Source organism: Loxodonta africana, chromosome 7, assembly GCF_030014295.1.
Source record: "Loxodonta africana isolate mLoxAfr1 chromosome 7, mLoxAfr1.hap2, whole genome shotgun sequence".
NCBI classification, from domain to species: domain Eukaryota; kingdom Metazoa; phylum Chordata; class Mammalia; order Proboscidea; family Elephantidae; genus Loxodonta; species Loxodonta africana.
Genome location: NC_087348.1, coordinates 15,612,984 through 15,740,122, shown reverse-complemented (window position 1 = coordinate 15,740,122; position 127,139 = coordinate 15,612,984). Strand labels below are relative to the sequence as shown.

The 127,139-nt window shown below is 40.5% G+C and overlaps 5 protein-coding genes across 7 annotated transcripts; 2 read left to right on the top strand and 3 right to left on the bottom strand.

Annotated features, from left to right (window-relative positions):
- Window positions 1–6,453: 6,453 nt before the first annotated feature.
- PATL1 (PAT1 homolog 1, processing body mRNA decay factor) lies at window positions 6,454–50,844 on the bottom strand. 3 transcript variants are annotated; one of them, XM_064288018.1, is made up of 19 exons: window positions 48,745–50,677; window positions 42,201–42,428; window positions 41,405–41,622; window positions 41,011–41,091; window positions 40,263–40,457; window positions 39,229–39,330; window positions 38,494–38,583; window positions 37,646–37,866; window positions 36,768–36,857; window positions 33,933–34,113; window positions 33,339–33,462; window positions 32,724–32,821; window positions 32,115–32,174; window positions 30,809–30,957; window positions 28,934–29,093; window positions 16,901–17,056; window positions 15,942–16,033; window positions 15,703–15,852; window positions 6,454–15,388 (listed from the first exon to the last, which is right to left on the bottom strand). In XM_064288018.1, exons 3-19 carry the CDS (start codon window positions 41,522–41,524, stop codon window positions 15,367–15,369), a joined length of 2,091 nt encoding a protein of 696 aa, XP_064144088.1. In that variant the 5' UTR covers window positions 41,525–41,622; window positions 42,201–42,428; window positions 48,745–50,677; the 3' UTR covers window positions 6,454–15,366. The 3 variants fall into 3 exon arrangements, with proteins under 3 accessions (XP_064144088.1, XP_003419427.1, XP_064144089.1); XM_003419379.4 differs by lacking the exon at window positions 42,201–42,428 and adding an exon at window positions 50,733–50,844 and having other exon boundaries at window positions 6,457–15,388; window positions 48,745–48,856; XM_064288019.1 differs by lacking the exons at window positions 6,454–15,388; window positions 15,703–15,852; window positions 15,942–16,033; window positions 16,901–17,056; window positions 42,201–42,428 and adding exons at window positions 26,102–26,397; window positions 50,733–50,844 and having other exon boundaries at window positions 48,745–48,856.
- Window positions 50,845–51,384: 540 nt separating this feature from the next.
- On the bottom strand, window positions 51,385–61,168 carry LOC100663176 (olfactory receptor 10V1-like). Its single transcript, XM_010599210.3, has 2 exons — window positions 59,531–61,168; window positions 51,385–51,579 (listed from the first exon to the last, which is right to left on the bottom strand). The coding sequence occupies exons 1-2, from the start codon at window positions 60,458–60,460 to the stop codon at window positions 51,385–51,387; spliced, it is 1,125 nt and encodes a 374-aa protein (XP_010597512.3). The 5' UTR covers window positions 60,461–61,168.
- Window positions 61,169–76,748: 15,580 nt separating this feature from the next.
- LOC100662520 (olfactory receptor 10V1) lies at window positions 76,749–78,130 on the bottom strand. Its single transcript, XM_010599139.3, is given in 2 exon segments — window positions 76,749–77,425; window positions 77,428–78,130. Coding segments are annotated over 2 exon segments (1,062 nt in total). The 5' UTR covers window positions 77,813–78,130.
- Window positions 78,131–103,659: 25,529 nt separating this feature from the next.
- On the top strand, window positions 103,660–107,717 carry LOC135231783 (olfactory receptor 10V1-like). Its single transcript, XM_064288958.1, has one exon. The coding sequence runs from the start codon at window positions 105,820–105,822 to the stop codon at window positions 106,762–106,764; it is 945 nt and encodes a 314-aa protein (XP_064145028.1). The 5' UTR covers window positions 103,660–105,819; the 3' UTR covers window positions 106,765–107,717.
- Window positions 107,718–119,238: 11,521 nt separating this feature from the next.
- LOC100662890 (olfactory receptor 10V1-like) lies at window positions 119,239–120,435 on the top strand. Its single transcript, XM_003419516.3, has one exon. It carries the CDS (start codon window positions 119,491–119,493, stop codon window positions 120,433–120,435), a length of 945 nt encoding a protein of 314 aa, XP_003419564.1. The 5' UTR covers window positions 119,239–119,490.
- Window positions 120,436–127,139: the final 6,704 nt, after the last annotated feature.

Genomic DNA, 127,139 nt, shown 5'->3' with positions numbered 1-127,139 from the left:
TCTTTCTGTTGTTGAGATTATCTGCTGGTCTACTGGAGCTACAGTCATTTCACCTGGGAAGACACTTTCTAGGCAGCAGGAAAAGGACATTCCCTCCTTTTCAAGAATCCTTTTTTGGAAGTCCCGCACAACATGTCCGCTTACTTCTCTGTTAGATGGAGAAGTGATGGAAAATGATCGTAACTGTGCTTCCAGTTTTCTTTTTCTGCCACTTACTGTAATCTTGGGCAAGTTATGTCCATGTTCTTCCTCTATTCCTTCTTTTTTTTCTCCCTTCAGTTCCTTCTTTTTTCCTTCCATTCCTTCTTTTTTCCTTTCTTCAACGGTAAACATATTATGTATTTATTGTTAAAGATTAAAAGGACTCAGAAGTGTAAAAATAGAAAATGAAAAATTCCCATAATTGCACCTTCCAGAAATGACCATATTTAACAGTTTGCTGTATATTCTTTTACCAGTTTATGGGTTTTTAAAGTAATCTTAAGGATGAAATATTTGGCAGCTGTACAGAATGTAGAGTATATGTAAGTTATGAAGCACAAGTGTAAAACTAATACCCATCAATTTACCACCCAACACAACAAATACAAAATGACGAGTTTTCTGTCCTTATCCCTGTCTCGTCCCCCTATATACTCCCAAAGTAACTACTGTCCTGTATCAATAATAATATTATTCTTTTAGTCATCTTGTCTTTTAAAGTCTCAGTCTCCTCACCCATAGACCAAGGATAATAACGTCGTGAGGTCCTCTAACCACCTGCTTCTCGTTTATTTCCATCTCCATACAGTAGCCAGAGTGATTTTTAAAAGCATAAATCAAAACCATGCTTTGTTTTCTTCTTAAAAACTCTCCAGAGACGTCCTTTTGTAGTGAGCGTCCTGCATGGCCAGCTTCTGCCTGCTTTTCTGATGCCCCTCACTCTCTGCCTCATAGCCTTCACTGCAGGGACACTAACATGAGTTTGAACTCCTCAAGCACTTTCTTATACTGGGGCCTTGACAGCCTTCTTCATTTTGCTTGGGATGCTCTTCCTAGGACTTTGCAGGGCTCTCCTATTCTTAGTTCTTATGTGTCAGCTTAAATGTCACTGTTTGTTATGGATTGAATTGTGTCCCCCAAGATGTGTGCTGGAATAGTAACTCCTACACCTGTGGATGTAATCCTATCTGGGAAGAGAGTTTTCTTTGTTATGTTAATGAAGCCCTATCAGTGTAGGTGGTGACCTAAGCCTAATCACTTCTGAGACATAAAAAGAGCAGCCTAGACTCAGAGACAAGTGAATACAGAGGGGAAAGAGAGATGCCACCTGAAGATCAAGGAATCAAAGGTTGCTGGCTACTAGAAGCCGAAACAAAGAAAGATCTCCTCTAGAACCACACTTTGAATTCAGACTTCCAGCCTCCAGAACTGTGAGAAAATACATTTCTGTTGTTTAAAGCCACCCACTCATGGTATTTCTGTTACACCTTCACTAAGAAACTAAGACCTGCTCACCGAGGTCTTCCCTGACCACCCTGTCAATCCTGCAAATCCCTCAGTGGCTCTAATCCCAATACCCTCTTCTGTTCTCTTCTTAGCCCTTATCTTTATCTAAAAGTATCCCTGCTAAAATCAGAATGCAAACTACACCAGAACCGGGGCTTAATCTGTCTTGAGTACCACTATACCTGAAATAGTGCTGGACACACAAGTGCTTACCTGACATTTACCAGTATCAAAGTGTTCCTGACCTAGGGGTTGTCGTGGTAAAATGAGTGACAATGTATTTTGAAATGGACTGTACACATGCAGATTAATTTATTACATCGAAGGTCTGTCCTCTGAATAATTCCTTTAAACTGTTTCATAATAACATAACTATTTTACAAATAGATATTTGTTGGATGCTTGCTGGGTGATGACCTCGGTCCTTGGTCCTGGGGTACAGACAACTATTGTCCCTGCATTTGTGGAGCTCACATATGAATGCAGCAAATTCATGAATGAACAAATCATTCATGACTGGAGTCTTTTTTTCCTTCTTTCCAAGATGTTTAAACCAATAATGACTGACTTCTTACAGCTCTGATGTTTACATATTGCAATTGGTCCCAACAGTTACAGCCTGAACAGACCTTTTTGACATTGTTGTTGTGAGGTGCTGTCCGGTCGATTCGGACTCAGCAACTCTATGTACCACAGAATGAAACACTGCCCGGTCCTGTACCATCCTCACAATCATTGCTACGCTTGAGCCCATTGTTGCAGCTACTGTGTCAATCCATCTGGTTGAGGGTCTTCCTCTTTTTCCCTGACCCCTGTACTTTAAAAAAAATTTTTTTTTTTGTACTTTACCAAGCATGATGTCCTTCTCCAGTGACTGATCCCTCCTGATAACATGTCCAAAGTACATGAGACAAAGTCTCACCATCCTCACTTTTACGGAGCACTCTGGCTGTACTTTTTCCAAGACAGATTTATTCATTCTTTTAGCAGTCCATGGTATATTCAATGTTCTTTGCCAACAACATAATTCAAAGGCATCAATTCTTTTTCAGTCTTCCTTGTTCATTGTCCAGCTTTCACATGCATTTATGGGGTGATTGAAAATACCATGGCTTGGGTCAGGTGCACCTTAGTCCTCAAAGTGATATCTTTGCTTTTCAACACTTTAAAGAGGTCTCTTGTGGCTGGCCAACCGACCGGAAGATATCCATATACATGCCCATTCCAAAGAAAGGTGATCCAAAGGGATGCAGAAATTATCAATTTTAATTTTTGACATTACTCAGAGGCACTTGCTCAATTTTCCTACCGAATCAGAAGATTTTATAGATGTGTCCTTTAGGGTTTGCAGCTTTTCAGCTGTTCTAACATGAAACCTGGGTCCAGGAATAGGAAACTTCTTTCATTTGGGACTCTAGATGTGGACCTAAAACTTAAGGTTTATAGGTATAACACCAAAAGCGTGGGCAACAAAAGAAAAAAACAGATAAATTGGACTTCATTAAAATTAAAACCTTTTGTACATCAAGGACTTTATCAAGAAAGTAGAGAGACAACCAATAGAATGGGAGAAATATTTGGGAGCTACATATCTGCTAAGGGGCCCTAGTGGTGCGGTGGTTAAGTGTTTGGCTGCTAACCAAAAGGTTGGCAGTTCAAATCTACCAGCTGCTCCTTGGAAACCCTATGGGGCAGTTCGACTCTGTACTATGGGATTGCTACGAGTTGGAATTGACTCGGTTTGGTTTTGGTTTTTTATATCTGATAAAGGTTTAATATCCAAAATATATAAAGAACTCCTACAACTCAACAACAAAAAGACTAACAACCCAATTTAAAAATGGGCAAAGGATTTGAATAGACATTTCTCCAAGGAAAATACGTAAGTGGCCAAATAAGCACATGAAAAGATACTCAAGGTCATCAGTCGTTAAACCCAAAACCAAACCCACTGCCATCAAACCGATCTGACTCATAGGAAAACGCAAATCAAAACAACAAGGAGATACCACTTCACACCCACTAGGATGGCTATTATCAGAAAAAAACAAAACAAAAAAAACCTGAAAACAAGTGTTGGCAAGGATGTGGAGAAATTGGAACCCTAGTACATTGCTGGTGGGAATGTGAAATGGTGCAGATGCTGTGGAAAACCGTTTGAAAGTTCCCCAAAAAGTAAAACACAGAATTACCATTTGACCCAGCAATTCCATTCCTAGGCATATACCCAAATAACTTGAAAGCGGGGACTCAAACCGATACTCGTACACCAATGTTCACAAAAGCATTATTCACAATAGCAAAAAGGTAGAAAATCCAAGGGTGCACTAACACAGATAAATGAATTAAACAGAATGCAGTATATACATACAATGGAGTATCATTCAGACATAAAGAGAAATAAAGTTCTGATACATGCTATGGCATGAATGAACCTTGAAAGCATCATGCTGAGTGAAATAAATCAGACATAAAAGGACAAATATTATGCGATCCCCCTTACATGAAATACCCGGAATAGGCAAATGCAGAGAGACAAAAATTGTGCAGTTGTTAGTGGTTACCAAGGACTAGGAGAGGAGGGAAAGAGGAGTTACTACTTCAGGGATGTTGAGTTTCTGTTTGGGGTGATGAAAAACATTTGGAAACAAAGTGCTGATGGTCGTACCACATGAGAAATGCAATTAACGTCACCGAATCGTACACTTGAAAATGGTTAAAATAGCAAAAATTTTGTTATAGATATCTTACCACACAAACAAAACAAAAAGTGAGGGGATAAATCTCAGTTTTAGTCCTTACCAGCTCCCACTCCACCAAAACCTGGCTAGGTAGCCTTTATCACAAACTGAGTACAATTCAGCAAAATTTTGAATGATCTTCAGCAAGATTTTGCTTGCGTGTGATATTAATGATATTGTTCTATAATTTCCACATTTGGTTGGTTCACCTTTCTTGGGAACAGGCATAAATATGGATCTCTTCCAGTCAGTTGGCCAGGAAGCTGTCTTCCATATTTCCTGGCATAGATGAGTGAGCACCTCCAGTGCCTCATCTGTCTGTTGATACATCTCAATTGATATTCCGTCAATTCCTGGAACCTTGTTTTTCGCCAATGCCTTCAGAGCAGCTTGGACTTCCTGCTTCAGTACCATCGGTTCCTGATCATATGCAATCTCTTGAAATGGTTGAATATCGACTAATCCTTTTTGGTATAATGACTCTGTGTATTCCTTCCATCTTCTTTTGATGCTTCCTGCGTCGTTTAATATTTTCCCCATGGAATCCTTCACTATTGCAACTTGAGGCTTGAATTTTTTCTTCAGGTCTTTCAGCTTGAGAATCGCCGAGCGTGTTCTTCCCTTTTGGATTTCCATCTCCAGCTCTTTGCACATGTTATTATAATACTTTGTCTTCTTGAGAGGCCCTTTGAAATCTTCTGTTCAGTTCTTTTACTTCATCAATTCTTCCTTTTGCTTTAGCTGCTCGACACTCAAGAGCAAGTTTCAGAGTCTCCTCTGACATCCATCTTGGTCTTTTCTTTCTTTCCTGTCTTTTCAGTGACCTCTTGCTTTCTTCATGGATGATGTCCTTGATGTCATTCTACAACTCGTCTGGTCTTTGGTCACTAGTGTTCAATGCATCAAATCTATTCTTGAGGTGGTCTCTAAATTCAGGTGGAATATACTCAAGGTCATATTTTGGCTCTCATGGACTTGCTCTGATTTTCTTCAGTTTCAGCTTGAACTTGCATATGAGCAATTCAAAAACGGCTGCAGCAGTATACCGACAGGGAACCGCCAGAAATTCAGGCCGGTTTCAGAAGAGGACGTGGAACCAGGGATATCATTGCTGATGTCCGGTGGATCCTGGCTGAAAGCAGAGAATACCAGAAGGATGTTTACCTTTGTTTTACTGACTGTGCAAAGGCATTCGACTGTGTGGATCATAACCAACTATGCATAACACTGCGAAGACTGGGAATTCCAGAACACTTAATTGTGCTCATGAGAAACCTTTACATAGATCATGAGGCAGTTGTTCGGACAGAACAAGGGGATACTGATTGGTTTAAAGTCAGGAAAGCTGTGCGTCAGGGTTGTATTCTTTCACCATACCTATTTAATCTGTATGCTGAACAAATAATACGAGAAGCTGGACTATTTGAAGAAGAGTGGGGTATCAGGATTGGAGGAAGACTCATTAACAACCTGCATTATGCAGATGACACAACCTTGCTTGCTGAAAGTGAAGAGGACTTGAAGCACTTACTAATGCAGATCAAAGACCACAGCCTTCAGTATGGATTGCACCTCAACATAAAGAAAACAAAAATCCTCACAACTGGAGCAATGAGCAACATCATGATAAATGGAGAGGATGTTGAAGTTGTCAAGGATTTCATTTTACTTGAATCCACAATCAACAGCCATGGAAGCAGCATTCAAGAAATCAAGAGACGCATCGCATTGAGTAAATCTGCTGCAAGGGACCTCTTCAAAGTGTTGAAGAGCAAAGATGTCACCCTGAAGACTAAGGTGCACCTGACCCAAGCCATGGTATTTGCAATCACATCATATGCATGTGAAAGCTCGACAATGAATAAGGAAGACTGAAGTAGAGTTGACGCTTTTGAATTGTGGTGTTGGCAAAGAATATTGAACATACCATGGACTGCCAAAAGAACAGACAAATCTGTCTTGGAAGAAGTGTGGCCAGAATTCTCCTTAGAGGCAAGGATGGTGAGACTGCGTCTTGCATACTTCGGACACGTTGTCAGGAGGGATGAGTCCTTGGAGAAGGACATCTTGCTTGGTAGAGAGCAGGGTCAGTGGAAAAGAGGAAGACCCTCAATGAGGTGGATTGACACAGTGGCTGCAGCAATGAGCTCAAGCATAACGATTTTAAGGATGGCGCACGACCGGGCAGTGTTTTGTTCTGTTATGCATAGGGTCGCTATGAGTCAGAACCGACTCGATGGCACCTAACGACAACATCCCTATTTCAAAAGGTTATGGAGAGGATCAAATTAGAAAATGAGGTATAAAATGGTTGACAGCAATGTAAGGTGATATTGTGAGTTTACCTTTGTTTGTTGCTAGATGAACAATGTTGACTGACAAAAAATAATTAAAAACAGAATCCTATCAACAGGGGAGCAGTTAAATAAATTGTGGAACTTTACACACTCATTAAAAAGAACAGGGTAGCTCTCTATATACTGAAAGGTGTCCATGATATATTAAGGTGGGGGGAAACAAAAATTTAATTCTATATCTGTGTATGCAAAGGTGTACACTTGGAGGATAATACATTAAACTCTTAGCAGTGGTTTTTCTGGGGGGTTGAATTTGAGATCCTTTCGCTTTGTAGGTTGTATGCAGATTTCTCCAATTCTTTAGATGGACGCAAAATCTAAGCAATTTAAGAGATTTTTATCTATTCACAACTGGCAAAGCACACTCATCCCTGATTACCTTGCTCCCTTTTGGTGTTTCCCAGATCTTAAGTCTAATTTAGGTTAACATTGCCTTGGAGAATGAAAATGGCCTAGCTGGGGGGTTGAAGGAGTCATGTTGAAAAACAAGCTCCTCAACATAGCCTTACATGCAACATTTGCAAATTAAAAAAGCAAAGCGGGGCAGTCATGAACCTGCAGTCTATTCACGACTGTGCCTCTGATACAAGAAGGAAGAAGGTGAAGACAATGCCGTTAGATAATTTTAAGATACTGAATCCTTAAAGGCTTGTTTCCTAAAACCCACATAATTCATTAGGGATCACAATATCAATTTATTTAACCATATTCAGGCCAAGAGGAAAAGTATAAGATTCTTTCAATCTCCCCACTCTGCTTCCCACACAATGGCTTCATTGCCCTCCTAAATAGGTGGCGTCCAGTTCCCTCTCTGTATCAAATTCAGAAGGTTGTGTCTTGGCCTTCCCTAGATTGACAGGCAACTCTGGTGAACTGAAACTTAGGCCAAAGTAAACTCGAACAGATGCTTCTGGAGATGGAGCTGGAAGACAATTTATACAAATCTTTTTATTTTTGGTGAAAATATGTACATCAAAACACACTCCCATTAACAATTTCTACACATACTGTTCACATTAGTTATTCCTTACTGTGTCAACATTCTCAGTTTTTCTGCTCTAGTTGTTTCACCCCATTTAGACTCCCTGCCCTCTAAACTTCTTATCTATGCTTTAAAGTTACTGTTGTCTCATATAGATAAAAAAAAAAAAATTTTTTAAGTGTAATACTTAAGGATGACATTCTTTATTTTTTGAGCTGTTTTTTTTGTTTAAAGATGACTTCAGGGGATAGTTTTGTTTCAAGGTTTGTAGAGTATCCCAGAGCAATGGTTTCCATGTTCCTCTAGCCTCAATGGTTCCAGTATGTCTGGATTCTTTGGGAATTTGAAGTTCCACTCCGCATTTTTCCCATACTTATCTGTTGTATACACATTCTTTTAACTCCACTAGATTATTCTACCACCATCCGTCTGTCAGTTTGTTGTACTGTGGTGGCTTGCAAGTTGCTATGATGCTGGAATTTCAAATACCAGCAGGGTCACCTCTGGTGAACATGTTTCAGTGGAACTTCCAGACTAAGATAGACTAGGAAGAAAGAACTGGTGACCCACTTCTGAAAATTAGCCAATGACGACCCTATGGATCACAACAATATTGTCCAATATAGTGCTGGAAGGTGAGGCCCTTAGGCTGGGAGGCACTCAAAATACACAGTGGCTGTAATAACAAACTCAAGGAGTGCCAGAGCGGGCAATGTTTCATTCTACTGTACACTGGGTTGCTGTGAATTGGAGCCAATTCAATGCCAACTAACAACAGGTTATTCTAACTATCTTGATTCAGTAGCTACAGATTGGAAAAAATAAAATTTAATGTAAATTTGGAAGGTCAATGAAAGAAATAGGACTTATCAAAGTGATTATGTGATCCCTGATATCTTGTGTTAATGTGCAATAATGGAATAAGTGACCATATCTCTCAGGACAATGGCCTTGCTTTCATGTGGCCTTTTCAGACTCCTGGCACATGCACCTGCTGTGTGGTCAGAAGCACTGACGTAACACTTTCGCTCTGCTATTTCCCAGCAATGGCATTTTGATCAAGTTACTTAAACTCTTGGAACTTATTTTCTCACCTGAAAAAGAGAGCCACATATTCTGGCAGTTTTTACTATATTTTAGCAGTTTTATGGTAACTTTTCTGGTTTTATAATAACACATGCTCATTGAAGACAATTTGGGAAATACGGAAAAGCAGGAACATTCACATACGCTCAGTCCTCTAAACCCCTCCACTCAAAGGCAGGCACTGATCTCTGGTCATCCTTGATTGTCTTCTGTTTTCCATGTTTTTTTTAATCCGCACTGATCAAACCATACATAAAAACCAAACCAAACCTGTTGCCATTCAGTCAATTCCGACTCATGACGACCCAGTAGGACAGAGTAGAACCACCCCATAGGGTTTTTAAGGAGCGGCTGATGGATTCGAACTGCTGACCTTTTGGTTAGCGGCCGAGCTCTTAACCACTGTGCCACCAGGGCTCCAAATCATACATAGAATCTACTTTTTTACTTAACACTCTGTTTTTAGAATTTTCCCATGTAAGTAAACTCTTAATTCTTTCAAATTTTTTTTTTCTAAAGAACATAAGCAATGTATTTTCTCTGCAGAAAATTTGGAAAACACTGAAAAGTAATAGAAAGTTTTCCATAATCCCACCACCTAGAGACAGACACCAGTAATTTTTAGGAGCATATCTAGTATTCTTTTTTTTTCCTCATTATACTTATATTTAAATATTATATTTAAATTTAAATATTACATTTAAAGCATATATTTTTGTAGCCTGCCTTTCCCCGTAATATATCATTAACACATTCCATGCTTAAACATTTTGTCTCCTCCTGACTGCCCATGACACATGGGTTATCGTTTGTGATGTTGAACATTTAGGTTATTTACAATTTTTCTATTATAATGTTGTGATGAGTATTTTTGCTTTAGGATCCTTCCTTAAGAGAGATATTTGAAGCCAAATTAGTCAAAGGCTACAAATATTTTTGAAGCTCTTCGGATTGCCAAAGCACTTTCCAGAAACAGAAGTTTACCGCCACCAGCGTGAGTGGCAGCCTCAAATTTCCACTAGCATTATTTTTAAGTTTTTGCTAATAGGTAAAAAGTATTTTATTTTGTATTTCTCTGATCAGTAGTGGGTGTAAACTTTATCATTCACTTGCATATTCTTTTTTTTTTTATCGTTGAGAATAAAACCATATATAAAAACCAAACCAAACTTATTGCCATCCAGTCAATTCTGACTCATAGCGAACATACACCAATTTAACAGTTCCTACATGGACAATCCAGTGACATTGATCACATTCTTCCAGTTGTGCAACCATTCTCACTCTCCTTTTCTGAGTTGTTCCTCCCCCATTAACATAAACTCACCACCCCCTGAGGTTCCTATGTGATCTTTCCAGTTGCTGTTGTCAATTTGTGCATATTCTTTTTTTATGAAATATTATTCACAAGTGTGGTACCTAGTACCTATCAGAATTTATTACCTATGTAGCATTTATCAGAGTCTTCGTTTTCTTAAATAAGATTACATACATCGATGTCAATGTTTAACTCTGTGCCATGTTGTAAATAAGTGTGTCACCTACTTTACTTTTGACACACATCAGCAGGGAAGTTATTAATACTGCTTTCATGGATTCTGCTGAGTCTTAAAAAACGACTTTTAGAGCACCTAGAATGGTATCTGGTATGTACTCCATGACTGAAAAATCAGTTGGTATTATTGTAAGCTACTCTTATATTCATAAAGAATGTAACTGTTAGGCTAAGTTAGTCTTTTTCTCACAAGTAACACAGTAACTTAATTCTTACCTTTTCTGGACTAGGGCCAGTATTTCTCAAACTGCAGTGGAGAACCATAGTCTAACGGAGCATATGAACTTGAGCTCCTTCTTTGGCTGTACATTAACCAGGCATGGGACTTCACATGTTACTTCAGGCGTTCTGCCTCTCAGAGCTTCAGCTTCCTCACCTCTTAAATTCCAGGGCTCGACTACATGATCTATAGTCTTCTTCACTTCCGACGTTCTGAATCTAGACTCCTGGGGGTGTAAGGGCAATCCCAAGCCAGTTTCATTCTAACAAAATTGAGGTACCTTATTCTCTCACGTTAAAAGATGAGGATAAGTCTTCTACCAGAAGATTTTACTCTCACTGCAATATCCTGTATGACCCCTTGCTCTGCTGCTTACTAGCTGTGTCACCTCAACAAGCTATTTAACCTCAAGGGCCCTGTCTACTTATCAGGAGAAAATAAGCTTTATCTAAATGTTGTTAATTTTGACTCATAGTGACCCTGTATGACAGGATCAAACTGCCTCATAAGATTTTCTTGGTCATAATCTTTATGGAAGTAGATTGTCAGGTCTTTCTCCCGAGGAGCTGCTGGGTGGGTTCAAACCACCAACCTTTCAATTAGCAGCTGAGTGCTTCACCGTTTATGCCACCAGGGCTCCTTTTTAATCTGAGTAACCACCCTATAATATTAAATTATCTCCCCCTCCCCATTCTACCACTTTTAACTTTTTGTCTCCCTCTACTTTTTAGCTGAATCTTGTATCTTAAACATTTTAGAGGAAAAATGATACTCAAGTCTGAAATAATTAACATACGAATTTACTACAAAGAATGACCAGCTTTCCTCCATCTCCTTTGAAGATAGAAATTAGTAAGATGTGGATGAAAGCTAAGGAAATGCCAACCATGAGGGCAGCTAAATGCCAAACTGGGCTACATGAAGTCTCTTTAAAAAGTCAAGGGGACTGCAGTGATCAAGACAGTTGGGTGCTGGCAAAGGAATAGATGAGTCGGTCAGTAGAACAGGAGAGGGACCTTAGAAACAGACTCACACAAATAAAGTCAACTGATTTGTGACAAAGGAGCAAAGGGAATTCACTGGGGAAAGGGGAGTCTTTTTCATAACTGTGCTGCAAAGACTGGACATCATATGCAAGAAAATGAATCTAGACACAGAAATTAACAAAGCTTCGTTTCACAGAAGATGAATTAATGGAACTCCAACTTTTCACAAAAATTAATTAAAAATGGATCACAGAACTAAATGTAAGATGCAAAACTTTGAAACTTCTAGGAGATTAACAGGAGAACGTCTAGGTGACCTTGCGTTTGGCAGTGACGTTTTAGACATAAGGCCAAAAGCATGAATTACAAAAGAAAAGAAGTTAAGTTGGACTTCATTAATAAAATTAAAAACCTCTGCTACAGAGAGGTAGCATTACAGGCATTGTTAAGAGAATGAAAAGACAAGCCACAGACTGGGAGACAATATTTGCAAAACACATCTCAGATAAAGAACTTGTATCCAAAGCAGACAAGACCTCTTAAAACTCAACAATAACAACCTGATTACAAAATGGGCAAAAGAGCTGAAGAGAAACATCATCAAAGAAGATAATGGAGATGGCAAATAAGCATATGAAAAAACTCTCAATATCATGTCATTAGAGAACTGCAAATCAAAACAGTGAGATACCATTACACATCAATTAGAATCCAAAACATTGGCCACACCAAATGCTGGTGAGGACGTGGAGCCACAGGAATGCTCATTCACTGCTGGTGGGAATGCAAAATGGTACAGCCCACTTGGAAGACAGTCTGGGAGTTTCTTACAAAGCTAAACATACGCTTACCATTGGATCCAACAATCCTGCTTCTAGGTATTTACTCAAATGAGTTGAAAATGTATTTCCACATAAAAGCCTGACCACAAATGTTTATAGTAGCTTTTTTCCTAATTGGCCCAAACTGGAAATAACCAAGATGTCCTTCAGTAGGTGAGTGGATAAACAAACTGTGTACATCCATACAATGAAGTATTATTCAGTGACTAAAAAACTGAGCTATCAAGCCACAAAAAGTCATGGAGGAACCGTAACTGTATATACCTTCTCTTTATCAACTATCTTGTTACTTGGGATTTCACAAGTACAATAGTAAAAAATCTACTATCTGGCAGTTTTGCACATTAACGACATACGTCTGGGAGTAACAAACACAGGGGTGCTGGGTTTGATGGTTAAGGTGATGTGTCAAGTTGCCTGGGCCATGATTCTCAGTGGTTTGGCAGTTATGTAGTAATGTAGTTATTGTTTTGTGATCTGATGTGGTCATGCTTCATTTTTGCCTAACACCAATTTCCCATAATGACCTGGTCTTTGGAACCTAACTACGTCGATAAATGAGAAGGGGGTGAATTGTTAAGTGAAAGGAGCCACTATGAAAAAGCTACATACTTTCAACGATATGACATTCTGGAAAAGGAAAAACTATAGAGACAGTGAACGACTAGTGGTAGCTAGGGGTTCCGGGGGATGGAGGAGGGATGAACAGGTGGAGCACAGGGTATTTTTGGTGCAGTGAAATAATTCCATATGATACTATAATGATGGACACATGACATTATGTATTTGTTAAAACTCAGAGGACAGCACAACACAAAATGTGAACCCTAATGTAAACTATGCACTTTAATAATAACGTATCATATCAGTATCAGGCCATCATTTGTAACAAACACACTGCAGGAATCCAAGATGTTAATGATTGCAGAAGTAGCGTATGCGGGGAGAGGGGCATACGGGAACTCTGTACTTCCTGCACAATTTTTCTGTAAAACCCAAAACTGCTCTAAATAGTAAAATCTATATAAAAAACAAACAAACAGAACAAAACCTGTTGTTACCGAGTAGATTCCAACTCATAGCAACCCCATGTGTATACATCAGGGAAAAAATTCCCATATGCCTAGAGATAGATGGACGGAGAAGATGAACTACAGTGGATCTACTAAAATGCACAATTCTATTTTGTCGTTAAAATGGGGGTGGGGACTGAAAACATCCTAGGTTTCTTAAAGAAAGTTACTATGTTTCTTAAAGAAAGTTATCATAAGATCTTCGCTGTCTCCCTCACAACAAAATTAAAAAGGTAAAAACATTAGGCAGAAATATCCTTACCAATCCCAAACACCAAGAGGTTGGCCAGGTTATCTAAACATGCTAGAAACACATTAAAAATCATGTTCAGAAGCAACGAGAAAGTAGAAATGCAAGGACACTTTTTTTTTCAAGTATACAATTTGTTTTTATTTACAATACCCTATAAAAATGTAAATTTAGAAACTTTTATTTTCATTAATTAGAACTGAACAAAAAAGATAAAGCACAGAGAGGGAGAAATAGTAATCAAGTAGTCACTTGATCAGCTGTGAGGGTGAGGAGTCAGTAGGTGACGCCAGAGGGAAGCTAGGTCAGGTCACTGGAGAATGGCAGGTGGAGCCTGGGGCTACAGAATGGGAAGAAATGGAGACAGAGAAGAGAGAGCATGGAGAACAAAGAGAACTGGTTGTAATGGAGGGTTTGACCGTTGTACAATATGAGTATGTGCAAAATGTTTATTCTCTTTAAATATCATAACCTGTCCTCTCCACTACATTCCAAAAGGTGAGAACAGCAGAGAGATTAGGACAGTCAGGTAAAATTAATTCAGATTTAATTTTCTTGAGAGCTGTAATCACTAGGGATCAAAATCCCTTATCCTGGTTGATTGGTGAATGGGAGAGGGCAAGTGAAAAGCATCATGGTGGGCTGCCCTGCTAGGGTTCAAACCCAAGCCTCAGGGTGCCTGGGAGTGGGACGTGGGTAAGATGGTGTAGCAAGGACAGCAGTCCTGCTCATGGTGTGGAGATGAGGGGCAAAGCAGGCCAAACTTAGCTTCTATGGTTACATTTTGGGGGTTTCTACCCATGGACACCAAATAAAAATGAGGAACAGAGAAGTCAGAGCATGGCTTGCTGAAGTAGTCTCAGGAAGACAAGGTGAGTGTGCAAAAAGCTACACTGCGAAGGCAGGCTCTAAGTGAGCACCATCCTGGGTGCTCTGTGTGCACTTGAGAGGACAGGCTCAAGTACACTGTGGTTGTAGTAATTAAGAAAAGGCTTAACCGTGTGGTGTTTCTACTGAGGTGGACAGAAACCAAAGAAATACAAGTGCGTTAGAGAATAAGGACTTCTCAGCCTAGAGCTGGGCATTGGCCAATTAAGAGTTCAGATTTTATTAAATGTACTGCATATCCTGTGTTTATATTAAAGTAAGCAGAACCCACCAAATTGATTATAAGATGGAATAGAAACAGATTAAAAATACTATCATTAAAAAAACCTGTTATTAGAGGAGGGATATGTCACTAAATATTTTTCCAATCCAAAACTCATTCTTTACAGACCCTCTGGAGATCACAGCAATGTACATACAGGGGAGTGTTGCCTGTGTGTGTACAGATGTGTATCAATTTCTACTTAATTGGCTCTCCTACAGTCACATTAACAGGAGGCAATGAAAAAAGACTTTGATAGGATGAGGGAAGGCATCCTTTGGCAGGCTACGATCTACTCCGAACTGGAGTAGTGGTGGTGGGAAAAAGGGAGAGATTATATTTGTGACTCTAGGGCAAAGAAAATGTAAAGTTGAGAAGAATTGAGTCAAAGTAGGGCATGCAGAATGGTAACACAGAAGGTAAGAAGAAACCAGCAGAAGTATCACCCAGCCAAATTTCACAGAGCAGTGGGGAAATACCTGGGATTTAGAGACAATCCCTGTAAACGGGCATCGATCCCACAAGACTGCTTTGGGGAATAAGCTACATTCCCTCCCTCATTAAAAACACTCCGTTGGTGACGGCAGCAGTGCAGGTGGCAGCCAAAAGGAGGTACAGGATGCATTTGGAGATCTTTTATCGTATCCCCTGAACTAGCCTATGGGAAAAAGAGAAAGGAAACTTGTTTGTATAAATAAATCAAGACAGATTGTAATCTTTTGCATTAAAGTTACATCCTTATAAGAATTCTCATAACAAAATACTCAACATCTCTCTACTCTTAGCATTTAGTCAACTTCTGTGAAGGTGCCACTGACCCAGCACAGTGTTTTATATCTAGTAACTACTCAAACATTGGGTAAAAATCTTCAATCTTTTCTACTAAATTCAGCTTTATCCCCTCTCCCCACCTTTTCATCATAACTTCTAAAGTGCCAACTTTAGTGAGATGTGGTCCTGTTTCGAACTTACTGCAGTTTTGTCTCCAGCAAGTTCAGCTTCTGTCGATCGACATAGCGTGAAAAGAGGGATACTAGGTTTGTGGGTATAGAGATTGGCTTGGCCAGGGCTGCTTGGGGAATCTGTAGAAGTTCTCGGGTTGCCATGAACATCACCTCTGTCCTGATAGGGAAAACCGATAATAACCATAAAAGAATGACCAATTACCTAAAAGAACTTAAAATAAGAGACGAAATATAGCACAGACTGACCACTGGTTGTTTTGTGTTGATTCCGTAGCAGGGTCCGAACTCTGTAGGTCTTCCCCGCGGCTCAGGACAACGAGGAGCAGTGACAGGCCAAACTGCAAGGAGAGACAGAAGAAATCAAACTCAACACTGTATCTAATCCTCCTCCACCCCTGTTGGGGGGATCCCGGCATTAAACGGGGAATGGCACTAAATCAAAACGGCCCTGCTGCTGCATGTTCTGTGAAGTCAGGCAAAGAGCTGACAGTCATGAACTAGGAGGCTGTGTCTTTCTCCTGGCTTTACTACTGGTACGGAAGCGACCAGCCATGCACAACAACAGGCAACAGAAAGTCACGTGTCTACAGACCTCTCCGCCTCTTCCCGCCCCACCCTGAGATGAAAAAACAATTTTTACCAGCCATAGACAACATGGGATTAAGCTTTTCTTTTATTTACTGGCATAGAAATGGATTAAAAAGGCAAGTCATTTTGCAGCCTGCCCTGCAGTTAAGTGAGACCATGTGACTAAGACCTGGCTGTTGAGATTGAGATTAAGTAGAAGCCATTGGTTAGAACTTTTGGAAAAGCTCCAAATAAGGAGGTGAGACAGCTAACATCTTGCCCTTCACACTTGCTCCCTTTCTTAATATAAAGCGAAACCTCAAATTCTACACCCACCTTGGACCATGAGGGATTATGAGCATGGGAGTCACTGCTAAGGATAGCAGAGATGAAAACTGAAGAAGCCTGGGTCCCTGATGACACTGTGGAGTCACCATACTAGATTTCACGAGATACATAAAATTCTATTTTGTTGAAGCCACTGTTTTTCCAGCCTCTGATGCTAGCGGTATAATGCAATTCCTGACTCAAAAAAGCCTTTTTACAAGCTGTTATGACTATAGCAGCCGTTATACAGACTCTATATAACTCATATGTAGAACCTCGCAAAGTGCAGGGATACAAAAGGGCAAGACCACCTTGTTCTGGAGCACAGCAGTGAGGTGAGGGTTGGGGGGTGCTGGTGCAGCTGCACTCTGAGGTAGGTTCATTAGCTGTTGCAGAAGGCTGGTGACAGTCACTGATGGAAGATGATAAAGGAGGAGAGAGAAGGGACTCAATAAGCATGGCAGCACCTGCAAAAAAATAAACAAAAGCATTACATCCTGGCAACGGCTACTTCCTAAAATAATACCCTCCATCAGAGGGCAAGGATGGAAGGACACTTGGCTGTGTATTCAACCACCTGAAGCAAGGTCTAACAAAAGAGAGGCGACAGGTTTACCAGATACTATTAGGGTCTCAACAATGGATTCTAGAGTGTCTACTGAGAACTTTCTCATCTCAATTTGCTCTGGAAACCTCATGACTTGTGCGAATCAAGGGTGTAAAATCAATTTTCAAATTTATAGCAAGACTCATATAATAACAAAACATCAATATTTCAATTTATACCACAAGTATTTAAATGTTTACAATGTGCCAGGCACTATGGGCTAAAAACAAGTGGCAAATAGGACACAGACCCTCAGCGATCTAAAAGTATAGTGGGGAAGACATAGGTAAAGTGGAAGCACTTTTTATTGTGAGAAGCACTCTAAAACAGGTCAGCTCAGAGTGCTACAAACTTAACGGAAAAGTGCTTCCAGATTTAACTGTGTCCCGTTTTATCTTTATAACAGCTCACTGAGAAAATGGATAAATCATTATTCAATTTTTACAGATTATCAGAGAAGCTAAATGATGTGTCCAGAGTCACATAACTAGTAGCTAGAACCAGAACCCAATGACTTGAATTCTAGCCTTCTAGTCACTCTTTTCTTTTTGCCCTGTGACCCAGACGGGAAAGTTAAAATACACAGCTACCAATATAAGGAGGTTCAAACACATGAAAAGAAATCAAGAGTGCTTCCAGGCACTCAACACCTATGGTATAAAAAGTGACTGTTGGTTTTACTTTAAATGGCATCCAAGGATGGAGAACAGAAAGACCACTTTTTGTGGTCTAAACATAGTTTTTACTATAGATATATAGATATTTTTACACATACATGAAAGTACAGAGAATAGTATAACGAAGCCCATATACCGCTCACCCAATTTCAACACTGATCAAATTATCAACATTTCGCCAATCTCATTAAACCTATGTCCCTTCCATGTCATATCATTCATCCATAAATACTTCAGTTTGTATCTCTAACAAAAAATACTTAAAAAAAAATGAAAACCTCTTAAAATACTATTGCACTTAATAAAATTAACAATAATCTGTTAGTATCATCCAATATCTACTCCAAGTTCAAATTCCTCCAATTATCTCAAAAGTGTCTTTTAGCAGTTGATGTGTTCTAATGATTCAAACTAGAACCACAGATTGCATTTGGTGGATGAGACTTTTTAAAATCTCAACAGGTCCTATGTCACTGCCCATTCCCTTTCCTTGTGTCATTTACTCGTTAAAGAAACCGGTCATTTATCCCATAGTTTGGGTCTGGCTAACTGCTTCTCTGTGGGGCCACTTAACAGATTCCTCTATGCCCTGCTTTTCCCATAGATGGATAGTCAAAGCTAGATGTTCGATTAGATTCAGGCTGAAATGGCGGGGTAGGGCAAGAAAACTTCCTGGTACGGCTGTGTGCTTTTTATTTCAACACACCAAGAAGCACATCTTGTCTGGGTGCCCCATTCCTACTGGTGTTTTGAATGATCACAGGGCTCAAGTGTTATCAGCCTGCTCTATCCACTGTAAAGTCTCACATTAACCCTTTTCTAATGCTTTTAGCAGCCACACTGACTGATTTTCCATTAGAGGCTACAGAATGGTGGTTTTCTGATTTTATCATTTCCTTTGCATTTATTAACTGGAAAGAAAAACTGCACATCGTTACTCTCTGGTTACGAAGAAATTTGGCTCACACTGGAAAGGCAGAATGAAATGCTTCTTTTTTCCTTTACCAATTTTCAGAATAATGAGTTGATGGTCCAGCAATCTCCAAAGGTGATCAAAAAAAATTTTTTTGTATCATAACAAACTCATTAACTATATTTGATTTGTTTCAATTTTTCTTTCTGATGTAAATTAACCCATTTGTGGCCAATAGGAGCCCCTTTGGGTTTGCTTCTGCATCTTTTTTTATTTTTTTTAATAACTTCTATTAAGCTTCAAGTGAACGTTTACAAATCCAATCAGTCTGTCACATATAAGTTTACATACATCTCACTCCCTACTCCCACTTGCTCTCCCCCTCTTGAGTCAGCCCTTTCAGTCTCTCCTTTCTTGACAATTTTGCCAGCTTCCCTCTCTCTCTATCCTCCCATCCCCTCTCCAGACAAGAGTTGCCAACACAATCTCAAGTGTCCACCTGATATAATTAGCTCACTCTTCATCAGCGTCTCTCTCCCACCCGCTGACCAGTCCCTTTCATGTCTGATGAGTTGTCTTCGGGGATGGTTCCTGTCCTGTGCCAACAGAAGGTCTGGGGAGCATGGCCGCCGGGATTCCTCTAGTCTCAGTCAGACCATTAAGTTTGGTCTTTTTATGAGAATTTGGGGTCTGTATCCCACTGATCTCCTGCTCCCTCAGGGGTCCTCTGCTGTGCTCCCTGTCAGGGCAGTCATCGATTGTGGCCGGGCACCAACTAGTTCTTGTGGTCTCAGGATGATGTAGGTCTCTGGTTCACGTGGCCCTTTCTGTCTCTTGGGCTCTTAGTTGTCGTGTGGCCTTGGTGTTCTTCATTTTCCTTTGCTCCAGGTGGGTTGAGACCAATTGATGCATCTTAGATGGCCGCTTGTTAACATATAAGACCCCAGACGCCACATTTCAAAGTGGGATGCAGAATGATTTCATAATAGAATTCTTTTGCCAATTGACTTAGAAGTCCCCGCAAACCATGTTCCCCAGACCCCCGCACTTGCTCCGCTGACCTTTGAAGCATTCATTTTATCCCGGAAACTTCTTTGCTTTTGGTCCAGTCCAATTGAGCTGACCTTCCATGTATTGAGTGTTGTCTTTCCCTTCACCTAAAGCAGTTCTTATCTACTGATTAATCAATAAAAAACCCTCTCCCACCCGCCCTCCCTCCCCCCCTCGTAACCACAAAAGTATGTGTTCTTCTCAGGTTTACTATTTCTCAAGATCTTATAATAGTGGTCTTATACAATATTTGTCCTTTTGCCTCTGACTAATTTCGCTCAGCATAATGCCTTCCAGGTTCCTCCATGTTATGAGATGTTTCACAGATTCGTCACTGTTCTTTATCGATGCGTAGTATTCCATTGTGTGAATATACCACAATTTATTTACCCATTCATCCGTTGATGGACACCTTGGTTGCTTCCAACTTTTTGCTATTGTAAACAGAGCTGCAATAAACATGGGTGTGCATATATCTGTTTGTGTGAGGCTCTTGTATCTCTAGGGTATATTCCCAGGAGTGGGATTTCTGGGTTGTATGGTAGTTCTATTTCTAACTGTTTAAGATAACGCCAGATAGATTTCCAAAGTGGTTGTACCATTTTACATTCCCACCAGCAGTGTATGAGAGTTCCAATCTCTCCGCAGCCTCTCCAACATTTATTATTTTGTGTTTTTTGGATTAATGCCAGTCTTGCTGGTGTGAGATGGAATCTCATCGTAGTTTTAATTTGCATTTCTCTAATGGCTAATGATCGAGAGCATTTTCTCATGTATCTGTTGGCTGCCTGAATATCTTCTTTAGTGAAATGTGTGTTCATATCCTTTGCCCACTTCCTGATTGGGTTGTTTGTCTTTTTGTGGTTGAGTTTTGACAGAATCATGTAGATTTTAGAGATCAGGCGCTGGTCAGAGACGTCATAGCTGAAAATTCTTTCCCAATCTGTAGGTGGTCTTTTTACTCTTTTGGAGAAGTCTTTAGATGAGCATAGGTGTTTGATTTTTAGGAGCTCCCAGTTATCGGGTTTCTCTTCATCATTTTTGGTAATGTTTTGTATTCTGTTTATACCTTGTATTAGGGCTCCTAGGGTTGTCCCAATTTTTTCTTCCATGATCTTTATCGTTTTAGTCTTTATGTTTAGGTCTTTGATCCACTTGGAGTTAGTTTTTGTGCATGGTGTGAGGTATGGGTCCTGTTTCATTTTTTTGCAAATGGATATCCAGTTATGCCAGCACCACTTGTTAAAAAGGCTATCTTTTCCCCAATTAATTGACACTGGTCCTTTGTCAAATATCAGCTGCTCATACGTGGATGGATCTATGTCTGGGTTCTCAATTCTGTTCCATTGGTCTATGTGTCTGTTGTTGTACCAGTACCAGGCTGTTTTGACTACTGTGGCTGTATAATAGGTTCTGAAGTCAGGTAAAGTGAGGCCTCCCACTTTCTTCTTCTTTTTCAGTAGTGCTTTGCTTATCCGGGGTTTCTTTCCCTTCCATATGAAATTGGTGATTTGTTTCTCTATCCCCTTAAAATATGACATTGGAATTTGGATCGGAAGTGCGTTAAATGTATAGATGGCTTTTGGTAGAATAGACATTTTTACTATGTTAAGTCTTCCTAGCCATGAGCAGGGTATGTTTTTCCACTTAAGTATGTCGTTTTGAATTTCTTGTAGTAGAGCTTTGTAGTTTTCTTTGTATAGGTCTTTTACATCCTTGGTAAGATTTATTCCTAAGTATCTTATCTTCTTGGGGGCTACTGTGAATGGTATTGATTTGATTTCCTCTTCGGTGTTCTTTTTGTTGATGTAGAGGAATCCAAGTGATTTTTGTATGTTTATTTTGTAACATGAGACTCTGCCAAACTCTTCTATTAGTTTCAGTAGTTTTCTGGAGGATTCCTTAGGGTTTTCTGTGTATATAATCATGTCATCTGCAAATAGTGATAACTTTACTTCTTCCTTGCCAATCCGGATATCTTTTATTTCTTTGTCTAGCCTAATTGCCCTGGCTAGGACTTCCAGCACGATGTTGAATAAGAGCGGTGATAAAGGGCATCCTTGTCTGGTTCCTGTTCTCAAGGGAAATGCTTTCAGGTTCTCTCCATTTAGAGTGATATTGGCTGTTGGCTTTGCATAGATGCCCTTTATTATGTTGAGGAATTTTCCTTCAATTCCTATTTTGGTAAGAGTTTTTATCATAAATGGGTGTTGGACTTTGTCAAATGCCTTTTCTGCATCAATTGATAAGATCATGTGGTTTTTGTCTTTTGTTTTATTTATGTGATGGATTACATTAATGGTTTTTCTGATATTAAACCAGCCTTGCATACCTGGTATAAATCCCACTTGATCAGGGTGAATTATTTTTTTGATGTGTTGTTGGATTCTATTGGCTAGAATTTTGTTGAGAATTTTTGCATCTATGTTCATGAGGGATATAGGTCTATAATTTTCTTTTTTTGTAACGTCTTTACCTGGTTTTGGTATCAGGGAGATGGTGGCTTCATAGAATGAGTTGGGTAGTATTCCGTCATTTTCTATGCTTTGGAATACCTTTAGTAGTAGTGGTGTTAACTCTTCTCTGAAAGTTTGGTAGAACTCTGTAGTGAAGCCGTCCGGGCCAGGGCTTTTTTTTGTTGGGAGTTTTTTGATTACCGTTTCAATCTCTTTTTTTGGTATGGGTCTATTTAGTTGTTCTACTTCTGAATGTGTTAGTTTAGGTAGGTAGTGTTTTTCCAGGAATTCATCCATTTCTTCTAGGTTTGCAAATTTGTTAGAGTACAATTTTTCATAATAATCTGAAATGATTCTTTTAATTTCATTTGGTTCTGTTGTGATGTGGTCCTTCTCGTTTCTTATTCGGGTTGTTTGTTTCCTTTCCTGTATTTCTTTAGTCAGTCTAGCCAATGGTTTATCAATTTTGTTAATTTTTTCAAAGAACCAGCTTTTGGCTTTGTTAATTCTTTCAACTGTTTTTCTGTTCTCTAATTCATTTAGTTCAGCTCTAATTTTTATTATTTGTTTTCTTCTGGTGCCTGATGGATTCTTTTGTTGCTCAGTTTCTATTTGTTCAAGTTGTAGGGACAGTTCTCTGATTTTGGCTCTTTCTTCTTTTTGTATGCGTGCATTTATCGATCTAAATTGGCCTCTGAGCACTGCTTTTGCTGTGTCCCAGAGGTTTTGATAGGAAGTATTTTCATTCTCGTTGCATTCTATGAATTTCCTTATTCCCTCCTTGATGTCTTCTATAACCCAGTCTTTTTTCAGGAGGGTATTGTTCATTTTCCAAGTATTTGATTTCTTTTCCCTAGTTTTTCTGTTATTGATCTCTAGTTTTATTGCCTTGTGGTCTGAGAAGATGCTTTGTAATATTTCGATGTTTTGGACTCTGCAAAGGTTTGTTTTATGACCTAATATGTGGTCTATTCTAGAGAATGTTCCATGTGCGCTAGAAAAAAAAGTATATTTTGCAGCACTTGGGTGAAGAGTTCTGTATAAGTCAATGAGATCAAGTTGGTTGATTGTTGTAATTAGATCTTCCGTGTCTCTATTGAGCTTCTTACTGGATGTCCTGTCTTTCTCTGAAAGTGGTGTGTTGAAGTCTCCTACTATAATTGTGGAGGAATCTATCTCACTTTTCAATTCTGTTAAAATTTGATTTATGTATCTTGCAGCCCTGTCATTGGGTGCATAAATATTTAATATGGTTATGTCTTCCTGATCAATTGTCCCTTTTATCATTATATAGTGTCCTTCTTTATCCTTTGTGGTGGATTTAAGTCTGAAGTCTATTTTGTCAGAAATTAATATTGCTACTCCTCTTCTTTTTTGCTTATTGTTTGCTTGATATACTTTTTTCCATCCTTTGAGTTTTAGTTTGTTTGTGTCTCTAAGTCTAAGGTGTGTCTCTTGTAGGCAGCATATAGATGGATCATGTTTCTTTATCCAGTCCAAGACTCTCTGTCTCTTTATTGGTGCATTTAGTCCATTTACATTCAGGGTAACTATAGATAAATAAGTTTTTAGTGCTGTCATTTTGATGCCTTTTTATGTGCGTTGTTGACAATTTCATTTTTCCACATACTTTTTTGTGCTGAGGCGTTTTTCTTAGTAAATTGTGAGATCCTCATTTTCATAGTGTTTGACTTTGTTAGTTGAGTCGTTATGTTTTTCTTGGCTTTTGTCTTGAGTTATAGAGTTGTTATAGCTTTTTGTGGTTACCTTATTATTTACCCCTATTTTTCTAAGTAAAAACATAACTTGTATTGTTCTATATCACCTTGTATCACTCTCCATATGGCAGTTCAATGCCTCCTATATTTAGTCTCTCTTTTTGATTATTGTGATCTTTTACCTATTGACTTCCATGATTCCCTGTTATGTGTATTTTTTTTTTAATTAATCTTAATTTGTTTGTTTTTGTGATTTCCCTATTTGAGTTGATATCAGGACGTTCTGTTTTGTGACCTTGTGTTGTGCTGATATCTGATATTATTGGTTCTCTGACCAAACAATATCCTTTAGTATTTCTTGTAGCTTTGGTTTGGTTTTTGCAAATTCTCTAAACTTGTGTTTGTCTGTAAATATCTTAATTTCGCCTTCATATTTCAGAGAGAGTTTTGCTGGATATATGATCCTTGGCTGGCAGTTTTTCTCCTTCAGTGTTCTGTATATGTCGTCCCATTCCCTTCTCGCCTGCATGGTTTCTGCTGAGTAGTCTGAACTTATTCTTATTGATTCTCCCTTGAAGGAAACCTTTCTTTTCTCCCTGGCTGCTTTTAAAATTTTCTCTTCATCTTTGGTTTTGGTGAGTTTGATGATAATATGTCTTGGTGTTTTTCTTTTTGGATCAATCTTAAATGGGGTTCGATGAGCATCTTGGATAGATATCCTTTCGTCTTTCATGATGTCAGGGAAGTTTTGTGTCAGGAGTTCTTCAACTATTTTCTCTGTGTTTTCTGTCCCCCCTCCCTGTTCTGGGACTCCAATCACCCGCAGGTTATCCTTCTTGATAGAGTCCCACATAATTCTTAGGGTTTCTTCATTTTTTTTAATTCTTTTATCTGATTTTTTTTCAGCTATGTTGGTGTTGATTCCCTGGTCCTCCAGATGTCCCAGTCTGCATTCTAATTGCTCGAGTCTGCTCCTCTGACTTCCTAGTGCGTAGTCTAATTCTGTTATTTTATTGTTAATCTTTTGGATTTCTACATGTTGTCTCTCTATGGATTCTTGCAACTTATTAATTTTTCTACTATGTTCTTGAATAATCTTTTTGAGTTCTTCAACTGTTTTATCGGTGTGTTCCTTGGCTTTTTCTGCAGTTATCCTAATTTCATTTGTGATATCTTTAAGCATTCTGTAAATTAGTTTTTTATATTCTGTATCTGATAATTCCAGGATTGTATCTTCATTTGGGAAAGATTTTGATTCTTTTGTTTGGGGGGTTGGAGAAGCTGTCATGGTCTGCTTCTTTAAGTGGTTTGATATGGATTGTTGTCTCCAAGCCATCACTGGGAAACTAGTTTTTCCAGAAAATCCGCTAAAAAAAAATGCAGTCAGATCCCTATCAGAGTTCTCCCTCTGGCTCAGGCTATTCAGATGTTAATGAAGCCGCCTGGGGAGGGTGTGGAAGGGAACAGAGAGATAGGAGAGTAGCACCTCAGAATATAGCCAGAGTTGCTTGTCTTGCTTGGAATGACTATTATATCTGAGATTCCTGCGGGGCGCGTCGCCTATGTGTGCTGGCTGTGTGGAGGTTGCCCCCGGGGGGTCTGGCCCGCTGGAGTCAAGGTCAGATCCTCCGCTTCCAGCCCCACGCCCAGCGTCAAGGCTCCCCTACTGGGGCGGTGCACTCTCGACTCCAAAATCAGTCGCTGCCTCCCGGGGACTTCTCGTCCCTCCAGCCGCTTGGCCGTGCCACCTGCGCGAACCAGTTGGGCCTCCTCCCGGGGTTAGTTCAGATGGGTGGAGCAGCACCCCGTGCTTGTGCCGTGACCGAGTGTCCCGGCTGGGACGCTGTTCTCCCCGCTCCAATACCAGTAGCTGCCTCCCGGGGACTTCTCCTACCAGCTGCGTCCCACGCCACCCGCGCGACCCGGCTGGGCCCCTTCCCGGGGTTAGTTCAGGGGGGTGGAGCAGCTCTCCGTGTTTATGCCGTACCTGCGTCCAGTCCAAATCCCGGCGGGATGGTTCCCTGGCTGGGACGCTGCTCTTCCTGCTCCAAGACCATTCACTGCCTCCCGGGGACTTCTCCTACCGGCTGCGTCCCACGCCACCCGCGGAACCGGCTGGTTCCCCTCCCGGGGTTAGTTCAGGGGGGTGGAGCAGCTCTCTGTGCTTGTGCCGTACCTGACTGGTACGCTGGCTTCAGGCTCTGGAAACAATCGCTGCTTCCCCGTATTAGTTCGTTCTCCGTCTCTAAATCTGTGTTTGTTGTTCAGGGTTCGTAGATTGTTATGTACGTGATCAATTCACTTGTTTTTCCGTGACTTTGTTGTAAGAGGGATCCGAGGTAGCGTCTGCCTAGTCCGCCATCTTGGCTCCGCCTTGCCTTCTGCATCTTTTAACAAGGACCCAAGTAACGTTTTAACATGTTTTCTGGCACAAGATATTCCAGGGTTATCTCGTACGTTTCATGCCTCAGATATGGAATCGGTTATTACTCCAAAGCTCAAAGAAATGGTATTTAGAGGTGTGATCTATCAATTTTTAACATGTATAGGTAAGAACTTTCTCTTTATATTTAACCAAATTTTTCTCATTAGCAGGTGAGCTCCAAAAAGACAGGCATTTTTGTATTCCTAGTTTCTAGCATCATACTCATTCAATCTGTATGCTGAGCAAATAATCCAAGAAGCTGGACTACAGGAAGAAGAATGGGGCATCAGGATTGGAGGAGGACTCAACAATCTGCAATATGCAGATGACACCACCTTACTTGCTGAAAGGGAAGAGGACTTGAAGCACTTACTAACAAAGACCAAAGACTACAGCCTTCAGTACAGATTATGCTTTAACACAAAGAAAACAAAAATCCTCACTACTGGACCAATAAGCAACATCATAATAAACACAGAAAATGTTGAAGTTGTCAAGGATTTCATTTTACTTGGATCCACAATAAACAACCATGGGCAAATCTGCTGCAAGACTTAAGGTATTAAAAAGCAAGGATGACACCTTGAAGACTAAGGTGCACCTGTCCCAAGCCATGGTATTTTCAATCACCTCATATGTATGTGAAACTGGGCAATGAATAGAGAAGACCAAAGAATCGACACCTTTCAATTATGCTGTTGGCAAAGAATACTGAATATATACCATGGACTGCCAGAAGAACGAACAAATCTGTCTTGGAAGAAAAAAGTACAGCCAAAATTCTCCTTTGTCTCACACACTTTGGAGATGTTCTCAGAAGGGACCAGTTCATGGTGAAGGACATTATATTTGGTAGAGGGTCAGCAAAAAATAGGAAGACCCTCAACAAGATGGATTAACACAGGGGCAGCAATGATGGACTTAACAACACAGCAACGATTTTAAGAATGGCATAGGACTGGGCAGTGTTTTGCTCTGTTGTACACAGGGTTGCTATGAATTGACTCGATGGCACCTAACAACAAGCACCTGAAACAGTGCCTGGTACATAGGGTCTAACAAATGTTTGCTGAGTGAACGTAGCTCTCTCAAGCCTGTTTCAACTGATGAGTTTCTCTGCAATGATGATGAGTCAGCACTTGCCTCACTGCCTCAACAATTTACATGCTCCAAAGTAGCTGTCATTTTTTAGTATGGTATTCTATGTTGCAGGCTAAACCTCAAATCCTTCAAACTTTCCTCCAATCCATTTTTCATTCTTGGAACCTTTCAAAAATGTACTTGACTCATCCCACTTCACTTTTTCCAAGGATGAGACCTAGACTTCTCATTCATTTCTTCTGAAGATGCCATCAGCCACTCCTTGGAAACCCTGTGTAGCAGTTCTACTCTGTCCTACAGGGTCGCTGAGTCGTAATCAACGTGATGGCAACGGGTTTGGGTTTAGTTTGGTTACAGAAGGAATAATTTCTAACTTTTGCATGTCATACTAGTTATAAGATGTCCCAACACTGTTTGTTTTCTGGGGACTATTACCACATAGTCATTATTCAACTTGTAGTCTAATAGAACTCTCAGCTTTATTCCCATAGTTTTTATTATTATGAATCTCATACTCATTAATACTACCCCCTTGTCTTATCCTTATCACTTCCTTGCTTTGGACTTCCCAAACTATTTTAAATTTTGCTAATCTTTCAAGTGCTATGACAGAGGTAAGCGGAGAGCAACTCTAAATAAGAGTTATCCTGTAAACTAGATACCCATGTTTCAAATTCTAGCTTAGTTTAGAGCATGATAAAAATTATTTAAAAGCACTGACCCAATTCCTGTGGGACACCATTCAACTAATTCTACAGGCTAATATTAAGCGACTGATAACAGCCCAGTGAGTGATACTTTATATCCAGCAAAGTAGCTGAGACCAGTTTTCAAACTTCAACAAGAGTCAGATTCAGCTGGGGACTTTACTAAAGGTACAGAAAACCAAAAAAAAAAAAAAAAGAAACAATCCCAAACCTACTGCCATTGAGTCAATTCCAACTCATATAGCATCCCTATAGGGCAGAGTAGGACTGCCCCATACGATGTCCAAGGAACGGCCGATCTCTTAACCACTGCACCATCAGGGTTCTAAAGATACAGAAGCCCTGATCGTTTCTCTGCAAATTCTAATTCCGCATGTTTGGGGTAGAGCTAAATTATTCGCTTCGTAAGTAATTCTGACATGAGCTGTTACAAACACACCTTTACAATTATGTCAAGCAGGACGGAATTGTTGCTTTCCTCATGTTTACTTTACACAGCCTATTCAACCAAGAAATGAATTAAAAGCAGGCCTGGAGTAGCTAAGGTTTTGCTTTGAACAATCAAACCATACCTCCAAAGGTCAGATAAAGTAGCACAAGAAGGAGGGGTGGTGGTGAAACAAGTCTGGATTCTAGAAATCTTATCAGCTACGGAGACCTGAGGGAAAGACGCCCCGCGCTGAGAATCACCTCATCTTGTGCATCCTTCTTGATAAGGAAAGGGAGGTTCCTGGCTGTTGTCATGAGAATGTCGGCTGCTTGCTCTGTGGAGAGGAAAGGAAGGATACGGGCAACCATTCTCTTCCCTTTGCGGATACACATGATCTGCACAAAGTGGTCATCACTTGGCCTGTAGGGGAGGAAATATGCCAACTCGGGTCAGCAAGAGCAACCTCAGAAACCCTCATTTTTTTTTCCCTTTGATGATGTTATGGAAAGACTACACTGCATTTTCTTTCACTCTACAATTACCTGAACTACGAAATGGTCAGAATTACTTCTCCAACTCTCTCTTGAATAATAAAGTCATTGTCCAAGTTTCACAAATACAGAAAATCACCACTGCACAAATTTTAAGTTAAAAAATTTGGCCAAACTATATGCATTAATTTCCTTTCTTATCTTTTAAGTAATTACACTAATAACACATGATTAATGCAGCAAAATCCAAAAATATATATAAGCAAAAAAAAAAAAAGAACATTAATAATCCTGGAGATAATTTTACTAGCGTTATCACTTAAAAAAGGCCTTTTTGTTGTGTACTGTATATATTTTCTTCTTTCATAAATAAATGTGCCTAAAGGGTGATGGAAAAATTTGGGAACGGTAAATGGGGATGGCTGAACAACGTGATGAACATATCTAACATATTTAACGTCAATGAGCTGTACGTGAGAAGACTTAAAATGGCCAATATTCTGGTACCACAATAAACATACACACACGCAAATGGCACTATAGAATTCATACAGCTTTGTAACTTAATTTTCTTCACTCAACAACTTATTGTGAACACTATCATGTCAATAAATATTCTTCAATTACATTTTAATGGCTGCATAGAATTTCAGTCTATAGATAAACCACAGTTATTCAACCAGCCCCTTTTTGTCAGCCCAACTCCAGAAATGTCTTGTTCTTACACATTCTGTTTTATTTGTTCATGGCCTGATTTAGAAGAATCAGCAATTCTCCTGAATGGGCAAGGGATAAGGGGAGTTATCAGGGGACGTAATCCTCCTGCATTTGTCAAATAAATATTTGTGGTTTATAGAACATTTACCATTAGTTAAGATTCTGTTCCAGTTACTGGGTAGGGAAGAGATGACAGAGATACAGAGAAAAAGACTTAAGTCTTTAAAAAGCTTAGTCCCTAGTAGGAGACTGACATGAGTATGCTATGGAAACCCCAAGGGAATATAAATGTTTACACTTCCCATCTTAATAGGAAAGAAAATACACATAAAAGATGACAAGGTTGAACATGCTAGTAATTATAGGCCAGGTACAATCAATAAACTTAAAGTTAGAAACCAAATAATACTCTTCACTGAATCTTTAGCAGCTAACACAGTCCCTAGTAGATACTGAGTATACATCTGTTGAATAAGTGGCTACTACAGATATTCAAAGGAGCCCTGGTGGTGCAGTGGTTAACTGCTCAGCTGCTAACCAAAAGGTAGGTGGTTCAAACCCACCAGCTGCTTTGTGGGAGAAAGATGTGGCAGTCTGTTTCTGTCAAGATTATAGCCTATGGGGATTACCCTATGGGGCAGTTCTACTCTGTCCTACAGGGTCGCTATGAATTGGAATCCACTTGACGGCAACGGGTTTGGTTTTTTCTAGATATTGAGAATAAAGAGGGATTGTTGTCTTCCTGGCTGGAGAGGATTATGAAATGTTTTATATGAAATAGCCTTTGAGTTGGGCCAAAAGGATAGACTCTGAGATTACATAGATGGTAGACAAGGGTTTCCAAAAAGGCCGAAAGGTGTAAGCTCAGTCTGGCAGAGGAGGAAGTCCAGCTAGTCTCAGGTTTTCTTCAAAGTACACAATTCTCACCTCTCTTGTCCAGGCAACTTCCCCCTTAAGTTGTCATACATGCTACAAATGTTGTGCTTTCTTTCATCCACCAGGGCAGGCCGCTCTTCTTCCAAGCTTAGGAGATAACGCCTTTCATAATCCTCCACATCAAGGAGTAAACTGTATGTCTAAAGCGAGACACAAAGCAGGTCATGGCACACTAAGTCAGGATCACAGCGTATCAGAGGAACAACCTCACAGTTTAGGACTACCAGGTAAAGCTAAGAGTGAAAAGTCATCGTACTAAGACTGGGAGTGGGGAAAAAAGGTGCCCCTTTAAATACAGAAACACAGTGAAATAACACAAAAAAGTCTTCCAACACCATTCTTTGTCCTTCCTTCACCTCTAACCCAGAAGATATGGTAGTAAAATGATTACAAGCTATCCAAGTTTTCCAGCAGCAACAATAGCACCATTTAATAAACAATACATATCGCTACATGTAATGCCTTATATTTATAAAAATTATGAAAATAACAGTTAATTTCATTACTGGGTGGCAGGAACTGTTCTAAGCACTTTGCATGTACTCATTCACTGAGTACTTAGAACTCAGTGAGAAAGATACTATTATTGTCCCTGTTTTTAGAGATGAAGAAACCGAGGACAGCATAGAAAGGTAAAATAACTTGCCCCAGGTGACACTCAGTTAGAAATGGTTCCAGAGTCTGTGCTCTTAACCACCATGCTCTAGGGCCTCGCGACACGGCGTTGCCCTTTACGAACCACTTGCTTATATAGGACCTCATTTTTCTTAGAACCCAGCACGGTGCCCATTACCCAATAAATATCTGTGAACTGACTGATCTAATTAATCCCAGTCACAACAATGTAAATTTTATTCTCATTTTACCAGGCTTAGAAAGGTGACCTGCCCAAAGACACCTGGCTATTAACTGAACAAGCCTGGACAAAGAGCCAGAACTTCTAACTTTAAGTGCAGTGTTCTTCCCACAATGCCCTAGGTGAGGTATACCACAGTCTTTCTAGAGTGTTCTAAAGAAAGTACACAATAGGCACTTCGTAAGAATACAGTCGTTAATTAAGATCACAGAGCACGGGCTGGCCGCTCACTCTTGGTTACACACACATTCGAAAATTCTTATCTGAAACAAACTATTGGAGCCTTGGTCGTGCAGTGGTTAACAGCCTGGCTGCTAACCAAAAAGTCAGCAGTCTGAATCCACCAGCTGCTCCTTGGAAACCCTATTGGACAGCTCTATTCTGTCCTACAGGGACGCTAGGAGTCAGAATCAACTTGACAGCAATGGGTTTATAACTTACTTTCTCAATTATGACAAGGGTTTTTCGTCTCTTGTCTCGAACTTGCTTTTCTTTTGTCTCCTAAGAAAAGACAAGAGTATTCAACATAAATTCTTTACTGCTGTTAAATATAATTTACTAAGTGTGTATCTATAGGTTCATTTCTGAAAATGCTTTGAGAATACTACACTCTCTTGAAGTTCATGAGCTAAACCAACGTTCATGTAGACAAAGATCACGGAGATGATTAAATCAACCTACATCTGAACTATTGAACTGAATTCATAGATAGGCAAAAGGTAATTGAAGAAGACGAAGATGTCATAGGAAAACCTTAAAGCACACAGAAACGATCATTTCTTTCAACAGCAAACTGGAGTAAACGTATGTTTCTGTTTGCAGGCAGTGCTACCCGGATGGAATATTCCTGCACCCCAGGCCCCGCCTGGCTGCCTGAGATGTGGGTGTCAACATCTCAGCATATGTGTGGAAAGCTAGAAGGCCATGGAATGTCAGCTGGGAAGCTCCGGGTTAGGCCAGAAACAACTTCATCATCCCAAATTCCATTCCACAGTGACAACAAGCGGTAATGACCAGTTTTTTTAAGCATACAATTCTGCTAACACTTACATCATCTTCGCTCCGAGATGTCACAACAGCATCAATCATTTTTCGAGGATTATTCACGCTAGAGACAGTAAGCTTTCCCAGAGAGCCTTCAAACTGCACTGCAAGGGCACAAAAGTTACAACAAAATAAACACTCGACAATTCAGGCAGAAAGTTTTCAAAGAAGATCTTTACATTCTCTTTTCTTTACTCACAGTCTGACAATTCACTACAAAAATTTACATCTTATCTAAAAAAAATCTACAAAAATCTACATCTTATCTAAAGCAATCCCTTATTAAAACTTATCCTTCCCCATTATTTTTTCGGTCACAATAATCATAAAGATAAAAATCTAAAGTACTTCCCCCTTATCTATTTTAGGGGTACTAGAAATTATAACAGGTTTAAAAAATCATGGAGTCTCCAGCAGAAAAGGACCCAAAAGCCATTCAGTGAGCCACTCAGTCCATGCCTGAGTAAAGGCTGATCTTTGCATTTATTAAGGGCAATGGTAGTTTGTAAATCAGATTCAAACATCTCTATTTGTCCATCTGTATGTATAGTTACTTATGCTTTATCACATCGGCAGCATCTCGAGTGTCTCCTCTCATGGGCATGTGGATAAGGACCTTACCTGGCTTATAAGCATGCTCCAGCTTGGCCACCTGAGGGGTAATGAGCTTGGTGCGCTCCTTTTTAGGGCCGTCACCTTGCATTTCTTCAGCAGCTGACAGTTTCTCCAGTTTCTCAAAGTAATTCTACCACATAAGAAGATGACTTGAGTGGCAACACAAGCACAGAACATGATTGCTCTTCACCACTAAATAATTAACCTATGCCAGCAGCAGTAACACAACTTCCACTCTAGAAATGTTCTGATCTCTTAATTTTTGTTAGATTGCTATCAACTTACTTTATCAAAAAATTTCAGTTTTTCAACAAGTTAGTAATCAATAGAAACATCTTTAAAGTTTGACTGCCAATAGAATGAACCAGATTATTGATGCCAGAGGGATTTGATAAATGCTGATCTGAGAGCCTCTATATAAAAGAAGTAAAACATATATAAGCAACCCATTTAGTGAATAAGAGGCTCCCCAGCTTGAGAGGAGGGCAAAATTTGCTTGGTCAATTCTTATCCACTTGGAAACTTTCTCAAAAGAAAATCCTACCAACTAGAGCAAAGGGCCAAACTCTTATTTTCTTAAAATTAGCATATGGCATTTACCTGGTAATAAAAATCATCCAGGTAGGGATCAGTGCTTTGCAGTTGCATCATCTGGATTTTGGAGACCCAGTCCTTTTCTCGCTGCAACATGAGATTGGCATAAGGATCCTTTCGAAGATGATCTTGATGACTGCTCCGATGACTTCCTCTATCTCCTGCACCATTGAGATTCCGATGCTGACTGAAAACAAACAAATGCCACATTCACTCCAACTGGTTACGTTACTGATGCCTTATAACAACACAGAAACCTTTAAGAGTTCGGCTGCTAACCAAAAGGCCAGCAGTTCGAATCCATCAGGCATGCCGTGGAAGCCTGTGGGGCAGTTCTATCCTGTCCTATAGGGTCGCTGAGTCGAAAGTGACTTGAAGGCAGTGGGTTTGGTTTTTCTTGCATAAGAATACAGAAAAAAAAAAAAAAGAAGTCCCCTTTGTTTTTGTTAGAAGGGAGTAAACAAGAATTGTCTTAATGGAATTTAAGAGGAAAAGAGCTGTATAACAACATAATTAAAGAAATAAAACCATCATCTGAGTGTCTGCCATATGCTTAGCACTTATAGACTTTCAGATAGGCCCTGAATAATCCCATGAAGTACATCGTTTTATTTTCTCCTGACCAAAAACTGAGGGCAAGAGAGATCGAGTAACTTGTCCAAAGTCATACACCTGGTGGCAAAGTTGAGAGATCTGAACATAGGCTAATTTGACTCCAAAGACTATATACTTTCTTTAACTCTGAAAATTGTAAAGTATTTCAATAAAATCTCAAAACATATGGCTTGCAAATATCAAAAGACTTCTGTATTATACCACTAAATTTTTACTGAGATGCATGATCAACATAATTACAGCTGAGCAAACACTATAATATCTACTTACTCACCATCTAGATTTAATGACAAATGATGAATATATTTTTTGGGCCAGATTTGCCTCAGATCTTTAAAGCAGTACTATTACAGTAACGGGGAGCCCTGGTGATGCAGTGGTTAAAGCACGTGGCCACTAAGCAAAAGGTTGATAGTCCAAACTGACTAGCTGGTCTGTGGGAGAAGTGGCAGTCTACTTCTGTAAAGATTATAGCCTTGGAAATCCTTTGGGCAGTTCTACTGTCCTATAGGGTCACTGTGAGTCAGAACTGACTCGAAGGTGGTGGGTTATAGAACTAACACAGTGTTACATACACATCTGAAGGATCTTTTTAATCCCTGGATCCCAGTTTCTAGCATTCCTTCCTTCCTAGGGGAACTACCATCCTGCCTTTACTATGTATCCACCAAAACAGTTTTCTACTTTTATTACTGTGTATATCTTTAAATACTACAGTGTTATTTTGTAAGCATGGCACTAGACACAATGCTCCTTGCTTCTTCACTGAACACTATGTTTCTTGTATTTACCCATGTTGATAACATACCCAACTGCTAGGATGTGATGTGTCCACATTTCCAACCTTCTTATATATAGTCAAATTTGCTCTCAAGAGGCTGTATACTCCCTCCTGGGCAGGGTTGAGACATTTCAAGCTTTGCCTATCTGATGGTGTCAAATGGCTATCTTAATTTGCACTTTTCTGAGTATGAATGAGCTTGAACATCTTTTCATGATTATGAACCACCTGGTTTCCTCTACTGGGAGTTGCCTGTTTGTGCGTGATGCCTTTTGTCACATAGAAGTTTAATACTTAATGCAGATGTATTAATCTTTCCCTTTACGGTTTGTACTTTTTGGGTCTTAAGGGCCCATACTGCGGTTTTTCCCCTGTAAAAAATATCCTGGAACATCTTTAAAAGTGAGAAGGAATTATGTACACTCACAGAACCATAAAACTGAGAGGATGAAAACCACTTCACAGATATATTTTGTTTCGTTATTTTATGCAGATGAATTATTGTAGAATATAAGGTCCATGAAGGCAGGAGCTTTATCCAACACGCTCTTCTTTCTATCCCCAGAACTTATCAGTGCCTGGCACACAACTGGAGCAAATTTTATACAGATAGATAACCCCAAACTAAACCAAACCTCTTGCCATCAAGTCAATTCCAACTCACGACAACCCTATAGGACAGAGTAGAACTGCCCCATAGGGTTTCCAAGGAGTGGCTGGTGGATTCGAACCGCTAACCTTAGCAGCCAAGCTCTTAACCACTGTGCCATCGGGGATGCTATGGACAGTTAATCATTCTTTATTTATGCCTTTAATCTTCAGTCAGCAAATAACTAGAAACAGCAATAAAGAATGACCATTGGCTTCATATAACCCCCAAATGCACGGCTAGGCACTATATTTCAAGATTATTTCTGAGCTCAGAGATTATCTTGAAATATAATGTCGCAGATGGTAAACAAAAGGCAGTTAAGGGTACAATAAGAACTTGGTAAGAAGTGAGGATAAAATGTTAGCTAAACAAACAAAAAAACCAGATCTAAATTTTAATTAAGATTTATGATCAATATAAAAACGTGCTGCCGTCAAGCAGATTTAGACTCATAGCAACTCTACAGGACAGAGTAGAACTGTACACAGGGTTTCTAAGGGGTGGCTGGTGGATTCAAACTGCTGACCTCTTGGTTAGTAGCCGAACGCTTCAGAACTGTGCCACTGGGGCTCCAATATAATTACAGTAGTTTGGAAATTACTTGATAAAATCTTGTCATTTAAAGCTAGTGCACTAAAAACATAAAATGACAGCACCCATAATTTGATTTTAACAGCAAAGCAATCTCAATACTAATTAACCAAAAAGGTAAATGTAATTAGCAACACCTTGTTACACTGTCAAAATTAAAAGCTGAATTAAGAAACCACAAACGAGTGAGACCAGTACTTACTTTCTATTCTGTTGCTGCCTTTGATTCAAGAGTCGGCGGTGCTGTGGGTGAAGGTGAGTTGTGTCTGGTCTAAACATTGGGGCCTGAGATCTAAGAAAAAAGGATCAAGGATCTCAATTCAGTCATCCTCAAGATTTGCAGTTTTTCAGGATGCTGTAAGTATAGTCAATTCATACAGGTTTACCCAAGGGACTGTTAAAATCTAGCCTAAGGAGGCCAGGCTCTAAAGAAAAAGATAGCCATGCTTTTACATGTCTTCCACAAGGGCCAATTCTCAATTCCTAAGAGCGTGACCATAAAATGTCAGTGAATTAGCAGTAAGGGAATATGATTTTCTTTCTGCTCCAGTTTAACAGAAGTCTTTAAATACATTTAATAGTCTCAGTTTCAACTATCTGGGAATGACATAAGAAATACATGATAGGTAATAAAACATTATTTTGCTGAAGCAGGAACTTGAACCCCTCGTATTATAAAACCAGAGTGCAAAAGCAAGCAACTTAGCTGACTTCTCAGCATCTCTGCCTCTGTTCCTTGAGGATATGGTAATTCTTGTTAAGTGACAGGCACTGCGCGTATTACGTCAGTGTGTCTGTAAAATGGATATGAGGGAGACACAGCAAACTTTAAGAAAAAATAAAAGAGGCGATTAACTTGTGAGAATGTGCATAGGAGGCAAGTGACTCTTGAGGGAAATGTGATTCATGAGAAAGCCTGGAGCCTGTCAAACATTTCTGTGTTTGGCAATTTGAGGACCTAGTAAGAATTCAAAATACGTCACCTGCAAATATCAAGGGACTTCTGTATTATACCACTAAACACCAATGATGAGGACAGCTGGCTGACAAGGGATAAAACAGTGGATTTGTTTAGCGTACCTTAGGTTCTGCAGGTGAGGTCCTGGGCCAGGAGGGTGCTGCTGTGGAGGAGGCGGTGTAGCGGGGGGTGGAGCGCTAAAGAAGGCACGAAAGCCTGGTGCTGGGGGAAGCATCTGCCCGACTCGCCCTTGCAGCAACTTGGAATTCATGGCAGCAAGTGGACTACCGACAAATCCAGGGACCCGGGGGAACTGGCTGGGAGACATCCGTCCAGGCTGTAGCTACAAGAGGAACAAGACCTTAGATTTAGTTAATCTGCAAGCCCCTCAGATCCCTGGCTGGCACAAATGGTTTGTGCTTGGTTGCTACTCTAAAGGTTGGAGGTTTGAACCCACCCACCGTAGAAGAAAGACCTGAAGATCTGCTTCTGTAAAGATCAAAGCCAAGAAAACCCTATGGAGCGCCTCTACTCTGTTACACATGGGGTCACCGTGAGTTGGAATCAATTCAACAGCAGCAGGTTTTTTCTTTTTTTCCCCCAGTGGGCTAAGTCCCCCTGCTTTTACCTGCAGAAAAGTGAATACTGTTTCCACCAAAACTTTGTTTGAAAAAGTGTAGGAAAAAAAAATGAGAGGCAATAATGAATGATTCGCTGCAAAACAAGGGGTGATATTATCTAATAAAAGGAGCCCTGGTAGTGCAATGGTTAAGTGCTCGGCTGCTAACTGAAAGGCTGGCAGTTCAAACCCACCAGCAGCTGCACAGGAGAAAAAACCTGGCAAAGATGTCAGCCTAGGAAGCCCTATGGGGCAGTACTGCTCTGTCACACTCGATGGTTCACAACATCATCTAATGAACCTTAGGCAAGCAGGAGAGCTCTTTATGGACACGGCTAATCACAGGCTTACCTGTGCTCCTCCAAGAAGCTGTGCTCTCTGAAGAGGGTTGAGAACAGGAGGAACACTAGGAGGGAACGGATGACCTAGGAGGGAAGAGTTCTGAAAAAAAGAAAGAAAAAAAAATTATACTATGAAACATAAATCAATCTAATAAGAGAACTCAGTAAAAATGCAGAATAAACTCAGATATAAAAACTCTATAAAGTTGCCAAGTTAAGCTTTCCACTGAGGGAACATAAAAGGGTAATGCTAGAAATTAGGAAGCATTCTGATCGGGTAATGTGAAAAAGCAAGCAGTAGAATGAGGGACTGAAGTAGCAGGAGACCATATAATCCCACTACAAATTTAGATTTCTTCATGATGAGAAAGATTTGTGGTATGAAATTGAGTACAATGGACCATGTCCTCTGGACTGGGGACCATCAGATAGTCAACTGTGGAGATAAATAAAGATGTACAACTTAGGAGAAGTAATATACTCATGAAGGTCCCTAGGTGGCAAAAACAGCTTGCACTTGACTGCTAACCTAAAGGCCAGTGGTTCAAAACTAATCAACTTCTGTTAAGATTACAGCCAAGAAATCCCTGTGGACAGTTCTACTCTGTAACACATGGAGTCTCCCTGAGTTGGAACTGAATCTATGGCAACTAACGAAAAGAAGAATATTTAATGGTAGTGTTCACACAGGTAGTCATCAGAGAATATATACTGCACAATTTCCTTAACTGGTGAAATGACATACCGGGACACTGCAGAGCTGGTTTGGAGACATCCTCTCACCATAGGGAGCAGGATAACGTGGTGGCATTGGGGGCCGAACATGGACAGGCTTCGGACACAGAATCTATCAAGACAAACGTATATACAACTACATTCAATTAAGTCAGTTTTTTCTCCATCTAAATTCCCTCCCCTCAAGTACTGGCAGAGACACGAAACTCAATGCCAAGCCCTACTTCTAAGCAAATTGCTATGGCTATGGGTTCAAATTCGGAACCTTTGGTCACTTCCTCTCACAAATATCAAGTAAAGTGCCAGTTTTAACTGAGGAATATTTAGCTAATTCTCCAGTTATCCCCACCCTTCCATGCTATCTGAGAAAGGTACCAGCAGATATTCTGACTTGCAAATTCTCTCCAAGAGGATATATTTTGGTAGCAGTGAAGGAGAAGGAATGATAAGAAAGCTGGAGGATTAACTAAATCCTGTTCCGAAGACCCTGTGATATGGCCGCCATGCTCAGCATTTTTGTGGTACATTGACTCCACCTTTCATAAGACAGTGAGCCTAAGTAGGCCATACCAACACCACCCTCCCCCCATACCTTCCAAATTGGCCTTCCTTTTCAGCTGCTCGTTTCAGGTGGAGGAAAGTCTATGGAACAGGACTGCACAGGCTCTAGGGAAAGCAGGGATATCTTAAAGGTAAAAAGGATGTGGACAATGCTGTGTGTTCCCACTCCCCCCAGCTTTCAGTTACCTCTCTGCAAATGTTTTGGGAGGCAGCAAAATACTTTAAAAAGGATATAGACACTAAATGTGGTTAACTACCCTTTTCTCCTCCAATTCAATGGCAGTAGCAGCAACAGCAGCAGCGAGAAAGGGTGTTAGGGGATGTGTCTCTGATTTGCACTAACTTCTCCTCCAACTGGCTATCTTTCTGTCTAATCTAATGCCTACCCAAAACTTCGACCCCCCTCCCAGCATCACCAGCTTCCCAAATGATTGTGCCCAGACTCCCAATATCCTGGGCTGAGTGCTTGTTAATGAGAGGTACCTGCTGGTTGAAGCTGGGTACGGTCATCTGCTTAGGTGGGGTGCCTATGGGGACGGCTCGGACAGGAGGACTCCCAATGACAGGTGAAGTTGACCGCCTTGGTAACGCACGCTCAGAAAGATCCCGATCGTCTTCTGCACCCTGTGGAGGCCTCTGGGGCAAGGCATATTCTAGTAGAGATACTGTAGGCATTTCCTAAGTAGTTTAAAAGAAGAAAGAAAGAAATTAGCTAACTGGAAATGTTTTAATCATCTCTGTAGCTGCAAAATATCTTGAGAAATTACTTTTTAAATTTTTATTTACTTTTAATTTACACATAGTAAAATTTACTCTCTTTGGTGTATAGTTTTCTGAGTTTTGATAAATACATAGTTATGGATCTGCCACTGCAATCAAGATTCCGAAGAGTTTCATCACTCTCCAAAATTCCTTTGTATTGTCCCTTTGTAGTCAACCCCTCCCAATACCCCAGGCCACTGATCTGCTCTCCAGCCCTATAGTCTTGCCTGGAAAAGACTTTTCAAGTAATTCAAATCGTAAATTGACACATGTCAGTTCCAGTGGCTCCTTTTCAAACTTCTCAAAATAAATGGAATCAAATGAGCACTGCTGTGGATGCAGCAATCAACAAAATACTGGCAAATGATAGACACTTATACATTCTTTCTGTGAGAAAAGCATGATTATAGGAGGCAACTTGAAAACTTCACATCTTACGAATTTTATATAAAGAGGCAATGCTCAATACCTGAGTAAGCAGTGGTCCTCGGATTCGCCTCAGAACTTCAGATCCATCCCAGATGCTGGAATTGAGACTTCCTGATTGAGGCTAACAAAAAAGGAAAACACACACACACACACACACACACAGTCTGGAATAGTGTGGGCTCTCTGGGTGACTGAGCTGCTACTGGTGAATGAGGGTCCAAAAGTGCCTCCACTGCTGGAGGGTAAAATACTGTGGTGTTCCAGAATAAATGTTATCCCAACTTCATTTCTAGATTTGCTATCATCGGGAATTATTTTATCAATTTTCTATTCCAAATGCAATTCTTTCATTATAGACGAAATAAGTGGCAAAGCTCAATACTTTACTTTACTTATAGTTTGCCACAGTTCTCAAATCAGAGTAACTTACTCACTTGCAAAACTGGCCTGGTCTGCACCGCCCTCATGATAGCTGGATCTTCTAATTCATTTTCAATCACCATCTTACTAAGCCTTTCTGCCAGGTTCTCCTCATGGTCACCCAACAAGTCCATCTCATCCCTTTCTCCATTGCCTGTTTGTTCATGAACTGCCACTGGCAGCTTCTCCTCCAATTCAGCCAGGCGCTCATGTGCTTCCTGCCAATCATCATCTATGAGGAAATCACAGAAAAGAAATACAGTTCATATTGGAACTAAAAAGTCTTATAAAAGTCTTCTGTTAATCAAATGAACAAATCCAACTCCAGAAGACAGGTGAAAAGTCAGGTTTTCACTTACAGACACAAAATAAGGTTTGACCAGTATGAACAAATAATATTATACAAGGAACAACATTTAAGCATTTAGATTAATAGCTTAATATATTATTGATCGTGTTCAAGCTGTATTCAGAAACTCATTTCTAAACTGGTGATAGATATGTGTACTACTACCTACTGGTTTTAAGATTTTATTCATTTCAGGTAAAAACTCTAAAGGGAAGTTGAAAATCCACTGCACTAGAATACAACCTTCTCTTAGTTTATAATTGTCAAATTCTTTACAGGCTTTTGAATCCATTCATTTCACTATTTGTTGAGCACCTATTACTTGACAAGCACTGTTCTGGGTGCATGGGCTACAGCAGTGTACACAGCAGACAACGATCCCAGCCTTCCTGCAGCTTTCACTCAAGTGGGAAAGAAATAGATAATAAATAACGAACATAATGAGTAAGTAAATTACATACTATATATTGTTGTTAGTTGCTCGCTGAGTCGATTCTGACTCACGGCGACCCCATGTGTGCATAGCAGAACTGCTCCATAGGGTTTTCAACATGTAAAATGCTGCTTTCCTTCTGGAAGCAGATCACCAAGTATGTCTTCTGAGGCGCCTCTGGGTGGGTTCAAACCACCAACCTTTCGGCTAGTAGTCGAGCTCTTCGTCATTTGTGCCACACAGGGACTCCTATGTACTATAGTAGAAGATGAAAATGCTATAGGAGTATAGAGGAAGGCAGGCAGACTGAAATTGTAAATAGGATGGTCATGCTGAGAAAGCGACAATGAGTAAGAGAGTAGCCACGTGGATGTCTGGGAGAAGATCATGACAGGCTGAGGGATACAAAGGTCTTAAGGTACGAACAAGAGTGACGGTTTTGAGAAACAACAAGGAGTGGAATGAGCAAGAGGGAAAGAGAAGAAATTAGGGTCAAAGAGGCAGGAATAGATAGCTCATTCAGGGGCTTCTGGGCTACTCTGGTTGAAATGGGGTGCCACTGGAGGTCTTGATGTGGCTTAACTTTTTAAAAGGATCATTCTGGCCACTGTGTTGAAAACAGGGGTAGCGAATTTTGGAATTATGGAGAGTGGTTGGAGCCTTGGTGGCACAGTGGTTAAGAGCTACAGCTGCTAATGAAAAGGTCAAGTTCGAATCCATCAGCAGCTCCTTGGAAACCTTATGGGGCAGTTCTACTCTGTCCGATAGGGCTGCTATGAGTTGGAATCGACCCGACGGTGATTTTTTTTTTTTTGAGTCAGGTGGCTACTATAGTAAATTGGGGGAGAAGTGATGGTGACTTGAACCAGGGTCAATTCCTCTTCTATTTTAATTATGTCTTTGCTATTCTGTATACTACTCAACAGTCTATAGCATTAACGCCAAGGCTCTTTTCTTGTTTATTATGGTGACACAGCATTATTTTTAAGTCCCACCATAGCATAGATTAAATATTTCAGAACCCTTTGTCAGTCCCTCTAGAACCAGACCTTCTTACTTTCATCAATTCTCTCATTCTGGTGCTCCCCAAACTAATCATTCCATTCTGTTTCCATCAAAAAAGCTCTCACCTCTCCCTCCTCACTGAAGCTTTTCCTAAATAATCCTTTCATTTAATTCTACCTCCATCTCATCTAAACAAGCAATACTTTCTAACTCACACAAAAAAACAAGTATTCTTTTGTATATGCTATATGTTTTACTTGTATTTTAGTTATATGTTTGTAACAGGCAGGGATAACATGTAATTCCCTTCATAGCTAACAGAAACACAGAATTCTGAAAAACTGTTCGTAATGACAATACCCCCAATTTAACTTTTCTATATACCTTAAGGAAACCCTAGTGGTGTAGTGGTCAAGAGCTAAGGCTACTAATCAAAAGGTCAGCAGTTCAAATTCACCAGGCGCTCCCTGGAAACTATATGGGGCAGTTCTGCTCTGTCCTATAGGTTGGTAAGAGTCAGAATTTACTCAATGGCAACAGGTTTGTTTTGGTGTTTTTTATATACCTTAAGGAGATCTGGAAACCCTGGTGGCATAGTGGTTAAGAGCTACAGTTGCTGACCAAAAGGTTGGAAGTTTAAATCTACCAGGCGCTCCTTGGAAACCCTATGAGACAGTTCTACTCTGTCCTTTAGAGTCACTAGAAGTCAGAATCGACTCGACAGCAATGGGTTTGGTTTTAAGGAGACCTGGTGGCACAGTAGTCATGAGCTCAGCTGCTAACCAAAAAGATCGGCAGTTTAAGTCTACCAGTTGCTTCCTGGAAACCCTGTATGGCAGTTCCACTGTCCTATAGGGTCACTATGAGTCAGAATCGACTCAACAGCAATAAGTTTGGTTTGGGGTCTTTTTATACATCATATTAAAAGAATCAATAAAAGGAAGAATTGGAGACATCATTAAAAAAAAAAAAAAAAAAAATGGTGCCAAGTAAACAGCAAGGGTGTAATAAATGGTAGAGGGTAGCTGCTATTTTTTTCTGAGAGGCTCATGTGTAACTCTGTGAAATATCTTTTTTTTTCTGCTTACAAAAAAAAAAAATACATGTTCATTAAAATATTAAAAAACATCAGTGAAATATGTAACTTAGAAAGTGAAAGTTCCCCATAATTCTATCAGCTATGTTAAGTTTTTAAGAATGCAAACTATAAAGTTTAATTTGCTTTCTTTCTAAAGTCTTGAACATCTTTTCATGCATGTACACATATAAAACTATTAATAATATTATCTCATTCTTTTTACTATCTATATAGATTCAATTCTACTGATAAAGTGTAATTTAATTTACCCTCTACTGATTAATCTTTGTATTATTTACAATTTTCAGTATAATGATTAATATTGTAATGAACATAAAACATATCTTAACATTTTAGGCAAATATTTCTGTAGGCTAAGTCCTTTTCAGACTCAGATTATAAACACTTAAAATTTACTATTTTTATCACATAACTATGTACGAAATAAAACTAGTGATCCAAAAAATGAGGGAAGTGGGTCTCCCAAACTTATAATTTTGGCATCAGAACCATTTTCTAGTCTCTGGGCACTGCAGTAGATTTAAACACACTAGTTTGGTAAAGGGATCCATTAAACTGTGGATTATTCTGTCTTCACTGGGATAAAGGTTGTGGCTATAAAAATACCCTTACCTAAGCCTCCAGGACATGGGTCTTTTTTCCTAATCACTGGGATTCTCTTCCCTGCCCAATAGCTTCCTCTTACCCACGTGACGAGCAAGTGGCACTCTTCCACCGAAATGTCATCTTACAGAAAAGAATTTAAGGTAGTCATTTCAGTATGCTGGTCTCTGATAAGCGTACCCTGATGTGCTTAAAAAAGGGAAAAAACTACTTTAGATGACAATTACAGTGTTAATTTAAATGACGAGTCTTATTAATTTGAAAAAAATTAGAGAATAGTGTAATTAAAAATCAAATGTGACATGAATGGCTTGTGCCATCCTTGGTAAGAAAGAGTAAGCCGGGCAAGTCTTTAAAGGACAAATTCTGCTTTGCCATTTCACTAACTCAGCAATGCCAAAGAATGTGAGTCTATAATCTTGAATTAGGGGATTCTTTTTTTTTTTTTTTTACCTTTATTTCTCAAATTTAAGAAGTTCGTTTGTTGTGAGATGGGTTCTGAAGCAGCAGAGTTCTAATTTGTTTTGTTTTCATTGACCGCTTCCTATGCTCATGTTTGCTAACTTTACCAGGTCCCATCAAAGATGGATAGTCTATTTGCCCTTAACACTAAAATTTTAAAAATGCAGGTTAAATTCTGTTAGAATGTTTTTGAATTGTTACTTTTCAGATATGTAAGTAAAAGCATCTACACCAGAAAATACCATCATCATTTTATATTTTTCTTGCTCTTGTGAAAAATCAGCTGAGGTCCTGTGGGAGATCTCATGCCTTCACTGTAACAGGATATTTCATCCTGTACCTTTTTCAAATGACCTAAAAATACAGTTTTTTAGATATGTTGATGATTGATCTCAATCCACATCAGTCACAATGATAATGTATGGACAAAGGAATAACAGAGAAACGAAGGGACAGAGATACCTGTTTTTCTCCAACCAATTAACCTATACACTGACGTGGGCTACTGAATTCCTGGGTGCTTCCACAAAATCATACTTGTTGTAATAATGCCCCTGAAGTCCATCTCAGGGATATTTTAAAACAGAATGAAAAGTCGATTTAATTTTAAGGCACTTCCAGTTCCTAAAGTGTTTAGCAGCTATCAAAAAAAGGGAAGTAGAAAGAATGGGCAGCCCTTTCAGATGGAGACAGGAGATTTCCAAAAATTGCCTAAAGACTGTTTTAACACAACCAGTAGGCTTCACTGACTGTATTTATAACCTATTTATACCTCACCTTCTGATTCCTCATTTGTAAAATGAGGATAATAGTAATAGTACCTAACTCACAGGGCTGCTGTGGGGACGAGTAATATATGTACAAAATTTAGAATGGTGGCTAGCATATAATAAGCACCATGTAGTGTAAGCTTTTACTATCAGCGAATGAGCTGGGATTATTCTACACCATTTATTGCTCTAAGGTGATGCAAACATTAATTCATGCAGAAGACAGTGACTAGTTTCTTAAAAAAAAAAAAATCCACTATACCAACAGGTATTATTCAAGACACCCATGCCTTGAATTAAAAACTATCAAACCAAAACATATGGGAAAGGTCTGACATTTCATCTCCTTTTGGTTTAAATTCTCTATACCAGTTGTATCTCTATCAGTAGAGGTGTATCAAACAAGTCACAGGTTGATTTAGAAAGCAATTTTATTTTTACATACACAGTATCATCTATGCAATATTTTATGTGTTTCATACATGTGTATGTATACATAATATATATACATGTGTGTATGTATATACATAGAGTGTATTTATAATATTTATGCCAAGATGTTAGGAGGAATTAAGATTTTAACTTTACAATTCAAGTATATTATGTTCTCAATGGAAAGGGCTCACCTTTGGAAATCTCTTCTCTGTTATAAAGTTTGCTGACCAAGAAGTCCTTCTTAATCACCCTTTTGCCCTAGGATACAAAGCAGGCTAACCATATGCTGTTTCACTGGCTTACTTTCTACAGCCTGTTCTTTCAGCCCCTAGGGGCTATTTCAGTGTGTGTGTACTTTTCAGTTTCCCCATCTGCACACACTAATGTCCTTATAAGGCAATATTATTCCCGTTTTGTAAGGACACAGAAACCCAAAAAGACTGCCCATAGCACTTCTGGAAGTCAACGTTCTGTTCAGGTTTAAAACTGAGGACATACTTACTATGCTGCCTCATCTTAATGTAATATATATAAGTCAACTGAATCATTTTAATACTGAGGACCTGTTGAAAAAAATGTTAACATTCATTACAATATTTTATTAGAAAAAGAGTTCTAGAAATATGTATACCATGTCTGTGGCTTCTATGGTGTTGTAGTGGTTGTTACAGAACTAACTCCCAAATCCAATTTGCAATTCACATCAGTTCCCTGCTTTGTAATTCTATTCTACTTCCCTTTCCCTGTGATCTCCATGGAGAGAGACAACAGTGTCTTAGATCATGTCATCCTTTGGACGATCTCATCTCCTAAACCATGGCTATAATCCAAAAGACTTTGGCTCCCTGCCATAATGGGTCTAGCTTCTACCTCAAAAACTTTTCTTGTTGCTCCTAATAATGGCAGTTTTAGCTCCCTAATGAATTTTGTAAACCCTGACTGACAGCAATATACTTTTTCATTTTTGCCCGTTTATTCAATTCAGCCTAAGCTTTAATAACTTTAAGGCGTTTAGGTCACTACAAAAGCAGTAATCATTATAACACTTTAAGACCTCTCATTTGTTTTTGATACATAACATCTTGGGATTATCTACTACTGCTAAATTTCCTTTTCCTCCTTATTACTTAATTTTACCTATTTGTTGCATACACAGAAATGCTGCAATTACAAAAAAATAGCCACACCTATTTACACATCCCAACACAAACACTCTTATTGGTGTCTTCCAACATCAACAGGGAAGCAAAAATACCTGCACTGACTCTTACCTATGCATTTTTTAAAAAGTCTAACTTAAGTCTTAGCAGTTCACTTGTTCTAGGATCTCGAATTCTCAAATTTAACCATATAAGCTTGCTCCCTAAATTTCCCATCTCAGCAACTGTTAAACACTGTGTCCTGTAAGTTTAATCTGGTTCTTTGACTTTTTCCAATTCTAAAAATATTTATTCTATAAACAAACATGGAAAAATTTCATTTGCATACAAAACTTTTTTTTAAACTCTGGAAATCTTATCGCCAGCATTCTTTGGGATTAAAAAAAAAAAAAAAAGACCAAACCATTGCTGTTGAGTCGATTCTGACTCACAGTGACCCTACAGGTCAGAGTAGAGCTGCCCAATGGAGTTTCCTAGCAGCGCCTGGTAGATTTGAACCGTGGACCTTTTTGGTTAGCAGCCATTGCTCTTAACTATTATGCCACCAGGGTTTCCTTGGGATAAAAAGCTTCTATTTTATTAAAAATAATATAAGACAACAGTGAGGCCAAGCAATATGTTACTGATAGACTGAATTTTAAAAGAAACTCACACATACCCCAGAACCTGAATTTTCTTCTAGTTCGCTGTATATTCCCTTCACTTAAGTTATGTGTTCTACACATAAAAATTTCTCTCTTCTAGGATTATTTCAAACCTCTTTCAAATGTCTACTTCTGTAACTATATACTGTCAACCTTGAGCTATAGGTCATATAGCTAGAAGGGACAGGCCTTAGAGAATACCTGGTTTTATTAAAAAAAAAGTGAGGCAAAAAGAGGCCCAGAGGAGGAGGGTAGATGCTTCTAGTGAAGACCGAACTATTCTAAGAATAGAAGGTGTCTTGCCAAATTAGTGAATGAAGGTCTACTATGAAGACAAAGCACTGATAAAGGAGTAAGAGACCAAGATGATATGAGAAAGAAAGATGCCACTTACCAACTGCACCTGACCCGAATGTATCATCATTGAACTGATCAATCTCTTCATCTTCCTCTCCTAGGCCCTGAAATGCATCTTCATCTTCATCTAGAGGACAATCCTCCAAAGACTGAAAAAGAGGAGAAAAGGTATTAGCTATTCATCAAGTTTACATCCTTGTTTTAAAAATGTTCATTTTCTCTTCCCAATGATCATAATAGCCTTACTACGACTTTTTGTGAAGATGGCATTTCCTCCACTTCCCAATTTGCCTGACTTGGAAGATTCCAGTATCCTCCTTTCTTTCATTTACTATTTCCTGTTCCTTACTTCATTTAATCTTGCTTCCCAAGTGTTTCATTTCTTTAATTTATCAAGAATTTAATAGTAACATTTCCCCACGCAACCAGAAATTAGGCCTGAAACTTTCTTTACATCACTGGTTGGAGTAAAATGAGAATGAAAATAAATGCTTCATTATTTTGCTTGAGTATTATACATCTTTTTTCAACCAAAATCTCATTTTCCTTATTACATCCATGCTGTGTTTTTCAACTGCTACTCTCTTGTAAAGCTTTCTCTGCATTTTCCATCCTTCTCTCTTCTTTTTTCTACAGGCTCAAATTCTAGTGACAAAACAGAAGGCTAAATTTTCAACCAGTAAGTGAATTCTGAAAAAGCTGCAACATGGCAAATTCAAGTTCCGGTCCCGCAAGTCATGTTCTTTCTGACTGAGTACCTATTATGTTTCAGGCTCTAAGCCTCAGTCTCTTAAACTGCAGTGCAGGTACAGTATCACCTATCTTGGAGAGTTGTTAGCATCAAAAGCAGTAGCAATGGGCTGCTGAACAAATGCTAGATATCACTGTATCGGTTTTGGTGCTCCATTTTAAACATTTTCCCCTTCCACTTCACTCTTCAATAGATTTATTCTCCATGTTTTCTTTTGGCAACTTCTGCCCACTTTATCCCATCATCTCTTTATGTTTACATAAGATCAGTTTGGTCTAGGACCTCTCCCATCAAGTATGGAGCTCATCTGTTCACAATTTCCAAAGGCTCCGAACTGGAATGTCACAATCTCTCAGTAAGTAGGTTGACAATGATCTTGCCTGGCTACCTCTCAGCTACGCTGTTCCTAAAGGAATGATTAGGCCAAAGGGCCACTCTACCCATCTCTAAGTCCTCCCAAACTTATATAAAGCAGACATGCAATTCCCTCCACATCAGAGGCAACTTCCAGCAGCACGCCCTTCCAAATCACAGAGATCTACTTAACCAAATCACCGCCTTTCTGAATCACAAAGAATCCAGACAAGCCTTTCATTCACAAATACAGAAACCTTTGCCCAAAGATAAGGAGGCACTGAAGGTCACACAGTGGGTTAGTGACAGGGTCAGAACTATTGCTACATTCCCGGCATCCGTCACCAAACCCAGGTCTCCCTCCACTCAAGAAAACTTCTGCTGGACACGCCCCCCTCCCAACTCTGGGCTCTCATTAGTAAACAGTCAGGGCCCCAGTCAAACGACAAGTCCCCGCTCCCCTGACCGGGTGGTTGTTAAGTGTGTATGGGTGAGTGTCAGTAACCGGGGGAGAAGGGGTGCAGACTCCAAGGCGGGAAACGCGTCTCTGGGCGTCCCCGGGTGACTCTACCTCCTCAGGAATGGTCACGGGGTCGATGCACACCGCTCCCCTCCTGGGCTCCTCCCGGGACAGAGGTGGAGGAGTCTGGTTACAGCGGTTAACGGGTCCTCCCCACCGCAAAACAGAGGCCAGCTCTCCCCAGCGGAATTGATGGGGCAGTCCCGACCCCCCGAGACCGGCTCACAGCCCTCGGATTAGACCGATGACCCCCGGTGGTGGTGCTCCGCTGTCCCGCGGCTCCCGCCACCTGTCCCCTAACCCCCACCCAGGAGCGCGGGACGGACGCGCCCGGGGGGGGGGCGAGAGGAAGAGGGGCGCGTGAGGGAGGGAGGGGTCACTTCCGGCCGCAACAGCTCACCTCGTAGCGGAACATTCTTGGGAAGGGGGGGGAGGGAGCGGGGAGGGGAGTAGGGGAGGGAGGGAAGAAACGCTGACTCTCCGGGCTTCTCCGCGCGCGGGTCCTCCACCGGCTCGCGACCCCTGGCCGCCGCCGTACGCCCGGAGCGTGCGTGGGAACGTGCGCAGGCGCGCCTGGGGGAGGGCGGCCGCCCCGCTGGGCGCAGGGCGGCGGCGGCTGCGCAGGGACAGATTTGGCGTCCCGCTTCCTAGTCTTGGCGGCGGGAAGGAGGTCCCGTGGCGAGAGACTGCGCAGGCGCTGCCCATCGGGGGCGTCCTGCGAGTCGGGGACTTGCAGCTCCGCCCCCTGTTTCTGCTTGCCCGCCCCGCGCTCACCTCGGAGCTGAAAGACAGTCACGAGTTTTCCGTCAGCTGCGGGGCGGAGGAAACCCGTGTGATTGTCACAGGATATGGCTTTGAAGAGCCCCGGGTTTAGTCTGGGCTGGGAGAAATGGAGCTTCCCCAGCTGCTCGGTGTCCTCACGATACGATCTGCGCCAAGCAGAGAGCGAAAAGATAAATTCATGGTCATCGTTAAGGGCAGAATGTGTCTCACTGTCAGCGGCGCATTACCCGCAGAATCAACAGCAGCCCAGGGCTGTGATTTATGTGGTTTCAAGTGATGACTGCCCCGTTTTGTAAAAAGCCGAAGGCATGTTCCGGCGGTTGAATTAGGGTGGTATTTTTAGGCGCCGGGCGCTTCGGGCACGTGGAGAACCGCAGAGGGCAGCCCCGCCGTTTCCCTTCCCGGTGGGACGACAGCAAGGTCATGGAGGCCGAGGAGCCTGGGGGCGCCGCTGGGTGACACCGCTCCGTTAGAGGATCAAGTCCAGAAAAGACTTTGTCCGGGTTATAAGCCTTGGCACCCAGCTTCCAAAGTCTGGTGGCTGCTTACTGCTCTTTAATCCCGTTTGTCTTTACTGAACCATCTCTTTCCTCGTAAAGGACTAAACTTGCACGACTGGGAATTAATTCTTGTGCGTTTCGCAACCCTTTTCTCAACTCCTTTCTCTGGGTGTCTCTTAAAATGCAGCCTCGCCTAGGAGTGGCGTATAGTAAATTCCTCACTTGTTAGTGTGACCGGATTAATCAGCCTGAGTATGGGGAACGTTGCATTTGGGAATAGTAGTTCAGGGTGAGAATCAATGCTTTGATACTGGCTAAGAGATTTTGGGCAAGTTAATCTGAACTTCTCTGTGCCTTAGTTTCTTTGATTGTAAAATGGGTATAATTATACCTGTTTGTTGGATGGAGTAAGTGATTCGATGACACAATGATTGAACCTACTACTACTAATAATGGTTGAAGCCTGCCTGGCATTCTGCTAGGTGCTCTACATAGTCCTTATCTCATTGAATCCTTATGTCAACCCCATGAGGTACATACTATTATTTTGTTCATTCTATAAATGAGAAAACTGAGGATTAGAGAGGTTCAGTAATTTGCCCCAGGTCACCCAGTGGCTAAGTAGGTAGAGGTAGCCTGGGTCTCTCTGATTCCAAAAGCCCAATCTCTCGATCACTGTGTCAGGATAAAAGCAAATGTTTACCTGGGCCAGGCCTGAACCTTAAGAAGTGCAAGCAGGCCTGGGATAGCATGATAATTGGTTTTCAAGCATGCATAGAACTTTACAAAATTTCGTGTACTGGGTAACAGCATGTCTCAACAGTTAACACCGAAATGGTAGACTAGGAGATAGTATACTATGGCCGATAGGTCGAATCTGGGCAGCTGCCTGTTTTAATAAATAAAGTTTTACTGAAATTCAGCTGCACTCATTTATTCACATACTGTTTTTGCCTGCTTTAGTGCTACAATGGCAGAATTGAGTACTTACAATGAGGATTATATTGCCTGCAAAGCTGAAAATATTTATTATCTGGCTCTTTGCAAAAAAGCTTTCTGATTCTTGATATTGCACACCATATTTTCTCATTATTATATTAAAAATAGGTTAGGAAAAAAAACCTATACTTTCAGAAATTAAAAAATTAAAATAAAACCTCTAATTCATGGACCAATTAAGACAACACAATAGAAAGTCAAAAATACTTAGAAATGAATGATAAATGCAACATGCCAAAACTTTTAGGATATAGGTAAAGCAGCTTATATAAGAAATTAGAGAAGCCTGAAAATAAGAACTATAGGATAAACCCAAGGAAAGAAAGAATGAAGATAAAAGCAGAAATTAAGAAAATAGGAAACAAGATATAGAGAAGATCAACAAAAATTCCTGTTTCCTCTCATGAAACACCTGTCTATAAGGAGATTATAAGATCCCCTTTCGTTGTTGTTAGTTGCCATCCAGTCCCGACTCATAGGGACCCTGTGTGTAACAGAAGGAAACATTGCCTGGTCCTGTGCCATCCTCAGTGGTAGAGATGTTGAAGCCCATTGTTGCAGCCACTGTATCAACTTATCTCATTAAGAATCTTCCTCTTTTTCACTGACCCTCTACTAAGCATGATGTCCACCTCCAAGGGTTGGTCCCTCCTGATAACACACCCAAAGCAAGTGAGACCGAATCTCTCGCTTCTCACTTCTAAGGAGCATTCTGGCTGTGCTTCTTCGAAGATAGATTTATTTTTTCTGCCAGTCCATGGTATATTCAGTATTCTTCGCCAACACTGTAACTCAGAGTCGTCAGTTCTTCAGTCTTCTTTATTCATTGTCCAGCTTTCACGTGCGTATGAGGCAATTGAAAATATCATAGCTTGAGTCAGGTGCACCTTGGTCCTCAAAGTGACATTTTTGCTTTTTAACACTTTCGAGAGGTCATTTGCAGATTTGCCAATCCAATCTATTGTTTGATTTCTTGTCTTTTGCCTCCGTGGACGTTGATTATTGATTCAAGTAAAATGACATCCTTGACAACTTCAGTATTTCTTCGTTTATCGTGATGTTACTTATTGGTCCAGTTGTGAGGATTTTTGTTTTCTTTATGTTGAGATGTAATCCATACTGAAGGCTATAGTTTTTCATCTTCATCAATAAGTGCTTGAAGTCCTCTTCACTTTCAACAAGCAAGTTTATGTTATCTGCATATTACATGTTGTTAACAAGTCTCCCTCCAATCCTGATGCCGAGTTCTTCTTCATATAATCAACAAAAATTCCCATTTTTTCTCTAAGACACTGGTCTGTGAGGGAGATTATGGGATTCCCTTGAAGAGAATAATTTTTTTGAGTGGTTTACTGGGCTTTTATAAGATGGAGAAGGCACTAGTTCTTTTCACAAGAGATTCTTTAGAAATAAAGTATGGCTCTGCTGAGAGTATCCCTTGAGTGGGTGGAAGAAGAGAGCTGTCTCCTAAACTCCAGGTTGGTGGAAGAGGCTTTTGATAACTGAGAGAGGCCATCTATTAGAGAAAACCACTACACCAGGCTTTATTTGGCATCATTCTGTCCTTTCCCCAGAAGCTGTAAATAACCCATTGTGTTATTTACAGGCTCTGTGAATTCTTGTGAGACTAGTTTCAAATGATAATAATTTTTATTAAGTAACATACATCTCTAAATAGTGATTCTCAAACTTTAGGATGCCTCTGAATCACCAAGAGGGCTTGTTAAAACACAAACTGCTAGATGCCACCCCCAGAGCTTCGCATTCAGGTGATGCTGATGCTGCTGGGTCCAGTACTATGAGAACCATTGCTCTGAAAGCATTGCCTGTGAGTGCTTGCAGAGGGCTACAGAGAAGGAGAAGAAGAGTTCTGGAGCGGCCGCTGGGTCATTTTTCATGTAACCAAGAAATCTGTGGTGAACCTTCCAGAAGGTAATGGGGACCCTTGGTGCGATAGATGTTAGGACAAAAAGGATTACCCAAATAATGAAAATCGAAATTTACAAAACATAGCTTGTGATGGATTAAACATGGCCTCAAATGCTTTGACAGTACTGCCCTTAAGAGGTGCGTTCTGTGAGCCCTTCTCCTTGAATCTGAACTGGACTTTGACCGATGAAGGATGGGAGAAGTGATGCCATGCCACTTCTGGATCTAGTCTTTAAGAAGATTGGCAGTGTAAGTCCATACAAGATACTCAGTTATCTTGCTGCAAGGATCATAAAGGCCCTGAGACTATACAGAGAAGGAGAACTGCCCAGCAGAATCTAATTTACCAACAACTCTGGTCAAGACAGCAGGCATCTGAGTGAAGCTGTCTTGGACTCTCCATACCAGCTAAGCTGCCAACTGACTATTGAGTGACCCCATTTGACACCAAGCACAGCAGAAGAATTACTCATCCAAGCCTTGCCCAAATTCCTGACGCACAAAATGTGATTTTCAACAACAAAATCTGGAGTAATTTATTACTCAGGAATAGATGACTGGAACAAGTCTGTTTAGAAAAATTATACAAAACTTGGAAATGAGGGGGAAAAAGATTATTGTGTACTCTCTTTCAATGTCATAACAAGAGCATTACCTGACAAGCCTGCCTAAGGATCATTTGAAGTTCCAGGGGAAGGGAACTGTGTTTGACTTACTATTTGCTGTTGAGGAGGTCTCAGACTCTGTAAAGTTCCATGTTAACTTATAGAAGGTTGACATGTTGCAAATTACTTTTTTCAGTAGAGATAATTTCATCTTGGTAGAAAAGATAATCCCAAAGGGGCCAGTTTTATTGCCCTGCAGGACATTAGTCATTTAACTTTTGAGTCTTACTGGAGCATTTTTTGACTCATTGTGTATATAGTTCATAGTTTCTTATATCTTCTTTTGAACCAGCTTTGCCATCCTGCTGGTTCTCTCGTTGATGAGTTAAATGAATGTTTGGCATATGCTCACAGTATATTTGAATAAGAGTCATGTTTTTAACTTTTTGAAAATTATACTTTGGTAAAGTATTGTTTACATTAAAGTTTTTTTTTTTTTTTTGAAGAGGACTCAATTCAATTTGATTAATATTTGTTGAGAATCTATTATATAAAATGTCATGAACAAGGCCCAGGTAGTTTACTGGATATGAGCTAAGTCCCGAACTGTGGTATATTAGCTTCCTATTGCTGCTGTAACAAATTACCACAAATCTACTAGCTTAAAACAACACAAATTTATTCTCATAGTTCTGGAGGTCGGAAGTCTCAAATGGGCCACAGGGCTGCATTCCTTCTAGAGGCTTAAGAGCAGAATTCTATTCCTTGCCTTTTCTAGTTTCTAGAGGCTGTCTAAGGAGCCCTGATGGTGCAATAGTTAAGCACTTGGATGCTTATGGCAAGGTTGGGGGTCTAAACCCACAAGTGGCTATGCAGGAGAAAAGTCCTGGCGATCTGCTCCCATAAAGATTACAGCCTAGGAAACCCTATTGGACAGTTTTACTCTGTCATATAGGGTTGAAATTGACTCATTGATACACAACAATAGAGGCTGTTTGCATTCCTTGGCTTGTGGTTCCATCCTCCACCATCAAAGCGAGCAGAGCAGAGTAGCATCTTCCAATCTTGCTTGCTCTCTGCATCTTTTGTCATTTGTTTTTCTCTTATCTTCCTCTTATACTTTTGTGTTTACCTCGGGCTTACCCAGATAATCCAGGATTATCTCCCATCTAAAGATCCCTAGGAAACCCTGGTGGCATAGTGGTTAAGTGCTACGGCTGCTAACCAAAGGGCTGGCAGTTCAAATCTGCCAGGTGCTCCTTGGAAACTCTACGGGGCAGTTCTACTCTGTCCTATAGGGTCGCTATGAGTTGGAATCAACTTGACGGCACTGGGTTTGTTTTTTTTTTTTTTTTGTAAAGATCCTTAACCATATCTGCAAAGTCCTCTTTGTCATGTAACGTTAAATAGTTCCAGGATCTAGGGATTAGGACGAGGATATCTTTGGGGGGCCATTTCAGTCTACCAGATGTGATATGTGCAAATCATTGTTGTTTGCCACTGAGTGGATTCCCACTCATGGCAAGCCCACGTGTGCAGAGTAGAACTACCCCCTAGGGTTTTCAAGACTGTGACTTTTTGGAATAAAAATGGAAAAATCACAAAGAAGAAATTGGAATACTAAATTACATAATGATAACAAAAATGTAATAACACATATTACACATAAAATCATTAACAAACTATCAAAATATTTTCCACATGTGTTACAGAGAAAGTGTTGAAATAAAACACAGAGGCATAAAAGTAAATCTTAAAATTCTTGAAACACTTCAGAAAAATCCACAAAAATAATTTACAAAAGGCTGTGAAATACGTAAAAAGATAAAACCAAAACCAAACCCACTGCCAACTCATCTCCATAAATGTAAATTAAGACAAATAGGTGCCATTGTAAAACTATCAAATTGACAAAGAGTAGTAGAGTCAATTCTGACTCATCTCCATAAATGTAAATTAAGACAAATAGGTGCCATTGTAAAACTATCAAATTGACAGAGTAGTCGGATGGCACCGGGTTTTGAGGAGAGAAGGAAGGAAGGACGGAAGGAAGAAGGAAAAAAGGAACCCAGCATTGGTGATGACATTATGAGGTGAATACTTTTGTAAATACTTTGTGTGAGTATAAATAAGTTGCCTTTCTGGAATGCAGTTTAGTAATGTGTTATCTAGGGGTCTAAAATATTTTAACCCTAAGGAAGTAATCAGAGTTATACACAATGAATTATATGCAAGGATATTTATCACAGTGATACTTACAATAGTGAAAAATTGGTAGCCATCTGAATGTCAATAAAGAGAAATAGATACATCATGGCAAAATTATGTTTTAGAAGGTTACAGGTTAGAGAATGAAGCAGGATATAAAGGCTCTTCATGATATACATAATGAATAAAGACCCAAATCCTATCTGAGGTTCCTTTTTTTTTTCCCTAAATTTTATTTATTTTGTTGTTGTTGGGCATATACACAGCCACACACACACCAATTCAACAGTTTCTACATGTACAATTTAGTGACATTGATTACGTTCTTCAAGTTGTGCAACCATTCTCACCCTCCTTTTCTGAGTTGTTTCTCCCTCATTAACATAAACTCACTGCCATCTAAGGTTTCTATCTACTCTTTTGAGTTACTGTTGTCACTTCAATCCCACATAGCCCTTAAAAGAGCATAGTGTTAGGAAAGAAAAAAAAAAAAAAGCATAATGCTCAAGGCAGGCGTTTTTCACTAGTTAAGTTAAGATGACTTCAGGGAATATTTTTGGTTAAGCTTTGAAGATTATCTCAGGGCAATAGTTTCATGGGTTCATCCACCCCCCCCATGGCTCCACAAAGTCTAGAGTTCATGAGAATTTGAAATTCTGTTCTGAAATTTTCCCCCTTTTGATCAGAATTCTTCTATGGAATCTTTGATCAAATGTTCAGTAATGGTAGCTGGACACCATACAGTTTTTCTGGTTTTATGGCAAAGGAGGCAGCTGTTCATGGAGGCAATTAGCCACACATTCCATATCCTTCTCCTATTCCTGACTCTCCTTCCTTTGTTGTTCCAGGTAAATAGAGACCAAAGGTACCTTGGATGATCACGTTTAAGTCTTTAAGACCCGAGGCACCACTGCACAACAAACTAGGAGGTAGAGCAGAAGTACTAAACATGTTATTAGGCCAATTAACTGGGATGTCCCATGAAACCATGACCCTAAACCTCCAAACCAAGATACCAAATCCCAGGAGGTGTTGATAGTACATAAGCAGCCTCAGCAGCTATCCTTTTTTTTTTTTCTGTAATTCTTATAAGGAAAAAAAACAAAACCCATTGCCCTCGAGTTGACTCTGACTCATAGTGACCCCATAGGACAGAGTAGAACTGCCTCATAGAGTTTCCAAGGAGCACCTGGTGGATTTGAACTGCTAACCTTTTGGTTAGCAGCCATACCTCTTAACCACTATGCCACCAGGTTTTCCATTTGAGGGTCCTTTTAATTGGTGGGATTACAGGTGATTTTTTAAAACTTTTTTTTCTGTCTAATTTTATGTTTCCCAATTTTTCTATAATGGATGTGTACTATACTTATAAATGTAGAAATGTTATTATTTATAAAAAATAGAAACATAATATGATAGGTTGGCAGAATGGGGAAAGGATGTTCTCATACCAATTCTGCCATACAATCGTTAATCTTTCACCCCTTCTTGAAATTTCCCATAATGAATGAGAACAAAATGGTGTAAAGACCTTGTTTTTGTTTTTGAAGCATCACCAATTACGCTTTTTAAAATGCCAGTTTATACCAGATATTTGTGCATTATAGTTTTACAACTTCTCAAAACTGGTCGGTATGATAAACATTTCCCAAGACTCAGTCAATAAAGGGAAGAAAAATAAGAGTTTCTGGGTGGAAACATGAAGAAGCATTAGAGCTCTTAGAGGGGACCTCTTTTGATTATTCTACAAGTATTTATTGAATGCCCAGTATGTGCAAAGATATAGTGTTGTGTGGAGACATCAAAAAAAAAAAAAAAAGGAAAGTTCTTTGCCATCACCTGAATGAATTCATTAATTCGATAAATATGTACTGATTGTTCACATTGGCTCTAGGCACTGGGGATGGATCAGTGAACAAAACGGAAAAAAATACCTGTCCATCAGGAGTTCACTCTCTCTTATTTTAAATGATAATATTCACCTTTCAGGAACTTACACTATAATTGGGAGCTAGAAATAGGAATTTGGGCTTGATGAGGTAGAAAATCCAATCCCCTACTTGTTTAGATCATTTAATCCTCGAGTTTATCATTTTCCAAAGAATTATTTCCTGCCATTTACATGAATCCAGAAACTTCCACATTTCCTAGATCAATACATGGCTTTTAAGTACCTTATTTAGTGCATCTTTCAGCTCCTTGTTCCTCATACTGTAGATTAAAGGATTCAAGATGGGTGTAACAAAGGTGTAGACAACAGAAACTACACGTCCCATTTCTGGGTTGTAGCTAGAGCTCGGGCGTAAATAGATAAGGCTGCAACAGCCATATTGAAGGAGAACCACAGTCAGATGAGAAGAGCAAGTAGAGAAGGCCTTATGTCGTCCCTCTGCCGAGCGGATCTTCAAAATGGTAGCCACAATGAAGATGTATGAGATGGAGATGAGGGAAAAGGGGATGGTAAGGATGATGACACTGGTGATGAAGATCATGGCTTCTGGCATTTGAGTATCTCCACATGCCAACCGCAAAACAGGGAGTACATCACAGTAGAAGTGAGTGATTCTATTGTGGCCACAAAATGGCAGATGGAAAATAAAAAGTGTCAGTAATAACGCTAGAATGAAACCCAGAACCAGGGCTCCCACAGCCAGTTGGGCACACAGCAGCCATCTCATGACGAGGCTGTAAGACAAGGGATCCTGAATAGCGACAAACCGATCATAAGCCATGATTCCCAAGAGGATACAGTCAGCACTGCCCAGAAAGACAAAGAAGAATATCTGTGTGCCACAGCCAGTGAAAGAGATGGGTATTTTCCCCATAGCCAGGAGGTTGACCAAGGCCAGAGGGGCAACAGTAGAAGAGTAAAAGATTTCCAGAACTGCCAGATTGGCCAGAAAGAAATACATGGGGATGTGCAGGGAACGCACAGCCCAGATAGTAAGGAAGATTGTGGCATTACCAATGAGGCTGCCAATATACATTAACAGGAAACTCACATAAATAAACATCTGTACCTCCAGGATGGGTGAAAATGGCTGAAAGTGGAACTGGATCTCTCCAGTTTGGTTTTCATCCCTCATAAAACCACATTGGCACATTGGATTTTTCTAGGACAAAAGAGAAAATACGTTAGGAAAGAAAATGCTGCGTCTTTAGAATGGAGGTGATGGCAATGTTTTACCACCTATAACTTTTATAATTATAGAGATGAATTTATGCTTTGCAAGCCACCCCCTATTCTACCTTGTGTTTTTCACTCACGTTTTCAAGAGCATTGGCTAGAGTTAACTATAGTCTACGACACTGAGTAAGAGCCAAGTAAATTTGCCCTGTGTGGCAATCGAGCTGAGGACTTTGACTTCATTTTTGTTTTGCAAGAATCAGCTGAACTAATAACCCCTGACCTTCTAAATCTGAACATTTCCTAGCAATAATCTATTGGCCATCAAATATGAAGTCACAATGATCGGGCTTCCATGCCTGTTTTATGCATTAGGGTCACATTGTCCTATACAAAGAGTCCTCCTTCACTTTTCTTTGAAGGGTTGCCTTCCTAGAAAAAGGGATCAGCTTGTGCCAGTTCTGCAGCACTAAGCATGATGACTTCATTACTGGTTTGTGGTTGCAGAGTTAGCTCTTAGCCTCTAGTATACTGACCCTTAACTGTAGCCACAACCTCTTCACACCTTGTATAACTTTTCCCTATGCTCCTAACCAAGAGTTAAGAGAAGTACAGCAGTTTTATAAACAACAAAAATATAGACTTCTAGCTTTGGACAGTTCATAAATTCCTCTCCTTTTCACAATCGCACAATACATACTTTCATGTGTGTGGTAGAGTAATAAGTAGAATGTCTTGAAAACTTTTCTAAAATGATTATTTTACTTTTCTGGTATTTGGCTTTATATATGTCTTGTTTTCTTATAATATTCTGCAGGGCAAGGACAATATCTTATTCCTTCCCCTCTAGTGCCTAGAATAAGCTAAAATCAAACCAGTTACCTTCGAGTCCATTCCAATATGGAATGTGTGTCAGAGCAGAACTGTGCTCCATAGGGTTTTTGAAGCTGATTTTTCAGAAGCAGATCGCTAGTCCTTTCTTTCGAGGTGCCTTTGGCTGGCACTTAATCATTTGTGCCACCTAGAGACTGGTCAATAAATGTTTTTGAATGAATGAATAAATGAATAGATCTCTTTCACAATCAGACTAGGCTTTCATTTAGGCAGAGTACATGGTCTTGTAGAGAATAACCTAAGGGTTCACGGGAGGAAAACATCCCTTTTACAGGCCTGGTATAACTTCATACCTTTGTATTAAGAAAACATGGTTGCTGAAATTTTACCCATCTTATTAGTACGTATTAGGTCCCTAGGTAGCGCAAACTGTTTTCACTGGACTACAGGTACTTGGTGGTGCTATGGTTAAGAGCTCAGCTACTAACCAAAATGTCAGCAGTTCCAATTCACCAGCTGTTCCTTGAAAACCCTATGGGTCAGTTCTACTCTGTCCTATAGGATTACTATTAGTCAGAATCGACTTGATGGCGATGGCTTTTTTTTTTTTTTACTAGCCTAAAGGTTAGCAGTTTGAACCCATCCAGTGGCGTTGTGGAAGAAAGACCCAACGATCTGCTTCCATAAAGGTTACGGCCAAGAAAACCCTATGGAGCAGTTCTACTCTGTTACACACAGGGTTGCCATGAGTCGGAATTGACTGGATGGCAGTGGGTTTGGTTTTGACTTTAAATAATTTAGTACTCAAATGGCACACTGGTTTCCTGTATGAGGAAAATATCTCCTCTCTCCATCTCCTTGAATCTCTGCTTGGAGGAGATCAGGCTGATGAGTATTCCTGTCTGGGCACCGCTCAGCTTGGGGCCTCACACTGAAAGGCACCGGGCACTGAATGCAGAGCATTCTCTGGACTGTTGGGGGCAGAGCAGGCTAGAGCAGACCCTCCAACCAGAATGCTGTTACAGATGCTTCTGTTAACACTCCCCCTACCCAGCAGTCACTAGGTAGAAAGTCACTCAAAGTCTCATGTGTTTTGTTAATTACAGTTTGGAACCAGGTCAGGCCCATTCTTTTTCTTTTTAACATTTTATTGTGCTTTAGGTGAAAGTTTTCAGAGCAAATTAATTTCCCATTCAATAATTTATATACAAATTGTTCCGTGACATCGAGCGCAACCCCTGCAATGTGTCAGCACTCTCCTCCTTTCCACCCCAGGTTCCCCATTACCATTCGTGTGGTTTTCTTGCTCCTTCCTGCCTTCTCCTCTTTGCTTTTGGGCAGGTATTGCCCATTTGGTCTCCTATACTTACTTGATTGTTCTAAGGAGCATGGTCCTCACTGGTTTTATTGTTTATTTTATAGGCCTGTCTAATATATGGCTGAAAGGCAAACTTCAGGAGTGACTTCAGTTCTGAGTTAGAAGGATGTCTGGGGGGCCATAGTCTCAGGGCTTTCTCCAGTCTCTGCCAGACCAGTGAGTCTGATCTTTTTTTGTGTGAAATTGAATTTTGTTCTACATTTTTCTCCTTATCTGGGACCCTCTGTTGTGATCCCGGTCAGAGCTGTTGGTGGTGGTGGCTGGGCACCATCTAGTTCTTTTGGTCTCAGGCTAGTAGTGCTGTGGTTCATGCGGTCCATTAGTCCATTGAACTAATTGCTTCCTGTGTCTTTGGTTTTCTTTATTCTTCTTTGCTCTGGATGGGATGATACCACTAGTTGTATCTGAGATGGCTGCTTTCAATCTTTTAAGACCCCAGACGCTACTCACAAAGTAGGATTTAGAACATTTTCTTTATGAGCTATGTTATACCAATTGACCTAGATGTCCCCTGAGACCATGGTCCCCAGCCTTCAGTCCCAGCAACTTGGTTCTGTGAGGTGTTTTATTGTGTCTAGGAAGCTTCTATGACTGTGCCCCTGGTGTGCTCTATTATATATGTAAATATAAATGCTGCATATACAAATATGTACGTAATCAGGCCCATTCTTATAAGTAGGATTTGAAGGGTCCTATAAAGGCCCTCATTCATAAAAATAAAAATTTTCTTTTTGTAAAACGAAAATGTACCTAGCTAATATGAAAATGGGAGCTAGGATGGGTGGGGGTAGACAGTGTAAATTTAGAGGATCAGAAATAATACTATTGTATCTTTCAATAGCACCTTACCTGATTTTATTTATCAGACTCAGTTCAGCTTCTCTGTTAGGCCTTGGAAAGAGAGGAAACTTTAGAGCACTGTGCATATGAGGGAGCCCTGGTGGCACGGTGGTTACGAGCTTGACTGCTAACCAAAAGGTTGGCAGTTCAAATCCACCAGCTGCTCCCGGGAAACCTCATAGGGCAGTTCCACTCTGTCTTATAGTGTTGCTATGAGTGGAATTGACTTGACAGCAATGGGCTTGGTTTGGGTTGGTAGATGCATATGGGATTGGTGCAAATGGTTAAGCACTTGACTACTAACTGACAAGTTGGCAGTTCAAACTCACCCTGAGGCACCTTGGAAGAAATGACTGGTGATCCGCTTCTGAAAGCTCACAGCCTTAAAAACTCCATGAAGCAGTTCTACTCCGCAAGGTGTGGGGTTACCATGAGTCGGAATCTACTCAATGGCAACTGGTACTGGTGGCGCATGTGGGAAGAGAGAATAATATGACCCGGGCAAAAACCTTGGAGAGCTACTGGATGTCCAGTAACTAAAGGACAATTTATTATACACCACTTCATACTTTTTAAATGTATTTATGATCCACCGTCTCATTTAGTTTTCTTGAGGTGTTCAGCAGGTGGGAAGATAGATATTAATATCTCTATTTTGTAGTAGAGGCACAGAGAGGTTAATTAACTTACCTATTATCTCACAGTGATTTAGGGGTGGAAGACAGGCTGGAATTTAGATGTTCTGGCCCTCAGCAATGATTACATAAACCTCATCTTGTTTCTTGTTACAGGACTACGGATCAACATCGTCCCATCACTAACACTCCCAATAAACTCAGGACAAACCAGCAAATGGCTCCCCCCAGGCAGGGGTTCTCATGGACATGAAAAAACAATCTTAATGATGTTGGAGGAGAAGATAAAAAGAATTCCACTTAAGGGTCCTAGCTAATCCCTTGGGCACACAAGGTTCCTATAGCATTGGGGACTACTCAAAAAGTCCTACTAATTCAAATCAAAATTACATGGGTCAGACTTGCCTTAGCCTGAAAGAAGCTCAGATATATTTAGAACCGAAGTTGTGGTTTACAGGCACCAAATATACCAGTTACCGTTCACTGAAAACACAATCGGCCCGACTGATTGGTTGATAAAGTTGGTAGTAAGGCTTAGCAGGGTTAAGAATTTGGGCACTGGAATCCAACAGACCTGGGACCATCACCTGACTCATTTACAAGCTGTGTGATCTTGGAAAATTAATACCTGTGAACTTCAGTTTCCTCGTTTTCAAGGTGAGAATAATATTAACATCTGTCTTATAGAGCTGTTGTAAAGATTAAGTGAAGTAACGACTATAGAATGTTTTGTGCAGTGTCTGGTGTTGGTAAATATTCATTAAAGGCTAGATATTACTATGGTTGATTAAAAAAAAAACTGTACCAATGGCCCTGTGTGAGTCTGTCCATAGACTATGTGAGCGCTTATTCTGATACAAAGATGTATAAAATCCCCTATTATAATTTTTCCTGATTTCAGGTCTTTGTGTGCAACAACATGTCTTCCTGTACTTAATTATCTCCATAGGACAAAGTGTAAGTATGTTGGCCTGAAATTGTTATTATTCCAATTTTAACCAGAACAATTTAGCCCCACAGGGACTCCAATGACCATAAAGGTGTTCCTAACTCTGTCAGAAGTTTCCTGTGTAACCTGGACTAAGGATCTTTACTTTTCTGGATTTTAATTAATCTAATTGATGAATTCTTTTATATTGTATTTCCCTTTAGTCCACTTTATCCAAGAGGGAGAGGGCTGTGACTCTCATATGTCATGCAGGCCATTGTACACCCAGCACCTCTCATAGCACCTGAACACAGGAGACAAGAGCGCATGCATGAATGCATGGACAAATGACTGTTTTCTTACTTGAATATGCACAGGATGGAGAAAGTACATACTATATCATATAGCTTCATCTGGGAGATTTTAAGGTCCTTGTAACTATGGGGAAACCCTGGTGGCGTAGTGGTTAAGTGCTATGGCTGCTGACCAAAAGGTTGGCAGTTTGAATCCATCAGGTGCTCCTTGAAAACCCTATGGGGTAGTTCTACTTTGTTCTGTGGGGTTGCTATGAGTTGGAGTTGATTCAACAGCAATGGATTTTTGTTTTGGGTTTAATTATGGAGCCCTGGTGGTGCAGTGGTTAAGTGCTCACCTGCAAACCAAAATGTCGACAGGTGGAACCCAACAGCCTCTCCATGGGAGAAGGATGTAGCAGCCTTCTTCCATAAGGACTACAGCCTTGGAAACCCTATGGGGCGGCTCTACTCTGTCTTGTAGGGCCACCATGAGTCGAAATCGACTCTACAGCAGTGTAGCAAGGACTAGTCCAATGTAGATCTTATTACAGTCTTACTAAGAAATGAGAATAGTAGGGAACTTTTCCAGAACATCCTGTGAATCTTGGAGCAACAGCCAAAAGAATTTTTGTCTGATTCCTTAAGACCACATAGATTTATGTTAAATAATGGGATTTACAGGAGTTGTCGTTGGTTGCCTTTAAGTCAATTCGTATTCATGGTAATTGCCCACAAAACAGTCATTGCCATTCTTGTGACTAGATGCATAGCTGATTAGTTCTCTTTATTTTGAAATTGTCAGATATTTTTCTGCTCCGAACCCACATTGAAAATTGTTCAATGTATAGTAAAATGTTTTGATACCCTTTGCCTGTCTTTACTTGGACTAGATTGTAAGAACAACACTCTACGGTCAGGTGTCACTGGTCATCTACATAGAAAGTAAAAACAGATCAAAATTCTGTGGTGCTGCCAAGTCTTCCAGATGTTTCAGAAGCCAAAAAGGACAGAATTTTTATTATTCTAAGAGATAATTAGGGTCATCTTGATATTATCAAGAACTCTAATGGTGTATATGCTTTGCTATAATCTGTGTTTTCATAGTTAGCTCTTGAGCACAGTGATAATAAATCTGACACCCTAAAAGGCAGCTAAGAGAGATGCTGGAATTGGCTGGGAACTTACCTTCGTCTAGAAGAAAGAACCAGCCTTCTAATCCAAATGTTGTTTCTAAAGAGCCCCCTCAATCCTCAAGCCTTTACAACCTTTTTAAGGACCTTTGGGACCAATCTCTCAGGTGTCCTAGGTCCCTGCCCAGAGATAAATGGCATTAACCTTGTCGCTGTTGCTCCTGATTTCATGGAATTGAAGTTTTTATGAGCATTTCATAAAATGAGCATCTGTGAGCTTACTAACTCTAACATCTCATTTTCTATAGAAAAAAAAGTGGTGCTATCTAGAAGTCATCACTAAATTTGATAGTCATCTCTCTTATACCATTGTTGACCTTAAAGTTTTCAACAAGTATTAAATATGAGATGCTTTGATCTTCACTAGCCACTGATATTTGCAAAATTGAAAATATCATGAGAGATAGTATTCGGAAATATGTTCAGTAAATTTATTACTGCAAACATGTAGCACTACTTCAATACTAATCTCATACAAGATTTTAGGAAACTAAGGTTTTTAATTCTTCATACATTGAGTTTCCATCAATATTATATTCCTTATTGTGTTCGTCAGTCAATTTCAATTATGAATTTTTACATATAGCTGCCAGTCGTGATTATGAATCACTTCATAATTCTTCAAATTGTACATATCAACTAGGATGCTGAAAAAGCATGAAATTCTGTTATAGTATAAACCTTTCTTATAAAAGTAATATTGTTATACTCAATAAAGAAAAACAATAAATTGATTTTGAAATTACATTTATTTTTTCATTGTGCTTTAGGTGAAAGTTTACAGAGCAAATTAGTTTCTCATTAAACAATTAATACACTAATTGCTTTGTGACGCTGGTTGTCAACCCTGTGCTGTGTCAACACTCCCCTTCCCCACCCTGGGTTCCCTGTTTCCATTCGTCCAGTTTTCCTGTTCTTTCCTGCCTTCTCATCTTTCCTTTTGGGCTGGTGTGCCCATTTAGTCTTATGCACACGATTGAACTATGAAGCACGTTCCTCTCGTGTGTTATTATTTGCCCTGTAGACTTGAGATTACATTTTAGATAAGAGATGAGCTAATTGTGGGATTCACAGTTGAAATGAGTCTTACTCTGTATTTATGTATTTAATTTTCTAGGTTGGAGAAGTTGCCATCAGGTTCAGAGACTGAAAATTTTACTTGGCATTGATAATATTTTGCCATGGTTTATTTTTCTTGAAAGAATTTCTTAGTCCTTCAATGCTTTCAAGGGCATTATGTACACTGAATTTTGGTGCCCGCACCATATTGCTTAAAAGATTAATTTATGTAAAATATCATGCCAAATTATAACACAACAAAATGAATTTGAGAGTATATATTTTCTAAAGTACACCTTGGGCTTGCATTCTAGAAACTATATCCTTATTACTGTCTTCAGCAGTTTCTTAAACAGCATTGTCTACTGCCTCTATTATGTTTTTAGAGGCATGATGGCAAGCCAACTTGTCTAGTATGTATTGACCACAGCCTCAGACTTGTATTTAGTACGTATGTCTTCAGTACATTCCAAGGTTTTGTTGGAATTGAGAAACAGTTTTGTATCTCTTGGATGATTTAAAAAGTCACTGTTGTCAAAAGAGAATTTTGCTACATTGTTCACTCTAGAATGATCTAGACTATTTTAGAGGATCTTTTATTGCGACCTATCATGTATTCCATACAAATGTGTGCCATTGTCATATTTCACATCCACTTAAATTATTTTTGTCTGGATTAAGATCTTGTAAGTAGTCTACTAAAAATGTTAGTATTCCTCCTCTAGTTATGTCATTGACTAGAAAATTTCCTTTGATAGGTTTCATAGAAAAATGCTTTCATTTTGTAAATTCACAGTATCTCTTCCACATGATTTACATTAACCAAAAAAAAAAAAAAAAAAAAGACCCAAACCCATTGCTGTCGAGTCAATTTCAACTCATAGAGACTCTATAGGATAGAGTAGAACTGCACCATAGTTTCCAAGGAGCATCTGGTGGATTTGAACTGCTGGCCTTTTGGTAGCAGCTATAGCACTTAACCACTACGCCACCACGGTTTTCTGGTTTACATTAGGCATTGTATATAAAATATCTGAGTAAATTTAGCATTTCTTACTTTATCTGAGATGCTTTCATTCATTACTGCAATACTATTTGGTATAATGTCTTCTGTGTAAGTATTTTCTTTAAACATGAAACTCTTTAATAATTATGAATTAGCTTTATAATGAAACTAATGATGTTAAATTTAAACCCTGGGCAAGTCAGGTTAGTTATTTGAATACGAGATATTCTCCAACTTTCCTATTACTAGCTTACTAAAGAGAAAGCATAAAAAAGTAGGAAAAAACAAAAAACAACATGCTTGTCCTCAGAAGACCTTGAGAAAATCACTCTCATACTCACAGAATTGTGGTGTACTTCTTATTTGCCAAATGAGGGTGATATAATACCAACCTAGGAAAATTTTGGACTTAAGGGTCGTGTATATGTGAAAACATTTTGTAAATAAAAACTTGCTATACAACTGTAAAATATTATTATTGTTTCTGAGACCAAATTCCTAGTTAGAACCTGAAGGTTGATATCTATAATGGCATTTTCTGAATAGCAGGCTGTGGGAAAATGTCTCATTCTTTAATTTCATGTGGACAATGGGAAAAAACATTGGGCTGACGATCAGGCTGGCTTGAATTCTAGTTCTGGTGTTGCCACTAACTAGCCTTGTGACCTGAGAGTCCTGCCTACATTTTCCTATTTGCAAAGTTAAGAGGCCAGGTTAGCTGATCTTTAAGGGTCGTCCGTCTATGACAAACAATAGATGGCAAACTGACTGATCTAAAACTGTGGAACCAATAAGTAATTTTCCCGGAAGGAATAATGCCAGCATCTGCTCAGTTGTTAGCTTGATTTGTTTATTGTGTCCTGATGATATTCATATTCTATGGCAAATTTAGTGAGGAGAAATGGACCAATTAAAATGTGAGATCCAAGTTTATACAAAGCAAGTGTCAGAGTAGGTCATCAAGTTTCACATTTAGAACCATGCAGATATACACAAACAGGTCGTTCTGGAGGCTTGTAGGCTGCCTTCAGTGTGAGCTGGGCTTAGAAGATTTAAGTTGAAGTTTTATTTCTGCTATATACTACAGGGGGACTTTGGGAAATCCTTTAACTTTCCTGATCCTCCATTTCCCATTCTGACAAATGTTTATTATAATTTCAGTTTCATGGATCTGCTGTTAAAAGGATAAAATTGCTAATTTTGGGGGACAGCTTTGTATATGGAAAAGCACTGTACACTTGGAAAAGACTATTACTTTGATGTTCAAAGAGGCCAGTCATCTAGAGGCATGGAATAGACTCCTGTTTCCACTTAATAAATGGGGCTGGTAAAGGGAATAAGAGGCGTTGGGTATTAAAAAAAAGAAAAAAGAAAGAAAAATAATTAGTTTCAAAACCTGGGCAGACACCAGAAATGGAAGTTGGAGTTTTGACTCTTGACACTAGAACAAGATATTTGTCAGGAGACCAAGGCTTCTGCTTGATAATTATCTACCCCTCCGATTCATTACCCTGGGCCTTATTAGATGAAGCTAGAACCTTTAGGGATATCTATGTGGGCATGCTATAACAATTCTCAAATGACACTGTGACCTTACGGTGTAATCGTCAGACTTAAGTATAAAGTTAAATTTGTATTCAATTAACTCTAACAAAGAGCTCAGACAATCATCAGAGGCAAAGACTTGGCACACATCAAAATAAAACAGGTTGACTCCCAAATATTGAGATCAATGATTCAGATATTTGCTTGTTCCATGCGTAAGCACAACTCATTTTAGGACTCTGCACAATTTTATATTCTTGCCTCTCTTTCTCAGGTTTTGCTTCGTAGTCCAAATTAGTCTGGAAGTTCCACTGAAACCTGTTAGCATCATAGCAACATGCAAGGCTCTGCGGACAGAGGGGTGGTGGCCATGCAAGAATTGCAAAGGCCAGGAATTGAACCTGGGTCTCCTGCATGGAAGGCAAGAATTTTACCACGGAACCACCAGTGCTCCCACTGTCACACCCAGTTTTTTCAAATAACGAAAAAGTCACATGACAACATCTAACTTCCAAAAGTCTTCAAATGAAACCCCCTTTTGGGGGAACATTTCTTCCCTAATCAGATGCCCATAGCGTTGAAGTACTTGGTCTTTCTGCCCTATTTAGGAAAACAGAAGGGAAATTGCTGTCCCATTTCTTCATGCCCAAGTTGTTCTATTTTGCTTGCTAAGAAGCAGCTAATAAACTATTGCCGCCAGAAGCTTCTCCAATGGGAGGAGAAATACCTAGCACAATGCCAGAAGTAAATAGGAAGTGGGAGTTAAATAAATGAGTAAAAGTTAGCACTTAAAGTTATCTTGAATATTAACAAGCTCTTGATTTCTAGATACTGAAACTCTGGCCTGAAAGATGAAAATGACCTTCCCAAGATTACAGAGCTCCTAGAAGCCATGCCTCCTGGGCCTCAGTCCCATGCTGTCCCTGCTAGAGAAGCAATGGAAGATTCTCCAATGCCCAATCAACTCCCTGCTGCCTGTTGCGGTGACCCATAGCTCCTCTCATCTTTTTATAATCCCAGAGTGTCTCAGTTATCTAGTGCTGCTATAACAGAAATACCCTAAGTGGATGGCTTTAACAAACAGAAGGTTATTCTCTCACATTTTAGGAGGCTAGAAGTCCGAATTCAGGGCTCCAGCTCCAGGGGAAGACTTTCTCTCTCTGTAGGCTCTTGGGGAAGGTCCTTGTCATCAACCTTGTCCTAGTCTATGAGCTTCTCAGTGTAAGGACCTCAGGCCCAAAGGACGTGTTATTTTCCTGGCTCTTGTTTCTTGGTGGTATGAGGTTCCCATGTCTCTCTGCTCACTTCTCTCTTTTGTATCTGGGAAAAGGTTGACTTAAGACACAACCTAATCTTGTAGATTAAGTCCTGCCTGATTAACATAACTGCCTCTAATTCGGCCTCATTAACATCACAGAGATAGGATTTATAACACATAGGGAAATCACATCAGATGACAAAATGGTGGACAGTCACAAATACTGGGAATCATGGCCTAGCCAAGCTGATACACATTTTTGAGAGGTAAGATTCAATCCATAACACAGTGGTTCCTCAAATACCTTCCTTTCTTCTATTGACCCTACCCCCGCCTCTCGCCTATCTTGTTTACTCCGGTATCTTCTGACTCATCTTTTCTCCATTATTCCTTTTCCATCCTGGATAATAGAATTTCTATTTCCTCTGCTCATGAACACTGTAATACCATAAAAGAGATGGCAAGAAAACTGGGAGTCTGGGGATTTTTTCTGGGTATGGTTGCAGAGCATGTCTGTTCATCTAGTTCTCTAGAATTATTGGAATAAAGGGGAGCAACATCAATAACACCAGCTCTAAAGCTTAGTGAAAGCTATAAATTCTCAGAATTTTCTGTAAATGACTGAAGTTTTAAAAAACCCTTGCTAAAATTGAGTTTTATATATAGCAAATGTATGATCCTCACTTCACATGCAATAATGATACCTACTCATTCTCTTCAAATGCATATTTAATAGTCTCCATTTATATTTTTATTATATATAGGTTTTAGGGAACATAGGGTTTATAAGATACTAAAATAAAATAAAACATTTAAAAATTGGCATTAGCAATAAACCCCAAACCAAACCCACTGCCATCGAGTCGATTTCGACTCATAGTGACCCTATAGGACAGAGTAGAACTGCCCCATACGGTTTCCAAGGAACACCTGGTGGATTTGAACTGCCGACATTTTAGGTTAGCAGCTGTAGCTCTTAACCACTATGCTACTAGGGTTTCTGTATTAGCAATAGATGTTTCAAAATTCTGTTTATGAAAATGCATATTTATTAGTAACATTTTAAAAATCTGAAAACTAGAAAACAATTATCTCCAAAGAAAGTCCTGTTCAATTCCATAAATATTTATGGAGTGCCCTCATTGTGAAAGGAGTAGTAAGGGTTATAAAGATACAAAAAAGTGCAAAACACATCCCTTTATGAAAAACTATATATTTTATTAGAATTTTATGAGACAAGATCATGCAGTCTATTAAGATGTAATTTGTCACTTGATAGCAAATCAGTTGAGTCTAATAAGCACTACCCACTGTACTAAAAAAAAAAAAAGCCAAGCTCACTGCCATAGAGTTGATTCCAACTCATAGTGACCCTATAGGACAGAGTAGAACTGCCCCATAGGATTTCCAAGAAGTGCCTGGGGGATTTGAACTGCCAGTCTTTTGGTTGGCAGCCATAGCTCTTAACCACTATACCACCGGGGCTTCGGCCCATTGTACTGATGCTAGGAATTCAAAGATGAATACCACACTCTCCCTTCCCAAGGCATTCGCAAATATTGAAGTGTTTCCTTCCCAGTCCAGATGAAGCCACACATATAGAAACGAATTATAACCTACTAGAGGGTTTCTGGAATCCACTAGGTGCTCCTTGAAAACTTTATGGGGCAGTTCTACTCTGACCTATAGGGCCACTGAGTTGGAATCAACTCTATGGCAAAGGATATGGGTTTAGAGGGTTTCTGAAGCCTTAGTGGCACAGTGGTTAAGAGCTCATCTGCTAACCAAAAAGTCAGCAGTTCAAATCCACCAGCCACTTGGAAACCCTATGGGGCAGTTCTAGTCTGTCCTATAGGGTTAAACGAAAAAAACCAAACCCAGTGCCGTCAAGTCGATTCCAACTCATAGCGACCCTATAGGACAGAGTAGAACTGCCCCATACGGTTTCCAAGGAACACCTGACGGATTCGAACTGCCGACCCTTTTGTTAGCAGCCGTAGCACTTAACCACTATGCCACCAGGGTTTCCACCTATAGGGTTGCTATGAGTCAGACTGGACTTGACAGCATCAGGTTTGGTTTTTGGCTTTTTTAGTGGGTTTCTAAAAAATAAGATAGCAATGTCAATGCCAAACTCTGGTAAAATTCTGGAAATGGATGACTGAACATGTAATTCGTAAGTATTTTGAAAAAAAACCTGGTGATTACTAAGAGCCCATATGAAGTGAACCATGATAAATCATGCCAAATGCACCTCATTCTTAAAATAAGGCTTCTGAATGGTTAAATTTAGACATAAATAGATTTATATTTATTTTGAGGTGTATTTTAATTGTATGAGAGAATTTGATATGATTCTATGATGTCCTTGGAGAGATGCTTTATTACAGATTGGTTAAATCAGCTATATTTTGCTGCAAAATAAACCATTTTGCCTTTTGGCTATTGTGATAGTGCTGCCATGAACACCCTAAATGCCCATCAACAGATGAATGGATAAACAAAATGTGGCATATACTTACAGTGGAAAGAAATGCAGTCCTGATATATACTACAACGTGGATGAACCTCAAAAACATTATGCTAAGTGAAATAAGTCAGTCGCAAAAGGACAAATATCGTGTGACCCCTCTTACATGAAATATCTAGAATTTAGCAAATGTATAGAGACCAGTTTATTAGTACTTACCCGGGGTGGGGGTCAGGGAAGAGAATTCATTGCTTAGGGGGCACTGAGTTTCAGTTAAGGGTGATGGAAATATTTGGAAATAGACAGTGGTGATGGTTGCTTCCATGGGCAGTGGGATTGTGAATCCAAGTAAAATGAAATCCTCGACAACTTCAACATCCTCTCCATTTATCATGATGTTGCTTATTGGTCCAGTTGTGAGAATTTTTTTTTTGTCTTTATGTTGAGGTGTAATCCATACTGAAGGCTGTGGTCTTTGTTCGTCATCAGCAAGTGCTTCAAATCCTCTTCACTTTTAGCAAGCACGGTTGTGTCATCTGCATATCGCAGGTTGTTAATGAGTCTTCCTCCAACCCCGATGCCCCATTCTTCTTTGTATAGTCCAGTTTCTCAGATTATTTGCTCAGCATACAGACTAAATAAGTAACATAAAATTTATGTTACTAAAATACATATTGCCAGGCAGAATTGAAAGCAATATAGAAGTTTTATTTGATTCCCAAGTTATGAGGCTAAAGAGATCAAGACGAATTAATGAAAACACAGTTCACAGATCGTAAAAAATAACAGACAAAATATTTCCAGTGTATTATGTTTATTTCTGGGTGAAATAAACAACTGGGCACCATAGGCTAGTAAGATGGAGGATGTGGAAGTAGAGAAAATTTACAAAGTAATTGTTGTGATGAGAAGATTCAAATATAATTTCCTTGGAGGAAAAGTTGGTAGAGTACTTGCTTTTTAAGAGTGGTAATGTAGAAAATAACTATAGAGGGTAAACACAGGACCAGTGGGAGGAAGTCGTTGGTAGACTTTAACTTGAAATTATTTATAGTACTTTGATAACTAGAGTTGTCCAACGAGGAATGGAACATCTTATGAGTTAAAGATCTCTCTCGCTGTAAGCTCCAATGCAGTGTGGATGACTAAGAGATGCTGTAGGAGAGGTGCTTGAAGAATCCAAGATTCAATGATGCCCACAGACTTCCTCTCCTTTATTTTCACTTATTAAATTAAATAACATTTTCCTCCATTATTATTATTTTCTTACTAGGTGCTCTTTAAAAGTTATGAACACCATCATTGGTTTTCATTTTGCTTACCAAAACAAAAAAAAAATTTTTTTTTTTTTAAAGAGCTTTCCTTTCTCTTTGCTAGCTGCAAAACTTCCTTCTCTGCCATTCAGTGTCTGCATGACCAACATTTGGAATATAATTTCATGGCCCTGGAAGGAAATTTGAAATCATTGAGTTCAGCCCTGCCACTTCAGAAATAAGAAAACTAAACCTTAGTGAGATGAGACCTGGCTGAGGTTACACATACCCCTATCGGCAGAGCAAGCCTGGAACATGGACACGTTTTTTGTTAGGTACTTTAGTTTCTTTTTTTGAAAAATGAAGACAATGATACTTTCTAGGGATATTAAAAGGGTTAAGTGAGATAATCTACATGAAGTGCCTAATATATATAGTAGGTGACCATCTGCTGTCATAGAAATACAAGTGGGTGGCTTGTATTTATTTTCTCACGGTTCAGGTGTCATGGATTGAATTATGTCCCCCTGCAAAAATGTGTGCATCAATTAGGCTGGGCCATGATTCCCCTATGCCTCTATAATGTTAATGAGGGAAGATGGGGTAGCAGCTGTGTTAGTGAGGCAGGGCTCAATATACAGGACTGGATTGTGTCTTGAGGCAATCTTTTAAGATATAAAAGATAGAAGCAAGCAAAGAGATGGAGGACCTCACACCACCAAGAAAGCGGCACCCGGAGCAGAGCCTGTCCTTTGACTGAGCCTGAGAAGCTCCTCAACCAGGGGAAGATTGAGGACAAAGACCTTCCTCCAGAGCCAACTGAGAGAGAAAACCTTCCCCTGGAGCCAACGCCCTGAATTTGAACTTTTAGCCTACTTTACTGTGAGGAAATAAATTTCTCTTTGTTAAAGCCACTTGTGTTATTTCTGTTACAGCAGCACTAGATGACTAACACAGGAGGTTAGAAGTTTGAATTCAGGGTGTGTCCCTAGGGGGAGGTCCTCCTTTGTTTATTTCAGCTTCTGGTAGCCAGCAATCCTTGGAGTTCCTGGGAGTTCAAGATTCATCTACCTCCGTCATCAGATAATGTTTGCCTTCCCCCATGCCTGCATGCATGTCTCGGTGTCTATTCTCGTCTTTTTATGACTCAGAAGTGATTCAGTTTTGGATTCACCCTACATTGGTATGATCTCAACTGATTGGTTACATTAGATTACATTGCATTATGAAAGGTGATTATCTTAGATTAGATTACATCCCCAGGTATAAGGTTTAGGATTCCAGCACGTATTTTGGGGGGACACAATTCAATCCATAACAGTGTCCAATAAATGTTGACTCTCCTCTTTAATCCATGCCCCAGGACATCATGTTGTCCTAGGTGTTTCAGCTTTATTTTCAATAAGATAGTGGCGTTCACTTTCTCTGGATCTTCCAGAACCAGGGGCCATATGTCTCAGTTTGCTGAGGACATTTCTAGCTTATGCCTGTTGCCACAGCATAATTATTAATAGTATCCCATTTCACTCTCAAAAGTGTCCCAATGTAAATGATAAGTCATGGGGTCATCTACCTAGAACTTTCTCAGAGTCTTCCTCAAGGCAACTTTCAGGTCCTTGTTCCTCATACTATAGATCAAAGGGTTTAAAATAGGGGTGATGAAAGTGTAGACCATGGACACCACCCGACCCATCTCAGGAGAGTATCTGGAACTAGGAGAAAAATATATGTAGCTGGTGCAGCCATATTGCAGGAGGACCACTATGATGTGAGAGGAGCAGGTGGAGAAGGCTCGGTGGCGCCCTTCTGCTGACCGGATCCGTAAAATGGCTGCCACGATGAAAATATAGGAGATGGAGATCAGTGAGAGGGGGATACTTAGGACAATGAAGCTGATGATAGACAGGGCAGTCTCGTGAACATGTGTGTCTGCACAAGCCAGGCGCATGACTGCAGGCATGTCACAGTAGAAGTGGTAGATCTCATTGTTGTTGCAGAATGGGAGATGGAAGATTAAAATGGTCAGTGGCAGTGACAGCAGGAACCCCAGCACTAGCGACCATGCCACCAGTACCACACACAAGGGCCAGCTCATGAGAAGGGTATATCTCAGAGGGTAACAGATTGCTATAAGCCGGTCATAAGCCATGACTGCAAGCAAGACGCAATCAGCACCACCCAAGAAGACAAAGAAAAACATTTGGGTGCCACATCCAGTGATGGAAACAGAAGTTTTGCCCATAGACAGAAGTTAGCTAAAGCCAGTGGGGCAATACAAGATGTATAGAAGATTTCCAAAACTGCCAAGTTAGACAAGAAAAAGTACATGGGAGTGTGGAGGGAGTGGTTGCCATGGACAGTGACTGCAATGGTAGCGTTTCCACTGAGGCTGATCAGGTACATCACCAGGAAGGCCACAAAAATCACCATCTGCACCTCAGAGTGAGTTGAGAATGGACAAAAAAAGAACTGTGTCTTTGAAGTTTTATTTATTCCTTCCATGAGTAGCATATTGGATCTGCTAATAGGAAAGATGATGTGAGCCTCTAGGCATCTCTCATTTAATGTGACATTTTCCCAAGTCCTCTGTTTCAATGTTAGAGCCCTTTTCTGAGGTACCTCCACACTTAGATGCATAACTTCATTTACAGCTGATTATATAACTTTTAAAATTCGCCACCCTCTTACTTTTCCTCCCCATCCCTAAATATCAAAGACTGAGAAAGCCTCAGAGGTGGGAACTTTGATGATCTTTGCTTTAATACCAGTGCCAAACTTGGCATGGTGCCTGATATAGCAGGGTTTTCAAGAGATATTTGTTGAAGGAACTAATAAATAAAGTCAATTTATAGATGTTCAAAGTTATAAAATTGATAGAGTATGAATTCATTTGTGAAACACGAAAATTGAAACTTTAGGAAAGTTTGTGAAGACGGATGTCATGATTTAAGGAGACCCAAGTCCTGAAGCCTTGAGTGGTGTCCTAAGAGTTTTCCATAGATGCCCCAGGCAGCTGCAGTTTTATGCTCCTGCCTCTTGGTGGCCAAGAGTCCAGTCTCAAAACCTGGACAATAGCCTGGGATTGATACAGTTAATATGAATTACTCAATTCATTAGGACTTTGGGGATAAAATGTCCCAGTGATGGGTTCTGTTCATGTTCTCTTTAGCTACCACTTACTTGGACTAGATAAATCCACCCTACCACCTGGGCATAAATTCACCTAATCTCCTCAAACCACTTGTGTTTCAAGCAATGGGTAGCTCGCATTGGCTTCATTTCATTATAAGGTTGGGAAACTCAGATGTGGAGAAATACTGTGAAATGCAGGATAAGAATAAGAAATGAAAACACTGCAGTGTCTATTCACTACTGTTGTCTTTTTTGGCCTACATTGTGTGCTTAAACCTGGAAAAAAAGAAAAAAGACACCTGGCCTATGCCTAAATTTATTCCAAAAAGCAAGGCACGCTTGTTTTTGTTAGTTACTGATGACAAGATAAGGAGCCTTGGTGGTGCAAACAGTTAAGTGCTCAGCTACTAACTAAAACGTTGGGGGTTCAAACCCACCCAGCAGCTCTGCAGGAGAAAGATCTGGCTATCTGCTCTAGTAAAGACTACAGCCAAGGAAACCTTATGGGGCAGTTCTACTCTGTCATATGGGGTTGCTATGAGTTGGAATGGATTCGACGGCACACAACAAAGACAAGGTAAATGTGTAAGTTAGATTCTATCTGGAAGCTGTATGAACTCTAGAACATAGGAAGTGTTTTTGTTATAGCAAATAGATTATCAACCCAACAAAACTTTGAACATACAATGCCAAAATATTAACCAAAAGTTGGACATCATGCAAACGAATAGTTGCGTGCTTTGCTGATTTCATTTTTAATGCAAACTTGAAGGGGTGCTAATGTTTATTTTGATCAATGCATGCCTCCTAAACTGGAAGGTGTATATTCTAGAATCTAGAGGGTAGAAAGCCTGTTCTGGGAAAAATGAACTCACAGTATCAATGTGGCATAACTTTTTTCAAGGGTCAATTTTAACTTAAAAATGTTTGAAAGATGATTTTATATCCAAACAAACATGGAGACAGTATAAGGTAGAAGGACGACTTGCATGAATTTTGAGGGATAAAAACATAGGATTTCAAAGAAGTTTCTTACTTCTGGCTAATCTCCCACTCCTCAGGAATATAAATTATTTCTCTTTCTAATTAGAGTACTTAAACAGAAGTTTTAGATGTGCTGAATTAGACTATACACTGGCTATTACCCAAAGGAAAATACAATCCCCCAAGCCTCCCAACTGCATAATCCTGACTTGAATTAGTTTCTCCCTTATTATTCCAAAGAAAATAACTAAAGTAGTAGCTACCTTCTTCTAAGATAGGTATGGCCCAGAGAAATACTCCTAGGGAATAGCTAGTCTTTGGAAAGATGGTTTATCATCTCTTGAGACTTTATTATTCTGCAACCAAGAAAACGGCTCTACAAGCTCTTTGTCCTTAATGTAATTTCTGAACAAGTTGACCAGTGGCCTCAGAAAAGTCACAGATGCCCATAGAGTCAGAGTTCTACCAGGTCACCTGGTCCGTCTCTTTTAAAGAAATGGCAAACCCAAGGTTGCATAATTGGGTCAATTTTTTTTTTTTTTAATGCATCTGTTAAAGTACAGGCACTCTAGAGGACTCAAAGATGTCCCAGATGTCATTTACCCTCTGGAGTAAAGGGAAAAAGACTTCAGCCATTTTCCTTTATTCTGATTCTGTTTGCAACACCTTTGCCCCCTCTCTTGCCAGTTTCTCTCAATTTAAATTATAGGCAACATTTAATCATAGGGGGGTAAAGGTAGATGCAAGGAACTTCAGATTACTGAACACCGCAAAGAAAAGAGGGAAAACCTGAGTAGTCTTTAACAAAGTCAATAAAACTCCGTCTTTGGTTATGCAACAATATAACGTATAAATAAGGCATACAAAATTTGGGAGAAATAAGAATATTTCTAAGAAAGATGGTAGAAAGCAGGCTATACTGGAATTAAATGATGTGAGTTCAAATTCCAGCTTTGCCACTTACTGGCTTTGTGATCTTGGGAAGTCCATTGCCCTCTCTAAGACCCTATTTGCTCACAATAACCCCTTGTTACTTTACAAGGGTATGGTGAAGTGCAAATGAAACAACACCTACAAAGAACCTAGTAGAACGCCTGACACATGTATCAACTGCTTAATAAGTATATTGGTTCTCTGATTCCTTCATTATTTATCCTGAGACTGAACAAGAGTTAAATTGCATGGTACATGGGATACCTGGCAGGCCTGTCTGGTATTTCTTGGGAGCGATTTTATATCACACCTGGTTCCACTACTGGTTTTATATATCACCTTATACTTCAGAATCCGTCTTTAAATAGGGTGAAGAATGGCCACTCTTTCATCTACTCATAAACCAGCCGTTACTATGAAAAGTTTGTTTACAGAAAATTTTTGCACCTTAGGTGTATCTATATGACCTACTTGACCTGGATGATACATATATTAGCATACATTTAGAGTCATTTGAAGAAGGAAATGAAGGTGGGGATTTTGGTTGTGGGATGAACAGAGAAGGGTCAATGTTATAACTATCAGTCACAGAGCTAAAGCCCTGCTAGGAGCACCGGTATCTGTGGCTTCATACCGGTTATAGCAGAGTCAGGCACTATCTATTGGTACCTATTCAAAGAAAATGTTCTGACATCAGAGGTACACAAACAAAAGAGGTATTTTGTCCTTATAAGATATTCCTGAATAACATTTTCAATATATCTGGGGAAATTCTTGTGCGTACTTTCTGGAAGCAGCGTCTGGAAAGAGGGAGAGACAAAGCTGTATTCTTTTACTGCTAATATATTGTAAACAGTGCTGCAGTGAACGTGGGTGTGCATGCGGCTATTTGTGTGAGGACTCTTATTCCTCTAGGATGTATTCCAAGGAGTGGGATTGCAGGATCGTATGGTAGTTCTATTTCTAGCTTTTTAAGGAAATGCCAAATCGATTTCCAAAATGGTTGTAATGGTTGTACCGTTTTACATTCCCACCTAGTACTGATATATTGAACCATATGAAGTTGCTGCTTCTGAAGGTCAAAACGGTAACATAGGCAATTTCACATGTTCAAGATAATACTTTAAAAGTGTACTTTGAGTATATCAAATGAGACATTTAGACAGACAGCAAAAAGATATTATTCTCCTACTGCATAATAATGCGTAAAATTTACTGGGTACTTACTGAAAATCTATGTTGTTGCTGTTAGCTGCCGTCTAGCCGGCCCCTGAATCATGGTGTCTCCATGTACACGGGGATCAGACTCTTGTGATCTGTAATGTTTTCGATTGGCTGATTTTTCAGGAGTAAATCTCCAGGCTTTTCTTTCCAGTCTGTCTTAGTCTGGAAGCTCTGCTGAAACATGGTCAGCATCACAGTAGCACAAAAGCCTCGACTGACAGACAGTGGCGGCTGCACGTGAGGTGCGATGGCTCAGAATAGAACCCGGGTCTTACGCATGGAAGATGAGAACCCTTAACACTGAATCACCACTACCTCCACCCCCATACCCTGAGACCTATCCACTGGGCTCATCATTTTTAGCCCTATGCAATAGTTTCCTTTATTATCAGTATTTTTTTCAGATGAGTGCATTGAGACTTAAAGCGTTTCTCTAACTTTCCTAGCTAGTAAATGACCGAGAAGCATGTAAGTCTCAGGTTTCTCTGAAGCAAGTCTAAGTTTCTATCATTAAAATAAACTGTCCCTCACTGAGCATTGTCGTATGTGCAAGGCTGAATGATTGGTGCCTTACAGAGGCAAATTCCTCTAATTTTAATTGTTCTTTACCAACAAACTCTCACTGTGAAGTGATGTGTCACAGCCTTCCTCAGATCATTATAAAGGCACCACATTTTGTAATCTTTCTTTTTGCTCCCCTTTTTCTTTTTATCTCACCACCGACTCGTTTAATCAACAATCTTTATTTTAATAAATTTTTTAAAACAAATATTCAGTAAGGCACTACTCTAGGTAATTCTTCTTTGGTCTTCCTACAATGTTGAATAGACCACGGGCTGCCAGAATAATGAACAAATCTGTCTTGGAAGAGGGTCATTAGAGAAGAGAGGGACCCTCAATGAGATGAACTGACAATGGACTCAAGCATAACAACAATTGTGAGGATGGCGCAGAACCAGGGAGTGTTCTGTTGTATATGAGGTTGCTAAGAGTTGGAGCTGACTTGACAGCACGTAACAACAACAACAACTCTAGGTAAGGCATAGATAGCTCCAGTTTCTGTGAAGAGAGAGAAGTGTGGAGGACAAAAGAAGGCATCCATGTTCAGAGAACTCAAAATGTAATGAGAGAACTAGTAATAAAAACAGCACAAGTCAAATTTGGTTAGGTGTTGTTCTAAGAGGACAACATGCTAGGGAAGCACAGGAATGTCACCTTTTATGCAATAATGCCTTTTGAAAAATTGCATGTCATTAGGATTACCTTTTTTTTTTTTTTTAAACATATAAGGGGGATTCCCAACTGCGAAGGAACTGTCTAGTCATTCCTTTTATAATAGAAGCTGACGTTTTCTAATTTTTCAGCTTGTATAAGTTTGAAATTAGGAATGATTCATTAAAAAAAAAATGTAGAGAACCCCTTGAAAGTGCTCCCATTCTGTGTATTTCAGGACTGGTCAGTGTGGAGCGCATCTTCCCTGACCTAGAGTGTGTGATGTCCTGACCATTTTGAACAGATCTTCCTCTTTGCCTTTCATTGGCTTGAAGGGCATGGATTTATCAGTATGTATTTAAAAAAAATATATTTTCTTGTACCTTAGATGAAGGTTTACAGAGCAAAATAGTTTCCCACTCAACAATTTGTACATAAAATATTCCAAGATATTGGTCACAGTCCCCTCTATGTGTCAGCACTCTCCCTATTTCCTCCCTGGGTTCCCCATTATCTTTCGTTCAGTTTTCCTACCTCTTCCTGCCTTCTCATTTTTGATTTGGGGTAGATTTTGCCCATATGGTCTCATGTAATTAACTGTTCTAAGGAGCTCGTTCCTCTCAGGCGTCGTTTATTTTGTAGGCCTCTCTATTGTTTGACTGAAAAGTGGTCTCTGGGAATAGCTTCAGTTACATGTTAGAACGGTGTCTTAAAGCTAGTCATGGGGGCTCCTCCGATTTCTACCAGACTAGTAAATCTGTTTTTTGTTTTTAATGGATTTGATTTTTGTTCTATATCTTTCTCCTGCTCTGCCTGGGACCCTTTATTGTGATCCCAGCCAGAGTGGTTGGTAGTGGTAGCTGGGCACCATCTAGCTCTTCTAGTCTTAGGATCATGTAAGCTGTGGTTCATGCGGTCTATCAGTCCTTTAGACTAATTACTCCTTCGAGTCCTCAGTTTCATCCACTCTTCTTTGCTCCAGCCAGGATGAGACCAATAGCTGTATCTTAGATGGCTGCTCACAATCTTTTAAGGTTGCCATCAGTGTCTATTCTTGAGATCCCCTTAAGCTATTTGGTGTAAAGCACTGGTTCTGTGGAGGGACTGGACTATGACACTTCCTGTAAAAAGCTTCATACTTAGCCTGTATGCCCAGACTAACGTCCACCCCAAGGCTTGGTTTACTTACGTGCAAAAGACTAATCTAAAATTTGGGGTCTGGGAGGAGATTCTTGCTTTTTGCTTATGTGGACTGCAAGCCTTTGCAGATTTACTTGGATTCTTTGCTAAACACTGAGACTCCAGGGACCTACCTCAAGGTCCATCTGTCCTCAGAAGAGCCCTGGGCTGGCATGCTGACCAATTCTAGATTCATATATCTTGCAGATTCAGGGCACTATGTTGAAACACTTCTCAGGCCAGACCTGATTCTCATCAGATCAACTGTGGGACTGAGGGTATATTCCATCCTACCTCTTTCTTCTTTGCCCAAGGTAACATTTGGGCTTTGCTTATCACATCTCTATAGCCTAGAACTCACCCTTGAAGTTCCCCTGGTATTCAGACTTAAAATTTTCATTAAATAGAGACGTTCATAACTAATCCGGCTAGAGAGTCATTCTTTGTCCCATGAGATGACTGAGATCTTCTTGGGACGCATAAAGTACAATGACTGAAGATGGTGCCCCTAAGAGTAAAATTGCATGATGATGATTCCATTGGTACACCTTCCCTAGGGAATATCTTTTAGTAACTTGTTGATGAGTTCAGTGATGAGATGAGTTGGGAGAAAGAAAAATTATAGTTTTAATTTGATTTATCTAGAAATAATATTTTAAAGAAGAAAAATTTCATATATGGCATTATTGTTTTCTACCATCTAGCAATAACCCCTGCTGTCTTTGTTTCTGGGAAATTATTTTCTCCTAGTTTTACTTCTCTCTCTCTCTGATGTTCCTTCTTAGTCTATTTTCCTGCTCCTTGTCTTTTCCCAACTTCTACCCAAGCTGCATCTTGGCCCTAGGTCCTCTTTTCCATTTATTTTTTTCCCCAGGTGATCTGTTTTAGTTTGACTTTAAGTACAAGCTACTAGCTGATACTACCATGTGTCTGTCAGTTAGTCATACTGTATTTGGCAAATCTAATGCAAAAGATCTCTTTAAAGGGTTAAAAAGCAAAGATGTCACCTTAGGGACTAAGGTGCACCTGACCCAAGCTGTGCTGTTTTTAGTTGCCTCATATGCATGTGAAAAATGGACAGTGAATAAGGAAGACCGAAGACGAGTCAATGCCTTTGAATTGTGGTGCTGGTGAAGAATATTGAATATACCATGGACTGCCAGAAGAACCAACAAGTCTGTCTTGGAAGAAGTACAGCCAGAATGCTCCTTAGAAGCAAGAATGATGAAACTTCATCTCACATATTTTGGACATGTTATCAGGAGGGACCATTCCCTGGGGAAGGACATCATGCTTGGTAAAGCAGAGAAAAGTAGAGGTCAGCAAAAAAGAGGAAGACGATCAATGAGATGGAATGACACAGTGGCTGCAACAATGGGCTCAAGCATAAAAACAATTGTGAGGATGTCACAGGACCGGGCAGTGTTGTTGTACATAGGGTTGCTATGAGTCGGAACAGACTTGATGGCATCTAACAACAACGACCTGCTGATAACTGTCAAATGTGTATCTATAGCTTATCTTTGTCTCTGAACTCCAAAATTGTATATGCAGTTGTCTATCTGACATCTCTTTTTGGATCACTAAAAAGTATTTCACTTTTAACATGTCTAAAACAGAACTGCCCATCCATCATCCACCTAGGTTTTATGTATTAAATCCTTCATTTCCTGGCAGCAGTCTCTCAGCAAATAGTTGTTGAAATTAATGAATATTATTGAAAGTGAAGAGGACTTGAAGGTCTTACTGATGAAGATCAAAGACCACAGCCTTCAGTATGGATTACACCTCAACATAAAAAAAAAATCCTCCACCAATAAGCAACATCATGATAAACGGAGAAAATACTGAAGTTGTCAAAGATTTCATTTTACTTGGGTCCACAGTCAACTCTCATGGAAATAGTAGTCAAGAAATCCAATGACACATTGCATTGGGCAAATCTGCTGCAAAAGACCTCTTTCAAGTGTTAAAAAGTAAAGATGTCACCTTGAAGACTAAGGTAGCTTGACCCAAGGCGTGATCTTTTAAATAACCTCATATGCATGCAAAAGCTGGGCAGTAAATAAGGAAGACCAAAGAATTAATGCCTTTTAATTGTGATGTTGGTGAAAAATATTGAATATACCATGGACTGCCAGAAGAACAAACAAATGTCTTGTAAAAAGTTACAGCCAGAATGCTCCTTAGAAGCAAGGATGGCAAGACTTTGTCTCATGTGCTCTGGACATGTTATCAGGAGGAATCAGCCCCTGGAGAAGGACATCATGCTTGGTAAAGTAGAGGGCCAGTGAAAAAAGAGGAACAGCCTCAATGAGATGGACTGACACAATGGCTAGAACAATGGGCTCAAGCATGACAATGATTGTGAGGATGGTGCAGGACCAAGCAGTGTTTTGTTCTGTTGTACACAGGGTTGCTATGATTTGGAACTGACTCGAAAGCACCTAACAACAACAACAATGCTTCATTCAGTTTCATGAGAAACACTTGGAGAGAGGGTTTTTCTTCCTGTGTCCCTTGGAAAAATGAGGGATCATCTAGAGGTTCTGTGTTTTTTTTTTTCTTTAAAGTCATTCATGCCTAAATGAGTTGAAAATTTACATTCACAAAAAAATTCTGTACACCAATGTTTATAGCAGCTTTATTCATAATTGCCCCAAAGTGGAAGCAACCAAGATGTCCTTCAATAAGTGATTGGGTAAACAAATTGTGGTTCATGCATACAATGTAATATTACTTAGCAATGAAAAGAAATGGGCTATCAAGTAGCAAAAAGACATGGAGGAATCTTAAATGTATGTATTATGATTTCAAAGATACAACATTCTGGAAAAGGCAAAATGGTTGTTGTTTTCCAATGAGTTAATTCCCACTCGATGACCCAGTGTGATAGAGTAGAACTGCCCCATAGGAAGCAGATCACCAGAGTATCAGGGTACAAGATAAACATAGAAAAATCAGTTGGATTCCTCCACACCAACAAAAAGAACATCAAAGAGGAAATCATCAAATGAATACCATTTACAGTAGCCCCCAAGAAGATAAAATACTTAGGAATAAATCCTACCAGAGACGTAAAAGACCTATACAAAGAAAACTACAAGACGCTATTGCAAGAAACCAAAAGGGACATACATAAGTGGAAAAACATACCTTGCTCATGGATAGGAAGACTCAACATTGTAAAAGTGTCTATTCCACCAAAAGCGATCTATAGATACAATGCAATTCCGATCCAAATTCCAACGACATTTTTTAACGAGATGGAGAAACAAATCACCAACTTCATATGCAAGGGAAAGAGACCCGGATAAGGAAAGCATTACTGAAAAGAAGAACAAAGTGGGAAGCCTTACACTACCTGATTTTAGAACCTATTATACCACCACGGTAGTCAAAATAGCCTGGCACTTGTACAACAACAGATACATAGACCAATGGAATAGAATTGAGAATCCAGACATAAATCCATTCACATATGAGCAGCTGATATTTGACAAAGGCCCAAAGTTGGTTAAATGGGGAAAAGACAGTCTCTTTAATAAATGGTGCTGGCATAACTGGATATCCATCTGCAAAAAAAATGAAACAAGACCCATACCTCACACCATGCACAAAAAGTAACTCAAAATGGTTCAAAGACCTAAATACAAAATCTAAAATGATAAAGATCAAGGGAGAAAAAATAGGGACAATGCTATGAGCCCTAATACATGGCATAAACGTATGCAAAACATTACTAACAGTCACAAACACCAGAAGAGAAAATAGATAACTGGGAGCTCCTAAAAATCAAATGCTTATGCTCATCCAAAGACATCACCAAAAGAGTAAAAAGATTACCTACAGACTAGGAAAAAGTTTTTAGCTATGACATTTCCGATCAGCATCTGATCTCTAAAATCTACATGATACTGCAAAAACTCAATAAAGAAAAGACAACCCAATTGAAAAATGAGCAAAGGATATGAACAGGCACTTCACTAAAGAAGACATTCAGGTAGCTAACAGATATGTGAGAAAAATGTTCATGATCATTAGCTGTTAGAGAAATGCAAATCAAAACTACAGGGAGATTCTGTCTCCCTCTAACAACAAGAAAAAAAAATTAACAAGGCTGGCATAATTCCAAAAACATAAAATAATAAATATTGGAGAGGTTGTGGTGAGACTGGAACACTTATACACTGCTGGTGGGAATGTAAAATGGTACAACCACTTTGGAAATTGATTTGGTGCTTCCTTAAAAAGCTAGAAATAGAACTGCCATACAACCCAGTGATCCCACTCCTTGGAATATATCCTAGAGAAATAAGAGCCTTCACATGAACAAATATATGCACACCCATGTTCATTGCAGCACTGTTTACAACAGCAAAAAGATGGAAGCAACCAAGGTGCCCATCATTGGATGAATGGATAAATAAATTATGGTATATTCACACAATGGAATACTACGCATCGATAAAGAACAGTGATGAATCCGTGAAACATTTCATAACATGGCGAAATCTGGAAGGCATTATGCTGAGTGAAATTAGTCAGTTGCAAAAGGACAAATATTGTTTGAGACCACTATTATAAGAACTTGAGAAATAGTTTAAACAAAGAAGAAAATATTCTTTGATGGTTAAGAGAGTGGGGAGAGAAGGAGGGAGAGGGCTATTCACTAATTAGATGGCAGACAAGAACTATTTTAGGTGAAGAGTAAGACAACACACAATATAGGAGAGGTCAGCACAACTGGATTAAGCCAAAAACAAAGAAGCTTCCTGAATAAACTGAATGCTTCAAAAGCCAGCATAGCAGGGGTAGGGGTTTTGGGACCGTGATTTCAGGGCACATCAATGTCCGTTGGCATAATTAAATCTATTAAGAAAACATTCTGCATCCCATTTTGGAGAGTGGCGTCTGGGGTCTTAAACGCTAGCAAGCGGCCATCTAAGATGAATCGATGGGTCTCAATCTACCTGGAGAAAGGAGAATGAAGAACATCAAAAACACAAGGTAATTATGAGCCCAAGAGACAGAAAGGGCCACATAAATCAGAAACTACATCACTCTGAGACCAGAAGAACTAGATGGTGCCCGGCTACAACTGAGGACTGCCCTGACACGGAACACAACAGAGAACCTCTGATGGAGCAGAAGAACCATGGTATTCAGACCTCAAATTCTCGTAAAAAGACCAGACTTAATGATCTGGCTGAGACTGGAAGGACCCTGAAGGTTATGGTCCCCAGACCTTCTGTTAGCCTAAGACAGGAACTATTCCCAAAGCCAACTCTCCAGACAGGGATTGAACTGGACTATAAGGTAGAAAGTGATACTGGTGAAGAATGACTTTCTTGGATCAAGTAGACACATGAGACTATGTGGACAGCTCCTGTCTAGAGGGGAGATGAGAAGGCAGAGGGGGACAGAAGCTGGCTGAATGGGCACGGAAATAGAGGGTGGAGAGGAGTGTGCTGTCTCTTTAGGGGGAGAGCAACTAGGAGCATATAGCAAGGTGTATACATATTTTGGCATGAGAGACTGACTTGATTTGTAAACTTTCACTTAAAGCACAATAAAAATTAAAAAAAAAAATTTTGCAGCAGATTTGCCCAATGCAATACGTCAGTTGATTTCTTGAGTGCTGCTTCCATGGGTGCTGATTGTGGATCCAAATAAAATAAAATTCTTGACAATGTCCCCACCTCCAAAAAAAAACATCCACTGACGTCGAGTCGATTCTGACTCATAGTGACCATGTAGGACAGATAGAACTGCCCCACAGGGTTTCCAAGGCTGTAATCTTTACTTTTTTTTTTAATCTTTACAGAAGCCGACTGCCACATCTTTGTCCCTCAGAGGCGCTGGTGGGTTCAAACTGCCAAAATTTTGGTTAGCAGGCAAGCACTTAACCACTGTACCACCAGGGCTCCTTATAGGGAAATAAATAGAGGGGTAAAAAAACTTCATAGGAAGTTGTTTTTGTTAGTTGCCATCAGGTCGATTCCAGCTCCACATGTGCAGACTGGAACTGCTTCATAGTGTTTTCAAGGCTATGAGTTTTTGGAAGCAGATCGTCAGGCCTGTTTTCCAAGTTGCCTGTGTGTGTGTTTGAACCACCAAACTTTGCAGCTGGTAGTCAAGCACTTTGCCATTTATGCCAGCTAAGGACTCCACAAAGGAGGTAGTTCTAAGGAACAATTAACTGCTTCACATTGCAAACTTCAGGGAATTTTTGCTAGACTGTACACCTGGTGGTGCAGTGGTTAAGTGCTCAGCTGGGAACTGAAAGATTGGTGGTCTGAACTCACGAGGCACTCCATGGGAGAAAGATGTGGCAGTCTGGTTCTGCAAAGATTACAGCCTTAAAAACTCTACAGGGGCAGTTCTGCTCTGTCCTACAGAGTTACTATGAGTTGGAATTGACTCAATGGCAATGGAGTTATTACACACTGATGCAAGTTGAAGGAAATCATGGAGATCTGGCATACAACTCCGCTTTCTCAGAGTGCCATGGTTAATTTTGTGTGCCAACTTGCCTAAACTGTGATTCCCAGTGGTTTGGCCAAATACTAGATTAGATGCTGTTCCATAAGGTATTGTAATGTAATGTAATCACTTTCCAGAATGTAATCAAATGTAATCAATCAGTTGAAAGGGGAGTTTCTTTAGAATGTAGACAGGTATTTTGACAGGACTCTCTCTCTTAACTCGGCGCTACTTCCATTGCCTAACCTATGGATCTTGGGAAATAAGCATGCGAGAGTCTCCAGCCTGCTACTTGACCTATGGATTTTGTAGTTGGCAGTCCCTACAATTGCGTGAGCCAATCCCTTGAAATAAATCTCTTTCTCTTTCTCTCTCTCTCTATGTCTCAGTGGTTCTGCTTCTCTAGAGAACCCTGACTAACACACAGAGTGACAAATGAAAATGAGAAAATTCAAGCAAATTCTAGTCTTGTTCCCTTATGTGGAAGAATAAGGATGTGAGGTGTGAGTGCTCTATGGCAGAGCCTGGGACTGCCATAGGAGGACCCCTTTTCCAGCAACAGATCTTCTTCTCTTCAAGGGTGTTACTGCAGGAGTGAAAAAGAAAACATGCTCTGCACTCCTACTGATTAGACAGATATTTTTCTTAAGACAATATTCTGTATAAGCTGTTTATTTTGTTCTAAAAGTTTGCAAAATGCTGTACTCCACAGAGAATAATGCTGCTTGTTTCTCCTTTGACCGTATTATAAGTTTGCAATTAGTTAAAATCATAAAATATCAATGTTTTTAAAAGGAAATTGGAAAATAAAAAACAGAATGAAAAGAAGAAAAATATCGCTCAGTTTCATCACTCAAGGGCTGGATTATTTTTACAAAGTAGAGATCATAGCTTTTAATCTCATTTTTTGTTTAGTATTATATCACAAGTATTTCTACGTAATTACACAGCCTTTATAAATATAAATTTAAACCATTGCATAATGTTTTATCAACTGAATTTAATATTCTTTATTAGGTTGTTTTTATTATTTTCTAATAAAATAATTTAATTATCTTGGGTATAAAAGTTTTTTTTGGTTATTGTTATCATATTTTAATTTCTAAGCTTAGAGTTCCGAGTAAAAAAAAAAAAGACTTCTGAGTGTAATAACTGAATTTAAAGTCAAAATGCTAAGTTTTTATTTGGAAATTTTCAAACCTACATAAGGTAAAGAGAATAGTATAATGAATGCTTATGTATGTATTACTCAGCTTGGAAAATTATCAATATTTTGAAAAATTACAAGCATTTAAAATTTCTCATATCTATGGTTAAATTATTTAAAAAATTTCATATCTCTGGTTAAATTATTTTAAACATTCATATCTATGGTTGAATTATTTTCCCAAAGTGTTGAACTCTTCACCTCTCTTCCAATGAGCGTGAAAGTGTTCCAGTTTCCCCACAATGTCACCAGTATTGAGGGTCATCATTAAAAAAAAGCACAATATTAACATTTGGCTTACTTTTTTTTAAGAAAAAGGGGGCTAAATGTTCTAATTTACTTTTTTTTTTTCTGGCCTCATCCCTCTATTTTAGCAGAACAGTGTTTTTGAAAATGCCTGAGTATCCCCTGAAAAAAATCAATGCAAAGACCCCTCTGTAGGCTGCTACCTTTGGTCATTTGAAACTAATTGAAAAGAAAACCGTGTTGAATTGGCAAAAGGTTATATTTATAACAATGAAAAAACAAAACAAACAGAGTAGCTGCTGAGCCTACAACTTATTGCATGCACAGCATTGGGCTGGCTAGGCACTGTGACACATGGGGTTTCATTTAATTATCACAACTTTGAGGTAGGTATTACAGGATTTAAAATGAGAATGTTCCTCAAGGAGAGAGAGAGAGAGAGAAAATGCTGACGTTCATAACCCACCTAAGGTCACACATCTAGTAGGTTAAGCAGCAGAGTGACAAGATAACATAGACCAAACTCTAAAGGAAGGAATGAGATAAGTACTCAGGGATTGCAGACTGTGTTTTTAACACAGCTGGACCTGTTCCAGGCTCAATGACACAGGTGAGTCACTTTGCCCATGACCTTTTTCTTTGTGCCAGGTCTAACAGAAGAGGAAAACTAGACAGGAATGGTATACTTCCACTTCCCCCCTTTCCAACATACCTTGCAATGCCTTCTCATATTTGTGGCCTTCTTGCTGTTGTACCTGGGAAGTATGGTTGGAAACATCACCATTGGGCTCACAGTTTGGTGAAATCACTCCCTCTATTCCCCAATGTATTTCTTCTTTATTGTATTGGCCATGCTGGAGATTGGCTGCTCCACCAACATTGCTCTGCTGACTCTGGCTTTCCACGGGGAAGGTGTTTATCTCTCTCCCTGGATGAAGTATAAAAATGTAACTAGCATGATACACATTGTTAGGTTACGGAAAAGTGAGTGAGTTGAAGTTACGTCAAGAAAACTATTAAATAAATAATAACACCAATAACCAGTAGGAAAAAAATCATGAAGGTTGTTCACGGATGACCAATGTTTGAATAAATTTTTGTCTTAATTTTATAATTCCCTTTATCGTGATCAATAGCAGCAACTGACGTAAGATACTTAGTTTATAGAGAATGTGGTAGGATCTGGAGCAATATTTGGTGAAAGAATGAATGAGGAAATATAACATTCTATAGTAAGTGGACACCAGACATCTGTTTCAGATCCCTGGGTGGTGCCAGTAGTTTGCTCCCAACTACAAACATAAAGGTTGGCTGTTCGAACTGTGCCATGGAAGAGAAAGGCCTGGGGATCTGCTTCCATAAAGATTACAGCCAAGAGGGGGCGGAGCCAATATGGCGGAATAGACAGACGCTTCCATCGAGCCCTCTTTACAACAAAGACCTGAAAAAACAAGTGAAATGAGTGTATTTGTGACAAGCTGGGAGCCCTGAGCATCAAAGGCAAGCTTAGACAATGAGCTGAGGGGCAGGGGAAGGAAGAGACCGTTCAGAAGCAGAGAGGAGTTGCCAGACCTGAATCGTGGGGAGCCCTCAGGCACCATTCCTGGAGTGGCAGTGGCGGCGGTGGCGGGTTGGTTCTAGTGTTGGGCTGCAGTTTCCTTAGGGAGAAGCAGCCAGCCACACAGCCCACTCACACCTCGGGAAACTGAGAAGGACAGCGCTCTCGACAAAAGCTGAGTACTTGCATATATTTTACCGCGCCCCCCCAACCCCCAACCCAGCGTCAGCGGCTTAATCCCTAGGCCTGAGATAGACCCTGGTGAGCCATCCTCCCAGCCTTGGGGAAGGAAAAAATTTGCAACTGGGGGGAAAAGATAATTTGCTAGCTCCATTAACTGGGGAAGCTCAGGACAGAAGCAGCTCCTGTCCAGGCATAAACCGTCAATGGACCTTGAGCACCTTTCTCTTCTGCATGGACCTGTGTGGGCCTATTTCAGGAGAATAGGCCCTGCTGGCAAACTCCAACCATTTCAGCTGTGCGGTGGAGAGGTGGGTGTTTGATGTTTGACATTGCTTTGCCTATTAAACAGGGTCCTCACCTACCTACAACAGGGACCTAAGGACTGGTGGCTCCTCTTGGGTCTCCCAGCCACCTGCGACAGGGGCCCAGGGATAACTGGTACCTCCCAGTCCTTACAACAAAAACTTTGGGTGCCCATGGTCCCTCTGCAGAGCCCACCCACCAGCACGCGCTAGGGAACAGAGATGCGTTTTCCTCAGAGACACTTCGGGGTCAGTTCTCAGCCCCCTGCCTTGTTCAGAGCATGACCCCCTGCTGCAATCAGATACGGGTATATACGCCAATCACCCCTGCCCCTCTAAGACTGTAGGACAGAGCCTGTACCACACACTTGACATCAGCTACCTGGAAACCTGAGCTGAATTCATACAAGAAAACTGAATGGACTCCTAGACTGATATACCTGATAACAGCTCTAGCCAGCTGGGGACAGGACACCAGAGCTCTAAAGGTGAAAATAATCAAACTAGCTCACTCAAGCACCCACAGGGGTATACCAAAACAAAACAAAGCAAACAGCTACGACACAGTAAGCAAGCATAAACTAATACAATAACTTATAGATGGCTCAGAGACAACAGTCAATATCAAGTCACATAAAGAAACAGGCCATGATCACCTCAACAGGCTCTCAAAACAAAGAATCCAGGGATCTTTTAGATGAAAGTGCATTCCTGGAATTACCAGATGCAGGATATAAAAGTTTAATATACAGAACCCTTCAAGACATCAGGAAGGAAATGAGACAATATGCACAACAAGCCAAGGAACACACAGATAAAGCAACTGAAGAACTCAGAAAGATTATTCAGGAACATAATGAAAAGTTTAATAAGCTGGAAAAATCCATAGACAGACAGCAATCAGAAATTCAGAAGATTAACAATAAAATTACAGAATTAGATAACTCAATAGAAAGTCAGAGGAGCAGAACTGAGCAAGCAGAAGCTAGAATTTCTGAACTCGAAGATAAATCACTTGGCACTAATATGTTTGAAGAAAAATAAGATAAAAGAATTAAAAAAAGTGAAGAAATCTTAAGAATCATGTGGGACTCTATCAAGAGAAATAACCTACGAGTGATTAGAGTATCAGAACAGGGAGGGATAACAGAAAATACAGAGAAAATTGTTGAGGATTTGTTTGCAGAAAACTTCCCTGATATTGTGAAAGATGAGAAGATATCTATCCAAGATGCTCATCAAACTCCACATAAGGTAGATCTTAAAAGAAAGTCACCAAGACATATTATAATCAAGCTTGCCAAAACCAAAGATAAGGAGACAATTATAAGAGCAAAGAGGGATAAAAGAAAAGTCACCTACAAGGGAGAGCCAATAAGAATAAGCTCGGACTACTTGGCAGAAGCCATGATGGCAAGAAGGCAATGGGATGACATATTTAAAAAATTGAAGGAAAAAAATTGACTGCCAAGAATCCTATATCCATCAAAACTGTCTCTTAAATATGAAGGTGAAATTAAGACATTTCCAGATAAACACAAATTGAGGGAATTTGTAGAAACCAAACCAAAACTACAAGAAATAATAAAGGGAGTTCTTTGGTTAGAAAATCAATAATATCAGGTACCGACCCAAGACTAGAACACTGGGCAGAGCAACCAGAAGTCAACCCAGACAGGGAAATCCAAAAAAAAAAAAAAAAAGCAAGATTAAAAAAAAAAAAAAAAAGCCCAACACAGGGTAACAGCGATGTTATTATATAAAAGAAGACAACATTAAAATAATAAAGAGGGATTAAGAAATGTAATCATACCCCTTCCATATGGAGAGGAAGATACGGCGATACAAAGGAATAAAAGTTAGTTATAAGTTTAGAAAAATAGGGGTGAATAATAAGGTAACCACAAAGGAGACAAACTATCCCACTCATCAAAATAAAATACAAGGGAAAAATACAGACTCAGCAGAAACAACATCAACAACAACAAATATGAGGAAAAGACAATATATAAAGAAAATCTACTCAGCACATAAAATCAAGTGGGAAAAAGAAGCTGTCAACACACAAAAAAAGACATCAAAATGATAGCACTAAATTCATACCTATCTTATCCTGAATGTAAATGGACTAAATGCACCAATAAAGAGACAGAGAGTGGCAGAATGGATTAAAAAACAAGATCCGTCTGTATGCTGCCTACAAGAGACACACCTTAGACTTAGAGACATAAACAAACTAAAACTCAAAGGATGGAAAAAAATATATCAAGCAAACAACAATCAAGAAAGAGTAAGAGATAAAATGTTAATTTCTGACAAAATAGACTTTAAAGTTAAATCCATCAGAAAGGATAAGGAAGGACACTATATAATCATTAAAGGGACAATACACCAAGAAGATATAACCATATTAAATATTTATGCACCCAATGACAGGGCTGCAAGATACATAAAACAAACTCTATCAGCATTGAAAAGTGAGATAGACAGCTCCACAAAAATAGTAGGAGACTTCAACACACCACTTTCGGTGAAGGACAGGATGTCCAGAAAGAAGCTCAATAAAGACACGCAAGATCTAAATGCCACAGTCAACCAACTTGACCTCGTAGACATATACAGAACACTCCACCCAACAGCAACCAACTATACTTTCTTTTCTCGTGCACATGGAACATTCTCTAGAATAGACCACATATTAGGTCATAAAGCAAGCCTTAGCAGAATCCAAAACATTGAAATATTACAAAGCATCTCCTCTGACCATAAGGCCATAAAAGTGGAAATCAATAACAGGAAAAGCAATCAAACACTTGGAAACTGAACAATACCCTGCTCAAAAAAGACTGGATTATAGAAGACATTAAGGATGCAATAAAGAAATTCAGAGAATCCAATGAGAATGAAAACACTTCCTACCAGAACCTTTGGGAGACAGCAAAAGTGGTGCTCAGAGGCCAATTTATATCAATAAGTGCACACATCCGAAAAGAAGAAAGGGCCAAAATCAAAGAACTATCCCTACAACTTGAACAAATAGAAAGAGAGCAACAAAGGAAACCCACAGGCACCAGAAGAAAACAAATAATAAAAATTAGAGCTGAACTAAATGAAATAGAAAACAGAAAAACAGTTTAAAGAATTAACAACACTAAAAGCTGTTTTTTTTAAAAACTTAACAAAATTGATAAGCTATTCACCAAAATGACAAAAGAAAACAGGAAAGGAAGCAAATAACCCAAATAAGAAATGAGATGGGCAATCTTACAACAGACCCAACTGAAATTAAAAGAATCGTATCGGATTACTATGAAAAGCTATACTCAAACAAATTTGAAAACCTAGAAGAAATGGATGAATTCCTAGAAACACACTACCTGCCTAAGCTAACAGAAACAGAGGTAGAACAACTAAATAGACCCATAACAAAAGAAGAGATTGAAAAGGTAATGAAAAAACTCCCAACAAAAAAAAGCCCTGATCCGGACAGCTTCACTGCAGAGTTCTACCAAACTTTCAGAGAAGAGTTAACACCACTACTACTAAAGGTATTTCAGGGCATAGAAAAGGAAGGAATACTACCAAGTTCATTCTATGAAGCCACCATATCCCTGATACCAAAACCAGGTAAAGACACCACAAGAAAAGAAAATTATAGAGCTATATCCCTCATGAATGTAGATGCAAAAATCCTCAACAAAATTCTAGCCAATAGAATTCAACAACATGTCAAAAAAATAATTCACCATGACCAAGTGGGATTCATACCAGGCATGCAGGGATGGTTCAACATTAGAAAAACAATTAACGTAATCCACCACATAAATGGGAGAAAAGAATCACATGATTTTATCAACTGATGCAGAAAAGGCATTTGACAAAGTTCAAGGCTCATTCATGAAAAAAACTCTCAGCAAAATAGGAATAGAAGAAAAATTCCTCAACATAATAAAGGGCATTTATACAAACCCAACAACCAACATCACCCTAAATGTAGAGAGCCTGAAAACATTCCCATTGAGATCAGGAGCCAGACAAGGATGCCCTTTATCACCACTCTTATTCAACATTGTGCTGGAAGCCCTAGCCAGAGCAATTAGGCTAGATAAAGAAATAAAGGGCATCCAGATTGGCAAGGAAGAAGTCAAAGTATCTCTATTTGCAGATGACGTGATCTCATACACAGAAAACCCTAAGGAATCCTCCAGAAAACTACTGAAACTAATAGAAGAGTTCAGCAGAGTATTGGGATACAAGATAAACATACAAAAATCAGTTGGATTCCTCTACACCAACAAAAAGAACATTGAAGAGGAAATCACCAAATCAATGCCATTTACAGTAGCCCCCAAGAAGATAAAATACTTAGGAATAAATCTTACCAGAGATGTAAAAGACTGATACAAAGAAAACTACAGTACACTTCTGCCAGAAGCCAAAAGAGACTTACATAAGTGGAAGAACATACCTTGCTCATGGATAGGAAGACTTAACATTATAAAAATGTCTGTTCTACTAAAAGCGATCTATACATTTAATGCAATTCTGATCCAAATCCCAATGACATTCTTCAATGAGATGGAGAAACAAATCTCCAATTTCATATGGAAGGGAAAGAGGCCCCCGATAAGTAAGGCATTACTGAAAAAGAAGAACAAAGTAGGAGGCCTTACTTTACCTGATTTTAGAGCCTATTATACCGCCACCGTAGTCAAAACAGCCTGGTACTGGTACAATAACAGATATATATGGACCAGTGGAACAGAATTGAGAATCCAGACATAAATCCATCCACATATGAGCAGCTGATATTTGACAAAGGCCCCAAAACAGTTAAATGGGGAAAAGACAGTCTTTTTAACAAATGGTGCTGGCATAACTGGATATCCATCTGCAAAAAAATGCAACAAGATGCATACCTCACTCCATGCACAAAAACTAACTCAAAATGGATCAAAGACCTAAATATAAAATCTAAAACGATAAAGATCATGAAAGAAAAAATAGGGACAACGTTAGGAGCCCTAATACATGGCATAAACAGTATAGAAAACATTATAAAGAAGGTAGAAGGAAAACTAGATAACTGGTAGCACCTAAAAATCAAACACTTTGCTTATCCCAAGACTTTGCCAAAAGAGTAAAAAGACAACCCACAGACTGGGAAAATGTTTTTAGCTATGACATTTCTGATCAACGCCTAATCTCTAAAATCTACATAATACTGCAAAAACTCCACCACAAAAAGACAAATAACCCAATTAAAAAATGGGCAAAAGATATGAATAGACACTTCACTAAAGAAAACACTTCATATCAGCTAACAGATATATGAGGAAATGTTCACAATCATTAGCCATTAGAGAAATACAGATCAAAACTACAATGAGATTTCATCTCACTCCAACAAGGCTGGCATTAATCCAAAAAAAACACAAAATAATAAATGTTGGAGAGGCTGTGGAGAGATTGGAACACTTCTACACTGCTGGTGGGAATGTCAAATGGTACAGCCACTTTGGAAATCGATATGGCGCTTCTTTAAAAAGCTAGAAATAGAGCTACCATACGATCCAGCAATCCCACTCCTTGGAATATATCCTAGAGAAATAAGAGCCTTTACACAAACAGATATATGCACAACCATGTTTATTGCAGCTCTGTTTACAATAGCAAAAACATGGAAGCAACCAAGGTGCCCATCAATGGATGACTGGATAAGTAAATTATGTTATATTCACACAGTGAAATACTATGCATCGATAAAGAACAGTGAGGAATCTGCGAGACATTTCATAATATGGAGGAACCTGGAAGGCATTATGCTGAGTGAAATTAGTCAGTTGCAAAGGGACAAATATTGCATAAGACCACCATTATAAGAACTTGAGAAACAGTTTCAACTGAGAAGAAAACATTCTTTTGTGGTTACGAGAGAGGGGAAGGAGGGAGAGTGGGAGAGGGGTATTCACTAATTAGACAGTAGATGAGAACTACTTTAGGTGAAGGGAAAGACAGCACACAGTACAGGGGAGGCCAGCACAATTAGACTAAACCAAATGCAAGGAAGTTTCCTGAATAAACTGAATGCTTCGAAGGCCAGCGTAACAGGGGCAGGAGTCTGGGGACTATGGTTTCAGGGGACATCTAAGTCAATTGGCATAATAAAATCTATTAAGAAAACATTCTGTATCCCACTTTGAAGAGTGGTATCTGGGGTCTTAAACGCTAGCAAACAGCCTTCTAAGATGCGTCAATTGGTCTCAACCCACCTGGATCAAAGGAGAATGAAGAACACCAAGGACACAAGGTGATTACGAACCCAAGAGACAGAAAGGGCCACATGAACCAGAGACTACATCATCCTGAGACCAGAAGAACTAGATGGTGCCTGTCTACAACCGATGACTGCCCTGACAGGGAACACAACAGAGAACCCCTGAGGGAGCAGGAGAGCAGTGGGATGCATACCCCAAATTCTCATAAGACCAGACTTAATGGTCTGACTGAGACTGGAAAGACCCCGGTGGTCATGGCCCCCAGACCTGTTGGCCCAGGACAGGAACCATTCCCAAAGCCAACACTTCAGACATAGATTGGGCTGGACAATGGGTTGGAGGTGGATGCTAGTGAGGAGTGAGCTTCTTGGATCAGGTGCACACTTGAGGCTATGTTGGCATCTCCTGCCTGGAGGGGAGATGAGAGGGTGGAGGCGGTTAGAAGCTGGCGAAAAGGACATGAAAAGAGAGAGTGGAGGGAGAAAGCAGGCTGTCTCATTAGGGGGAGAGTAATTGGGAGTGTGTAGCAAGGTGTACATGGGTTTTTGTGTGAGAGACTGACTTGATTTGTAAACTTTCACTTAAAGCACAATAAAAATTATTAAAAAAAAAACTACAGCCAAGAAAACACTATGAAGAAGTTCTACTCTGTATCACGTGGGTCGCCATGAGTCATGTCTTCGTTTTCTAGTGCTTCTATAACAAAGAGAAGTTTATTCTCACAGTCTGGGAGGCTGTAAATTCAAATTCAGAGCATCGACTCTAAGGGAAGCTTTCCTCTATCTGTTGGTGCTGGAGGAAGCTCCTTGTCATCAGTCCTCCCTTGGTCTAGGAGCTTCTCTTCATAGAAACCTCAGGTCCAGAGGGCCTACTCTGCCCTGAGCACTGCTTTCTTGGTGGCATGAAGTTCCCATGTCTCTCTGTTTGCTTCTTTCTTATATTTCATGAAAGATTGGCTTAAGGCACTATCTAATTTTGTAGATTGAGTTCTGCCTCATTAACATAACTGTCGCTAATCCCATCTCATCAACTTTATAGAGGTAGGATTTACAAGTAGGAAAATCACACCAGATAACAAAATGATGGATAATTATACAATACTGGGAATCATGGCCTAGCCAATCTGACAGATATTTTTGGGGGACACAAGTCAATCCACGACAAGTCGGAATCGACTAAATGGTAAGGTCAGGCATCTGTTGTGTACTTAGCACCACACTAGGCAATGCAGTACTGAGTTGAGTCAGTTATTGCCATTGAGAATATGTCCTAGCAGGGATGGAGCAACAATTAAGGTAATTATCACAATGCAGAGTGCTACGTGCTATGACAGAGGTAGGCACAAAGCAACACAGAGTAGGGAGTGGGGGCTAGTCTTCCTTTTTGGAGGAGGGTGGGGAATTTATATGTATCAGAATCGTATGCAATTAACAGAGGACACTTGATTGAGCTTTAAAGAATTTTTAGAATTTGATTAGGCACAAAAAATTAACTTCTACTTGGATAAATTAAAATTGTTTTGCCAAACTACCTCAACTGTGGAGAATCAAAATTTCGGCAATCATTAAAATATAGCAAAGTCTAGCAGCAATTAGCCCAGTTTAGAATCTCACGTCCCCAAACAATTCCTGTTTGTGCTCAAATATTGACCTACTGGGGATGGTCAATTGGAAGGCTAGGTTAGACTCTTGGGAATTTATGGAAACAAAGCAGGAAGGGAATTTTCTAGAAATGAGATGAGAAGAAGTGAGAGTTCAGAGATAACCAAGAGCTCTGTCTCTGCAAGTCCCAAAGTCCATGTTCTTCGCTTGTGAAGAGGCAGCATGGAGGGATTTTTAACAGGATCTAGACGTGTATTTCCACCAGAGATGGGTGGTTTCTCTGAAGCTTAGCCTCCACAGACTCTAGGATATTAAGCCAAAACTCTGCCTCCATGGATTCTAGGATATTAAGAAGTAGATCCCACCTTGGGCTTAACTCAGCTTCAGGGAAGGATGTGTCTGCTAGGCTCTCTGGGCAGAAGGGAAGGAGGGTAAAGGGAAGATCAGGTGATTGAGCTGTTGTGTGGTCTAGATCCAGGGGAATGGACCAGTGCACCCTAGTGACCTTGAGAATTCCTGACCTCAGGAGGGACTTCCTGGTGTGGAGTTAGACATGCACTGGAACATTGGTTCAATCTCTGGGAACTAACGAAGTGACATCATTTATGCCAAGGAGACTGCCGCAGTAAGTCTTCAGAACAGACACTGTACTGCTGAGGGTGAGAGCAGAGAGACAAGTCTTTCTCTCTAGAAATGTGATGGGCTTCTAGGTTGGCTGAGAGTAGGTAGAAAAAGTTGTGTACCCTCCCTTGCAAGAGAAGGGTATGGTTTGTTGGGACACCCAGATAATATAGTGTAATCTGCTTAGTTTCTGAATTACACACCCAGTGCCTGGTAGATAGTAGATGCTCAGTAAATACCTGTCAATGAATGGATGAATGAAAAAGCCCTATGGATTGCACCCTGTGAGGGAGGAAGGTAGAGGAGTGTGCAAAGATCTTTAAGGAAAAGGAGGGCCTCTCGCTGTGAATGGATATGAAGGAGGCAGTAGTGTGGCCATAAAATTGACACATCAAAGAGGGCACAACATTGCAGAGGGTGTGCACCTATATTTCCAGGTAAGAAGAGACTTGGAGTTTACCAACTTGACTTTAACTAGTAAGGAACTGTTCAGCTGCAAAAGCATATAAGATAGATAAAGGAAGAGAACATTTAGCTATAACCAAAGTTCATAGTCTTGTCATTTTAGACCCCTGAGGAGGAGTAAACTCGGAACTGGAAAGTGAAGATACTTCTCATTCACTCATCAGTGCCTTGGATGAAGACACAAAAGGTAAGAATACATTTCCATTTGTCCAATAAATTTACTATGCTTTAAAGTCTCCTAAAAATAGAGTACTTTTCATAAAACCCTGTTGTTGCTGTTGTTAGCTGCCATCGAGCTAACCTCTGGAACAAAACTCTGCCTGGTTCTGCACCATCCCCATGACCATTTGCAGCTCAGACCATTGTAGTCCATAGGGTTTTCATTGGTTGATTTTTGGAAGTAGATAGCCAGGCCTTTCTTCTCAGCCCTTCTTATTCTGGAAGCTCTGCTGAAACATGTTCAACATCCCAGCAACATGCAAGCCTCCACTGATAAAGGGGTGGTGGTTGTGCATGAGGTTCATTGGCTGGGAACCAAATCCAGGTCTCCTGCATGGAAGACAAGAATTCTACCACTGAACCACCAATGCCTGAAATAAAACGCTAGGTGAAATGAAATCAAAATCAATTTACACAGGATAAAACACAAAAAAGTTAAATAGAAAAAAATGCTGGGGCTGAGGCCAGGGGTGGATTACCCAATAAGCAAGATAACTATGTGCTTACTTACTAATATGTAGTGAGCAATTTCGCAAGGGGTTTCACCATGTCTTTGAAATGTGAAATTGTTCACTACAGATTAGTAAATAAGCACAAGTAAGCGCGTGCTTAGTTTGCTTACTGGGTCATCTGCACCTGCCAGGGAATGTAAATTTGAAAAGAGGCTTCAATTCTGTAGGAAGGTGCTGTAGGGTTGGTAGATAGATGCCAGCCATGCCTAAAAGCAGAATTTTTGATGTGGTGAAAAACTGTGAAATTGTTCACTACAGATGATCTGGTAAGCAAGGTAAGCATCAGGCTTACCTTCCTTATTGGATAATCTGCCCTTGGCTGAGGATCACTTAAAAAACAAAACAAAAACCAGTTGCCACTGAGTCAGACAGTGAGGAATGTAGAAGATGATACAAGGTAGAGGGGAGTTGCTTAGTACCATGGGAGATAAAGTTACTGAAGCGGGGGAGTAGAGGCTGATACTGAGATAGAGGCACACGATCCCTGAGGAAGCAGAAGGGGCTGAGTCTACAATTAGCCTTGTAGAGGAGGAAAGGCACTTCTATGGAGACATATAAGAAGGCATTAAGAATATATGGGTAAGCAGAGAATGTTATAGGACCATAGCTAGTGGGAATGACAGTCAGTTACCTCCATGTGGCTTCTGTTATTTTCTTCTGGAAGTTGGAGGCAGGTCATCTACTATGAATGATGGAGGAAGTATCACAGAAGAGAGGACTCGGGAAGACCAGGGAAATTTCTAATAGCCTTGGCTGGGAACAACAAGTAGAGCTGATCAAGGACTCAAGACTGGGGACAATGCTAAAGTTTTTAGTGCCACTGTAACCTTGACATGGCACCAGTCAACAAGTTTTGTGATCTTGTTTAGCCATGTTCAGCCTGGAATAGAGATGGTGGATGTTACCTAAAGTATGGTAGAATTTTCCCCTTCCTTGCGGGAGATCAGGGCTCAATTCCCGGCCAATGTATCTCATGTGTGGCCACCATCCATCAATAAGTGGAGGCTTATGCAATGCTATGATGCTGAAAAGGTTTCAGCGGAGCTTCCAGACTAAGATGGACTAGGAAGAAATGCCTGGAAATCTACTTTCAAAAATCACCCAAAGAAAACCCTGTGGATCACAGTGGTCTAATCTACAGCTCATCATGGAGATGGCACATTTTGTTATGATGTGCGTGGATTGCTGTGAGTCGGAGACTGACTCAGTGGCAGCTAACAACAACAACAGAGTTGATAGTAGGGCAAGTAGCCAAGGATAGTGACAGTAGTGGTGAAAGATGAATTGAAAGCTGGACCATAGGTCTATATTGGATGGAGCAGGGTGTAAATCTTGAAGGATTGAAGGAGGCTAATTCAGGGAACTGGAGGCATCAAACGCTAACCAAAATGTCAACAGTTCAAATCTACCAGGCTCTCCTTGGAAATTCTATGGGGCAGTTCTACTCTGACCCATAGGGTCGTAAGGAGTCGGAATCGCCTTGATGGCAACAGATTTGGTTTTATGGGTTTGGAGGAATCAAAAGGAGCCCTGATGGTACAGTGGTTAAGCATTTGGCCACTAAACGAAAGGTCGGCGGTAGTTTGAACCCATCAGCTGCACCAAGGGAGAAAGATGTGGCACTCTACTTCATTAAAGATTATAGCCTGGGAAACTCTATAGGGTGGTTCTAACCCGTCTTACAGGGTCACCCTGAGTCAAAATCCACTCAACAGCAATGGGTTTTTTAGTTTTTGTTTTTTTCTTGGAGGCATCAAGGCACTCATGAAGAGGAGGATTATTTAGTATTAATGATTATTGTCAACTTTTATATGGCGTTTACTAGGGGCCAGACACATTTACTTCTCATAGCAACTCTAAGAGTTGTGCCCTATTATCATCCCCATTTTAAAGATGAAGAGATTGAATCAGAAAGTTTCAGCATGTTTTCCAAGGTTCTTCAGTTATTAACTGGCAGATCAGGGATTGGAAACTAGTGGTCCAACTCCATAGGCCATGCATGCTCTTGATAACCAAGGGTTCAAGGAACAAGAGTGCTGGGAGGAGAGGGGCTTGTGGTCTGGAATCGGATATTGTGGTTTAAGATTTCAGTGGTAAACTATTTCAGGATAATTGCAACAAAAAGCTCTTGCAGAAAGTGTGTAGCTGAATTTACACTGGAAGTAAAGGTGGTTGGAGTTGAGGAGGCCCAGGAAGTGTGAGGCCAACAGTTGCATGGGTCATCCAACAATAGCGTCTACAGTCTGATGTTTATTCCCAGAGGCATTGCCTGTGCCATTAGCAGGCCCAATACTCTGAGCACATGGAGAATGCCAACCAAACTGGAATGATTCACTTCCACTTCCATCCCTTCTCCAAACTCCCTGAGGTGCAAATGTTGATTTTTGTGGCTTTCCTGATTATGTACCTGGTCAGCATCAGTGGAAACTTCTCCATTTCCATCATCATCTGGATCCACCATTCTCTCCACACCCCCATGTACTTCTTCCTGGCCAACTTGGCAGCCCTGGAGATCTGCTATTCTTCCACCATTGCCCCTCTGACTCTGGCCAGCATCCTGTCCCCTGAGAGAACTATAATCTCCCTTCCTGGGTGTGGCACCCAGATGTTCTTCTTCATCTTTCTGGGCAGCGCTGATTGCATTCTGCTGGCCCTCATGGCCTATGATCGGTTTGTGGCCATCTGTCACCCTCTACATTACACTCATATCATGAGCCAACGGTTGTGTGCCCAAATGACCCTGGGGTCTCTGGTGCTGGGATTTACCTTGGCCGTGCAGTTGACTGTGCTCATCTTCCGACTCCCCTTCTGCAGCAGTAAAGAAATCAGCCTCTTCTATTGTGATGTCCTCCCTGTCATGAGACTAGCCTGTGCAGATACCCGGGTTCATGAGGCCACTCTGTTTGTGGTCAGCGTCACTGTCCTCACCATTCCATTCCTGCTCATCACTCTCTCCTATGTCTTTATTGTGGCTGTCATCCTAAAGATCCGCTCCGCAGAAGGAAGACACAAGGCCTTTTCCACCTGCTCCTCCCATCTCACTGTGGTCCTCCTCCAGTATGGATGTACAAGCCTCAACTACTTGTGCCCCAGCTCCCGGTACTCTCCTGAGAGGGGCCAGGTAGTGTCTGTGGTTTACACATTCATCACTCCTGTGCTGAACCCCTTGATCTACAGCATGAGGAACAGAGAGCTTAAGGATGCTTTAAAGAGAGCAATGATGAGGTTCTTGCTGCCCCAAACATAATGAGTACTCTGGATGTTTACCTGGAACATTGTTGGGGGACACAAATGAGTGCACTGTCTGAAAGAAGTGGAGAGGAGGAGATCAAGAAGTTATTGTTTTTATACTTTTACTTCTTCCTGATTATATTGTTTTTGAAAAGTCATTGCCCATTTCTCAGTTTCAAGTTCTTCATCTGTAAAAAGGGGATTAAAATGCCTGCAGTATCTAAATTCAGTTGTGTTGTCAGTTGCCATTGAGTGGGGGCCAACTCATGGCAACCTTATATGTAATAGAACAACACGTTGCCTGGTCCTGCACCACCTTCATGATCTTTGGTATGTTCGGGTCTACCTTCGTGGTTATTGTGTAGAGCCTGTCAAGCTAGGGGGGATCTCTGGCGTAGTTATGAGGATTAAAAGACACATTAAGTGAAAATGCCTTGTGAGTTCTAACGTGAGATATAGCAGTGTATGTGATTATACTGTCCTCACCACCCCATGTAAAATCTACGTCCTACTTTGGAACTATCTCTAGAGACAGCTCTTGGGTTCTTATTAGTCCCCAACGTTGCACATCTGGGGAGAGGTGAAGTCAGGAATAAAGTGGAAGTCAAACTGGACTATCCCAACCACTCCTCCATAATTTCCGTGGTGTAAATGGTCAGCTTGCACCTTTCTGAATGTTTGGTCTTTCATCATAAAATGTCTTCCAGGGAAAGGGGATGGGGAAAGCATTGGGGTTTGAAGGCTTGGTAGTCCCTCTTTTCTTACCTTTATACCAGGAGCCAATCTGTCTCCTATCTCCATCTCTGACTCTATTAGTCTGCCTACAAGTTGCTCTCTCCATTCCCATCCTCCCTATCTCTCTCCCTCTTTGTCTCTGTCTCTGTTTCTCCATCCACACCCACCCCACACACACACCTCATGTATCCCTTTCTTTCTGGCTGTCCTTAGCTGTGTGTGATAATTAAGGTTGTGTGTGAACTTGGCTGGGCCATGTTTCTCAGTGGTTTGAAAGTTATGATGTTTATTGATGGCTTTTTAATGATGTAATCACTTCCTTAATGAGATCTGATACAATGTGATCACCTCCATGATGAGGTCTGTTGTAAGCAGCCAGTAAGTTCAAAGGGAGTTGCCTTGGGAGTGTGGCCTACATCTAATATAGGTGGACTTTCTGGCAAGGTTCAAGGGTTTTAGCTCAATCTGTATCCTGTAGCTGGCTCCTATATTCTGGCCTCTGGTTCTTGGGATTTGAGTTGGCAGCTTACTGCCAATCTGGGATTCATCAGTATCTGCAGTCTGTGAGCCAACGATCTGTCAGCTTACCTACCAATTTTGGAATTTGTTGGCCCCCTCAGCCTGTGAGCCAGAGGCTTGATGTCTGACCTGCCCATCTTGGGTTCGCCAGCCCCTCCAGCTGCATGAGTCAGAAGAAGCCTCTAGCCTCACCCATGGACTTGGGACGTTCCAGCCTCTACAACCCCTTGAGTCATTTCCTTGATATAAATCTTTTTGTACATGTATTTATATGCTGGGCTGGTTTTGCTTCTCTAGAGAACCCAGCCTAAGACATTTGGTAATGAGAGTGGTTCTAGAGAAACAAAATTTTAAGAATGAGTTTGCTAAATTGGTTTTCAAGTCTGGTTAGTCTTAAAGATGTTGATGACTCTGCTTCCAGTAGTAAAGAGGGCACTGCTAATCCATGGCATGAGGTGGCAATAGAAATATGCAAAATAGCACAACTGATAGGTATTGGTGAGAGGCAAGGCTCTGGGTGATAGAGAGCATTTATTGGGAAGATATGGGGTCCTGAAATTTTGGATGAGGACATGTGAGCAGACAATCAGGAAGCTGAGGACACTGAGCCCCTCAATTCCGTTGAATCACTCCTGCCAACAGAAGCAGCCCTCTCACTCCCCTCTGAAGAGTTTACTCCACCTTTGTCTACTAAGCCACTCTCCCTAGTAAAACCATTAGCCCTTCCACCCTGATCTGATGGGATTAACTCAGGTGCATCCGAAGAGGCTTTGTCTGAGTCACTGCAACGGGCATCGCCTGAGGCAGATGCTGTATAAGACAATGTGGAGTGTTCTCAAAACATATCCTCACCACCCATTATGGCTTATAGGCCTATAACTAAACTTAAGGCTCAGCGAGGCCCAAAAGATGAAGTACAAAGTATAGCCCAGGAGGAGGTATGCTACACTTGAAGAGAACTGCTTGACTTTTCTAATATGTACAAACAGAAACCTGGGGAATATGTGTGAGAAGGGCTATTAAGGATGTGAGATAATAATGCAAGGAACATAAAGATGGATCCGTCTGAGTTTATTGATATGGGCCCACTAAGCACAGATTCTTCATTCAATGTTTCAGCTCCAGAACTTAGGAAAGGATCTAATAGTTTGTTTGGTTGGGCTGCTGAAGCATGGATTATGCGGCAGCCTACACTAAATCAAGTTGAAGTACCAGGTCTGCTTTGGTATACTGTAGAAGAAGGTGTTCAAAGGCTTAGGTAAATTGGCATGATAGAGTGGATTTATCAGCTTAGACCCACAGACCCACACATGAAGTGCCCCAAGGACATACCCTTTACTACAACAGTGAGGAACAAATTTATTAATGGAGCCCCAGCATCCTTGAAGACTGCTGTGATTGCTATTTTATATAAGTCATATTTGACAGTGGGAACTGCTGAAACTGAATTAAGACACCTAAGTATAATGAGGCTGATTGAACCCCATAGTGGTTGGGCTCAAGTGGTGGCATTCATTCAATCAACAAGACAAGATGGGCATGGTTACCATAATGGACAGTGGAGTCAGCAGTAATCAGAATAACCTGACTCGTATGAATTTATGGAGTTGGCTACTTAGTCATTGTGTCCTTAGGAGTGAAATAGATCAGAAATATATTAAATATTTACTTAATCTGTACAAGCAGAAGAATTCTACGTCAAGTGAATGGTAGTCTAATTCAAATCACCAGAATACAGAGTCATGGCTCCTCAATCAAATCCCAGATTTGAGCCAGTTTACCGACCCACAAGCCCTTGAATAAGGGGAGGTCAGGTCTCCTTGAGGAAGGACCCCACTACACTGCCAAAAATTTCTGCTGTTAATCTTTCTCCCAGCCTTCCCAAAAGGATCTATGGAATTTTATGAGAGTGGCTGTTCACTGGGGAAACGGAAACAATCAGACTTTTGGGGGATTACTGGACACTGGCTCTGAACTGACACTAGTTCTGGGAGACCCAAAACATCACAATGGCCCACCAGTCAGAGTGGGAGCATATGGAGGTCAGTTAGAGTCTTAGCTCCTGTCCATTTCACCGTAGGTCCAGTGAGTCCCTGAACCCGTCCTATAGTGATTTCCCCAGTTCCAGAATGCATAATTGGAATAGATATACTCAGCAACTGACAGAACCCCTACATTGGATCCTCCTTGACAAGTGGATTAAGGGCTATCATAGTAGGAAAAGTCAAGTGGAAGCCAGTAGAACGGCTCCAACCTAGGAAAAAGGTAAACCAAAACCAATACTGCATTCCTGGATGGATTGCAGAGATTACTGCCACCATCAAGGACATGAAGGATGCAGGGGTGGTTATTCCCACCACATCCTCATTAAACTCACTTATTTGGCCTGTGAAAAAACAGGCGGATTTTGGAAAATGACAGTGGATTATCGAAAACTTAACCAGGAGGTGACTGCAATTGCAGCTGCTGTTCCAGGTACAGTTTGATTGCTTGAGCAAATTAGTACATTCCCTGGAACCTGGTCTGCAGCTATTGATCTGGCTAATTCCTTTTTCTCCATAGCTGTTTTGAAGGACCTCCAGAAGCAGTTTACCTTCAGCTGGCAAGGCCAGCAATACACCTCCAGTTGACTACCTCAGAGCTACATCAACTCTCCAGCCCTATGTCATAATTTAGTCTGCAGGGACCTTGATTGCCTTTCCCTTTCACAAGATGTCGCACTGATCCATTACATTGATGACATTGTGCTGATTGGACCTATAAGGAAGAAGTGTCAGTGACTCTGTATTTATTGATAAAACATTTGTATGGTACAGGGTGGGAAATTAATCCCACAAAAATTCAGGCAGCTTTCACCTCAGTGAAATCCTAGGGGCCCAGTGATGTGGGACATGTTGAGATATTCCTTCTAAAGTGAAGGATAAGTTATTGCATCCTGCCCCTCCCACATCTGAAAAGGAGGAACAACACCTAGTAGTCCTCTTCGGATTTTGAAAGCAACATATCCCTCATTTGGGTGTGCTGCTCTGACCTATTTATCAAGTAACTCAAAAAACTGCTAGTTTTGTGTAGGTCCAGATGAAGAAACGGCTCCGCAACAGATTCAGGTTGTCGTGCAAGTGGCTGTGCCACTTGGGCAATATGATCCAGCTGAGCCAATGGTGCCTGAAATTTCCATGGCAGATAGAGATGCTGTTTGGAACCTTTGGCAGGCCCCTGTTGGTGAATCACAGCACAGACCTTTAAGATTTTGGAGCAAAGCCCTGCCATCCTCTGCAGATAACTACTCTCCTTTTGATAAACAGCTTTTGGCTTGTTACTGGGCCTTAGTAGAGACTGAATGCTTAACCACGTGTCGTGAGGTCACCATGAAGCCTGAGCTGCCCGTCACGAACTGGATATTGTCTAACCCACAGAGCCATAAAGTTAGATGTGCACAGCAACACTCCATCATTAAATGGAAGTGGTATATATGAGACGAAGCCCAAGCAGGACCTGATGGCAAAAATAAGTTGCATGAGGAAGTGGCCCAAATGTCCATGGTCTCCACTCCTGTCACATTACCTTCCATCTCCCAGATTGCACCTATCCTCATGGGGAGTTCCTTATGATCATTTGACTGAGGAAGAGAAAACTCAAGCCTGGTTTACAGATAGTTCTTTGTGATATGTAGGCAGCACTTGAACATGGACAGCATCAGCACTACAGCTCCTTTCTGGGACCTCCCTGAAGGAGAGTGGTGAAGGAAAATCCTCCCAATGGGCAGAACATTGAGCAGTGCACCTGGTTGTTCACTTTGCTTGGAAGGAGAAATCGCCAGATGTGCAACTGTATACTGATTCATTGGCTGTGGCCAATGGTATGGCTGGAAGGTCAGGGACTTGGAAGGAACACAATTGGAAAATTGGAGACAAGGGGAAACGGGAAGCGGTATGTGGATATACCTTTCTGAATGGGCTAAAGATGTAAAGATATTTGTGTCTCACGTGAATGCTCCCCAACAGGTGGCCTCAGCAAAGGATGATTTTAACAATCAAGTGGATAAGATGATGCATTTTGCAGAAACTAGTCATTCTCTTTCCCCAGCCACTAACACCATTGCCCAATGGGCTCATGAACAAAGTGGCCTTGGTAGAGGAATGGAGGTTATGCATGGACTCAGCACCATGGACTTCTACTCACCAAGGCTGACTTGGCTACAGCCACTGCTGAATGCCCAGTTTGCCAGCAGCAGAAACCGACGATGAGTCCCCAGTGTGGCACCATTCTCGAGGTGATCAGCCAGCAACCTGGTGGCAGCTTGATTACTTTGGACTGCTTCTATCATGGAAAGGGTAGTGTTTTGTTCTTACTGGAATAGACACTTACTCTGGATACAGATTTGCCTTACCTGCATGCAATGCTTCTTCCAAAACTACCTTCCATGGACTTACATAATGCCTTATCCACATCCTGGTATCCCACACAGCGTTGCCTCGGATCAAGGGACTCTCTTCACAGCCAATGAAATGCAGCAGTAGGCCCATGCTCATGAAATTCACTGGCCTTACAATGTTCCCCACCACCCTGAAGCAGCTGGCTTGAAAGAATGATGGAATGGCCTTCTCAAGACACAATTAAAGTGCCAGCTAAGTAGCAATTCTTTGAAGGGTTGGGGAAATGTTCTGCATAATGCTGTATATGCTCTAAATCAGAGTCCAATATATGGTGCTGTTTCTCCCATAGTCAGGAGTCATAGGTCCAAGAATTGAGGCATGGAAATGGAAGTGGCACCACTCACTATTGCCCCTGGTGACTCACAAAATTTTTGCTTTCTGTCTCCATGACCCTGTGCTTTGCAGCCTAGAGGTCTTGATTCCAAAGACTGGAATGCTTCCACCTTGAGACACATCACTAATTCCATTGAACTGGAAGTTAAAAATGCCATCTGGCCACTTTAAGTCCCTTATGCCTCTGGATCAACAGGTGAAGAAGGGAGTTACCATATTGACTGGTATGATTGATCCTTATTATCAAGAGGAAATTGGATTGATATTACACATGGAGGTAAAGAAGGGCGTGTCTGGAATGCAGGAGATACCTTACGGCATTTCTTAGTACTACCATGCCCTGTGATTAAAGTCAATGGAAAAATACAGCAACCTAATTCCAACATGACTACTAATGGCCCAGACACTCCAGAAATGAAGTTTCGGGACACCCCACCAGGCAAAGAACCATGATCAGCTGAGGTGCTTGGTGAGGGCAAAGAGAATACAGAATGGGTGATGGAAGAAGGTAGTTCTAAATACCAGCTACAACCACATAGCCAGTTGCAGAAATGAGGACAGTGATTGTTATGAGTATTTTTTCCTTGTGTGTGTATCAAATATTTTTGTTTCCTTTACTAATAAAATATAGGATGTAAACAGGGCTAGTGTGTTTTCAGTTGTACGTGTGTTGGTTGTATCATGTTAGGCCAAATATAACTTTATAATTGTCTTTATTTAGAAGTTATGTATGGCTTAAGGAGATGTGTACATGTGTCAAGTTGACAAGATGTGGACTGTTATGGTTAAGGTTGTGTGTCAACTTGGCTGGGCCATGATCCTCGGTGGTTTGGCAGTTATGATATAGTTTGACAGCTTTTTAATGATGTAATCACCTCTGTAATGAGATCTGATATAATGTGATCACCTCCATGCTGAGAGTTGTTGAGAGCAGCCAACAGTTGAAAGGTATTTTCTTTGGGGGTGTGGGCTGCATCCAACATAGTTGGACTTTCTGGCAAAGCTCAGTTTTTACTTGCTCTGACTTCTGTTCACCTGACCCTCAGCTCTTGAGACTTGAGCCAGCAGCTTAAATGCTGTCATACCTGCTGATCTTGGGATTCATGGGCCTCCACAGTCTGTGAGCCAAAGGCCTGCTATTTGACCTTCTGATCTTGGATTCGCCAGCATCTGCGGCTATGCGAGTAAACAGAAGCCTCCAGCCTGACCCACGGACTTTGGATTTTCCAGTCTCTACAACTGTGTGATCCACTTCCTTGATATAAATCTCTTTTTATATATGCATATTTGTACACTGCACTGGTTTTGCTTCTCTAGAGAACCCAGCCTAAGACAGTCTCCGAGCTAGTAGATTAAGCAGGGAGGTGGCAAGATAACATAGATTGAACTCCAAAAGAAGCAATGAGATAAGTACTCAGGGATTGCAGACCGTGTTTTTAACACAGCTGGACCTGTTCCAGCCTCAATGACACAGGTGAGTCACTTTGCCCATGACCTCTTTCTTTGTGCCAGGTCTAACTGAAAAAGAAAACCTGATGGGAATGGTATACTTCCACTTCTTCCCCTTTTCAACACACCTGGAAGTGGCTTTCTTCATATTTGTGGCCTTTTTACTGTTGCACCTGGGAAGCATGTTTGGAAATGTCACCATTGGGCTCACAGTCTGGTGTGATACTTCCCTCCATACCCTAATATATTTGCTCCTTTTTGTATTGTCCATGCTGGAGATTGGCTACTCCACCAACATTGCTCTGCTGACTCTGGCTTTCTGTGGGGAAGATGCTTATCTCTCTCCCCAGATGAAGTATAAGAATCTAACTAGCATAGTATACATTGGTAGGTTACAGAAAAGTGAGTGAGTTAAATTTAAGTCAAGATAAATATTAAAAAAAAAATCAATAGCCAATAAAAAAAGAAAAAAAATCATGCGGGTTGTTCATGGAAGACCAAGTTTGAATAAATTTTTATCTACATTTTATAATTACCATTACTGTGATCAATAGCAGAACTGGTATAAAATATTTAATTTATAGAGAATGTGGCAAGGTCTTAACCAATATTTGGTAAAAGAATGAATGAACAGATATAACATTCTACAGTAAGTGAATACTAAGTCATCCATTTCAGGTCCCTGGGTGCATAAATGGCTTGGTCTCCACCACAAACATAAAGGCTGGCAGTTCCAATTCATCCACCTGTGCTGTGGAAGGAAGGCCTGTTGATCTGCTTCTAAAGAGGATTAAAAATTATAGTCAAGAAAACCCTATGGAACAGTTCTTCTATCACATGAGGTTGCCATTAGTCAGAATCGACTAAATGGCAAAGGTTAGGCCTCTGTAATGTGTTTAGTACCACACTAGGCAATGCAGTACTGAGTTCAATCAGTTGTTGCTATTGGGATATATTCCAGTAGGGGTGGAGGAACAAATAAAGTAATTATCACAATGCAGGGTGGTAAGTGCTATCACAGTGGTAGGCACAAAGCAACCTCAGAGCAGGGAGTCAGAGCTAATCTTCCTTTTTGGAGGAGAGTGGGAAATTTATATGTATCAGAATTAGCTAGATTTAACAGAGGACACTTGAATTCTTAGAATTTGGTTAGATGCAAAAAATTAACTTCTACTTCAATAAATTAAAACTATTTCACCAAACTACCTCAACCACAGAAAAACAAAATTTAGGCAATCATTAAAATATACCAAAGTCTAGTAGCAATTAACCCACTCTGGAATATCACATCCCCAAACAATTCCTGTTTGTGCTCAAATATTGACGTACTGGGGATGGTCAATTGGAAGGTTAGGTAAGCCTCTTGGGAATTTATGGAACCAAAGCAGACAGGGAATTCTCTAGAAATGAGAAAAGAAGAAGTGAGAGTTCAGAGATAACCCAGAATTCTATCTCCGCAAGTCCCAAAGTCCCTTGTGAAGAGGCGGCATAGGAGGGATTTTTAACAAGATCTAGAAGTGTGTTTCCATCAGTGATGGGTGGCTTCTCCCAGACTCTGCCTCCATGGATTCTAGGATATTAAGAAGTAGATCACACCTTGGGCTTCATTCACCTTCAGGGAAGGATGTGGTTGCTGGGCTTTCTGGGCTGAAGGAAAGGAGGGTAAATGGAAGACCAGGAAATTAAGCTGTTGTGTGGTCTAGACCCAGGCAAATGGACCAATGCACCCTACTGATATTGATCTTGACTGCAGGAGGGGCTTACCGGTGTGAAGTTACACATAAACTAGAACATTAGTTCAATCTCCTGGAACTAAGGAAGTGACAAATTATGTCAAGGAGACCACCACCATAAGTTTCAAAACAGACACTCTGCAGCTAAGGGTGAGAGAAGAGGGATAAGTCTCTCTATCTTGAAATGTGATGAATTTCCTGGGTTGAATGAGAGTCAGGAGAAAGAGTTATTTACCCTCCTTTGGAAGAGAAGGATATGTTTTTTTGAGACACCAGATAATATAATCTGCTTAGTTTCTGAGTTACACACCCAGTGCCTGGTAGATGGTAGATGCTCAGTAAACACCTGTCAGTGGATGGATGCAAGAAGAGCCCTATTTATTGCACCCTGCGAGAAAGGAAGGTAAAGGAGTATGCAAAGGTGAGGGTCTTTATGAAAAAGGAGGGGCTCTCACTGTGTATAAGGACTGTCTTAGTTATCAAGTGCTGCTATAACAGAAATACCACAAAAGGATGGCTTGAACAAAGAGAAATTTGTTCTCTCACAGCCTGGTAGGCTACAAGCCCAAATTCAGGGTCTCAGCTCCAGGGGTAAGTTTTCTCTCTCAGTCAGCTCTGGAGGCAGTCTTTGTCATCAATCTTCCCTTGGTTGAGGAGCTTCTAAGTGCGGGGGCTTGTTTCATGGTGGTGTGAGGTCCCTAAGTCTCTCTGCTAGCTTCTCTCTTTTAGATCTCAGAAGAGATTGGTTTGAGACACAATCTAGTCTTGTAGATTGAGTTCTGCCTCATTAACGTAACTGTCCTCAATCCTGTCTCATCAACATCATAGAGACAGGATTTATAACACGTAGGAAAATCATATCAAATGACAAAATGGTAGACAATCACACAATACTAGGAATCATGGCCCAGCCAAGTTCACAGATATTTTTTGGGGAAACAATTCAATCCATGGCAGGGACCAAGGAGGCAGTACTGTAGCCATGAAAAAGATCCAACAAAGAGGGCACGACATTGCCAAGGGTGTGCACCTATACATCCTGGATAAGAAGAGACTTGGAGTTTGCCAACCTGACCTTCAACTAGTAAGGTACTACGCAGCAGCAAAAGCGTATAAGATAGATGATGGAAGAGAACTTTTAGCTACAAACGAAGTTCATAGTCTTGTCACTTTTATACCCCTGAGGAGGAGCAAACTTGGAACTGGAAAGTGAGGATATTTCTCGTTCACTCATCAGTGCCTTGGATGAAGACAAAAAAGGCAAGAATATATTTCTAATAAATTTATTACGTTTTAAATTTTCCTAAAAATAGAGTACGTTACAATAAAAGCCTGTTGTTGCTGTTATCAGCTGCTGTGGAGTCAGCCCTGGATTCATGGTGACTCCACGCACAATGGGACAAAACTCTGCCTGGTACTGCACCATCCCCAGGACCATTTGTGGCTCAAATCACTGTAGTCTGTAGGGTTTTCTTTGGCTGATTTTCTGAAGAAGGTCATCAGGCCTTTCTTCCTAGTCCTTCTTAGTCTGGATGCTCTGATGAAACCTATTGGACATGAAAGCCTTCACTGACAGACGGGGGGTGATTGTGGATGAGGTGCGTTGGCTGGGAATCAAATTTGGGTCTCCTGCATGGAAGGCAAGAATTCTACCACTGAACCACCAATGCCTCAAATAAAACCCTAGGTACAATGAAATCAAAATCAATTTACAAAGGATAAAATGCAAAAGTTAATTAGAAAAAGAGATACTAGGTCTGAGGATGGGGCGGACAAACCAGTAAGCAAGGTAAGCACTGTTAATCTATGTGAAATTGTTCAACTACAGATTAGACCTTAAGTACAAGTAAGCCTGTGCTTACCTTGCCTACTGGGTCATCCACGCCTGTCAGAGACTGTAAATTTAAAATGAGGCTTTGATTCTGTAGGAAGGTGCTGTGGAATTGGGAGAGAGACGTATGCCAGCCATACCTAGAAGCAGAATTTTTGATGTGGTGAAAAAATGTGAAATTGTTCACTACAGATAATCTGGTAAGCAAGGTAAGCATTATGCTTACCTTGCTTATTGGATAATATGCTCAAAACTAGGATCATTGAAAAAAAAAAAAAACAGTTGCCATCGAATCAGACGGGGGGAATGCAGAAGGTGATGTAAGACAGAAGGTAGTTGCTTTGTACAGTGGGAGATAAAGTTATTGAAGCGGGGGAGTAGAGGCTGATCTTGGAGAGAGAGGCACACAATCCCTGAGGAAGCAGAAGTGGCTGAGTCTACAACTAGCCTTGTAGAGGAGAGACACTTCTGTGGAGACATATAAGAAGGCATTAAGGATATATGGGTAGGCAGAGAATGTTATAGGACCAGAGCTAGTGAGAATGATGGTGAATTACCTCTACGTGGCTTCTGTTATTTTTTCCTGGACGTTGGAGACAGGTCATCCTTATGAGTGATGGAGGAGGTGTCAGAAGAGGGGACTTAAGGAGACCAGGGAAATTTTCAATAGTCTTGGCTGGGAACAGCAAGTGGAGCTGATCAGGGACTCAAGATTGGGGACCATGTTAATGTTTATACTGGCACTGTAACTTTGTCATGGCACCAGTTAATGAGTTTTGTGATCTTGTTTAGCCATGTTCAACTTGAAACAGAGATGGTGGATATTACCTTAAGTATGGTACAATTCTTGGTTTCCTTGCAGGAGACCTGGGTTCAATTCCTGGCCAATGTACCTCATGTGTAGCCACCATCTGTCAGTGGAGGCTTGTGTGTTGCTGTGATGCTGAAAAGGTTTCAGCAGAGCTTCCAGACTAAGATGGACTAGGAAGAAAGGGCTGGAGATCTACTTTCAAAAATCAGCTAATGAAAACCCTGTGGATAACAGTGGTCCAAGCCACAACTGGTGGTGGGGATGGCACAGGACTGACAGCATTTTATTATGTTGTGCATGGGTCACTATGAATCAGGGCTCGACTTGACCGCAACGGTTTTTTTGTTTTGGAGGCATCAAGGTGGGCTTGAAGAGTAAGATTATTTAGTATTAATGGTTAATGTCAGCATTTATGGAGCGTTTAATAGGGGGCCAGACACGTTTACTTCTGACAGCAACCCTAAGAGTTGTGCCTTATTGTCATCTCTACTTTAACGATGAAGAGGTTGAATCAGAAAGTTTCAGCAGGTTTTCCAACATCACACAGTTGTTAACTGGCAGATCAGGGATTGAAAGCTAGATGGTCTAACTCCATATCCATGGTTTTGATTGCCAAGGATTCAAGGAATGAGAATACTGGGAGGAGAAGGGTTTGTGGTCTGGGAACTGGATATTGTGGTTTAGGATTTTGGTGGTAAACTATTACTGGATGGTAGGAGCAAAAGCTCCTACAGGAAGTGAGTAGCTCAATTTAGACTGGAGGTAAAGGTGGTTGGAGTTGAGGAGGCCTAGGAAGTATGAGGTCAAGAGTTGTGTGGGTCATCCACCACCTAACATTTATCTATTCTCAATTCTCTAGTGCTTGTGCCACTAGAAGGCTTGATGTTTTAAGCACATGGAGGATGCCAACCAAACTGAGATGATTCATTTCCACTTCCGTCCCTTTTCCAAACTCTCTGAGGTGCAGATGTTGATTTTTGTGGCCTTCCTGATTATGTACCTGGTCAGCATCAGTGGAAACTTCTCCATTTCCATCATCATCTGGATCCACCATTCTCTCCACACCCCCATGTACTTCTTCCTGGCCAACTTGGCAGCCCTGGAGATCTGCTATTCTTCCACCATTGCCCCTCTGACTCTGGCCAGCATCCTGTCCCCTGAGAGAACCATAATCTCCCTTCCTGGGTGTGGCACCCAGATGTTCTTCTTCATCTTTCTGGGCAGCGCTGATTGCATTCTGCTGGCCCTCATGGCCTATGATCGGTTTGTGGCCATCTGTCACCCTCTACATTACACTCATATCATGAGCCGACGGTTGTGTGCCCAAATGACCCTGGGGTCTCTGGTGCTGGGATTTACCTTGGCCGTGCAGTTGACTGTGCTCATCTTCCGACTCCCCTTCTGCAGCAGTAAAGAAATCAGCCTCTTCTATTGTGATGTCCTCCCTGTCATGAGACTAGCCTGTGCAGATACCCGGGTTCACGAGGCCACTCTGTTTGTGGTCGGCGTCACTGTCCTCACCATCCCATTTCTGCTCATCATTCTCTCCTATGTCTTCATTGTGGCTGCCATCCTGAAGATCTGCTCTGCAGAGGGAAGGCATAAAGCCTTCTCCACCTGCTCCTCCCATCTCACTGTGGTCCTCCTCCAGTATGGATGTGGGAGCCTCATCTACTTGTGCCCCAGCTCCCGGTACTCTCCTGAGAGGGGCCAGGTAGTGTCCGTGGTTTACACATTCATCACTCCTGTGCTGAACCCCTTGATCTACAGCATGAGGAACAGAGAGCTTAAGGATGCTTTGAAGAGAGCAATGATGAGGTTCTTGCTGCCCCAAACATAATGAGTACTCTGGATGTTTACCTGGAACATTGTTCAGGGAGATAGTAACTGAATGATTATACTATAGGGTCACTAGGAATTGGAATTGACTTGTCAGCAACAGGTTCTTTGTTTTTTTTTTTAATCTGAAAAATGTGGAGAGGAGGTGACCAAGAAGACTTGGTTTTAAACTTTTCCTTTTTCCTGATTATATTATTTTTGAAATATTTCTTGCTTCTCAATCTCAGGTTCTTCATCTGTAAAATGGGGATTAGAATACCTGCAACACCTATATTCTGTTTTTCCTGTTGTTTGTTGCCACTGAGTGGGCACCAACTCGTGGTGACATTTTGTGTAACAGAACAAAATGTTGCCCAGTCCTGCACCATCTTCATGATCTTTGGTATGTTTGAGTCGATTGTTGTGGTTATTGCGTAGTGTCTTCCATGCTAGGGGGCAATTCTGTTGTAGTTAAAAGATACATTAACAGAAAATGCTTTGTTATTTCTAGTGTGCGATACAGCAGTGAATGTGGTTATTACTGTCCTCACCATCCCATGTAAAGTCTGTGTCCTACGTTGGAACTATCTCCAGAGACAGCTCTTAGGCTCTTAACAGGTTTCAACTTTGTACAACTCGGCAGAGGTGAAGTCAGGAATAAGGTGCAAATCTGCAAATCAGACTGGGCTATCCCAACCACTCCTCCTTAATTCCCATGGTGTAAATGTTCTGCTTGTGCCTTTTGGAATTATTTATCTTTCATTGCAAAATGTCTTCCAGGAAAAAGGGATGGGGGACGCACTGGCATTTAAAGGTTTAGTAGTTCCTCTTTTCTTACCTTTATATCCAGAGCCAATCTCTCTCCATCTTTGGCTCTGACTCTGTATTCATCTGCCTTCAAGTTGCTGTCCCCTATCCTCCGTGTCCTCCTTATTCTCCCTCTGCCTGTCTCTTTCTTTCCCTCTCTCTCACACCCACACACACTCACCTCATATTTCCATTTCTTTCTCGCTGTCCTTAGCTATGTATGCATCAGGTGGAAAAAATTGCTTGCTAATTAAGCCTTTCTGAGAAGGATAGGTGTAATGTTGGTTTAAACCCGGATTTAGGTAGAGCAAAGCTAGCTCTGTGAAGACAAAAGCTGAGTGGACACAGTGAGGTGGGGAAAGCACTCATAGTCACCTGGCTCTGAGTAGTCTGAGTAGATGATACTCATTTTCAAAATGGTTATTTGCTTCAAGGCACTGGTATCAGAGCATAGATGGTTTGCTATCTTTTTGTAGATAGCAGCAGCTCGTTTATCCCTCTACCCCTTGATTATTTGGTGATTTATGCTTTCAACAGCTGTTATTGAACTCTACTATGTACTATGTACCCACCTATGGTGAGTGGAGTGCAAAATGAAAAGGTAAGAAGTAGTTCCTGCCTTCAAGAAAGTTATGTCTAGTGGAATTTAAGAACATAACCCATGAATGCACCAAGAACAATGTGATGCAATGTGGTGGCATTTCAGAGGAAGGACAGTGAAGAGATTCAAAGCAAGTTTGATAGGAGGAGGTAGCATTTGAGCTGAATGTGACAGGTCTCCAGGATTTTGGGTATGCAGAAATGAGCCAGAGGGTATTTCAAAGCAGGGAACTGTAATGGCAGAAGAACTGGGAATCATCTCTCTGAGTCTCTGTTTCCTTACCTGTAAAAGGATAAAAAGTGTGCTACAAAAACTTATTTTTTTCTGAAAGAGTATCACAAGACCAGAAGGCAAAAAACCACGACCAGAATTCCCATTACATGGAACTGAAATTTTACCTCATTCCTTTGAATGACAAGAACCCAAAAGAACTTCTTTGGTTCATTTATAAACAATTGCTGCACCTCCTATGTTCTGCTGCAATGTTCTTTTACCTGATCAGTATTATCTGTGGGACACTTGTCCTGTTGGGTCATTGGTGTTTGGGAAAATGAATATTCAGTGGTCATATAAGTGTGAAGAATACTGAGTTGATCAAACTAAAATGAGCTGCTCATTGCAGATTTGCTCAGAGCCTGTAACAAGTGAATGTGCAGCCACGATTGTCTAAGAGGAGAGATCCCTTTCACCGCGTTTCCCAAATGCTGTCACCATCAATGTCTTTTTCCCTTGGTGTATCTTACAACACGTTTTATCCTATTGAACCTACATTGGAAACTGCTGCATTAGCTAAAGCTGACTCTGAATACCAAGAGGATTATTTCAATACTGGTTTATAGATTCTAGGCATTTCTCAATTCCTCATGCTTTTTGAGAAAGTCGTGTAGTTACAATGGGTGAGTAGGTTTCTTTTCCATACACTTACTCATTTATCTTTATAAAAATTCATAAGATGGATATTATTATCGTCTCTGCTTACAGATAAGGAAACTGAGGCACAGAAGGTTAAATAACTTGTCCAAGATGACACAGACAGTAATGGTAGAAATGATATTGACCTGAGAAGTTTTGTTCCGCAGCCTAGGCACTCTACCATTTTACTTGATTGTGTGCTATCAGTATTCTACGTGAGATTGGCCAAATCACTTCATTTCTTTGTATTTCATTTCATTTATAATAAATTGGGGATAAGAAGATCTACTCTAACTGCCTCAATGAGTTATTGTGAGACCCTCCCCACCTCCCAGAAAAAAAAAAAAACCTGTAGAAGTGCAATAAAAGATTTATCGTGATTGTTCAAACATCTAAATGGAGAAATACTCGTACCAGATGGCTTATTTTTTAATTACAAAAAGTTTAAAGCCCTAATTAGTCAGTCACCTTCATTACGTTTATCCTGTTACTCTCAACATGTGTTTCAAAGGTACTATAAAAAACAAGGAGCCCTGGTGGCACAGTGGTTAAGAGCTTGGCTGATAACCAAATGGTTGGCAGTTTGAACCCACCAGTCGCTCCTTGGAAACCCTATAGGGGCAGTTCTACTCTGTCCTATGGAGTTGCTATGAGTCAGAATTGATGCGACAGCAATGGGTTTTTTTTTTTTTTTTTGTAAGGAACAAATCTGTCTTCTGCACTTCAAAAATAACAGCAGCCTTCTTTGTATGAGGCGTCTCCACTGAGTCTTCCCAATTACCTTACCAGGCTCCTTAGAATATAGCACCCTATAAAAATAAAATTTATGGTATAAATTATTTCTATTGTTAAATCATAGGCATAGCTATATGATTTATAGAGATTAATGTTAGGAAAACATCTGAGCAACATGGTATAAAGTATCTTTACAAGTAAAGCACCTTATTATAAATACTCTACTCAGTGATGCAAAGTTCATCATTTGAATCACATGGAGCTGCAATTGCATTTGATTTTAAGAGTCAGGATCCAGTAAGGATCTTCTTTACTCCTTAGGGAGAGGAGGATCCTCAGGGTGTATGTATGTGGGTGTGAGTGTGTGTGTTAGCAGCCAGCTATTGATGCATTCAAACCTTGGTGTTGGTGAAGAATATTGAATATATTGTGGACTACCAGAAGAATGAACAAATTAGCCTTAGCAGAAACACAACCAAAATGTTCCTTAGAAGTGAGAATAGTGTGGAGAATGAGTAGCAGTTGTCCAGGTGAGTTATGAGGGAGGAGAGAGTGCCATGCAGGTGAAATAGCATAACTCTGGCATTTTGGCATTAATGTGGGATTCGAACTGTGTGCTAGGCAGTCACTGAGATGGTTCCCTGTCTTCATGCTCTTGCATAATCCCTTTCCCTTGACTGTGGGCTGGGTCTAGTGACTTGCTTCTAATGAACAGAACATAGCCAGAGTGATGGGACATCACATTAGGAGTGGGTTACAAAAAGACTGGTTTCCATCTCATTCTCTCTGTTCCTCTCTCTCTCTCACCTGCTAGCTCTAATGAAAGCCTACTGCCATGTTGTGAGCTGCCTACAGAGAGGCCCACATGGCAAGAAACTAGAGGCAGCCTCTGACCTTCAGCCAGAGAGGAACTGAGACCCTCAGTCCAACAGCCAATTAGGAATTGAATCCTGCCAACAACTGAAGCAAATCCTTCTCCAGTTGAGCAAATCCTTCTCCAGTTGAGCAAATCCTTCTCCAGTTGAGCCTTCATATGAGACTGCAGCCCCAGCTGACACTTTAATTGCAAGCTTGTGAGAGACCTTGAGGCAGAGGCATCCAGCTAAGCTGCACCTGGCTTCCTGAATCACAGAAATGTCTGTTGTTTCAAGCTGCTGAGTTTTACAGCAATTTATTATGCAGCAATAGGTAATACAAAACTGTATTGTTGTTGTTAGGTGTGACTCACAGTTGATCCCACATGACAAAGTAGAACAGCCCCATAGGGTTTTCAAGGCTGTAATCTTTACAGGAAGGAGCCCTGGTAGCACAAAGATTAAAACAATTGGCTGCTAACCAAAATGTCAGTGGTTCAAACCCACCAGCCACTCCATGGGAGAAAGATGTGGCAGTCTGCTTCCTTAAAGATTTGCAGCCCTGGAAACCCTGTAGGGCAGTTCTACTCTGTCCTACAGGTTCACTATGAGTCAAAATCAACTGGATGACAGCCGGTAATCTTTATGGGAGTGGATCACCAAGTCTTTCTCCTATGGAGCCACTGGATGAGTTTGAACCACCAACTTTTCTGTTAGCAGCCAAGGGCTTAACCATTGTGCCCCAAGGGATCCTTATACAAACTGTAAGGGGGGTGGGAACTACAAGTCAGTAAGAATTGTTGTTGTTGGTAGGTGCTGTTGAGTCAGTTCTGACTCGTAGTGACTCTATGTACAACAGAACAAAACACTGACCAGTCCTGCATCATCATCATAATTGCTGTTATGCTTGAGCCCATTTCTAAAAACAGCGTGGGTCAGTGTCTGACCTCCTCTTAATTCACAAGGCGAAAGGAGAATCAAGATCAACAGCCCAAGTCTGATTCCTACAAGATGGAGGTCAGACAAGTTTCCTCTCTGCAACCTTTACCAATTCTGACATCAAGCATCCTTCTGACAGCATTCTCCACTTCTCTGCTGGGTTTGAAACCCATTGCAATGGCCACACAGAACTCACAGACAATACTCATGATTATGGGATTTATTAGGGAAGTAACAGGTTACAAGTCAGGTTCAGGAACACTCAGGATACAATTCTTCCATCAGGACAGCCTCTTCCCGGCTGTGCTTGAAGGCAAGCCTCTCCCTGGCCCTAGGCTTCTATTCACAGGTACTCAGGTTTCTCTCTCTGTGGACCCATAAGCCCACCTCACGATCTCCTGCCACTGGGTCTTTCCTGCCACTGCTTCTCACTGTCTGCAGGGTTACAGCTCATCCTCTCTCTCTGTGTTCCACTTCCAAGAGCTTCTCAGCACAGGGGTCTCTGGTCCAAAGGATGTGCAGGCTCCTGGCTGTTCTTCCTTGGTGGTGGTGGAAACATCTATTTCCCACCTCTGGGGTGGCTGATTTCAAGTCTAGCAGGGTGGCAAAATGACCAATCCCTTTGGGCCGTATTACCCTATGACACAGTCCCACCCAGTCACTTGGGTGGGAGTTACAAGGTCACATAAAAGTGATCCATCATACCACACCATTGTTGCAGCCACTGTGCCAACCCATCTCGTTGAGGGTCTTTCTCTTTTTTTGCTGACCTTCTACTTTACCAAGCATGACGTCCTTCTCTAGGGACTGGTCCTTCCTGTAACATGTCCTCAAAGTATGTGAGATGAAGTCTTGCCACCCTTGCTTCTAAGGGGCATTCTGGCTGTACTTCTTCCAAGACAGATTTGTTCTTTCTTCTGACAGTCCATGGTATGTTCAATATTCTTTGACTACACCAGAGTTCAAAGGCATCAATTCTCCTTTGGTCTTCTTTATTCACTGCCCAGGTTTCGCATGCATATGATGCAATTGAAAATATTATGGCTTGGGTCAGGCACACCTTAGTCCTTAAAGTAATGTCTTTGCTTTTTAACATTTTAAAGAGGTCTTTTGCAGCAGATTTGCCCAATGCAATGTATCATTTGATTTCTTGACTGCTGCTTCCATGGGTGTTGATTACAGATACAAGTAAGCTTAAATCCTTGACAACTTCAATCTTTTCCCTGTTTATCATGATGTTGCTTATTGGTCCATTTGTGAGGATTTTGTTTCCTTTATGCTGAGGTGTAATCTATACTGAAAACTGTAGCCTTTGATATTCATCAGTAAGTGCTTCATGTCCTCTTCACTTTCAGCAAGCAAGATTGTGTCATCTGCATATCACAGGTTGTTAAGGAGTCTTCCTCCAATCCTGATGCCATGCTCTTCTTCATATAGTCTAGCTTCCTGGATTATTTGCTGAGCCTACAGATTGAATAGGTATGGTGAAAGGATACAACCTTGAAGCACACCTTTCCTAATTTTAAACCACGTGGTATACTCTTGATCTGTTGATCTACGTATCCATTCTTTGCAATGTTTATCCACAATTTGTTATGATCCACACGATCAAATGCCTTTGCATAGCCACTAAAACACACATAAACATCTTTCTGGTATTCTCTGCTTTCAGCCAGGATCCATGTGATATCAACAATGATATCCCTGGTTCCACATCCTCTTCTGAATCTGGCTTTAATTTCTGGCAGTTCCTTGTGAAAATACTGCTTCAGTTGCTTTTGAATGATCTTCAGCGAAATTTTACTTGCATGTGTTATTAATGATATTGTTTGATAATGTCTGCATTTCGATGGTCACCTTTCTTGGGAATAGACATAA

Coding starts and splice junctions, on each gene's coding strand:
- PATL1 (XM_003419379.4), bottom strand. Junction 33,463..33,932: donor TGGATGATTTTTATTACCAG/GTAAATGCCATA, acceptor CTTATGTGGTAG/AATTACTTTGAGAAACTGGA. Junction 16,034..16,900: donor CTGCTGTGCTCCAGAACAAG/GTGGTCTTGCCC, acceptor CTCTCCTTGCAG/TTTGGCCTGTCACTGCTCCT.
- LOC100663176 (XM_010599210.3), bottom strand. CDS start 60,460: ATGTGCCAATGTGGTTTTATGAGGGATGAAAACCAAACTGGAGAGATC. Junction 51,580..59,530: donor TGAAAGATGCACTAAATAAG/GTACTTAAAAGC, acceptor CCTCTAACGGAG/CGGTGTCACCCAGCGGCGCC.
- LOC135231783 (XM_064288958.1), top strand. CDS start 105,820: ATGGAGAATGCCAACCAAACTGGAATGATTCACTTCCACTTCCATCCC.
- LOC100662890 (XM_003419516.3), top strand. CDS start 119,491: ATGGAGGATGCCAACCAAACTGAGATGATTCATTTCCACTTCCGTCCC.